Source organism: Nipponia nippon, unplaced genomic scaffold, assembly GCF_047370975.1.
Source record: "Nipponia nippon isolate SJK-2023a ecotype South Korea unplaced genomic scaffold, ASM4737097v1 scaffold_8, whole genome shotgun sequence".
Classification (NCBI taxonomy): Eukaryota; Metazoa; Chordata; class Aves; order Pelecaniformes; family Threskiornithidae; genus Nipponia; species Nipponia nippon.
Genome location: NW_028262402.1, coordinates 52,303,957 through 52,448,135, shown reverse-complemented (window position 1 = coordinate 52,448,135; position 144,179 = coordinate 52,303,957). Strand labels below are relative to the sequence as shown.

General features: G+C 41.1%; 1 protein-coding gene across 4 annotated transcripts; it reads left to right on the top strand.

Moving 5' to 3' along the window:
* The first annotated feature begins 31,736 nt into the window (after positions 1-31,736).
* On the top strand, positions 31,737-93,048 carry PIK3R1 (phosphoinositide-3-kinase regulatory subunit 1). 4 transcript variants are annotated; one of them, XM_087741479.1, is made up of 16 exons: positions 31,737-31,885; positions 36,642-37,402; positions 65,318-65,410; positions 67,138-67,212; positions 70,117-70,248; positions 71,130-71,331; positions 71,532-71,611; positions 81,923-82,025; positions 82,708-82,806; positions 82,922-83,102; positions 83,604-83,729; positions 84,783-84,925; positions 85,201-85,377; positions 85,471-85,539; positions 87,846-88,016; positions 88,475-93,048. In XM_087741479.1, the coding sequence occupies exons 2-16, from the start codon at positions 37,069-37,071 to the stop codon at positions 88,662-88,664; spliced, it is 2,175 nt and encodes a 724-aa protein (XP_087597605.1). In that variant the 5' UTR covers positions 31,737-31,885; positions 36,642-37,068; the 3' UTR covers positions 88,665-93,048. The 4 variants fall into 4 exon arrangements, with proteins under 4 accessions (XP_087597605.1, XP_087597607.1, XP_087597606.1 ...); XM_087741481.1 differs by lacking the exons at positions 31,737-31,885; positions 36,642-37,402; positions 65,318-65,410; ... (2 more) ...; positions 71,130-71,331; positions 71,532-71,611 and adding an exon at positions 78,019-78,338; XM_087741480.1 differs by lacking the exons at positions 31,737-31,885; positions 36,642-37,402; positions 65,318-65,410; ... (2 more) ...; positions 71,130-71,331; positions 71,532-71,611 and adding an exon at positions 80,393-80,540.
* The last annotated feature ends 51,131 nt before the right edge of the window (positions 93,049-144,179 follow it).

Genomic DNA, 144,179 nt, shown 5'->3' with positions numbered 1-144,179 from the left:
GTAATGAGGGGTTTCTACAGATTTTTTTGTTTCATGCTGTTCCTAGATGCAAAATATGTTTAAACAGTATTCTTACCTTGCTGTGGCTTTCTAAGAACTCAGTGGCAAAGAACACAGAGAACTGTTTTTCCATATGGACAGGAAAACATATGGAATGTTGCAGGTTTTGGATCATTACTCCACAATGTTACTTTTTCCAAACTGGATGGAAGAGAACGCAAAGATATTTATAGTTGTAATTAAACAGATAGGGGAGGTAGCATGTAGCAATCATATCTTCAAGACTAGTTCATTACAGAGGAGATTCTGTGGCTCTGCAAAGAAGCAGACTGTTTATTTTCCCCATAGACTGAAGGTACCAGTGGACTGTAACTAGATTTGGCATGTAGGCTGAGTTCTGGGGGTGATTTCTTAAGAGGATAATGGATGAAGACATTTCCTAAGAAGAGCAGATGAAGGAACCTGCATTCTGCCTGAGCCACAGGTAAGGCAAAGATCACAGATTGTAACTCCCTGAAATAATTTGATTAATAGCAGCAACTTACTTTTAGCTCGTGTGTAGCACAGGTCTGTAGCAAGTCGCATCATGCTATCATTGCAGGCAGGAGCCTGATAAACTCCTTAGCATGATGGTTGTATTACATCCAGTGTCTCGGCAGCCTACTTCAGCTAGCTTTGTACCCAGCTGGAGGAAAGGCATGTCATGCTTGTCATTCAACCACATCATGCCACCAAGTAAATTACAAGGGAACATGTACTTTGATAAATGCCAGAGGCTGGCATCTACCAGGAGCACAGCATAACTCCTGCCTGAGGTATGTTGTAAGAACTGGAAGAGGGAAGGAAAGGAGCTGTTCCCATCAAAGTCTGTGTCTTGCCTTGATATGGGATTAAAACAGGGCTGAGAGGCATGAACTGGAAATTGTTCCCAGCTGTGTCAGATAGATGCAGTTGCCGAAAAGATCTGCAACTGTTCCTGTAAAATGTATTATAATATTGTTGAGACTGTGACTTTATTGCAGTTCTGCCTGGAATAATTACAGCAGAACTAGTGTGCAACCTCCTTATGAAAGACAAACCGTCTTACATATACAGCCTGCACTCACCTCCACAAATATATGTCCTTCTTACTCACCCCTTTTGGAACCTAGGCTGTTTTTCTGGCTTTAAATTTACTCTTGCTAAACAAAGACTTCAGCACAAGCTTCAGTGGCCACCTCAAGTCCTCAGCAAGTGCTTCTGCAGACACATGAAACAAGATTAGAGCCTATCTACACAGCAAGCTGGGGGATGTAGATGAAAGATGAAAAGTAAGAACCAAAAGTTTCTGTTATCTTGCTGGGAGACCAGGAAGGACTGTGAATTGCCCGGGGCCCTGCCACCAGCCCTCAGCCTACGGCAGGCACAATATAGGTGTCTGTCTGCATACTGTGATCCTGGACAGAAGGGTAGTGCAGAAAGACTCATACAATTTATGTGAAACCAAAAATGAAAGACAAATTTTAGTCAGGTGAGAATAACTGATATCTGTGTCTGACTTCAAAGACATTAAGGGCTTCTTATTTAAAGATCAGATTGTTTGGGGAACTAATTAGTCCCCCTTATAGGACAGACTGAGAGAAATATTTTCAATCCTACAGGACGCTTCCAAGGAACAATGACAGCTAAGGAAAAGGATCAAGGAATAACTCTTACTGGTGCAGACCAAGAGCAAAGGTAAGCAGGAGAAGAAGGATGATCCAGAGGGCAGGTGGATGCCTGGGGAAGCAGCAGGAAACGCAGAAAGCAGGATGGAGCCGTACGCAGGGTTTCACAGTGTTTGGGGAAAAAAATCACCTTGCCCTATGGCACAGCTACCAAAGGAGGAAAAAAGCAGCAGCATCTGCAGGGTCTGTCAGCCATTAACTGCCATATTTGTGATTGTAATACCTGATCAACGACCCATTTGATTGCAGCTGGATTGGGAAACCAGCTACCGTTGCTGCCACCTAAGATAAGCAGCAATATTCGCATGGAGACTTGTGGCTGAGTACTGGTGAGGTGTGTTCTGAGGCCAGTGGGCAACTGCTGGCTGTTGATAGGAAACCCACAAAATGAGAAGTGTTGCTGCTCAGATACATCACAGCTGGCACACAGGGAGTTCCCTTCTGTGCTGAGCGGCAGTGCAGTGTGAACCACAATCGCAGCAGAACATCAAAACATCTCTGGGAGGAGGGTATTGCTTCAGGCTCTGTGCAGTATGCTGTCAAATAGCAAACTGAAGTTTAGGAGGAATGATTAAATTGCCACTTGATTTAGCTTTGGAGGATACACCTGAGGCCAGTTCCAGTTGGAGTTCCAGCTCTCTGTAGAGGATTTCATCCTACGTGTCCAAGTACCTGATGAAGGAACTTAGTGTAATTCATATACTTGAATTACATGGAGGCTGATTCCTAGGCTTTTTAGTCCCATCTCAGGTTGTCTGCTTAACTACACTGCATGTAATAGCATTATCAGCTCAATAGCAGTAAGGAAAATTCCAGGTAAAGTGAGGTGCTGAACTAAACAAAATCACTGACCTGAGCACAGAAGACAGTTGCTAGTTCAGGGCAAAAGCACTGCTTGTGCAAAATCAAATGGTTTTTATACTCTGCTTTGCAAGTACTGCTGGGTACACTGCCAGCTTGGAAAGCCTTACCCCACAGTAGGCTCAACCACATGGATGTGTCACTTGGGTCGCTGAAGTAACTGATAGCCAAACCCAGTTAGCATTTGTCCACATACAGGATGACAGGGGATAATGATGCACACTCTACCAGTGTTTATCACAAGTGCCTGCTGATGATAGAGAAATAGCAATATACCTTTTCCCTTCAGATTTTTTTTTTGGGGGGGAGAGGAGAAGGAGAAGGGAGAAGGAAAGGGTAGTTTATCATTTAGTTCAAAGTTCAGGATTAGGGTATGGTTTTTACTTCCCCAATTGTGTACTGAGTCGGGTAGTAGAACTAACAGTATGCAATATAGAATAGATGGGAGAACTTGGGTCATTCTTCAAAGCAAGGAACTTTATTATACTTGCAATTAACTGCTGGCACAATCCCTCCCTTTTGACAGCTAAGTCCCTTACTGTGGACTGCATAAAAGGAAAGCATTAGAAAAAAGATGGGTCTTCTTGCATTAACAGGAGATGACTGAGGGAGAGAGAAATTTTTAGGAATGTTAATAATTTATGTGTGACATGAGGTGAGGAAGAACATTTTGTATTCCATCGGTTTCTGCCTGAACAGTTCTCACATTGTCATCCTCCTCCCTGCTAAAACAAATGCTAAGCATTTCTAATGGCCAACAAACTTCATTGCATTGTTCAGAACATTTTTGAGATCCACTTTTTACTTGCATCAAGAAGTGATGTTGTATTTCCTTCCCAATGGTTTTCACCAAGAGAACACCCCAAATCCTGTTTAACTACTATTACTACAAAGAAAACAAAGCTAAGGAATGTATGTTGCTGATGAATTGTATTAATAAGTCACCAAGAAATTATAACACTATGACTGGCTGATGTGACACATCATTCATGCTGTTTCTGCAATTCTGCATTAATAACTACATGGAGCAGATAAGGAATGGTGAGAAGCTGACAGTACTGGGTTACTAAAGGTTTATGAACTTCTTCAACATAAATAAAAATGAGTTAAATACTTGGAAGTAGGACTAGAAAGAGCTATGTTGGCTTAGAAGTATGATAAGCAAATTGTATTTTGTTGCTGACCTTATTTTACGATTGCAGATCAATGTAAAATGCCATAGCATGAAAAACAAAGCATTTGAAAGTTGCAAGTATACTTTCTATTAGATAGCTTTTGAAAGTTTCTTGAAGAGAAGTTAGGTAAATGACATTTGCCAAAATATCTTTTTAATAAGAGATAGTGAGAAAAGCAGGTGAAAGCAATATGAATAGAAAACTTTAAACTAGATATTCTTTTGGTGAATATATCTTTGGGCTTTGAAAACTTAAGACCCTGTTCTTTTTTAAGCAATGAGCAACTTCGGTTGATGGTTCTAGTGGAAGATCTAAAAATGTTTCAAAGTACTTTGGCTTTGACTATTAAAAAAAAAAACAAACTCATTTCAGTTCAAGCCACTTACAGTTTTGATGCTAGTTAGCATCACCTCTGTCCAGGGACAAAGAAGTTGATGTGGATTTGCCCTGTGTCAACAAAGTAATTTGTAAGTCATGCTGCTAGATGGATTCAGTTATCTCCATTCAGATTACAAAGGGTGTCTCTCTTGATTTTGATCAGGGGAAAGAAGATGTGCAAATACTAAAGTCAGCTGTACTAAGGATGAAAGCTTAAATAACCTACTTGGCATAGGCTTTGTGCCTTAGTTACATATGCAGATTTTGCTGCAACTCCCAGTTTAGATGACTTAGGCCCGGATACCCAGAGCTGTAAGTACTTCACACTGATAGAGGTGACAGGAATTTATGTAAGTAGCTGCAATCCGGGATTTATGTCAATATGTATAGCCAGATTCATCCACTTAGCCATGTAGGTCCTGTAGATTCAATCCCCAAGGCATTGTTCACGGCAACTGAATTTGGTGTACTGTTTAAATTAATTATCTATGGAGAGGCAGGAAGAGCAAGCTAATTTTGGACATTACCTCAGAACTGACTAAGCCAGGGACTCAAGCCATTCATTGTTACTCATTCAGTTGGGAAAGTTAAATGCGATACAAAGTGTGCTAGATGGTGTCTAGTTGTACTCTCTTCAACAGCAATGGGATACTTGCCAATGACTTCAGTGGGTGGGGACTGGACCCTGAATCTCCATTCTCCAGCTCCAATTTCTCCAGTTGCATTTATGAGCTCTACCTACAAATGAATAAGTCAGGTTCTCACTGACTACTCATTTTTCCAAATACTGGAGATTACATACTTTCTATCCACCATTCCAATTAATTTGCAAAGGGTAGATAAATATATCATGCCTTGCAGATAATGGGAGTTGTCTTGTCTTTACAAATAGGGTTTCGGGCATTGGAAACATCCAGAACTACAAGGAGATATTTGTTGTAGAACAGCTTAACCATTCTGGAAGTAATTGCTTCTGATAGCTGGTGCTACACAGGGCAACTACGCTGCTATAAAAATCATTGCAGCTGTGAGGCCCAGTGCTTGGTATTGTTGAGAGAACTTCTCGCCTTCTGCATCAATTTGCTGTCGTGTTAGCGATATCAGTAATAGCTCAGTGATGGAAGACCTTTTAAAAGCCTAGGCAGATGGACTTTCAAAAGTTACTACAGCTAAGGTAGAAATCAATTTATAAAACAAAGTGAAAGAAGTTCTGTTTTTGGAGCTTGCCATTCACTGATGCAAACACTTCCAAGTAGCCTGATCCAGGAGAAGAAAGGCGACATATTAAACAGGAGGCCACTGTTGTGCTTTCTGGCTTTTAGGGTACATAAGACAAAAATGATTATTATTACAGTGGCTATTACAGAAGACGTGAAACTTCCTCACTGATTTATAATATGTCAAAACATGCCAATTAAAAGAAAGCATTCATTTGGAGTTCATTTTGCTTCTGCAGTTTTCTACTGTAACAACTGGATTTCGTGTTAAGCATCCTATTTTTTATTTAGGAAAACAATCCAAATTATAATGAAGCATTGTGATAATACTGAAATTAACACAGCGATAAAAGCAACCCTTTGGGGTTTAAGAATTCACTCCACAAGAAATTTTACGTGTTTTGTCTCATTTCATTCTACAGTCTGATTCCTACCCCTCTTGGTGAGATGTGCTTCTGGCCTCCGGCCATCATTTTTTTACTGGGGATGTTTCCAAACTCAATTACAGAGTCAGCACGTAAAAAAGCCATCTTCTAGTTGGTTGGTTAGTACATCTTGTCTTGTCATATGTTTCTTCAGTGGATAAAACTCCATAAACTTACAGTTGTCCTGTTGCAGAAAGGAACAGGCAGAAGTCCACTTTGCTTTGAAATTCTAATTCTACATTAATTTTATTTTTTAGTGCCCGTAAAGCATAGACATTTTTCAAACAAAGTTTTTAAATAGGAGCAGCCTTCTTTTATGAGTAGTACTTATAGCAATGTATTGGGTTTGCGTGGCAAGGTTTTAGTAGTGGGGGGGCTACAGGGGTGCCTTCTGTGAGAAGCTGCTAGAAGCTTTTCCTATGTCTGACAGAGCCAATGCCAGCTGGCTTCAAGATGGACCCGCCACTGGCCAAGGCCGAGCCCATCAGCGACGGTGGTAGTGCCTCTGGGCTAACATATTTAAGAAGGGGGAAAAAAAATCAACCTGCACAACAACTGCAGCAGCAGGGAGAGAGGAGTGAGACTATGTGAGAGGAACAGCCTTGCAGACACCAATGTCAGTGAAGGAGGGGAGGAGGTGCTCCAAGCACCAGAGCAGAGATTCCCCTGCAGCCCACGGTGAAGATCATGGTGAGGCAGGCTGTGCCCCTGCAGCCCATGGAGGTTAACGGTGGAGCAGATATCCACCTGCAGCCCCTGGAGGACCCCACACCGGAGCACGTAGATGCCTGAAAGAGGCTGTGACCCTGTGGAGACCCCACGCTGGAGCAGGCCTGTGGACCCGTGAAGAGAGGAGCCATGCTGGAGCAGGTTTGCTGGCAGGACTTGTGACCCCATGGGGGACCCACACTGGAGCAGTCTGTTCCTGAAGGACTGCACCCTGTGGAAGGGACCCACATTGGAGCAGTTCATGAAGAACTGCAGCCCGTGGGAAGAACTCACAATGGAGAAGTTTGTGGAGGACTGTCTCCCATTGGAAGGACCCTATGCTGGAGTACGGGAAGAGTGTGAGGAGTCCTCCCCCTGAGGAGGAAGGAGCAGCAGAGACAATGTGTGATGAACTGACCGCAACCCCCACTCCCCGTCCCCCTGCGCTGCTCAGGGGGGAGGAGGTAGAGAATTCAGCAGTGAAGTTGAGCCCAGGAAGTAGGGAGGGATGGGGTGAAGGTGTTTTAAGATTTAGTTTTTATTTCTTATTATCTTAGTCTGATTTGATTGGTAATAAATTAAACTCCCCAAGTTGAGTCTGTTTTGCCTGTGACAATAATTGCTGAGTGATCTCTCCCTGCCCTTGTCTCGACCCACGAGCCTTTAGTTGTATTTTCCCTTCTCTGTCCAGCTCAGGAGGGGAGTGATAGAGCGGCTTTAGTGGGCACTGGCATGCAGCCAGGGTCAACCCACCACAAGCATCTATTTAAACCTATTGAAACCCCATTCTTCCACCTGACAAGCTCGATAGATTCACACATGCTACGTGTCCTGAAAGCTGAACATATTTTGTGGCAGCCTTCTGCTACAGACTGAAAATGGAAACTCCTGGAGATGGGATCAAAGCCAGAGGAAAAAAATCTAAACAGACAAGTATCTACTTAAGAAACAGTAGCAAATCTGAGGCAGAAATAAGGTCAGCAGTAGACTGAGCTGTACAGTGCCCTGCAGTGGGAGCTGAGATTCGGTGTCCTTCCATTGCTGTGGAAACGTAAGGAAGGCCCTACATTCTTTGAAGGTGCAATAAGGTGCATTGAACGATTCAGATTAGAGCAAACATCTGCTTCTAGTAAAAATCCATCCCTCTGTGCACAAAGCCTGCGTGAACAGGCATGGGATTTACATCTTTCTGTACACCCTGAAACCTGCCTGGCACGCAACCTACGCAGTGGGGCACATCTACAGCTCACCACCCTCCCAAATCCAGAGGCTTCATTCTGCGTTACCTATGCCCTGCCACAGGATCACAAAGACCTGATATAGTAGAATTTGTAACTGTGTTTAGAGAAGTAAACCAAATTGAGTAGACTGGTCATTTGACATTTCTGACTTAAAACAGCTGACTTAAATTAAAACAAACAGACAAGAAAAAAAAAAAAACACACACACACACACAAAAACAAACAAAACAAAAAAACCAAACAAAAAACCACAGCCTTGCCACAGATTTAGGACAAAAAATGTTGTCCTCTATCAGAAAAAGAGAGGCTTTCTCTTTGTTCAACCTACAGTGCATTAAAAAAAAATCTGCTTATCACTCGGTGATTATTATATCTGCAGTTTGGCTTCTTTTTTCAATTTCCAAAACCCTAAATGGGCTTATAAGGCTGAAGTAGTTGTGGGACAGCAATTAGCAAATGAAGAATATTGCAGTTCCTAAACGACAGTTCCTGTTCCACTGTTGGAAGATCTGCACAGGTTTAAGTGAAGATGCTTGATTGGTATTGGATACGTGAATTTCTTTCAGTTCTCTTTTACTAGAATACTTTTAAAAGTGGACATAGGGCAGTGAAAGTAATGACTCTTTTCCCACCAGAAAGCTTGTAAAACTCTTTGGGAAAAGTTGAAGTCTACTGCACACGTTTCTTCACCTACGTGGCTCCAGGAGCATCTGCCAATGGGATTCCAAATGGCGTTTGATAAAATGCAGGGCAATGCATGCTGTGAACAGAGAAAATTTTACACTAGTGACTTATTCATGTACTCTAGTGGGTGGATCAACTGTTTAAAGAAGTCAAAAAGAGATGGTAAGGGGTATATATCTGTGCATGCCTACAGTTAGTGTTGGCAAATACCCTTCTAAGCATTTCAAATGAGAGTATTTTAATTTATTTATAAACCTCACATACTCTGGAATTTTATTAGTCTGCATTCCACTCCCAGGAACAAGTTCCAAAGAGCTCCAAGAGTACAGAAAAACATTAAGGAGACTGCTGTTTTGGGACTGACTATAGCGGCTATAAAGTCATGCCACTGAATGAGGGGTGATACCCTCTGAAAGAGGAAACAATGTCAGGTACAGGAGAGAGCTGTTCACTTTGCACTTAGAGGCATAATGCAGCAAAATGTATATAAGAAAAAGGTGAACGCCTATGCAATCGTTAAAACTAGGGTCTGAATATGAGAGATACAAGTTGCAGAAGTCAGGTAGTAAAAATGAATGCTAAAAATTTAGGAAATGGCATTTGCGGTCACTCTTAGTATGGAGTGAGACTGATCCCAGTAAGAACCTAAACCTTCTGGCTGTTGCCTCTCTCACCTCCATGCTGAAATCCACCTAACAATTCAAGGACAAAACATGAAGTTTTTCTTGTACCATCAAGACATATTGGAAATACAGAAGAAAAAAAGAATTATCTACAGTCTCTCCTCTGCCACATTTCCAGCCCGAGTTTCTCTCTGAGCTAATTGTAAAATTTCCATACCTGCATTTACTTCTCAGTATGGAGTGCAAGGAGTAGAACAGTAGAATTCCTTACCTAATGAGGAAAAAATAACTGCTGCTCATTTTGCTCAGCTCAAACTTTCAGGCTACAGCATTATTTTCCTTTTCATGTTTGAAGAGTGGTGACAAGGATGTTGTAAATGCTGTTTGAAAGAACAATCTATAGACCCATACCTACCTTTCTTCAGGAGCTATGTCACATTTATTTCAGAATGTCATTCTTCCATACCTTACTACAAATGTTTTACTCTGAAACTGTCCTGAAGCCTTTAATAGTCACCTGTGAATCAAAGAACTTGAATTCAAGAAATCTGGATGGTAACTATTGAACTAGGATACCTGCCATTTCAAGGGCTGTCTCTAAGAAACCTGGCACTCATCAGTACGTGGAAAGGCCATGCACACTGAAATGCCACTGTGACTTCAGTGTTCCCATAGCCACTATATGGAGCAACAGCACTGGAAAGAGGAGGACTAGCCTTTGCACTCTAAGAGTATGTTTGCCTGCAGAATGTTGCCTGGTTTGTGTCTACCACATGTATTAAGCATCCAGTAAATCCAGTAAATTTCACAGGATTTACAATAACTTGTCTTGGCATTTGGTAACTTCAAGATGAATTCATATTAGCTTGGTGTCCCTTCTGAATAAGGACCAGTTCTTGGATACAGTTCCATCTTTTGTAGATACTTTGCAAGAGGATATCTATATTCCATAAGTGAAAGATAGACTAAACAAACTGAAATGAGCCTCTTAGTTTGGAAATTATATGCCCAGCACAGAATTCAGATCTGTTGCACATTTCCATGTTATGGTATGATCTGGTCTTGAATTTACTTAGCTGAAAATATGTCAAGTATCAATTCATCAATCATCTATCACTGGCAAGGGAGACAAAAAGAGACCTGAACTAGGGTTTGCACTGGAGAAAGAAGAAACTGCACCTCCTCATAAAGGAATGAATTTGTTGACAATAGAGTGATACGGATCCAAGCAGAGACAGGGACCATTTTCTTTCCAACTGCATTTTACTGTCTGACTAGTGAATTTCTCAACGAAAATTAGATAGGACTTTAATTTTAATTAATTGTAATTTTGCTTTTCCATCATTCAAAGAGAACTGTATGATCACTGTGAAATTGCCTGTAACAATATAATCAATGAAAATGAGACAGGAAAGGGACCTCAAGAGATTATCTAGTCCAATACTTTGCTTCGAAGTAGGAGAAACATGCTTTTGTTGTTCATGTCAGATGTTTGTCTTCCATGTTCAGTAAAATGCATGGTGGAACAACACTTTAGGGAGAATGGCAGAAAGAAATGCTCTTCTCAGATGCTGTCTAAGAACTGAATTACAGGATGCACTCCACTACAAATTCCACTCTTTGGATATGACTGTGTAGTGAAACATGAAGCTCATGTCTTAACGCTAATTGTGCTGCAGTGCTTCTTTGGTCCATTTCTTTCCCACTCAAAATTATTCATTACTAAAGATGAGGCCTAGTTTCTCCACTTCGCAGTTTTCTGAGCAAAGATTATGTGTTATTCACTGTACAGATGGCTACAGAAATTGAAAGACAGAAAAAATGGGCCTTGAAGATTTAAGTTCAAAGGGGGAGAAGAAAGTGCTAAGGCCCTTTTTTCTGAATCTATTTGTGTGGAGAAACACAGGAAGGAAATGTTCATTTTATTAACTTCATCCCTTTCATTCAGAAGACAAACAGCTGTGTTAGCTATTGCTACATCCAGCTTGATAGCAGCATGCTTCGTTAGTTGGCGTTACTATCTCTAGGAAAACTTTACTCACTGTCTGCTATTTTGGGTCTTCTGATTCTTCTCCCTGGGCTCAGAAGAAGTACATTTCCTTCAGTGTCTTCCACACCCTACATTGTTTAAGCCCTACAATTTCATTAATATATATATAAAAAAATAATGCACAAAGTCTTCTGAAACTCATCTCTCTGGCATTGTGTTTTTTAAGTTAGCCGCACACATGCAAAGATCTAAAACCAGTAAAAACAATTGTGTTGCCTTTAATCAGAAAGCTAATACTCATCTGAGTTGTGCTCCCACAGAATCCAAACAAAAGTTGCACTCAATCCTTCTTCTTCATGGGTGATTATATATGTTCTTAATTGTTTATACATCTGAATGCCAACAAACATGTTTATGGCTCACTAGCCAAAATGCAGTACTGTAACAGCTGGATAGCTCAGCTCTTAGTATAAGGTTTACCTCTAATTAGAAAATCAAGTGTGTCATGATAAGTCCCCCTTTGTCATATGACTGGACTGGCAGAGAGCTTGCTAAGCTGTCTGTTTTTTGGAAATACAATATTTTCCATGAACTTTATTTCACCTGTGTTAACATTATTGGTGTCAAATAGCTAGCAAATGAACTAATAAGGCACAATGAACTGAGTACCTTAAAAAACACCAAGAATATTGAAGTGAAGCTAACAATAAATATCTATAAAAACTAAAAATTATATGTTCTGCCTCCCTTTTCTCATCAAATTCAGAAAGAAGGCATGGAAAGAATTATGCTTAGACAGAGAAAAAGGTCTGTGACATTTTCCATTTTCATATAAATACTACGTAAAATCAGTCAGGCAAAAGGGAATTTATTGCGTGTTACGCATTTAAAGTGATACTATTTGAAGAACTGCTGCTACTCCCAGTAAGAGTGAAACCTCACTACTTCTCTACTATTCAGTGAAGCAGTGATAAAACTTTCAATGTGGTATCTGACGCATGTCCAGCTAACACGTTTGTAGTTGCACATCTATATATAGCAGCCTGTTAGCAGTTTAACACTATTCCAAATTACTATGAGTCTCAATGAAGCTGTTTATTTTCAGTCTATGACTGAATAATTGGTATAGAAGTCAACGGAACCAGTTTAGACTTGCTGAGAGCCTGGCCCAAAATTTCTTAGTCTTAGCTATTCTGGTAAGAAATCTATAATAAGCAACAGGTAGACTGAAAAAAAAAAAACCCTTACCTCATATAGTGACTATATTTAATCAGAAGCACAAATAAGGTAACTTCCCAGCCAAAGATGCATCATTAATGACAGATACAAAGACAAGGATATCACAATTTTTTTTTAAATAATGCAGTCTCCTAATATGCACCCATCATATTTTCTTCCTGCCAATTTTTGTGCAGAGGTAAGTGGGTAATTATTGACAGCCCATGCCAATATTAATTTAAAAAATTGTCTTGGTTCCTGCAATGCAAAGCCTCACCAAATAGTACCAGATCTTTAGAAAATAGGGTAATAAGAGTATACCAAGAGGATGAAAAAATTCTCTTCACAAAAATGTGCAGGAGTAACTCTTTACGTCAGCAGCTCTATGTTGCTGCAAGTAGACAAACCAAGAGACCACCTATTTAAAGGGATTTGTAGCTTGCCTTTCTTTGAATAAATGTAATTCACACCTTATCTGTCCATCTGTAGGAAAATGCCCAAAGCTGATCCGTGCTTGATGTGCAAATGCTAGGTCTATCATTTGCATGCACAAGTGATATGCAGGGACCCATTTGCACTTACATATGTAGAAGATGACATTTGAAAAACTAGCTCCTAGAATCATTCCTTCTGTGAATGTTATGCAGCCATCTGTACAAAAGTAGCAACCAAATACTTTGCCATCAGCAGAGTGTTAGCCTTTCAGATATGACTGGTTGAGAGGGTTTTTTTGTCCAAACTTCATTTCAACAGAAAACTGGTTTTTTGACTAATACATTTTTTCAACATAATGTTAAATACGCTGTTGGTTTTCAGCTGAATCCTTCCTTTTCTCACCATTGACAAATTTGATTGATCCAATAGATGTTCATGCCCTGGGAGTTCAGTTTTCTGTGTGATACTATGATCAGGGATTCTTGTAACACAACCTAATAGCTCAGTGAGAGAACTGTGATCTCTTGAGGGACTTCAGTTTATGAAAAGAAATGTCACCCCAGATAACACCACAGCATTTTACAAGGAAAAAAAAAAAAACAAAAAACCAAGGTTCTTTTTCTTACCCTACTTCCAAAAGCATTAAAAAAAATCCAACAAGGAAAGAATTTTCTCTCCAGTCCATCCCAGTGAATCTGAAGATCCAAGTTTGCTTCATAATGGTGTATCATTCTTCCAGGTGGGAACTGTTCCAAGACAAAGGTGTTTTTCAGAGAAAATTATTGTGACAAATTGTCAAAAAGATTTCTTTGCATTAAGATAAAAGTAAAGTCAGCTGCTCAAACCAGGTACAAACTGGTCAGTGCTCTGTTTTTAATGAAGTATGTTGCCAATTGATCAATGGAGCGGACGGACAAAGGACGCAATGAGAGAGGCAGGAAGGGCAGGACCTCTGCCAATGAGAACCCCATATGGAATCCATAGGTCATGCACTGTGAAAAATGCTCCGTGTGCTAAATCTGTCAGGGGCTACACTGTTGAGACTCTGCAGTATGCCCAGTTACAGATAGCACATATGCATGCTGCCTGTTAGATTACATCTGACTCAAATAACCTAAACACATGTGATGGCCAATGGGAGAACCCATCAAAGAGTCATGAAAACAAGAGTGGAAATTTTCCAAAATCTGCTGAAATAGCACACATGCCAGGACAGGTGTTCTCTGCCTCCACACACTGTGCCAGAGAAGTTAATTAGAAAAGTGGAAGAGTGACTTCTATTTGTCATATTAATCTGTGAAAATGTTCATTCCATGTTATCCTTCCTCAGTATTTTATATGAGACCGAGAACATGTGTGCACACATATACACAGATCAGAGACATGGATGGGATTTTTTCAGTGAAATGTAATCAGTTTTATATTCTTTCAGTCTTCTGCTGGAAAAAAAAAAAAGCCTTTTATACTTTATCTATATATTTAGGACAAATTTTGGTCTCAGTTACATAAATACTGGTATCTGTTCAACCAAACAGAATTTTATCTATGAATTGGAAAAAAAAAAATTACTCTTCCCAAGGAAATGTTGCTGCAAGCCAACACGTTTTAGAAAGAAATGTTGCATTAGCCTTTACTTGCAAAACTTCTCTGGAGAGCCAAGGTGCTCGACAATGTCTGTGCTCCCTTTAGGAGGAGGTATTTAAAATTTGCCATTCTTTTCTCCCCCCTTTCCTTCACATATTGCCTTGTTCTTTACGAGAACATTGAATGCAGGAACAAAGCAACCTTATCCCACTTTGGTAATGCTTTATTCTCCCATCCTCCTCTCATAGTGTTTTATACACACTTTCTGATATGGTGAATTATTGCACAGGATGCAAGACAATGGCAAATCAGGATCTAGAAGCCAGCGGACTTGGGATTTTCTTTTGTATATGTTTGCAAAATGCATTTAGGTGCTCAGTCCTCAACTAGCAGCTGAAACCGGTAAGCAGTGCTTTGTTTTTGCTACCAGAAACCTTTCTAAGTCAGGTTTTAGTGAAAAAGGACATCAGGTAGGTGACAGCTTTTATGAAGTATATGTTTATAATCATTCCCCCCTCTCCAGGCTGACATCCATTTCCATAGAAACAGAGGTGGAAATTGACCATTAGCATCTATGAGTCAATTTAAGCTACTAGCAGTCAATTTCTATCACCAAAAAAAAAGAGCTAGAATTAGTGAAAATGGGAGCTTTAAAATGACCCTTAAAAATCTTTTAATGTATTTTTCTGCACCTGGCAGGCTGGGTCTCTGTGGAACACAGTCACAAAGGCACTTGGAGACAGCAGGGAAGCAGAGGAGGAGGATGAGAACACCAGATAACATGCAATAGCTGGAAGTAGAAAGCAAAACAAAAGGCAGATGAAACTTTGGAGTTCTAAAGATCCAAAATTAAAATGCTAATTTAAAATTGCATAAACAGTGATTTTTAAATATCTTTGTTTGAAAACCAAATTCTCAAGTCCCTTTAACAACTGCAACTATACCCTTCAGGAATTCACTTTCCTTGAAAAGGTACAATTACAGGAGAGAAGCAGCTATCTAGGTCATGGGGATATTTAGTTACTAATCATATATACTGTGATATGTTGTTTTACCAGTGCAGTCTACCCCCTAAGACATGAAAGAAGGAATTCCAAAGTATCTTTTGCTATGTAATTGCAGAATGCTGAGCTGTAAGAATGCTAGACTTGAGGTCTCTTGAGATTATGGTTTAGCAGCATGGTACAGATACTGAACCTCACATTTCTTTTATTGTGGTGAAGCTCCATTGCCATTAATGACATTACTCCTGCTTTCTAAGCATGAGAAGCTTCCTTTGTGGGAAATCAGGGCAATCAAAACCAGTTTTGCAGTGGCTGCTTTCAAGCCTAAGTGTGTATGTGTTGTGCTCTATTTGCACATTACATCAACCACAATATGTGACTGCCATATTTGCTCTTGCATCTTTGTATGCAGTTAAAAGTCTACATGTTCTTTCTGGAGTTCGTACCCACTGCACGAGGCTTTAAAAGCATCAACTAGGAGCCTGTCCTGCAAAATCATACTTCTACTTGAAGACAGGGCAGCAACATTTCTGCACAGCAGTTTGGATGCCTAGGGCTCAGTAGCTTCTCCTCTCTTTGGATGAGTTTCACTCCCCCTGCAGATGGTTAAAGGATGAAAATTACATGCTTAGTGTTTGGTGTTTTTTTCAGGAATTCTGCCTGATTTCTGCAGTGCATTGATATAAAGGTCAAATTCCATCAGCTTCTGCCAGAGAATTCTCTGAATTTTGTTCTTTTTTCCAGGACACACAATGAAGCAGTACATTTGCCTTAAAAATGGTTCAACTTTTGGGGGATTCATTAATTTCTTTTCTTCCAAAACAAGTAACACCTTCATAAAGTATTTGTTGATTTCTGTATTTAGCTCCATTATTTCAGCATTTAGTCTTCAGCATTGGGTTGAGTCCTTTTTTTCAGTCTCCAAAGCTCTCAGAAGCGAAAAAGAACATCATGTTCCTGCGGACTGCCCAGGACACATGCTTCACAGCCGTGCCAAGTTTGCAGCTGACCAATTGGCCTACGTTGCAAGAAGACTCATTTTCAAAATTTACAATCGTTTTTTTAAATGTATGCCAGATAGGCCGATTCACTGTGAAACTTCTTTGATTTTATTGACATTTAGAGCTTCATCCAGTTCCCAGTGAAGTCAATGGGTGTCTTTCCAGTCCTTATAGCAGGACTTGGATGAACCTCTAAGTGGGCAGAACTGTTCCCCGTCACCTATTTTGCCCACTGAAACATTCAAAAGATCACCGACCCCCATTCTGTAATGTTGTATAACGGCATTTATCCTGGAATTTAAAGGAATTGCATGATCTTCAAAGGTAGCTACTAAATTAAAGGTGGCAACTGACTTAAACTAGCAAATTCCACAGCGTTAAGCCTCTCATGGAAATGGTAATACTAATGCCATTATTTTGTTTGATTTGTCCCAGAAATGATGTATGCCTTTTAGAGTCCTAAGTCCTGCTCCCTGAACATGGTGGCTTGTCTGGGTGAAGGAAGTGCATGAATAAGCAAGTGTTAGGTATCTAATCTAAAATACTACGATGTGATTTCACTAGCAGAATTTTTATAACAGTGGAAGCAGGCATAATTCAAGCAGAAAATATTTTGATTAGAGTTTAGTGTCTGAAACTATTTCAGACTGAACATTTCAGTTTACAGTGCATATAAACAGACTTCTGGAAATCAGCATTTGCAAAGATGAAATCATAAGCTGGAAGACTCCAAACCCAGATGACATTTGAGTCTGTAGCCAACAATAGCATCCACTTTGCAGCATAAAACCAACAGGGCAGCAGCAATGTTCATATACGTACTTGTATGTGTATGTTAGTATACAAGCTTTTTGTGCTTTTATATGCTGTACATGCTGTGATGCCATTTTTCCGGTGTGTGCAAAAAGAAAGAAAAAAACAAACAAAAAAACAACTGGACAGTTTAGAGTTTTTTGTTCCAATCACTCACCAATCTATTGGGGGGAAATGAAAGAAAATGAAGCTGAATAATTCCTCTCCCCAGTTGCTCGGGAAATTCTTTTCAGCAACCTGAAGCAGCATGATATCAGTATGGTAGATGTAGGGAGGAATGAAGGAGGCAAGATAGCCTATTTGCTGAATGAACTGGACTTTTTGGTACGATACTTTTCTCCCCCATCTCAGTGTCATCCTCCATCTCTGGAGTCATTCATAAGGCAGCACACAGAAGAGACAGAAATTGAAAAGATAAATTGTTGCAAGAAAATAAAAGAATATTTGTCCCATAGAAGAGCTGGCGTACACCACTTCTCTTCCTATACTTCTGGTGAAAGATCACAAACATCTAATAATTCCAGCACAGTTGAAGTTGTCACTCTCACGACTTTCTGGTATCTGAGTTCAGGATTGCTTAGGACCCTAGATTCCTTGAATTGGTAGATCTTCATGCATGTTATTTGGCACTGGGCTGTTAACTCCAGAAAGTTATCAGAGTAAGACTCCTGAAAAGAGAGACAGAGAAAGTTGCCTATTGTAGGCACAAAGGCACGTGACTTGTCTGAAATAGAGCTAAATTAGGGTGACATATCAAGAAAAGTTTTTACAATGCTATTGCTCAAGGCACTTAAGAATAGGCTATATGGAACAATTTTGGTATGAAGACCATGAACTAGAAGTATAATGGGTCCTTTCCATCTCTGCTTTCTCCACAATCTACCATAATTGAAAGTGCACTGTTAGAAAAACTGGTAAAAGGTACAGAATGTTTTTCTACATTTCTGTTAAAAGAAGGGAAATGCTATGAAATCAGTTAAGAGAAGCACTAAACCTAAAACCAAGCAATTATGGAAGAATTTATGTTAGACTGCAAGAAGAAAGGAAGAACATATTTTCCTCCAAAAAGCAAGCAAGGAAAGAATAAAAATCTGTATCACGGCAAACGTTAACACTTGATAGTTTTCTCTTTAAAATAGTTTTAATTTCCAGTTGTATTGTTTCCCAAAGAGAAAACAAAGAAGTAAGTCACAGAAAGCTGATGAGATCATGTTACCTCAAATGAAATGAGAAGACCAAAACTAGGAAAAGCAATAGCCCAAGACCCCTAGACAAGTTTCTTCCAAGGCAGCTTAGAGTCATAGAATGATGTTAAATCTATTTTCCATTTCCTTTACTTTGCCTTCGCTTTCCTTGCTCCCAACCCACTCATCTCCATTCCCGCCCTTACCCGACCCGGACAAAAGAAGATGACTACAATAAGAAGGACCAAGAAATGACTTTTGATGAACCACTACATCTGGGGATCTGCAAAGTCTGGATTTTGTCACTATACCAGGAGTGCAAAATATGAAAAGAACGGAAATCTGCCTCAGCTACTGGGGTTAGTCCAGTGGCTAGCTAAGGTAGCAGTCATTGCTTATTTATACTACAATATCATTCAGAAGGTTTGTGTGGACCCAAGTTTTGTAATCTTAGGTGCTATGTAAGCACAAAGAAAGGCGTCCTCTCCTTCGGGCAGGAACTGTAAGGTAAAATGAGTGTCTTGACAATTTGGTAAGCAGTGAGGTGAAAGAGAAGAACAGGGAGGCAGCAGCTAGAGCACATGCCACAGAAAGCAGCTGAGAAACAGGTCTCAAGTCGCTATTTCTGCCTAAGACAATAATGACCACTTAGCTTAGGCAGCTGATACTGTCCACAGGCTTAGCAGCACATTTGGTCATTTTACCTCCTTGTCTGGACAAGAGAGTGGCTCATACAGGGGAGAATCTGATCATGAAAACTGCAGAGTGTGAAAGAGATGCAGGTAGTGTGAGTGTGCATGTATGCGTGTAAGGGGGAGGTCACGTCATCTTTCTCATTTTTTTCCAGGAAGGTTTCTTTGCTGTTCCCTGCATTTCTTTACTGACCACTGTATCATTGACAGTAGTAACAAAACTCTACAAGGGGCAGTACTTTAAATTAATTAGCCTCTGTATGCCGTGTTTCACCTTGTGAGTTAGGTAGTAGAGCCGGTATCAATAGGCTTTACTTATTTCTTGGAATTGCACATGTGGGAGAGTGGTTCTGGGCTGCACACCTGGCAAACAGATTGCTGAGACTGCTGGAGCTGACCAGGGCTTCATTCTTCTTTTCTGCCTACCGACCACACCCATGAAAAGCAAGGCTGCATAAGAATATCCTTAGGGCATTGCACCAGGGAGTGCTAGTGGTGCGCACAGAGCACTGATTTGCCCCTACAGTCGCCAGGTCTGCATGTACAGTCACGGTGTTGATCTTTAAATGGAAGCATGAACCTAACTGCAGGACAAACGGAAGTGGTCCCAGAATGCCACAAGACAACCAGCACCTCTGAAATCCTAACAGAACTAGCAGTGATGCTTATATTGATCATGATATTCTCTTTTTAGGAATGTTTATTAAAAATGAGCCACATTTCTCTCTTAGCTTATTTGTAACAACAGACTTCTGAATCCTATAACAGAAGCAGATAAATGCTCAATTAATAAATGAATGGTTATGTTTCTGAAATAATACTCGGTTCCATATGGACTAACAATTTGCTTGGAAAGCAGCTGATAAAAATCTTAGACACAGAAGAGGAAATTGTTACTAGTTCCTTGCTCAATTATTTTACTTTCAACGCTGCCTCAGATAATACTCATGCATTGCCCACTGAAGAATTCCAGCTCTCTTTCTCAGAGATAAGCATACCCACAGCCAAGATGTTCTCATAAAAGATTAAAATTCCTTCTCATATCAACAACGAATTAGTCATTCATTTTCACACTGTTGCACTCTGGAATCAGAAAAATATAAATTATTAACTATTCTTATACTCCATTTACAAAAGCAACTATTTTAGTTAATTGCTAATTTGGGCATGGCTTAAAAACAAATGAGAAAATGTACTGCAAATGTTAGCACTCAAGTATATAAAGTGGATTCTACCAGGAACAATATTAGCACTTAGCAGGGAGATTTGGGGAATAATTCTTCATAGGAATAATGCTTAATACAAAAAAGATTTGCTGAAGACTTCATTTTCCTACATGGTAGTATAAAAATGGATCAAGGTATTTAAGATACTATTTCTGTGTTATGTATCGCTTGTAACTAAGACTGTATTTTGTTTCCTCCTATAATGGAGTGTACTTTTATTGGTAGATAAAGGAATATGGTTACATGCAGTTGTGACTATTTAAGAAATCTGTGTGGTAAACTAATGATAAAATCCAGTGAAATCTTATCTATTGACAAGATGAATAATTATGACAAGAATATTTAACACTTTAACTTCATAACATTCCAGAAAGGGAATCCTTTAAACAGATCTGTCTGCATCACACCCTTTTACTAGCAATGAATCCAGATACATAAATAACCCAGTGGCATAAATAAATATATGCTGGTTCACCTCAGGTGAGGATTGACAAGCAGGCTTCAATGGGGCTCAACACAAGAACATGGGACTGTGTGGTTTTGTTCATTTGTGGGAGTAGATATAACAATGGTTTTCTAAGGAGTAAAATATCCTTTCACACAGGTAGGGTAGGTCCTGAAATTATAAGGAACGTCCAGTGGAATGTATTCCACCCCAAGTTATCCTGCAAGGTAGTGAACTAATGTAAATAAAATATCAGTCAGCAATTTTCTGGCATGACAGAGGGCTATACCTGCCTCTTAAAGTTGCAGTTCTATGAATTAAAAATTATATTCAAACATTAAAGCCATCCCAGAGAATGTTCTTTTTTCTTTCTTATTGATGAATCAAGCTCCCATTGGACTGAGTTGGCGATTCATCACAGCGCCCCACCAGGATCTTGTCCAGCTCTTCTGCAGATGAGAAGGCTCCAGCACACAGGCTGTGACCAGGTGAGCTGGACAGAACACACTGCAAGCACAGAACTTTATACTTTCTGCTCAGACTATACTGTAAACAAACGCTGGTGAGAAGCCAGGACTGTTGATTGGCAAAGATGTAGACCCACCACCCCAGGCCTATGTTCCTATGGGCACATATGGGAAGAAGGAAGTTGTATACTTACTCTGCTGCTACAGACCAGATGCAAGATAATGTTAGCATGCAAAGTGTGAGCTGACCTGCCACAAACCAGGCTATGCAGACTCCTAGCAGGTCTCTCAGCTCTGCACTGCTCTCCTCCAGTGGATCTGTGTGCTGCTTGATGCATTATGGAACAGAAGTTACTGCTACTAGCCGCAGTCTAACTGCAGGGAAGGCTCTTTGTTCTGCAAGTCCTCAGCTTGATCCTAAGCTTGATTGTCCGCTCCTAGCAACAACCCTGAGGGCTACCACGCTTCCCTGCTCTACCACGCTGCACCACTGAATCAAGGTCACGTGCACAAGTCAACCCAAACAGCAGTTTTCAGGGAAAACGAAGCCTCCAAGAGCAACAGCACTGCAATAGTTTCCAGGATTGGGCATGGGCAGGGGCATTTTCTGTACTGAGCACAGAGGGAGGCACTGGTTGACCTAATCCCTTTACCTACCTCTCACCACACAGCTCTCCAGAGTGGGCCTCTTTTTGCACTGCCTGCTCCAAAGATAAGCACAGCTAGGGCTGGAATTCCACTGATGCATCTATCCACGGGGCATAAGCCAACAAAAAATGAGAGCTATGGATTACATCTGCTGCTGTGAAGACACCCCTGTTGCAAAATTACTGAAAGAATCTGTCTTTTTACTTGGAAATGGTAACAGAAGAGAAGTTTTCTCCTTTTTCTATAATCACACTGGCCTCACCACCCAGCATAACCTATCTCAAGGAGGTCTCCTTTGAGACAGCCAAGGCAACACACTGAATATCCTGCAGTCTTCATGGAGGGAGGGGGGACTCTTCAAGAAATACTGAGGCTTCAGAATGAATACTGGCATGGGAAGTGAAATCCATTTCAGAGTACCTCCAAAAATTGTCTCACTTCAGCTTTTTCTTGCCAAGGCTCACTGAGATTCCATGCAGTGCTCATATGATATGAAATATAGCACTGTGTAGGAAACAAGCTCACCAGGCTTACTGGAATTACTTAACTCCCATTATAGCTGTTAGGTTACTGTATGGGACCCAGACACATAGGTCAGGCATCCGTCCAGCCTGTCCCTGTTCCCACTACAAGTGGTGGAAGAAAATCAAGTTTGTATTATATGATCACAGTCCTTACAGAGAACTGTAAAAACCAGAATAAATTATATTCTCCAACTCAAAATAAGGTAGGACTCTCAGCCCACAGTGAAGAATATCTGTAGACTATAAGCTCCTTGACTTTTCTTTTGAATAAGGATTTTTTTCAGTTCACTACTCCATCGCTGAAATGCTATTCTAAGCATTCTCTGCATTATTTTGTAGACCATTAGCAAAAACCACAAAAAAAAAAAAAAAGACATAGGGGGAAACTTTCAGTGATTTAGAAGTGAGATACTGGGCTGTGAATTCAACATGCTCTGTCTTCCCCCAGCTCTCCTGAGTGTAGCACCATGGGGCAGCATGTGCAACACAACACACACTGTTCACCCAGACCTCCCTCTGCCTCTCTCTACTGAAAGCAGAAATGCTCTCCAAGGAAAACTGCTTACAACTTTTTTCACAGGTGAATCTACCACACGTGCCCCTATAACTCAATTTCCATGGCGCTTACATTAGCCATGTTTTTGCTCTCCAACTTATTCCATCCAGCTGTTACTACAAGCAACTGAGAGCCAGTTATGGCTAGACTAAGGCACATAACTTGGGCAAGGCACATCATAGGCTCACCCAACTTGAAGTTTCTTTGGGTGACACTTTAGTAGTGAATATCTAAATTATATTTATTATCTAAATATCTAAAGGCCTCTGTGCTGAGTGCTGTACAAGCACTGAGAGAAACCAACCTTGCATGGATACTGGCCCTCCCTGGACTACCATTTTCTGTCTCCTGGCCTTCCCAGAAAAAAACAGATCGTAGTCCTCAGGTGCTGCGGGGCAATCTGAGATGAGGGATTTCCTTCCCACAGTCCAGCCCCTTGGCAGTTTTGAGTTCAGTCACATACAAGAACAGCCACAGTTTCAGAACACATCACACTGCTTTAATAGCACTTCCTCTCATCGGCTTCCAAGAAAATGTTTGCTGTACCAGCAATTCTTCTGTCCTGCATTTAACCATGAAGTTTCTTACAGTGAACGTCACCATGTCACTCTGTTCCCACAGCCTATACATTTTGCGTTTTTTTGCCTATGCTCAAGCCATCAGCATCTTCTGCTTCTTTTAAGACTTGTCTCTAGAAGGACTTGTGAAAGTCAAACCATTTTTTTTTTCTGTGTCACATTCAAGACTTTTTATGTTGGCTACTGTCTCCATCCACTTCGGTACTGAGTTCAGCTACTTCTTATATCTTCAAGGCTGTCACAAGATCCCTCTGAGATCTGACTTATGATATGACACAGTTAATGAACTACAAGTTCCCCAAATTCCTTTACTTTAAAAAGTGATGCTTCAGGAAACAGGCCAGAGGGCAGTCCTGTCTCTTAAGAAGCTGGTGACCCTACCATAAACCACAGTTGCATCGCATCAAGGGATCTCTTTTCAGGAGCAACTTGCATGAATACTTGCATTTCAACTTGCAACTTACATTTCATAACATAGTTTCTGCTTCAGGCAGCTGGCACACTCAAACAAGGGCAGTGAGAGACCAAACCCTGCTCCAGACGACATAGCTCACTTTTATCATGATCTGAGGGGATCATGCTAACTTTGCACCAGCTACTGATTTTTCTTTGCCATCCAAACCTATGCCCATACAGAAAAAAAACCCGACCCCCTACACCAGTAACAAATACTGCTGGAGACTACGTGGCTCTGTTCTAGGTCCATTTCCCTCTCTTGTGAAGGTTATTGGGAGGCACTCCTTTTCCAAAATGCATTTCGTTTCCAAAGTCGTACAGAAGTGAAATACTTGTTCTTATATGAAACATGCAACAACAATGTACAAAATTGGTGGGTAACAGGCAGACACTACCATCCTTATCTTTGAATTTCCATTCTTTTCTGTAGACCCCAAAACCTTACTTTAAAACTGTGGTTTGCTCCTCCCCCCCCCCCCCCCCCCCCCCGCTTTTCTTTGTGGTTTAACAGATAAAGTCAGAATGGGAGGAGGTTTCACCGCTTTTGCTGCATGTAAAAACATTAAATTATTCTGTTATTCTGAGGCTCACTGATAGTATGAAGACGACAACTGAAGATCAAGGATAGCATTTTCTTGTTCTGCTAGTAACAGAGGGCTTCTTTGGTTGAGTTTTTCAGTTTAGCAAATTCCTGATGCAATTGTCTCAATATGAGCTCTTCAAGTTTTTACCTTCAGTTTTTCCCCAAAATAACATTCTTCTTTTCCCTATTCTTTATTTTTGCAAAGAAAGTTATTTCTAAACAACTATTCAGTTTATACTGAAATATACTAGCTCACATGCATTTTCAAATCCGATTTTTCATCTAATTAAAAAGGTGTCCTAGTAGCCCATACCAAATAAATATTCTTATAGAAATGTCACATGTAATATATTGACTCTACTACATTCCAAAGGAAAATAAAAGCAATTCAAATTTCATAGAATCACAGATTCACAGAGTAATTCAGGTTGGAAAGGACCTCTGAGGGACATCTAGGCCAGCCTCTCCAGTTTGCTCCAAGCATGGCTAACTTCAAAGTTAGATCATGTAAACAAAAAAGCGTTTCAAACACTAACTGCTCATGTAATTGCTTGTTTTACACTGACATTCATGTAATAGTTTTGTAACATTTCTATGATAAGACATAATATCTTGTAGTACAGCAATTACATTGTTGCCATAAAACGACACAAACACCCTACTCAGATGACAGGCACAGTTAACGATCAATTGGTATAGGTGTGCACTGAGGAGACCCATGATAAATCATCCTGTCCTACAGCTGCAAGGTGGAACTGGCACTGTTAGTTCCACTTGCTGTTCCTACCAAGGAAGAGGAGTAGGTAGGAATAATAAAGACAAGTTGCTGCCATGCATTTCCCCTTGAACACTTGTTGAGAGGCAAATGTTCTCAGCCTTCTCAGCTAACTGAGATTTAAGGAAGCCTGACTTTCTAAGGTGCAGCTCACAGCACCTATATTATCATTTCCAGCTTGCCAGAATGACAGCTGTCATGTTATGTGATAATATTTGCAACAAACAAGTGGAAGCCTTGTTGTTGCACTGTTAGTTAGCAACAGAATACCGTGACACAGCTAATTAATCATGTTGCAAATTTGTCTCAAAGTTTAAAAAAATTATAGCTCTGGCCCATCAGATTCAACAGCAAAGATTCATTCATTTATTGCTGCAATAAAAAAGAACCATTTCCTAGGCCAGGCAGCAAAAGGAAATTGAATATACTTTTCTTCTGGCCCTGAACTCCTACTAGCTTCACAGGATGAGCCCTAATTTTGTATTTGCTTCCTAGTGCTGTAATTGCTGGAGATGTCACTCAAGATGTATTTTATGTAGGAGCAACAGCACATGTTCTTGCCTGGCAGAATTTGGATTATTCATGCCCATATTGCAGTGAATTTCGCAGGCTCTACAAACACACGTTTAAATTGGCAAGCTTTCCAAGGCTTGGTCTTGCATTTTATGCACTTTGCAAGAGAAGGGAAGGTGCCATCTATCAAGTACCCATATTGAGACTTATTGTGATGAGTGACTCATATGAATAATTGATTTAAGGGTCCAGGATATCTCAGACAATTCGTAGTAAGACGTGCCCTCTTCCACGTCGATGTTATTGGAAGAAACTAGACAACTCTTACTCTATACAAACTGATACAAAACAACTAATCGGTCTCACCTAAATTGAACTGCATGTACTTCTCAGACCGAGCTCACTACTGCAGGATGCAAATTTCCTTGTGATCAGATGTCAATACCAAAACTTACAAATGGCATCTTTAGGGAAACAGTCTCAGTAGAAAACACATCTACAGATGGCCGTGGAAATTTAGGTACATTATTACTCATGGGGGTCTTATTACTCCTAGTGGTCTTATTCAGGTGGTGCTGACAGACATCAGGTGCACAAACGACGCAGTGCACGTGAAAAGTTCCAAGATTTCCGTTCATGCCACACCACTTGTCTACACAGAAGACATGAGTCTTGCACGGCTGTGAAGCCTAGACTTTTCCATCACTTAGCATACAAGCACTGAAAGAGCAGAGGAGGAATTACTCATAGATTTCATAAAAAGCAGAATCTATGTTTATGTAATTTTATATGGTTGAAAGATAAACACAGATGTTGCATTTGCAGATATGATATTTATAACACTATTTTATCAATTATGCTGTGCTTCAGACATGGAAAAGCGTTGTCTTATTTATTTGTCTTAATAGACTGTAGATCCAAAAATAATTCTTATAGATTTTAAAAGGTTTCTTGACAAAATGTAATTTTTCATACATTTAGTTAGTCAAAATCATGAGACTAGAGAAAAGATTACATAAAAAGTCAACTTTCAGATGACTAAAAATAGTTTGGGTTTTTTAAGCAAAATATTTTTAAGGCTTTTCATGAACACAAAGTATTTTCTGGCTGTGATTTGCACACGGACATCTTGTTTTCCACTACTTTTGTGGTTTAGAAATGTGCTCCAGAGCAAACTGGAGAAACTCCTTGCTAACAGATCATATTGCAGAGGTAAGGCCCTCTGCTTTTACAACTGCAGTCATCTGGTTTTCAGATATCAGGTGGGAGCAGGGGAGCAATTTTTGGGCCACTTTGCTTCTGGTGGGAAAATTTAATTAAGAGAAAGTATGATTTCTCAGGGTTTGTGTCTTCTTCTGATAATTCATACATACGTGCACCTACAGAACCATAAAAGACCGCCAGTGGTCATCTACTCCACCTCTCTGGCTGAGGCAGGACAACCAGTACCTCTGCCAGGCAGCTGTTTGACTAGCCTTCCTAAAAACCTCCAGTGATGGAGATTCCACCACCTCCTCAGTCGCCCTGTATCTTGAAGAATTGAAAAAGGCCTTAGATGTCCACCATAGAATGAAATGAATCCTACACTGGAAATGTCTATAAAGGGAGATTTGTCTGATTAGCTGAGATACTGACATTTATTGCTGATGTCAGGTTTTTGGCTGGATAGAAGCCATTCTATCCTTCCCACAGAACTGAAATAAATTCAAATCAAATCACGCTGTGATGCCCAGCATGACTGGCACACTGCTAATCAGCTTCCTTCCCGTTTTAACATGAAGGTTGTCAGACTTACTTCTCTGATTCTTAACACGATACCAAGCTTTGCTTCTTTCTTTCCTGGATTCCTCTATCTTATTTTTAGCTCATTCTTTTCATTTATATGCTAAAATCCTTTTAAGCAGTGAAGGAACGTGCTTTTCATGCTACTGTTCTGTGTTCTGAAACACACTGAAAACCACATTTTTGGGCAGCAATATTTTCTTTGTCCTAGCTGTGACAGGAAAACATCGTCATTCATAGTCTTTGATGCTTATCCTTCGTGTGATCTATTTTATTTATTTTGTATTTAATTCATGTCTACAATAACCATGGACAGTTTTTCCTGTTGTTTTCCTGACTCCCCACTGCAGTCACCCCTTTGGGAATTTTACATGAGTCATTTAGCAATGTGTGCTAGTAAGAACAGCATAGTTACACTGTATGAATTAATTTTCATCTTTGGGAGTAAGAAAGAACGTAAGCGTTGATTCTCTTTCAACTTCAAGCTTCAAATCAGATGGCTGAAACCTCACTGCTGCAGGATGGTATGATATTATGTCACGAATCACAGGACTCTGTTATGAACTTAGTGAATGACATATGCCATTAGCATTCATCGCACCTAAGGTATATTCCAATAAAACTCCCCTGCACGGTCTCCCCAGTCTTTGCCCACATTATCCCAGAAGATCAGATTCAGCACTGATAAAATCCACTAATATAGGCTTCTTACTTTACAAATGGGTTTGCCTTGATATCTTAGAAGAAACAGACGGAAATCTCCCTGCTTAAAATGTGCCAGTAAAGAAGAAAAATGAAGTTTGCCAGTTGTAGTGGAAGAGATCTGATGCTCTGGGAACTCTGTTTTCCCCACAGATCCTCTGATGAGTGCGTTTTTTCCTCTCAGTTTCCATACTTTAAAATTTCCTTCGTAAGATCAAGCTGAACTTTTTTTGCCAGAGGAAAGGGAACTTCCAGGGTAGATTCTCTCCAGAGCTGCATGACATTTACCACAGAAAGCTTACCCAGAAGTAAGATGCAAAAGGCTCAAATCACCTTACTGCTACTAGTACTGAATAAAAAACCTGCTCACTTTTTTATTGCATTCCCCCAAGCAGCCTCTGGCAGAAATGCTCAAGAGATCTCCTGACAGATGGAGACTACAGTTGTCTTCCTTAGCAAGAACAAGGGTGTATGGCTTGCACCTTGATAATCCTACCCTCTACCCACATTTCACTCTTCTGTCTTTTCTTCTTTCTGCTGACTGTTGCCTTGACAATCCCTCCTGTTTACATGTGGCCTCAATGACTTAACCTTTCAGTTGGTCAAGAATATCCTTCTCAACAAATCTAGACCTAATCAAACACGTCTACATGCATTACGCCCACTTTATATGCAAAAGCTTTATGCAGGCCTTAAGACCTCCTGAAAAGTAGCTGATTGAAGAAGGAACCCAGGTTTTCAACTTGTGCATCCTCCTCCTTATGAAGCTTTACAGCAGAGTACTGCTTCACAGTGTTCCTAGAGCAAACCTTATAGCATAGCCTTCACCTACCAAGATTAGACATAGGAGATGATTCCTGGAGACACTGAGATAATGCTTGGGTCTGCGGGGAAAGGAATGTGAGGGAGCTGGACTGACCTTGAGACGGAAGTCACAACAGGCTTGACAGTAAAGCTAGCAAGGGGTGCCACAAAGCAACCTGCTGCTATTGCCTACTTTTCGTCTTTTGGGTCCCTTTCTCTCCTTGATCGACAGAGAAAGCAGCAAGTGAGGTGCTCGAGGTGAACTCAAAAGTCAAGTTCAGGGAGGAAAACTGGTAAAGAAAGCAGAGACCGAGATGCTCAGCTACGACACAGGGGAGGCAGAAAGGAGGTCCCGGACCCTGCCCTAGGGACATGCCCCTCCAGTGAGGGGCACCATGCCAGCAGGGAGGGAGCACAGCCATGGACTCTAGCCCTGCATTTCACCTGTGGGACAAGTCTAGCCTCACCAGTTGGGAACCATTACTCGAGAGGTTTTTAGTTCCCTTAAATACCCATTGTCAGGCCAGTGCCCAGGACTGGCATTCCAACCAGCCAGTCTGTCTAATCCCCTTCAAAATCCATGCTGTTTTTGCCCTCGGCAACAGCAAATGCCAGAGACAGCAGTCTGGACAGAAGAAATGGAACATTCTTTCTTAACTCTGCTTCTGCCTGTGTTTTCAATCCCACAAAAAATGTATAAGACAAGAGCTGGCATTTCCCTCAATAATTTTACTATTTAGTATTTAAATTACAGCAACGCTTTTGCTCACGTACAAACATCAGCTTCTGTTCCAAAAGGAGTGTTTAGTTTAAAAGTCATTCTGTGTGTTTAGATTGCCAGATAGGCTAATGAGGGCATTTTTACCATCTTCTGGGGACTGGATCCAGCGACTCTAAGGCTGCAGCCTCGCAGTGCTCTGTCATACCCCTGTGGGGTCAGATCCACGCTGTCATCCCAAGAGGCCTTAGGAGCTGTCATCTTCTCTCATCTGCAGTCCTGAAGTGAACAGAGTCCTAACGAAACAATACAGAACTGATTAATAGGTGTCAGGAAACATCCTTCTAGTGTCTCTTGGAAGCTTGCAAAGTTAGGAACTCAATGGGGAAAAAAAGTAAAATCCTCTCCAGAGCAGAGGAGGCCATGGAAGAATATCTTTTAAAGATATTATAGCTGAGAAGAGATTTCCGCTTTCCCCCCATGCTTGGTACAACCAAATTTCTTGGTTTAGAACGTTTTTCAGGAAAAATACCTCCAAAAGCCTTAAGGATTGCAAAACCATGCTCTGACCTATTGCACTTGGCAAAAACTAATTACACTTTGTTGTAGTAAAACTGTTCCATTTTTTCCCTCAGTTGTCCATGATCAGGCCTTAAGCTAATTTGCTGTTTCAGACTGCCCAACTGCCAAATTAAAGGAAGGTGGACTCTTCCCTCCCCCGCAGCCAACATGTGCTCTCCTTTTGATCATAAGGCTTCAGGCTGCCTTATTTTACCAGTCCTACAGTTTCTCACAGGGTATTTCAAGGCCTGATCCTTGCACTCTGTCCCGACAAATGCCTTGTTCTTGCTTTTGATGTTCTACATCTCTCCCATTCGGCTGCTTTTCATCAGGTCAACCCCTGGCGCTTGTATTCACAGCATGGGTCTCAATGAACCTTTAGCTTGCTTCTTGCACGGCTGCCTTTGCATTCATTCCCTGCCAGACTGGATGTGTTATACCTTTGCTTAAACCACTTTCTCCTTTTTCACAGCGACACCTACAAGGACTGACTCACGGTAACATATGTACGCATATTTAGTATCTAACGATAAAGAGAGACCTATTCGAACACAGCACACATACCTCAGCAGCACGACTCTCTTGCTGCAACCTCGTGGTGTTGTGTCACACCCTCGTGTTGTCAGATCCACTGGAGATCGTGCACTCCTTGGGGCAGGGAATATGTCGTTCTGCTCCGCGCTGCACGGAGCCTAGCAAACTTAGGCATGGTGCAATGGCAATTAATGGTATCAACTGAAGATCGGTGCTGCTGCAGACAGCTACCACCTCCGCCTGCTGCAAGGCAGCTCCGAGGCGCATTAGGCCGGGTGCAGGGCTCCCGACGGCGCAGGGCTGGGCAGGCCCGAGGGCAGGACAGTGGCCCGTTGCGCGTCGCCCCAGGCAAGCCGCCGCCAGCCTGCCCCAGCCCTGGCGCTGGTGGCCCAGGCAGCCTGGCGAGGGACGGGGCTGTCATCGCCCCGCCACACGGCACGACCCTGCTGCGGGCCCAGCTGGACAGCCACGGCCCAGGTACCGGTTGTTCTGGGCACACTCCACCAACGTAACATATTACGTCAACTTGGGGGGGAAGGAAGGAAAAAAAGAGAGGAGAAAAATCCCCAAAGAGGAACTAGGCAGAAGCACATGTTCCTCTCGCTGCCGCTCCCCGGCCCAGCCTGGCCTGGCCTTCCGCGGCCGGGGAGGGCGCCGCGCCTGGGGGCGGCGACCCCGGACCCCGCCGCCGCGGGCAGGAGCGGCGGGCAACCCAGCCCCGCCGGGGGCCGCCAGCGCCGCGGGCCGGACCGCAGCGAGCCCCGGCCCCGGCGGGGGGCGGGCGGCGGCGGGCACCGCCCCTCGGGCGCCGTCAGCCAACGGGCGGGGCGGGGCGGGGCGGGGCGGGGCGGGACGGGGGCGGCGCGGGTTGGCGGAGGCGCCGGGGGCGGGGCGGAGGCAGCGCCGGCGGCGGGTACGGCGCCGCCGAGGCACTGGGGCGGCGAGCGCGGCCGGGGGAAGCGGGGCCCGGGCGCGCGGCGGGACGGACACGCGGCGGCGAGCGGGGCGACGCGGCGGCGGCTGCCCGGCGGCGGGAGGGAGACTGGCGGCGGTGGCGCCGCCGCCGCTCCTGAGGTAAAGCGAGTGCTGCCGCGGCCGCCTCGCCTGGCGCTGCCCCGCGGGCGGCCGCCGGGGCAGGGCGGCAGGGCAGGGCGGTGCGGGGCCGTGCGGCTGTCCGGGACCCGGGCACCGGCCGCCCCTGCGGGGTGACAGGGCGAGCGGGAGCGCCGCCGCCCTGTGCAACTTTTTCCCCCGTCCGGGGCCGGCTGTGGCGCCCCCGAGCCCTGCGGCGCTGCAGGCCCGGGCGGGCAGCCCGCTGCGGCCGGCGCCGAGCCCCGGGGGCGGCGGAGCTTCTCCCCCCGCGGCCGGGGGCGGCCCGGCCCGGCGCTTCCTGGTCGGGCAGGGAGAGCGGCGCGCCGTGCCGGGGGCGAGGCCCGGCGGCCGCGGGGTTGCCCGGGAGCCCCGGCCCCGCCGTGCGGCGTGGGGAGCCGGGCTGGAGCCCCCGCCCGGCTGGCGTCCCGCGGCGGCGGAAGGGGCGTCCGTAGGAAGCGCCGAGGCGGCCGGCGCCGGGGGGAGCGGGCGGCGCGGCGTCGAGCCTGCCTGTCCCCGGGTCGCCGCCGAGGGCGGTCCCGGCGGCTCCGCCACCGACCCCCGGCCGGGGACCGCCGTGTCCGCGCAGCCCTGCCCCGGCGGTGGAGGGGCTGTGCCCCCCGAGCGGGGCCGGGGCGCGGGGACCGAGCTCCGGCCCCCCGAGAGCGGCGGCTCTGCGGCGGGCACTGCCGCCCGGGTGCGTGTCCGTGCAGGACTCCCGGAGGGCTCAACTTACCGGCCTCTTAACAAGGTGGAAGCTCAGTTTGTACTGTCTTCCTAGGTTTTCTAATTGTTATTATCATTTTGATGATTTTTCTGAAGTGGTCTTGATGCTCCCCTGCTGCCTTCTGTAGCTTTGCAGCCCGTATAAAGTCTTTGAGATGTTTCAGAACGGGACGTGCTTTACAGTGTCCACAGTGAAGTCAATGTACTTCTTCCGTGTGTACGTATTTGAACGTGTTTGGTGGACGAATCTCCATAGGCTCAAAATCACTCTTTCAAAGACTGGAAGTGGTGTAAAGGTACTATAAGTATGCATCTCCTTCTTCATGATGTATCGTGGACCTCACTTTCTTGCAGAAAATAGTGTTCGGAAGTGGTGCTTGCCTTGGTCCATCTCCCTTTGGAGAGCGGCAGCATCGTACTTCAGAGAGAACTGCAGTTTGAGTTACAGGTGTGTAGACACCTAGTGGGGAGAAGAGTCAGTCTCCAAGCAAATTCCCCGCTTACACTTCAATTCTCGTTATTTCAGTGCCTCCCTGAGTACGTTAGTCTGCTCTTCTATTGACAAAGCTCGTAATTGTAGTGGAAGGGAAGTTCGTGTTAGGCACTGTTTCCCTAGGGGTTTTTGGAATAAGTGTGAGAGAGATGGCAGTGCGAGGAGATACGGTTATTAAATGTGTTAATATGAAGGCAAAGAAAATCTTTGCTGACTTGTATAGGGGTGCCATATCAGTAACACGCACGCACCCCTCTGGCTGGGCTGGTAGTAACATGGATTCACAGAGCAGAATTTCTTATTCTCAGTCGCCAAAGGAATGCTAGCTAGTGTGGGAGGAAATGCTTGGGTACCAGTGGAGTGGGAGCCAGACATCATTTTTAATAGGGGTAGAAGGGGCAAGTGGAGGGGAAGCTTTCATGTCCCCTTCCTTTTCCATTTAAATTTACAAGAATCTCTTGCATCTTTCTGTTGAACTTTAAATTTTGTAACTGATGAAATGCCCAACATAAACCATTCTGCGGAGAGACCAGAATTCTGCTTGAACTCAGGAATCTTGCATTGGGACCAAGCTCTTAGACAGTAAATAAAAAACAAATGAGCATTTGATTTTCTTACAGTACTTCTTCCTCCTTTTCCATTCCACCAGCCAAATGGAAATCCAGCAGTACATCATCTCAAATATAACAATGTTTCTTGCCTAAAGTGTTTGGTTTGTTTTTTTCCCGTCTACTTAAGATGGTCTCCAAGCTATTTATTTTAAGACTCATCAGCTTAAGTCAGTTTGAGTCAAAATGTCTGAGTGTAGAGACCATGTATCTTCACTTGTGGTAAAGGGAATTTGTTTGTATGGGATCTTAACAGAGCAGTAAGTAAAGAACTGTCAAAGAGGGCTCTTTGGAGATGCTGCAGTGTTACCAGGCTGGTGTGGAGAACCAGTGTCTGTCCCAGCATTGGGGCTGCTGCAGGGTTCTTGGAGTCTGAGTCTTCCTCCCTCCCCAAACCCGACAGATAGTGAGAATAGAAGAAGGCATAAATCCAAGAAATTCAGCGTGGCTCACCCACAGGAGTGTCTCCAGGTGCACGAGCCATGGATCAGTCAGGAGATAGAATGCTGGGGGCCCTGTGCCCAGGGCAGTGCTGAGGAGTGAGTATGAATCGGTGCTGCAGCTCTGAGCCCCAGGGAAACTGGATTTAGGGAAACTTTGCTACCATAACTGCACTGAGTTGTTCTAACATGCAAGTAAATCGGACCTTTTGTCCTATCTGATTCAGGTCTTGAGTTTTTAAAATATGCTTAAAAACTGTCATAAGCATTTTTTTATGTTATTACAACGTTTTCAGTTCTGTATTGGCAGACCAAGCGTAAAAGACACAAGTACTCATTTTAAATGTCTGGCCATAAAGTTGCAATGATACATTTGATAATAAAAGATCAGAGTAGGTCAAGTCAGTTAAATTATGCAGTGTTTAGAAAACTTAACTTTCTTGACTGCCAGAATGCCCATAGGCAATAGGAGTGAAATGAGTAGTTGTAGCAAAGCACTTGTTGAACCTTTCTCAAAAAGAAAATAAATATTTCGGAATATTTAATGTAGTCGAAGTGGTAACGTTCTAGCAGGTTTTGCTGTGCATAGTTGGTTTTGATTTGGAAACATTTAGGTTAGATCCAACACTTAGATCTAAGGTGTGTAAGTGCATTTTGTTCCCTTGCTATGTGAAATGGGAGGAACCCATGCTTTTGAAAAGGCTTCTGTACTATTTAATTGATACTTGTGCTTTAGATTTTTGTTTCTTTTTTTTTTTTCTCTAGTTTTTCTCTATATGCTTTCCTCTGGTAGAATCAGTGAAATTCTCTTCACATTAATTGCAAAGTCTGTGATGTTTGGTAGTGTGAGCTAAGCAGCATAGTTTGGTTTTTCAGAAGTGGCTGCAGAAATTTCTCATTAAAATTTTGGTGGGAGCTGGATGCCTAATCCGCGTGGATAGATTTGCAAGTTATTAGAATAAATACTTGTGCGTAGGCTTTTTGAAATGGGAAGTCTAATTCAGGCTCAGATGATTCTTTCCTACAGCAAAAACTGGTTGCAAGGGATGGTAAGGAAGTTCTTCAAGAACTTACAAGAGATGTTGCACAATAAGCTGCAGGGAATTATATTTAGACCTGATGAACTGAAGAGAAGCCTTGTACAAATTAGGGATCAGGGTCATTCACTGGCAAAGGAAGCCCATATACATTGTTATAAACACTTTTTAGCTTGTCAGTTAGTCATATTCCAGGGACTTGGTGACTGAGACATTAGAGAAAATGGTGTGGAAAAGAGCTGTCAGAGGTTCCTTGTTCCAGCCCTGTCTACTGGTGTCCCTTTACAATGTAAAAAGGGAGTGTTTCTCAAAAAAATCCGTTTTCTGTACACTAGGTACATAGTACACAGTCAATATTTTACCTATTGGTATTACATAGCCCCCTCGGGTCTTTTATTCAGCAGTAGTTCAGGAGTAGTTGGTTACCTTTGAGTAGTTAGCACTTTCCGGTTCCCAGTGCAGCATTTCGTATTGTGATTGGGCTTGTCTTTTTAAGTAGATGAAAATGAGTAACAGTTGAAATAATGTTTAGAAAACTTTCACTGTTCTGTATGTCTTTAAGCTACTGTTTTCTAAATCGATTTTTTTTAGTCATCTTATTCCTTTTTACTTTATGGTTGGGCAGCCTTGAGTCAAGCGTTCAGGCCTGTGTTCTCTTGCCTTTAGTGTAATTTAAGCATACACCCTGATACTTTCCTCTTGCTAGTGCTGCTTAGGTGGTCTGGGTGTGCCTGTTTCAGTTGCTGATCGTTTTTCTAGTGTTATACCATAAACACATTAAAAACATCTGGAAGATGGGGGAGTGGGGAAGCCCCTCTTTAAGAAAACAGAAATATTGTACTCAAGTAAAAGCATTTTGGACTTTTTGGTTCTCCTGCAGGTTATGAAAAGAGCCCTCCCTCCAACAGGTTTTTGGAATATAGGCTTTGGGCTAGGGATTGTTGCCCATCCTCACCCTCTGCATAAACAGCAGCAGACTGAATACCCCAGTGGTGAGTGTCAGTGCTGATTACAGTGAGCTCCTCCTCTGTCCTGGCAGACCTTTTGTGGGAAAGCGTTGTGGCCGTGTGTCTTCAGGGAGATAGCATGTAAAATCTTCCTGCCAGGTTAGATATTGCACTACAGGGATAGCTCCAGGGCTTAGCCCTCTCACTCTGAGACTTCAGTAGCCATAAGCCACAGAGACGGAAGCATGTGTCATACTGCAGGGGTGCAAATTTGGTTCAAGCAATTAGACATATATCCTTTATAAAAACGCAAGCATTAGCTGGCAGACTTTTTTTGTGAGGTCGCTTTATTTTATTGTTATTTAGGGCTCTTTTGTGGGACACAACCTCTGCCAGGGTTGCAGAAAGCCTAACTCATAATTGGAATCCCAACTTCACAATCATTAAGAGAATTGGAAAGGATTTCACCAGTTTTCTCTTCTCTTTCCAGGAAGAGCATGTGTGCAGAGTTCGGTGGCAGAATATTTAAGGTATGTGGGCAATCTGTGGCAAGTACATCTGAAGAAGGTGTGACCGGCTACAAGAATCAGCTGAACTTGAGTATGGAGATCCAGAAGTGCTGGCAAGCCCAGAAAGGGAACTAACTGGAAGAATATTGCTAGACATAGAAGTGGAACACATACTTCTGCAACAATCATTGACTCAGAATAAATACATCAGTAAAAACATCAGCAGTGAAATGACAGATCCTGGTGCTTTTTGATTCTCTGGTGGATTTTATTACTTAGACATTGCTATTGACACTTTTATTATCCCATTTAATACATCTTGAATCTCTCTGTACATAAAAATATAACTGGACAATTGCATTTTGATACTGTTTAATAACACTTTTGAATGTTAAATCGTTCGCCAAGATGAGTGCCGAAGGATATCAATACAGAGCTTTATATGACTACAAAAAAGAGCGAGAAGAAGACATTGACTTGCACGTAGGAGATATATTAACTGTGAATAAAGGTACCTTACTAGCACATGGATTCAGTGAAGGGGAAGAAGCAAAGCCTGAGGAAATTGGTTGGTTAAATGGCTTTAATGAAACCACAGGGGAGAGGGGGGATTTCCCAGGAACTTACGTAGAGTACATTGGAAGAAAAAAAATATCTCCCCCAACTCCGAAGCCTCGTCCTCCTCGACCCCTTCCTGTAGCACCAAGTCCTGCAAAAGTTGAAGCAGAGAGTGAGCAACAAGGTCAGTACTGTTCTCAGAAGGGGTGTGTGTGTGTGTCCCATGTTTTTCAGATATTTTTGTTTCATAGGCTTGTCTGACTGTACGTTTATGCCTGTAACACCTGCTGGTCAGCTTTTTTAGCATATGGCTCATTTCAGTCAATTAAGAATTGTTTCTACTTCATAATATTTGGCTCACACTTTGTAATTTTGTGTGCTTTGTCTCAGGCACCACAGAGACCAATAACTTACTGTAAGGTACATCTCACAGGCTGGAAAGTATGCTTATAATTCACAACTGTGAAGACTTAAATGGAGAATGAGCAGGGTGGCATCTATTTTAGGTTTCTAAGAAGCTGGTGGAAGCGTTTCCCTCTGTGGTTCATCAGAGTCACTATTGAGAAACTTCTTGGTGAATCCAACAGTATGAATTCCAAATAAACTGTATGTTCCTATCATAAATCTCTTGCTAACAGCAAAAAGTATGTACTTCGTCATGGAGATTTACCTGTGGCATTAAAGGTAAGAGCAGGTATTTAAAAATGAACAATGGAATGATGGTAAAGAGAAATTCAGATTTAATGTTTTTTGGGGGTAGGGCATGCAGTAGAAAAAATAGGACATATAAACAAAGGAAGATATTTCCTTTGTTTAAACATAAGTTGCTTTCTGACCTATATTTGAAACAGTAATTTGGGCAGAACTCTGAATTTGATCAGAACTCTTCTATTAATAGAAGAAAGTCTTCTCTTTTTTAATTGGAAAAACTTTAGGGTAAAAAAAAAAAAAAACAAAACCAAAACAAAACAAAAAAAACCCCAAACACCCTTCCTCCAAGTGATTTGTCTCCTTTACCTACTGACATTCAGATATTTGGGTTTTACATATCAATAAGCCAAGTTCATCTTAGGATAGATTTTACATTGGTCTTTCACTTCTCAAAAGTCTAGAATGGCTTATATTGCTTCAACATCTAATACTTCTTAAATTCGCAATGTTTCTAGCTGTAGGAAATACAAGTTGTAGTATGTGATCCTGACTCTCACAGTGACAGCATAGTCCTGAATAGTCATCACCCTCTGCCTCCATAGAAATGTTTGCAGCATCACTTGCAAAGTTGTGGTATCAGTTCGTCAGCTTCCATCCCACTGTGCCTATTATGAGTTTATATTTAGCTGTGCTGATAATCAATGAAGATAAAAACAGAAATACAGAAAATTGTATGTCGCAACCAAGTGGAAACCTGGCAGAAACATTTCTATGTTGGTGGAGGCTTAGTAAAGAGTAAACCTGGACTGGTTTATACAGCGTTGTCCTTAAGCACTCAAGAATTGCTTGCAAGTGTATAATGCCTAGGTGTACATCATTGTTAGAATGAAGGTGCGGGCAGATGGGGGTGTAGTGGCATTTTAGGTTACACTGTCCCTATTTCTTAAGCCCTCGAACTCTCAGCCTCTAGTCATTAGAGTCTCATGATTTCTCATTAGATTAATTCTGAAGATGGGATATTTGCTTTTGAAAGAAAACACTATTACTTCTTTGATCATTCCTTATATTGGATATTAATACGTGCTGATCAGGTAACATTGACTTTTTTCTCAACCCAGCTGTGGAGATGGTTGTCTCCATCATATGTAACTGCAAAATAAACATGTTAATAAACCCTTTTTGGATAGACACCTCAATGCTGACAGGTCATTTGGAGAGGCAGAGGGTGGAAAGAAAATCTCATTCTTTACATGTGCATGCTGTGGTGAAGTATCCAGCATCCCAGGCTTTGATGCACTTACTGCTTGAAACATAAAGTAGTGCTTTGTAACTTGCTGGGTCTCTGTACTCATGCTTGCTTGATGCCCCTGTTCATAGTTCCACGCTGTGAGCTGGCCACAGCGCTGTGCTCACAAGTCCTGGTGTTAACCTTGCAGTTTCCGAGCCTGCCCCAGGACTGCATTTGTAACAGACATTTATGGGAGTTTTGGCTGCTGAGAGTTACTCTGGGAAATTCTGCTGCAGATTTGGGGGGGCTCTGCTTAAATGTAGGCTTTTCTGCTTTCTTGGGATGAGACGGTGTCCCAAGCCTTAATAACTATATCTGTCCGAAACTGAATTTTGCTGCCTCTAGACAGAGTACTATTTACATACGTGTAATAATAGTTGGTACTGTGGGGATTTGAAACAAGAAAATGTGCTAATTTAACTGGGAATCTTAATCTCAAAGTCTGCACACATGATCCTGCCATGCTCCAAAATGTTCAAGAATCAGCTTGCAATCCAGGCTTGTACTTTTCTGATTTAAAAAAAAAATAAGCTAAGTTCCCATAGCTCCTTTTGAATTAAAGATTTTAAGCTTCATGTAAATGGCTAGGCACCTTCAGTAATGCCCTAGGATCAGGCATTAGACCACCTCAACAGAATTAGGAGAAACACTGGAATTTGAACTCCAAATAGCTCAAGAGTTAGGTTTAATTACTTTTAAAATAATGTATGTTTACTTAAAAGAAATCGGGAAAAGTAATAAGAAGTGGTCTCTTTACAGATTTTTTTACTGTGAAGAACTAAGGCAGAGAGTGCTTTAAATCTTAGAAACGAATTTGGGAAATGTTGCATTGAAAGTACTACAAAAAATAAAATGCAGGTGAAATTTTTAAGTAAGCAGAATGATACAAAAATGATACCTATGGTGAAACTAGAAGTGCAAGTGGAAATGCAGTTCGGATAAGGAATAATGTAGCAATGTACGGCTAACTTTCAGGTGGCTTCACTGTTTTTGTATATATGATTTGGTGCAGGGAATAGCATAGTTAATGTTGTCCAGCAGCCAACGTAATGGGCAGTGGGCCAGAAGATTCTTCCCTGGATGATACTTCTCTCTACACCCCTAGAGTGTATTTCAAATAAATTAATGTGTAGTATGAATCTTGCTTGACCAAATACAGTCAAGTTTACATTTTCAGTACTTGATGATTTGCAACTGGTGTGGATCAAAATGACAAATTAACGGGGAACTGGAAGCAGACTTCTTAAATGTACCTCAGTTATTTGTCATCCATATACTTTTTTCATTCTGTGAAGAGTCAATTCTGTATATACCCCTGTTGTGTATATGTTGAGTAAGAATATCAGGAACTTAATTGGAGGTTTTAAAGAATATATATAAAATCATATAAGTTCTTTTAATTTTACCACATACATAGATTTTTTTTTTTTAAGAAAATACTTTCTAATAATTTCAGTACTCTTTAATGCTTAATTTTTATTCTGAATGTGTTTTTTCCCCTGGCCTTGATAAGCTTGATCACTTCCTCATCAGTGTCCAGATTGTTTTATATTAGATCAAATTTGCAATAGTTAAACAAAATGCTGCCAGTATTCACAGTGCTGTGGTACTCATACAGAAGTAATCATAGACATCTGAACAGACTTTGCAGTCAATGAGGCTAGTAACACGGGCAGAGTTACTCATCAGGCCAGTGTTTTATGCAATCACATTCTTACTTATAAATAGGGAGCTCTTTAAATATTAAAAGCTAATCTGAAAACAAATAAAACTGCTGGTGGTCTCAAATTCTATTAAAACATTCACTTATTTATTACAACACTTAGGTCAAATCTTTCCCCAGATTTTTATTTTATCCATGAGCCATTTAAATTTCTAGAACCATTGGTCAAGACCAGAACTGGGGCTCCTTGACTGAAATTTTAGGACTGTTGCATTTTGCCTGTCTTCCCCTTACCTTTGTCAGTAAAGAAGTAGATTTAGTCTGAGTTTGTGGGGCTTTTTCTTTATTGCATCTGAAAAGATTTGCAAATGAAGGGGCTACAAGAGCCCAGGGAGGTCTCTAGCACCTTTCAGTTTCAGGCCTAGTGCAGGTCAGAGCTCTGGCAAGGCAGATTTAATTCCAGTTGCTGGTGGGAGGCTCTCACTGGCCCATCCTGCCTTTTCCCCAGGTTTCTTCTCCCACCAGGCAAGGTGACTGGCTGTTGCTGGAGGGATCAAGGCACTTCCAACAGTGGAGACCCAGCATAGCATCATCTTTGTGCCCTCCACTAGACACCTGAAGTTCATGTGAAGCAGTAGAGATTTGATACAATTTTTTTTTCTTGAAATACTTTCTTTTTTAAATTGGAGCTACATAGGGCTGGTTCCTCTCACTTAGCCCCATATCGCCTAACTCTTTGACAATGAGAAGTGCATACGCTGTACTGAGTCCACCTGAGTTTTGTGAACTGTGATTGAGCTCATCTGATACAGCTGCACACGTTTAGCATTGGTTCATGCAGTACTGTTTCCCTGCCTGGTTTGTGAAGGCTGATCTTAAGCAGACTGTGGAGCATAAACCTTTGACTGATGGACAGATATACTTCTGGATTTAACTTGGAATGCTAAATGCCCATTTTGAATAGAAGGTCAGATTGCAGAAGGGCAGACCAGAACTTTATACAAATAGTTTGTCTGTTTTGATGTTTTGGAGCTTCCTGTGACTTCCTGTGTAACTGAGAGTTGTGTATTTTGACACCTCATACCATTTCAGCTGCTTTAGAACCTAAAAATAATCCGAAGCTCATCCTTCTTGTGGTGAAACTATAACACAGATTCCCCCCCCCCCCCCCCCCCCGAAAAAAAGCACCTCTCTTTATGCTCTTCTCCTAGAACAGATACAGACCAGCAAATTAGACAAAGATAATGACACGGAACATTTGAAAACTCTTTCCTTTCAGACACCAGGTTATGCAATGTCTGACAAAGATCCAAACTGATGGAGAGCATAAAACCGTTTGTGCATGCTTGAACTGAATATGCTGTAGGATTAGTGTCTTTAATTTTGCTATAAAGCCAGTAGAACAATTGCAATTCTGAAAATTATTTACATTTGTAAATTAGGGGACATAAGAGTGAATGGAATGCAGTGAGCCTGGAGCCTCTGTTGGGAAGTAAACAGTCATCATCTCTCCTGATTTAGGCAAACGGAAAAAGGAAACGATGGGGTGAAGTGATGAGTCATTATCTCATTTGGTAAATGTATTTGCAGTTCAACCCAGAGCCCTTGGATTCATTCTGAAAAGCCCAGTTTGAGCATAAGCCTTTGTCCTGCTGCAGTCATCAGAACTGCCCTGCAGTCATGAACTTCACAAGTCAGTTGCTTTTGACTTGCACTGAGGAATAGGGCAGGTTTGTGCCGGAGAGCCTCGCTAGCTACTTGTGGTCACGTTTCTTGGTGTATAAGGCAAATTTCTAGCTGCTGTATGAGCGCATGCATCTGAAAACATTTTACTACCTGTTTTATCACTAATGAAAACAAAGATTTTGCAAGCTGCATTAAAGTGAGACGGAATGTTTTTTTCACAGTGATAAAATCAGGATGATGGTAACTAAAAAAGTCTTTGTAAGCACCACAGAGAGCACAGGGATAGCTTGCAAGTACTTGTCCAAATTGCACGTTAACAGTGGACCTGGGCAAGTTCATGGTTGATGCGTGGCCCCACCTGCTGGTAGAGGAGGGAGGAAGGAGCTTCAAACACAGCGTCTTCCATGTTGTGTTTTAATTGTCACAGGATAAGAGTAAAAGTGGGAAAGAGCGTTTGAGAAGAATGTTTTAATTGGCCAGTTGATATTTCTGGAAAAATATATTACTTGGGGCACACAGAACCCCCTTCTGATCCTCAGAGATGACCTCAGACCTGAAAAAGCTTGTCTGGCTGAAATGCATCTTTTTTCCCCAGCTGTATCAATTAGTCTAAAAAAAATACTGCCTTTTATTACACATTTTGCTTTAAGAAACTGAAAGAATAAGACACTCCTATTTTGATGCTATAAGAAATATTTGTCTGTTTTGTATCGCACCAATTTCAATATACCTTTGTATAGTTACAACAGTGGCATTATGTTGAGTGACTTTGCTTACCTTTCTTTAGCCTTCTGTAATACTGATTCAGTCTGTTAATACCTCCTGCTGACATGTATGCTCCTGGGGCAAATTTAAAACAAGACAAAGGTGAAGTAGCCTGCTCCTCTCCCTTGGAATCATCTTCATCTCTTCCTATAGCTGTGATCCAGGAACATCTGAAAAAATCACTGGTTAGCAAGTAGTTCTTACCTAGGTTTGCATATGATAACATCAGTTTGTGAGTTTCAGGAACACATGGTGCTAAGTATTTGCCAAGAATGGATCATTTTGCACCCCGAGCAAATAACCATGCCCACTTAAATAGTTGTGTGGTGCCATATACACATCCAGATTTTCTTGTGTGAAAGAACACAGGTGTTGTAACTGCAGCTGCCTGTGCACTTTTTCACATCTGCGTCTTGCTTCGAAGCTGCTTTCCATGATGAACATCCATGAAATCAATCTGAAGGCTAGAATACAAAGGACTGCTTTATTTTCATAGTTAAGAATGACACGGGGAATTACAGGATTTTAAAGAAATATTTATTTTAACTGGAGAAGGATTTTAAGTCCTGAGAATACTTTGGTGAGAATCTAGGTACTTAGGAGAATTTAAAGAGAATTTTTGGCTTTAAAAAATATAAATTAATATAAAAAAATAAAGTAATAACTGTGGTTAATATTTGCTAACTTCCATTCAGGCTTTCAACAAAATACATGTCCAAAATACAATCCTATTTTGTGATTTCATTAACAGAAGAGTTTGGGGGTTTGGGGTTTTTTTTATGTATTACATTTTTTTGTGCTTTGTTATAGAAACGCCTGCATCATTGGACATTGCCTGAAGTCTTTTGGTGAAGTGTTAGCAGGTGTAACTCGTTGTACTAACTTGGCTGCTTTTTGTTCAGTCTTTTATGAATGCTGTATGCAGCAGTCCACAAGAATAGCACCCAAACACTGCTCTTTATTTTCACATATCGATCCACAGTTTGTGTGTAAGACAGCATTTAAAAATAATATTCAAGCTGACAGCTTTTCAGGTAGTAAGGATCTATAATCAAAATCCTCAGGACAGAGTTTGTCTTGTTTACAGATATAACAGTGGAATTTATATGTTGGAATTACGGGAAAACTTTAGTGCTGTCACCAATTTCTTCCTAGATCTTCTCATCCCACTTGGACAAGATTGGTAGGCAGCAGATAAGCATGGAGCATTATTCTTCACGAAGAAAGTTTGAAACTGCATCAGACACTGCAGACCCATGTTTCAAAGCATGTTATGGCATCTCCAGCAGTCTCTCAGAGGGAAAGCTTTTAGTTTGTGAGGTTACCTTTTAATTTCCAAGCCCTCTTCCTAAGCTGTTTTTGGCTGGAGGTAGACCAAAGTGCTTAAATTAGGGAATTAATGAAAGAAACCACTAATTATGTGCAGTGGTAGATAAGGCTGCACAGCTGTGTCTGGATTCATTATCCTTCTATCCAGGAACTTTCCAGAAAGAAGCAGTTAAGGGCAAAGATTTGCAGTCCTTTTCCTACTTGCACATGGTGTTCAACCCTGTGACTACACATTCCAGTCCTCTATTGCTAATTCACATTTTTGCATGTGTTACACTTGGATGGAGATGTGAAAATGTCTGTTGTGTTTATGAACTTAGTCTTGAATTGTGTCCTTGCTGAGACACGGCAGCTTGGCACAGGTGAGGAGCAACAGAAGCCGTGGCAAAGCCCTTCATCATTTCCCGCTTTCCTCCTAGTTGATGGGCGCACACTTGAGGGGCATCTGCCCGGCCATGGTCTGCAAAGGGCTGTGAGGCTCCAGGGCACTGTGGGGTGCAGCGAGGTGTGATCTGCTCCCATGGTCTTCCCACCTCCGCTGATGCATGGGTCTTCTGTGAGGGGTCAACACTCTGAGAGCTTCTCTAGGATGCTCATGGCTGACCAGGCTTTCTGCCTCTTACTGTAATACAGTCTTTCATTCTTCATTTGATATTTATTGCACTGTTTGCAATATATCCATTCCCTTGAGAGAAACGTTAGAAAATGTCATCCCTTGACATTTTGAAGCAAGTTATTTTGGGTACTTTGGAGTTGAATCTGTACAGATGTTTGAGTATAATTTAGAATATATTCTTGCCAGTCCAAATCTACTCCATTGTTCTGAAGCCAGAATAGCGTAGCTAGTCGTTAGCCTACATAAGCAATTTTCTTCTGGAGAGAAAGATCTAGGGAGGCCTTTTGTTCCAGTGCAATCCAGTTCTGAGAATAAAGGGGTTTTTCAGTGGGCCTAGCAATCTGGCCTGGTCAATAGAAAAAGCGTTAAGGAACGCATATTCAAAACAGCAAGTAGTGAAAACTTAATCACAAATATCTGGAAGTAAAGGACCTCTGTTCACTCAGTGAGGGGTCCTCAAGGGCACAGAGGGATGAATGTTTGAATTCTCTTTGCTCTGCAGTATTTATAATTTATTACTGTTGGTTGAAAGATTAGTGTGCGTTCCCCACCGCTTTCATGTTTTTCTAACTTCCTCTTGGGTCAAACTTAGTGCTGACAACTCCAAAACCCTTCCTGTAGTCTGTGTAAGCTGCAGCCCCCTATGCAAAATGAGAGATTTTCACAGTCCCATTATTATCAGGACACTTTGGGGGGTTATATTAAATTACTGGTTTAACAATGTTTACTACAGAGCAACTAGCATGAAGTCTCGCTTCTTTTGAGCTGCCTTCTGGCTTTTGGGAGAGCTCTGACTGTCTGCTAGAGGAACATTTGGCACTCATCTGTTGGGTGTAATACTAATCACTGCTTTGGACTACTCTCGTAGTGATAGTTAAAAGCCTCTTCGATATTAAAGCTTGCACTGAAAATCATAGTGGGCTGTGAGTGCCTTCCCCAGTGATTTAAGATGCAGGACTTCGAGTTGCATGTACAGTTTAGCAAAAAAGGGGAAGACAGTTACCAACTGTTATGCTTTTTCTCCAGATGTTTCCTCTAAGACAAATATCTAGGGTTTTATTATGACACAGTAAGAACACGCCAGTAAGATGAGAATGGTTGGGCTTTTTTTTTGCTTTTCATTATCTGTTTGATCTAAATAGCCAGTCAATCAAATACTGTGGTAAATTATCTGGTAGTTTAGATGGAACATGCCCACGCTTGTTAATGTGAGCTGCTCTCTTCTAAACAGAGTATTAAAATGCTTTATTCAAAATCCCTTTGGATACAAACTAAAAATAAGATTATTTTAAAGCACTGATGTTCTTAAAAATGTACATCGTTGGGGTTTTTTTGTTTACTTAAAAGACTTGTTCATACAAGAAGCATCAGGCTCCTGTTCTGCTTTCCCTTAAATTGGTGGCAAAACCCATTTTGACTTCAGAAGGAACAGGAACAGACCTATAGACGAGGTTTAGCAGCATTGGGACAAATCCCACAGTTCATACTCTCACTTCTCACAGGCAAAATTCCCATTGCCTTTAGCGTTTCGATCACAAATACTACCTCTGTTCTGAAGAGATTCCAGTGTACCACATTGCATATAATATGAAGGTGCATGAAATACTACACGGTAACCACTGATGTGAAGAACATTGCCTGACTGGCCTTTCATGGATTTCCGAGACACGGAAGGGAAACACTGTTACGATCATCTCTTCTGAGGTCCTGGACTAATGCAGGGCATGGAATTTCACTTGGTAATTCCTCTATCAAGCTCATAACTTCTAGATAGGTTTAAAGCACGTTCCTAATTAGTCCAAATTCGTCCCTTTAGTACATACTTAATGTAGATGACTTAACTTTTTAGCCATTTGTATGTCCATTATGTAGTAAGAATTGCAAATTTAGTAGTAGAACTGTCTTCGTTTGGGGGACACAAACACATTTAATTGTATTTGGCCATGACAGGATAGAGATTATTTTCACCAAGTTATTTTCTTCCATTGGATTCAGTCCTCTTCACTAATGCATATGAAAAATGTACTCCATGCTGCTAGATGCTTTGACAAGGCTGTTTTTTTTCTTAGGGCTGCCTGTTTGGGTAACTAGTGTGATGGTAATGAGGGTTTCTTATAATTGAGGAAATGATATGATGACAGTTTTAATTGTATATTCTGTTACTGTAGCGAATTATTACATTTACGATAAATAGTTTTATTATGTTGATGCATGTGCATATATACAGTGAATTACACGCTATAGTCGGAGAACATTGTTAAGATTGCAAAACTATGCATCTAAAACTTGTGTTTGCACATGTAATTATATCTTCTTGTAGTGTATGCCATCTGATATAGTTTTTAATTACATAGTTGCCTGGCCCCTTTTCCCGCTTATCCTTGCTTTGCTCATTATCGAGGTCTTCACTGAATGAGAATGGCTTCATTCTGGTTGTTTAGTTTGTGGTCTTAAGCCACCTTTTCTTGACAGCCTTCAGGCTTCTCTCTAGAAACAGGTTTCTTCATTGCCTCTTCTGCTCTTTCCAGTGATGTGGCTGATAGTAGCTTCATAGAGCTTCATATTCACAAATATTAAGTCGTCTTCAGGACACTGTTGTGGGCAAAGGTGGTATCATGATTCCTGTGAGGAATGAGGTAGACCAAAAAGACAATTAAAAAAATAACTACTGTTTTAAGATAGTTTAAGGTTAATCTCTTTGGAGTAGGGAGGTCATGTGGAAAAACACTTCAAAAAGCTGAATCTGGGGACAGAACTCTTAAATTAAAGAACTCTTAACTCAAAGAACTCTTAAATCTAACACTTAAATGTTCATTGACATAACTAAAACCAGGAACCAGAACTGCATTAGGTTTGACAATGTAAGGCTTTATTTGTCACAAGGAGTGAGTACCATCTGCTCACTCCATGGCTGGCTTCAGTTACCAAGTACTGGGTGTCCCAGACAATTCCTTGCAGAACAAATCTTCCTGGCATACCTCTGCCTGCATCATCCAGCTTCACCAGCTGGAATCCAAATATAAGCATCAAAAGCAAAAGAATTAATAGAATGTGAGTGCACAGATTCAACAGATGTGGTGACATAATTTAGTGTTGTCTCACTTCTTTCCTGATTCTGAGAATTCAGTGTCAAGTTCTCAGTACTTTGTTGTACATGTAAAGCATGCCTTGCAATAGAAATATGCATTTCAGGGACATGCATGTTTTAAGTACCTTTTGCTTTATGTTTTTATGGTGCATCTCTAGTAGTTTTGCTTTTTTTCACTGTATCGTAGTTGTGATTCACAATGCAGGAATTTTTGCAAATGATGACGTTATACGGTAAACTACAGTCCTTGAAACCTGATTTTAGTTTTCTAATACCAGTCAGTAACTTGCTTACTTGAAAGATGCTTTTGCTACCATCTTTATTCTGCCATTGCTGTAAACTGCAACCTTCTTTAATCAAGAGGTGTGGCAGTGCAACTTCATCCTAGTGTGACAAAGTTTTTTCCTGGATTACTCTGTTGCTAGCATCATACATTACATTTCTCTTTTGGGAAATACTAGTTTAGAAAGTGGAAATCAAGGCGACTTCAGTGTGGATGATAGATGAGTAATGGGGGAGCTATGAAAAATACTCTTGACACCTGGAATGGTTATTCATTAGCTTTCCAGACACACTAGAAACATGGGAAGAGTGTTCTGCCATGGAGGAATCTGTGCTGTCTCGCACCAGACCTCTATGCCAAGTTGGAGAAATTGAAGGGTATGCTTACTCCATATGAAGTTGTCTGCACAACCTTTGTGTTTTTAGGTTTTTTATATTTCATGTCTTCTAGATACTGATACGAAAATTCGAGGGTCATTGGGTTTGTATGTACAAACAAGGCACAGGACTCTGAAAAACCATGGCATGTAATTTTCGGAAACCAAGAGTGTATGAATGCATGCTCCTATGAAAACCCCGAATTGCAAAAATCATTTGTACTGGGCTAGAGAGGCATTTGACAGATTACGTGCAAGTACATACATGTGTGTTTCATTATTTGATTGCCTTAGGAGACTGGTGTTTAAGTTGGCAGCTCTACTTATTAGAAGCAAAGCTCTTTGGCTGGCAGGACTACAGAATGCCAGAAGGAGAAAGAGACCAAATGCTGAGAGAGAAAGAGAGAGAACGTGTAATGTGCAGAAAGCATGGGGAAGCTATAAAGCCAGCAGGAAAAAGTAGACTTAAATGTGGTTTCAATTTGTTCTGTTGGGCTCAAGTTGATAGCCATGCAGAAGTAAAAGCGTAAAGTTCTCTCATTTCAATATGAATTTAATGTTTTGGAAAATGTAGAGTTTTCTGTCATGTTAAGTATGATTTGGTCACCTGTTTGCAGCCTGCCAGAAATCTTTAATCCATGCTTATTTTCCTGACTCAAAAGAAAAAAAACACAGTTTACTTTGAAGCTCTACAAAGCACTGTCAGACCGTGGCATAAGTGGGTGCTCTAATAGGCTCTGAAACTTCATTCTTAGTCTTGATGCAAGTTACAGTATTGACTCCCAGTATGTTACATTTCTGCATGTAATTTGGAGATATGTAATTTGTAGCTATTTTGGGGGAAATCAAAACAAAACAAAAACCAGCCCAGTCTTTCTGTGTAATAGTTTAGAACCATACTATCCTGCAAGGTTTTGGAAGCAGCAGCCAAAACAAGTTGAGTAGATGTGTCTAGAGAAGTCTAAACCTGTGGCCTTGCACTTTCTCGCTCGAGTTGGGTCCCTTTGCAACCTCAGGCAGAACAGATTAGAATATTCACTTGGTCCTTTGCATTATTTATTCCTAGCTGAATGCCATTAGACTAACTAGCCACCTTGCTCTGTCTCCTAAGACTTCTTAGTTTGAGAGCAAGGTTTGAAATGTGGGAAGCTGACTGGTGGAAAGCTGACTGATGTAGTGAAACACAAGAAAAAGAGAAGCAGAAGGACTGGCTCCCCTGAGAGATCAAGAAATATGCTATTTAAAAAACCAAACAACCAACCAAAAAGCGCTTCCCTTAAAACAAGACCTAGATTTAGATGATTGCTCATACTGATGTCTCTAAAAGAGGCTATTAGTGGCACATTTACCATGAAATATTAGAACCCTTTGGGAGGTGGCAGGCTCCTGTTTAGCAGTTCTGAGTCCTGCAAGAATTCGGTACCTGGTGATAGTGTAGCAGAGCTTAGGTGAGTTACACCAGCTGTCTGCTGCATCTACCATTTTTGAGGAGCTTTATCTTGTAAAAGCCTCAGTAAAGTTCTCTGAAGATGCCACAGCTGAGCTAATTAGGATACAAGTTTTTCAAGCTTCATGCACAAGTTTGGAAGGGTGAAATTAGAAGGAGAGATAGGTTTAAAGATGCTTGTTCTGATGTAGCAGGAAGTTCATGTGAACTGTGCTTAAGAACAGGGAGTTATAAGCCTGTTAGAAAAATCAGGTCAGTTTAAAATTAATGCATTCCTCTTCCTTCTGTTCTCAACAGGGAACTGTTTTTTTGGAAGGATTCTCCATCTGGGAGTCAAGTGAGACATCCTTTCCCTTCTTGGCATGGCCCACATTTAAATAAATAAATAAATTCCTTTGAAAAGGTAAAATGAAATGAGAAGGAGCTGTTCCCTTCTGGTAGGGTCAAATAGAGGTAACTCTGGTTCTTTCTTTTGGCAAGATGACCAAGGGATTCCTCTGGAGCACAATAACAAAACCAGACAAGTAAGACTTCCTTTTTTTTCTTTTTTTTCTCTTCCCCCACTGCCCCCTCCAAGTAGGATAGTAGGAAAACAACCAGGATATACCTGGCCTTTTGACAGAATAGCAGCCAATTCCCAGTCCTTGCTGGCCAGTGTGGAAGAAGGCTTACTCCTTCCAGCCAGCAGCCTTTCAGCTTCACAAACCTCCACCCATTTCTTAGTGAGTCATAGCTGGAAGACCTTTTCACATGTTTGATCACATCTTGTGCAAGTCAGGGATGTATTTTTACTCCTTTATTGCATCCTGTAATCAACATTCTGAAACAACTGAGTGATTGTAGCTTTAAGCTCTGTTTGTACATATGTGGAAATAGAGACAGATGTATAGATAGACAGTGCCATTATCTTTTCAGATATGGATGGGTTAGTTAGAAGACTAGCTTGACTTTCCTGGCAGGAGCAGGATGGTGGAAAAACTTTTGGGTGTTTTGTGTGTGTGACCTGTAGAAGCTCAGTGTTTCTTGGCATGCTTATTTGTACACTCAGTACTCCCCTAAGTCAGAGGCAGTCAACCTGAGCATTGATTCTGCTCCCCATGAATTTTCTGTAGCGAAGTCCGAGAACATCCACAGCACATTCCCCTGTGCTGGAGTAGGCCAGTGTAGGGCAGCTGCCCAGTGGCAGAGGCAAGGAAGGGAAGCAGCTGGTCAGAGTGCTTCTTGGTCACCTCTTGAGTCTCCCATAGAGTACATAAAAAGAGCTTCTGCCTTGCTGGCTTCTTCCCTGGAAGAGCAGCTTTCATTTGATCCACCTGAGTTAAATATCACAGGGAACATGTTGTCAGTTCTTAACCAGATGCATATGTTCTTTTACTTTGCACAGCCTCTCTGCAGTTTAAGCTTTCCAAGATCGCCTACAAAATATTTTTTGCAGTTATTTCAACCTCTTCTGCTCAGTCTCACTCCTTCACAACACTGCTTATTTTCAAGAGGGACACATTTTTGTTTGTTTTAGACCCCAAGAAACTCTTTAACAGTGTAGGGTTGCATTGGGGTTGCAAAAGGATTTCTCCGAGTTGAAGTGCTTAGAATTATGCTTGGGTTTTCTTAAAGGAGGCTTTGCCTCTTACTTTTAGAATCACAGAATCGTTAAGGTTGGAAAAGACCCTTAAGATCATCGAGTCCAATCGCTAACCTATCACTGCCAAGTCCATCACTAAACCATGTCCCTAAGCACCACGTCTACCCATCTTTTAAATACCTCCAGGGATGGAGACTCAACCACTTCCCTGGGGAGCCTGGTCCAATGCCTGACTACCCTTTCAGTGAAGAAGTTTTTCCTAATATCCAACCTAAACTTCCCTTGGCGCAGCTTGAGGCTGTTTCCTCTCGTCCTATCGCTTGTTACTAGGAGAAGAGACCGACCCCCACCTTGCTACAACCTCCTTTCAGGTAGCTGTAGAGAGCAATAAGGTCTCCCCTCAGTCTTCTCTTCTCCAGGCTAAACAACCCCAGATCCCTGGCTTTAGTCTCTTTGCAAATGAATACTCCCAATGTACACTGAAATCCTGTTCCATACCTCCTTACTCTGACTTCGGTTAATCTTTGGCTTGCAGACGGTGATGTAAAAACATAACCAGTTTTTCATGCTAGCTTTTCATTAGCACTATCTTTGTTGCAATTTTCAATTCTTTTTTTACACTTCCTATAAACAGATTTTGCACTATATGAATTTCTGCAACGCAGTGTGCTAGACAGTACACAAATGAAGGTCTTTGTCTGCTTGCAGTTAGCCAGCCAGTTGAGATCCTGACTGCTTTGTAAAGGTCCATGAAATTCATTCACCACGTTAACTGCTAAGGTCTAAAAGTTACTTCAGCAGTGGAGTGTGAACGAACAGTGGTTTATGGAAGAGACATCTTTAAGTTCATGCATTAAGTACATGTACTCATATTCCATTGCGTCCTTTTTGTATAGCATCTTGACAGTGTGAAATATATTGGAATGAGAAATCAATGCTGACATTGCTATGCAGAGAAACCTTGACAGGTGTATGATATGGGTCAAAAAATCTTACTACATACAGACTGAGAGTTTTCATCTTCATCGGAAATTAAAGACTATGGTGGGATTAACTCTCTGTAGATCCAGTTCAGGAATTTCCTAATAATGTTGTTGTTTCTGTATCTATGTCAGATCAGCCCATGGTTTAATGGCTGTAAGGATTAACCCAGTTTTACTTTCTTATAAGATTGCCTTTCATCATTGCTGTATTTCTGTTGCTACAGCTAGAGCCCTAAGCTTTTTCTTCTTTTTTTTTTTTTTTTAAGAGGAGGAAAAAGGCTTGATTTGAAATACATTAGTTTCCAGAATAAAAAAAGTCCTTCTGATGCTGGATTCTTGTTACCATTGTTTACATTTTTTTTTTCTGGGTGACTGCTATACACTCATTATTTTTAACTTTCTGTGTACTTATAAATGTTTCCCGTAATTCCCAAAAGATGAAGGAGCTCTTTTGGCTTTTATCTGTTAGCAGCTTCTGCCAGTACATTTATGTAAATCTTCCAGATCTAAACAACTTAACTTCTCAAGCACAGTGATACACACTATCTTTTTCTTGCAGTATTGAAGAGCTTATACTTTTCTTCTAGATTGCTTGCCTGTGGATAGTTTGAGGGGCATTTGTTGACATTATTCCCCCCATTAGTTTCTCCACAGCAAAAAGGTAGCAAAACAAAGTATTCTTTCAGAGCAAAACAACATACTGTCCTGAATTTTTATGCATTATGATTATTGAATAAAAAGAGAATGTTTTAAAATATGCTTCTCAAGCAGAGTTATTACAACAAACCAGTGATGGCCTTGCATAAGAAATAACTTCATGGTACCAAAAAAACCGAAACAGCAGTAAGGAACAGGGATCCTTTACAGGTGGGGCAGGTCATTCTGGAGAGAGTTCCAGCATCCTCAGTATCTCACAGTGAATGTCCATCCAGCAGTCCTGTCTCATTTACAAAGATCAGATGCTGCTGGAGCACCGTTACTAACCATCGTCATATCATGGTCACATGGAAAGGGAATTGAGGTTAGTAATCTTGGTAGGTTAGTGCCAAACTATTCAGAAGAAAATACATGTCACTGCTTTTTAGGTAGAAATGGTTCCAGCACGGGAACTCACTCTATCTGTGAAGTTTTACCTGATGGAGGTCATTAAAATCATCTCTACTATGACTCTCCACTGGCCGGCCAGAAACAAAATTTTCAAGTGCCTCTTTAGATGAATCTCAGCACCCCTTCCCTTAAAAGACAGGCTGTCTCTCTCTTATGTGACAAAGGTTTCCAGGAACAAGTGAGTACGTAGTTCCTTCCCCACTTGCTAGGAAGAACTCAAGAACAGGTTGTGGAGTGAAGTACTCTTACATGGAAAGCCAAGTTGAGAGGACATAATAGAAAATTCAGGTTTGAAGAGGAAGGTAAACAGGAGAATATGAGCCTACTGGATGACCGTGTGTCCGTGTACACAGGATAATCAGGATAGTGTAATCAGGATAATGCTCCAGGTGATAAATACCTTAACTCTTCAACTGGGTTCTATCCCTTGAGAGCACTAGGCTTTGTGTGCTGAAATGGGCAGAGTAATTTCATGGGAAAAATGCTGTGTCATTATGTGGAAAGACACGAAAGGAAGAACTGAAATTGCTCGTGCAGCCTTAGTTCTTTGTTGCCTTAAGTTTTGAGTGCTTGACCTTGTGGTCTTGATGCTCTTTTAATGTAGTTTTGGTTATGTGTCTGTCTAGTATAGCAGGCATCAGACAGGGGGAGCTTTGCTGCTGATTCCTTGTAGAGTGACTGTAGTAAAATACCATGTAAATGTATTAACTTGCATGTAGCCTCTTTAAAATAAATTAAGGTTTTACTAGAGTTTCACTGTTTCTTTTTTTAAAAAAAAGTCTAGAGTGCAGAATTTAATAGAATATCATGGCTTTAATATGCTTGGGAAAGATGAGGTGGAGTTTGTGGGAAAGCAGCTGGCATCAATTCTAAGAGATCGCTTAGTTAATCATAAGACCCGTAAGGGAGGTTTGTTTGTAGAGAACTATCACAAGTTTGTTCCGATTCTGATAACGGCTCCTAGGTACGACTACTGCAATCTGGGTGTTTAATGACAACAATAACCCCGAAGGTTGCGCGGGGGGCCCGATAAGTAGGTCACAAGATGCAGCTGCCAGTGGAACATGCTGTTTGTCCTCACACCTGCACTATCCACACTACACTTGAATATTCAGTGTCGTATATTGTCCTCCTTGATATCACGTATGGTTTCATGTCAAACCACTGCCAGAAGCTGGAATGGTAAGTTTTTCATTGCCAGTTAGTATCTCTGAGGAGAACTGGGCTACTCAAATTCTTGCAGAGCTCAGCCCTGTTCTAGCCCTGGAGCAGCAACCCTAAAGGAGGAGGAGGGAATGTAACAAGACTCACTTGACAAAAAAGGCAATGTTTTGAACCTCACTAGTTGACCCTGTCCTGTCCCTCCCTTACTGTCACCTGTGTCATCATCTCCTTGCTTGTAGGGATGCAGTAACTTGGTACCCACACCACATTGTACCTCTCATTTTCTAAAACCTCTCTGACTGAAAACGGCTGGCAGGGAACCTGCAGACATCAACAAGACACAAAAAAATAGGTGTTGGCTTATTAAAATGTTTTCTTGCTCTGTCCTCAGAATCATGCTCTGAGGACCGTGCTGGCTCATTCTGTTTAGAGACATGAACCTGCTCTTCCATTTAAAGTGATGCTCTTAGCGACTGTGAGAACACTGCTACCCGCTGTGCTCCTGCACATCATACCCCTCATTCTCAGGGATCACCCTGAGCCCTGTAACAGGGAATTGCGCATCAGTCTGCAGCCCCTGGGAAAAGCATGGGAAGCCTCTACCCGTGCCCCGTGCTCCAGACCGTGGGAAGGAGGTGAGACACACCTCTCCCGGAGACCGGCAGTAACGAAGCCCAGTGCCAGCCTGCTTGGGGTTCAGCTCCAGCAGTGTCTGTCCTGGGCCCCCGCTGTGCTCCTCAGCTTATTTAGTGCCCTTCTCTACTTAGAAGCAGAAAGGCATCTTTTACTGCATTATTGCTTTTTTCTTATTTTACTCTTTCTGCTTATCTCACAGCTCTTTGAAAGAACAGTTGAATAAACAGGTGGTTTTCCCATCTCTTCCTTGGGTTTTTGTGGGGGGTTCTTTTGCAAAACAGTTTATGCATTATGGATGACATTACAGTGCAGTGTACTGCATGCCACAATATTGCACTTAGTTAATATTTGTTTTATAAGCCTTGCAATTTTTTATCAGAACAGGGCTGCTCATTTCTCTAATTATATTAATATTAATTGTAAGTAGTTGCAGCCATTTCATATCCTAAATTCAGTTTTAGTTTGAAAAGGAGTATTGCAAAAGCTCACCCATAGAGGGAAGCAGAATACTGCCTTTACAACAGTCTTAACTACAGGCTGCTTTTTAAAAATTATCTGTGCTTCAGCTGAAGCCAACAAAGAACATCTGTTGTCTTATTTATAGCTCCTATTTCTAAGAAGTGTATTCTGTAGCAGATGAGAAAAGTGCCTGACAGCTCATAATTCATAAAGTTACTGAGGTTTAATCTGATAGAATATTATGTACAGAATGCCTTCCCAGTACAGACAGTATCACTTCCCTTTCAACAGATGATAGAAATAGGGCTTTATGAAACATTAAATTAATAGGTGTGAAACATGATTAGCAGCCACTATTAAAAGTATTAGACTATTATAAAGGAATATAGTACTCCACACTGTGTTGCTTGGTGGTTTTATTTTGCTGCTTATTTGTGCACCTAAACTTTCCTCAAGCCATACCCTGTCGTCTTTTTTTTCTTTCTCTCTGCACTTTCATTTTGTTTTGTCTTAGAGGAATTCTTTGTTGATTAATGCAGCAGCTCTGTGACAAGCATTCATTTTTGTGTCAGAGAAGGGTAAAGAGACCCCAGATTTCTTTTGGGAGAATTGGTACATTATACTTTATGACTTTCTATATCAAATCAAAGCTTTGTTCTGTCTAGTTCTGCCATCTATTGCTTATAGATTATTTTCTTGCACTAATCTGTATTTGCCCGGGCTTGTTTCCCCTCTGTTCCCATAGTTGCCCCTTATTCTCCTTAGCCCTGAGTGCGCAGCTGGTGCAACTTTATAAATGGGGATGAAGAGAGGAATTAGGTTCTCCCAGCCCCCGAAACTTCCTGCATAATCACTGTGCACATGATATTTTATCAATCAGGTCATTGGTTGCATATATGTGCTGGTAACCCTGGAAAGTATCTAGGCAAAGTATTTGACTTGTCTCAGTTACAGCATTGATTTATACAGGTGACTATGTCTGTTTCCACGTATTATGTGTAGCCAGGATAAAATGAAGTAACATTCAGTTTTTATTCCGACCCTCCTAGATTCTGTGGGTTGGACTATAAATGGCCCATTCATAATATACATATATTTGTCCTCCTGGAAAAATGGCTGCCTCGCCTTACTCTGGCACATATATTACAAGAAGTTGTGTACATTTTTCTACAAAAGTCAGTTTGAAATGCCATTTTTCAAGCTTATAGGCGATGTTGTCACTACCTACCTCACGCAAGGATTCTGGAGATGCTGACTTTGCATTTTGGGCGGTGCGCTGGGACTGATTGGAGTTCAGAAGGTCAAGCTGGTGAGAACTCCTGCAGTCATCATCCTTTGGAATAAGCCCCTTGGGAAAGTTCTTGTCACTGTGTCCTGCTGATGTAGGATCACGACAGAAATATGGATGCTTTAAAAAGCTATTTGAAGTCCAGAAGCATATCAACAGAGTACTGTTTATCCGTGAGGGTTAAATGTTGTCAGTGCCCTAGGAAGGGTGTTCTGCTTTATTCAGGTGTTTCTTCATTGAAGACGAAGGAAAAAGAGGAGTGACAGCTGATGTGATAAACCATTTTTTTCAGTACAGATCTGTATTTCCTTCTGTGTCTGAAATCTTCAGTGTACCATTAACAGAGAACATCTGAATGAAGTTGTCACTTCATCCTCTAGTTCATACCCAACACCTACTGACTGATGGAAGGAAAAGACTGTGCTGGCCGCATAGTATTGAAGGATTTTAGAATTGGCGGTATTTCCATCCAGCTTCCTGGTTGTACTCCAGTCATGTAAGGTCACCAGCAGGCATCATTTCCCTATTCCTTTTCATAGCTCTGGGGTCATTCATATCGCAATAGATCGTGACTTGCAGGCATTTTTCTGCCTGCATAAAAATGGGCTTCTGGTGAGCCTGAAGGTTGATAGTGTTGGTGGGCCAGACCATTCCTTTTTCTAGTGCTGGGATAGTCTTCACCTCTCTTCATTTCTCTTGGATCTAGTCTCCTTTGGCTGCCAAGGCTTCTGTGGTATTCTGAGTCCACAGTCTGCCTGATTGACGACATCTGATAAAAATAAAAGACAAGTAATAGTAGACAGACTGATTAAGCCACTTGTAATGATGTGTCAAATTCACTGAAGCTTACATCTCTTCCATATTTTTCCATTAATAGAGTTGTCTTTTAAAATCTTTCTAATGAAATCAGTACTGGAGAAGGTGGTTGAGCCCTGAACAGCTCTTCCTCCTGCCATTTTCAGTGATGCTTTCAGCCTCCAGGAGAATTTAACTATAGCCAAACTAAATCGTCTCAGGTCAGTAGCATGTAAGGAGAGGTGTTTTTCTCTTCCAACAGTTGCAGGTGAACTTACTGTCTATTGCAGTCCTCGATTTATCTGAGACACACAGTGACATCAACTTCTTTGTCTTCACTCTCACCTTCATGTCTTTCATCCTTTCCCGGTGAAAACCTTTTGCTAATAGCAGTTGGGCAGTTCTGAACACTCTCTTTGCCTGTTCTTTTGGTAAATGGCTCTGAAATTACAAATGCCAAGGCAAGGTTACAATCCTCAAATCTCAGAGTGAATTTCTCTCTGGTATTTATTTTTAATACCAGGCTCATCTTTTTTGGTCTTGGTCTGGCATTGAACCTGAAGTTTCTCTGTGGAAACTTTCTCTGTAGGGTTTAGGGTTTGGGGGTTTTTTAATCTTTCATACTGTTCTAGTGAAAATTTCTGCAGGAAATTTCTGCTTCTTGAGACTATAAAGAAACATATAATGGACCATGAAATACCCACTCACTAAAAGTTAGGAGTTTTTTGTCAGTAAGAGTAGTTTCACTCCCTGATGAGTTGTGAGGCTCGTGTGGCCTTTCTTCCCCAGCTGATGAAAGCAGGTGCTGAGGGGGCCGTGACGGCTGAGGCTCTGCATCAGGACCAGCTGCCGCCGCAGGGCCATGAGGAGCATCGGGCTGTGCCGTCACCCCTCCAGAGGCACCTCCTGGCGCTTTCCATTGTTACAGGATCTGAACTCGTGTTTCTGCAGGCATGGCTTTTGGTGTGTTCTCAGTGCAGCCTCCTGAAGGAGACTGATGTCTCTGGTCTGGGGTTCTGATGTCTCTGGTCTGGGGGTCGCTAGCAGTCAGCACACAGGAGTACACGGGACTGCCTCAGTTTATACCACTGCCTTAAAGGCTGTGCAGGAATGCCAAACTGCCCTTGTTTTCAATGCGTCTTCACTTGAATTTGACATCGTGTACTGACAAGTGATTAAATTCAGCCATTATGGATCCTTATTGAAATGCAGATTCTATTTCAGAGAAGATGGGTGTGATAATAGCAGAACATTTTTTTGAATTCCATTTCCCATACCTAGCAATGTACATAACTGCTGAAATATCAGCATTTCAATCAAGAGAGCAAGCTGCCACATTTCCCAGCATTTTCAATAGCAAGCATCGGTGTTGAACTTTGTGGAAAACCCTCCATTGTCCACAACTTGTCATGCATTATGCCACTGATGATGCCACTGGCAAAAAAGTATTTTAGGTGCTTGATCAGCCATTGTTTCTTTATAGTTTGCTGGCTAATCTTGTTGGAGGCATTACCACAACTTGCTTGACAATGACCCTTCTGTGTTAATTAATATGCTTATGTTTATTATAGTTAATTTCAGTGCTGGTCAAACCATTCACATTTGGACATATTGTATGACTTTCAAACAAGGATATGTGTAAATCTATGAATGCACAGTTCACTATGTTCGTGGATACAGTTGCATCCATAGAGTATATCTACATGTGCATAGGCCAGTTATGATCATCTTAAGACCTGAGCTCTCAAATATTAGACTTTTATGTAGAGCTGCGTTGTCATCGAATGCAAAATGTATGCACAAACTTAAATGCCATTTCTGAAAAAAGAACATGATACATGGAGTAATCTTGACTCAAAGCTAAGTTCAAGTAATATTAGTATATAGTTTCTGTAAAATATTTAGAAATTAAACTCCTTTCTGTGGTGTGTATTGTTACATTTTAAGTTATATTCTTTTTTTTTATATATATTAATTTTCATTATTCTAGCAGTAATGAAAGATTTGGCTCAGAAGTGTCTGAAGTCAAATTCCAGCTTTAAATTTCCACTTGTCGTTGCCAGGTACTAACTCTAAAATATCTCTTTTTACTGAGAACCCTTCCAAAAGGTGCAGCTGTGTGCTGGTTTCATCTTGCACTTTGTAGCTGCGTTGGCAACCCTCAAACGTAAGGTATGCTCTCATCTCCCACACGTTGCCATTGCCTTAGAGCTGTTCAGGCCTGCCTGTATCAGGGAGAGGGAAGAGTTTGCAGATTGGAGTGAACCCTAGCTTGTGGTTCATCTCATTGGTTCTCACTGTGGCAAGGTAAAAATAGAGCTAGTGGAAAATCCAGCTTTTATCATGTGTCATCAGAAGCTTTCTTACTATTTGGAGACCCACTACCAGACTTGTGACTAGAAAGAAGACACGAAAACTGTGTGACAGCTTTCCAGAACGTTAATATTTTGGAGACCGTGGAATTAAAAAAAAAATTACAGGAATTTGGGGGAAAAAATGATTGCTTTAAGTGAAAAACTGATATTGGATTGTAGCAAAGGGATCTACAAAGTTGCTCAGATTCTTAAGAGTGGATTTGGTTCTTCAAACCTCTGTGCTGTGCTACAGCATGCTTCAAAGCAAAAGATACTTTTGAAATCAGGTACTAAATGCAGGTTGCTTGTGGGATTTTGTTCTCTTCTCTTTACTAAAACTGACCTATCTGAAAAGTTTTCCTTTCCCTCTTAATATGCATGCTGAGTTTTCTTCTGGAACACCTAATCTAAAATCAGGACTTCTTCACGGATATCTTGTATTCTGCCTCTGGTAGTCAAAACTGTTTTTTTTTCCAAAATTAGGTGTAGTTTTCTTCAGTTTAGCCTCTGCCATTTCCTCTCAGCATTTTGAAATTGAAGGGCACTGTTTCCAAATTTGGCTGTCTTCTGTGTAAATGTTATAAACTGGCTTCAGTTCTATAAGTACTGTTACGTCTTTTTTTTTTCTGACAGATGTGTGTTTCATGAGGCCTTTTGCCTTTAAATGAACATAGTTTTCTATTTTGTGCAAAAGTTGGGGAGTTTAAAGTACAAGTCAGTATGAGTTAATTATATTGGAGATGGCACAATGAGTAGGAAATCCTAGAACTGGTGGGAGGTTAAATTATTTTAATTTGTTAATGCCATCTCCTACATGCTGATGAAGTGAATGTTTTTTTCAACGTTGCTGAGCATTGTAACTGTGTGACTTAGATGTATTCTTCTGTCATTGCTGCATTGAAGGTAACTGCAGGTTTTGTACCTGCCGTTGTGTGTGTGTTTGTGTCTTTTTACTGTAGAGCTTACACTCACCAGTATGTGCATAATATTAAAAGAGAGGTGAATATCCTGAGTTTTCAGTCAAATGCAGAAGTATTTTGCAGTTTATGTATTTATGGAATAGAGGTCATTATTTTAAAGGCTTTCTTCATGTCTAAAAGTTCAGTAATGTCTCTGGTAGATAGAAATTTCCAGTCTTGAAGAAAAGCAATGGGGTATATGGAGGAAGAAACAGCAGAAATCTGCTGAACTCCTAAAATTTTAATATTTTTCCAATTGAATACTTTAGGGTAGCAGAGGAGCATTGAAAATCTTTCCTTTTAACCAATGCTATGTTTGCTTTATATACATATGTTCTGTAGACATATTACAGATTTTGCATAAATATAAACGCGTGGCTTCCAAAAGCCTTTCACTTTCACTAAGAATATTATTGACCCAAGAATACTGTACAACAAAGAGATTCAGTAACAGATTATGATGCAAACCTAGTTTATAAGCTAAGATCCTGCTTAAAGTATAGATGAAAAGCATGGAGCATCAGGTAGATTGCAGGAAGAGGCACTCTCTGTTTAAGTAATCTGGGTAAGGTCTACATCCACCCCATTCTTTATGTCCCATGGAGACAAACTGTCTTCTGCAGTGTCTTTCTTCACCTTGCAAGGGCTTCTTCCCATGAACTAAAGTCTTCCTCTGACATTACGTTCTCCTTTTTGCTTTGCTTAGACTTCATCCCTCATGTAGAAAATCTAAATCTAGTGGGAAAAGGAATTCTTTTTCTAAATACACCGTGTTTATAGGTATTTGGAGTGTATCTCTTGCCATCATTTCAAGGCGCAGTTTGGTTAATGCAAGAAAGCATCGTTCTCTCTGCTGCTGAGTAGCCTGGATGGACCATCCCTGAACTGCCAAGCTGTCACCTGAAATATTTCAAATGACTGTCAGGTTTGACTTTGGTCTTCTGTCTTCTTCTTCTTTGTCTTCCTTTCTTTCCTCAGTTTCAGTTTAGACTGTTGACTGTTGCTGCACACTGCCTCTAGCTGGAATTATGAGATGAGCATCTTTGTTCAGAGATGATGCAATTTCATTGCTGTTACACAAGAGGGAGAAAGGTACTTAATGTAACTAGCTACCTAAGGGAGTAGAAAGTTACTCTTATAAGTAAAAATATGTAAACTCTGTTCTTAAAAGCTGTTCTTCCTCTGCTACAATGTAAGGGATGCATTTTATGCCCTTAGCATTCTGTGAGTCTATTAGTATCTCATAATTTGAGTATTTTCATAGCATACTCTTTGATATGACTCTGATCTGAGATTTCATTTATTCTTTCAAAGGATTTGCCTTCATCATGAGATAGATTCATAGTTTGGGGTTGAAAGGAACTATTTTATCTGAATACTACAAATGAAATGGTCTGTATTTCTGCATGCCTGGGCAGAGGCTGCTTGGAGTGCAGCATCTTCCATTTGAGCCCAGCTTGTGTTTGATAAAGCAGATACGATGTTAAGCTAAAAGAGGTGTTCTGACAGAACCTGAAAGTGGTTTGAAGATGTGAAGAGATGAAAAGTCCATTCCTTCCCTGAGTAGCTTGTTCTGCTTTAATAACTATACTTGGAGATCTGCTGGTCAGCTGTACCTATATAACATGTGCTTTCTTTGAATTTAGCTTTTAATTACAGTGTTATACTAAGTCAACTATCTGCCAGAACTTTAGAGTTTATTATGCCTACTCAGTTGCATTTTTCAGCTAACTATGATGCCACCAAGGAAGGAAGTAGTGTGGTTCTTAACGGACCCTATCCTCTAAAAAGCTATGCAGACAATCCTTAGTTACAGTGGTGTCTTTTATTGCTTTATCATAGGAGTCTAGTATCAAGTTTTCCTTTATTTTGCCCAGGACTGATAGCATAACTAGCATGTAGTCATCTTACTTGTCCTTTCAGAGTGCAGATCGGGCATTAGAACTCTTTTGATCCCCAAGAATTGCTCTCATTTTCAACGAGTCATTAAAAAGTAACATCAGCAGGCCAGAGATGTGCTTAGGCAACTCTTTTGGGACTCCTGAATGCTCGTTTTCTGAGCATTTTCCTACGTTAAACCGTTATGACTAACAGATGTTTTTCTAATGTCCTTCTCAGTTATGAATGGACTGGAAAGTATTCCGTCATTATCATACCATTATTCTGCTTCTTTTTGCAAGCGACATGTCTCAGTGTCCCAGTATTCTCCACTTCCATTACTAGTTTGTAAATAATTATTATTTATTGTCTTTCATTTCTCTCCTCAGTTTTCTGCACTTCCAAACTTCTGTACCTTCCTTGCTGTCTTACCACTTTTAAATTGTTTGCATTTTTAGAAAGTTCTGTAATTGTTGCTTCCAAAATAGGGTGAATTCTCAGCCAAAATTGTCTGCTTTCTCTTTCTTAGTTGTGGTATATTTAAGTTTTTGGCTATCTCAAAGTTTTTTATTAAAAACTCTCTATTCGTATTTTGCTGTTGTGGTTTTTTTTTTCTTTTTCTCCTTCTACTTATTTGGCCTCATAATTTTGTTCAGTTTCAGTCTTGTAGAAATATGGTGTGTGCATGTGTGTGCATGTATGTATACATATGCATGCGGGCACATATGTGCATGTGCATTTAAGAATTGCTCTCTATTTGTCCATGGTGAGTTTAATCGGGCAGAGATCACCATTGCTTAAGCAACTGGCAAGTTTTACTTCAGTGATTAAGCTTTGTTTATCAATCATAATCCATCAAACTATGCCAGATGTTTCTGGCAGTAGTTTAATAATATCTTTATGTAAACGTTCTTGCTTTCCAAGAGTTAAACAAGACCACTCTAAAACTTTTCAATTACTCTTTTGGCAAAAATAGTGTGTTTAGAGATAGATCAGCCCTCACATCGCAGAGCCAGAACATTCCTTTATACAGTGTGTTCTCTCCATAAAGAAATTGGACTGCGTGAAAACTGACTTTGTATAAAATCTGTTTGCACGTTTGTTTGAATCTGCAAAATGTCGCTTTCCGATTATACCGCTATTTATTCTTAACCAGTCATTGTAGAAAAGAAAATTCTTGCTTCAGAAAACTATACTGTTAATAGTATTATGCTTGAAAATTGAAAGCAAACAGAAGTTATTGAACTTTTGTATGAGTATGCAATACTTGTTTCCTCTGCTATTTCAGGCCTTTGTAAGTCTGTTTTACCCAGCTCCCAGATGGGGATGTGTTTGGCTCCCTCATCTGGTGCACACTGGATGTAAATGTTTCAGACCAAAAGATTTTTTTCCTTTCCTCCTTGCATTGTTTTTCTGCCCATCCATAGAATGCAAACTTTTATTGTGTTTTCTTTTCCTAGGCAATATGGAGAGTGATTCTAGAGCTGACTAAGGGCCCTAAAACAAAATGCTATAAAAATGCAATTGTCATCATTTTCATTCAGCTTTCTGAGCTTTGTGGAGTGTTCTCGTTTAGGCCTGACAATTGGGATGTTTGTTCCATACTTAAAAATTGACTGGTTGCATTATGTGTCATGACTTTCATAAACAGAAATTGCATTCAACTGTAGCTTAGCTTATTTTTCTTCTTTTTCTTTTACAGCTTTTTCACTTCCAGATCTTACGGAGCAGTTTGCACCTCCTGATGTTGCTCCACCGATTCTTATCAAGATAGTGGAGACAATTGAAAAGAAAGGTGGGCTGAAGAATGATCTACCAAGATTTTTTGTTACTTATGTGAGCCAAGACTGCAGAATCAGAGCCAGACCTGGCATCTCCTCTTTATAGAGCTGCTAATGCGTAACATTACTCAACAGATATGAAATAATCTCATTTAAGTTTGTTGCAGTAGTTTCTGCTCAGTAGAGGCTGCTTGGACTGTAAGAGCAAAAACAAAGCTTACCTCAAATTACATTTAATAATGCAACTAATATAAGTATTATTGAAAGGTAAGGGAGAACAGTTTGGTACTGCTTTGTTTATTCTAACCGATAAGCACCTTAAATTGGTCATGGAAATGTCAACATAACCTTAAATTGGATACACAGCCAAACAAGTAATGTTTTGTCCAAAGAGGGGGAAAAAAAAGAATTAAATACGAAAAAGTTACAAGAACTGTTTTTATGCTTCAGGAGCCAGTTTTTTATTGCTGCTGTATGCTGAGCCAGCCAGTGTTATTTTTATGCTTTTTCGCTCTCCTGCTTTCCTGTGTTGATGTCTTTCCATCGTTTTGAGGCTTTCCCCTTCCTTCTACTATGTCCTGCCTCTTTTGCCCTATTTCTCTCCTCCTGGGTCTTCCTCTGACGTCACTTTCATAGTCCTGGTGAGGTAAGAAGCTCAGTGGGTCCTGCTCATTCAGTGGCCTTACAGCTGGGGAGCGAGAGGAAAAGTGGTGTTCTGATCGCGCACAGGCTGCTGTCCTTGTGGACATAGGTTCTCACATACTGCCCTGACACTTTAAGATAGCATAAGCCTTTCCTGAATGAGTAGGAGCTTGCTAATATCAATATGAAGGGCCAGTATTTAGCAACAGTTTGCATAAGCAACCACTGCTTCCAGGAAACGCCACTGATACTTTTACATTGTTGGTGCCCTGCATCCCTGGGTATGGTCTCTGCCCTTGTGTCTTCTCTATTTTCTCTGAAGTAGGGAAGTTGTAAACAGTATCTTTCACATGAGAACACTGTATTGGTGTCTTTTATTCAGGTGGATTATTAGACACATTATGTGACATATACAGACATTTTCTCTCGCACCAGTGATGTGACACTCACCCTACATACACTGTGACGTTATGGGCTCTGTGGATAGTCAAAGGTGACCTAAGGGTTACCTGTCCCATAGAAGGGCCTCTCTGTCTCTGTTGACTGCATAGGGTGCCGAAGGTTATGCACGCTTGTACCTTAGAAGTCGCAGTTAAATCTGTAAAGCTAATTAGGATGTGTCAGAACTTTTGTCATGTCCCTGTCCCATTCCTGTGGGGTGGCCTGACTCAGATTGTTCACTTCTTATCCATCTGAAAGACCTGGTGTTTCCAGCTGGCCTGTAGAGCGTAAAAGAAGATCGTGCTCCCATGTTGCTCCTGCAAGCTGTTTTCTTCCCTAGGGTATGTGAGTCCGTTTCCTAGTCCTGGCCTTCTACAGCCAGCCCGTGGAGAGTTGTACAGAATATGTGGGACTGCTGGCATCTCTGATCTTCCTTGGCCAGCTCTTTCTGCAGACGCAGCAGTTTGCGTGTATAAAGAGGTGTCTTACAGCCTTAAAAACCAATCACATTCCGTAGTGTCGTAGGTGGTAGGTAGATGGTGGTGGGAGAATGTTGCTAATTTATACTGTAAGTACTTAATTGCAGAAAACAGAAGTATGTTGTGTCGTGGCAACAGTCTCTGGAATATTAATGTGTCCTATCAATTTTGTTTTGAAGGTCTGGAGTGCTCAACTTTGTATGGGACACAAGGCTCAAGCAGCTCAGCAGAATTAAGACAAATTCTTGAATGTGGTAAGTACAGTTCTCCTCCTTAAAGCACTAGACAGATTTTGTGGTCAGACTGCTCCTCTTTTCTTTGTTCCCCTATTTAGCTTAAATGTATGTGGTGGTTCTGAATAGTGTAATATTAAAAAGACAAATACAAGTAAAAAAGATTTCTAACTTTTGCACTTAATATGAAAGGTATTTTTCACTTTCACAGGTTGTCTTTTTTTCATGGCTCCACTGTGGTTTTTTTTCCAAGAATAATTATTTTAATTGTTTCTTGGTTACTTGCTTGTTCAAGGACTGACAATCTACCTGTACAGAGAAAAACAAGGTGTTTTGCTCAGAAGCAAGATAAAGATACAGTATTCCTGTAAGGCTGCAGGTTAATATTTTGTAAACATGGCCATTTGTTTACATACAGTTCTGTGTGTGCATTTTTTTGGACCAGTAGGTGGAGAGGCAATAGCTGCACATTCCCTGCCTCCTACAGAGATGATGCTGGAAGGGAAAGAGAGAATTGAATTAATGTTGCTGCAGTAGGCTGGGTTCTCAGGTTTTGGACAGTAAAATGCAGCTACACCACTAACGTCACATAGCCGTTCAAGTTTCCTGAAATATATTTCCTTCTCTTTTTGGTGCTCTTTATTTCTACTTGAGGCCAGAATATACTGGCATGGCAACACTCGGTTGCACTATGAGACATCAGGAGATATTGTAGGAGTGCTTGACCACGCCTTTGCAAGCTGGGGTGCGATGTGGGGTGTGAGCTTCCACTTGCATAAAAAAGCACAAAAGTACAAGGGCTAGAAAATGAAACTGGTTGCATGCCATATTGCCGAAGGGACAAAGGAAGCAAACTCAAACTGAATTAGCTTTCTTCATTTTTAGTAATTGCAAATATTAACAAAATGAACGAGAGGTGATACTATGAGTTGTCCGTTCCTTCAAATCAAAAGAGCATCCTGTTCTCTGCTGACTGTGGTGGGAGTGAAGAAGTATATGACTGCGGCAAGCACGGAGAGAAGATATGCACGTTGGTGCTAGCAGCCTAAGCCATATTTTTAGTATTGCAATTATAGTTTTCCGTCCAGATAAATCCAGATTTTCTATGGCACCAATATGAATGTATCTCTTAATTTATCTGAATACCTTTTTAAGTCTCTAAACTGAAGTGCACTTTTATGAAAGGTTTGTCTAGAACTTGTGGTTTACATGTATTCTTATTTAAAATGTAATTAGGTTTGAGAAAAGAAAACAGGACTTTACCCTGTAGTAACACTGTATCTTTCTGAGTTCTCTTTAAGATAGGATCAGAATCTTCCAGGACAGAGCCAGTGCAGTGGGTGTCCAGATAAATGGATACAGGCAGGTCTCATCTCCTCCACCTACTCTCTTTGAATTAGCAGAGTGCTAATTCAGAGAGCAAAGTTGGCTTTGGTCTCAAAGTTGTGAACTGCCTTAGTGTGCTGTTCTGCTTGTGGTTAAAATGCTCTCCATATTAACTGGATAACTGCCTGTTAGCTTCAACACACTGCTATCTAGCTCCAAAATCAAAGCTGACTTGCATCTGGCCAGCTCAGCAGATGGAAGAGTTCAGGTCTGTTTATGACATTACACCCAAAGAGTTGCAGAGCACCACAACTTTATTCTTACTTATGTATTCATTATAATGATTTGGGATATACTTCAGAGAATGGGTCAACACTGAAAGAACCAGGGTTTAACTTGGCTTATGAAATAAAAAACATCCTGTGAGCAACAAAACTAATGCAAGCTATTTCTTATGAATTTGTTGGATTCTCTGGCACGTAATTGTGCTTGTAGAATTCATACGCATACTGCAAGTTTTTTATCATCTGAGCCATTCATAGTGTCTTTTTTCTCATGTAGATTCTTTGGTGTCTGATAAGAATTGAGCTCATACTGTACACTTTCCTTTGGGGAAAACAGAAAGGAGATGGAGGAGCACTAAGTTTCTCACTACGCCCTATTGACTGCCTTTTTTCATAGTATGTGCAGACACACCACATATCTGATGCCTCTACCTCCTTGTTGAGTGTGGTTTAAACTGGCCGAATAGATTCAGGAGTTATTTTACAGGGGACTTGGCTAGCCTAGAAAGTCGGTCAGCATTAATACCTCTAAATTCTTGTACCAAATGTGGATCTCTGTAAACATTTAGGACTTTACTGCGCCAGAGTTTCATGTTTTATGATGAACCCTAATCTTGCTTGCACTAAGTAAGCATTTCTGTATTTTCCTGTTTTTATTTTTTCTGCTGATATTCCTTGCTCCAGTGCTAACAAGTAGTCCTTTATGTGGCACTCCCAAACCTTAGCCCAAGTCATAACTATCCTGCAAGGATATCAGGTTTTACAAGATAAATCCTAACAGCTGCATAAAACACCAAGCACCCAGTTATACACGTGTATATTTGTTTCAACTTACTCACATAAATATTTACAGACTTGGAGCCCCAAGTTGTTAATCAAACTTCCAGTCATAACAGAAGCAGCTACCAGTAGAGAAGCTGCATTTGCCCAAACCCTCGATTAATACTTACTTCTTAGACAAAATATTTACAGGTAAAACAGGAACCTGTTAAAAATATTCTGATGTTCCATAACATTGCCAACATGCAGCAAGTCACTACCGTTTTTCTGAGTTCAGCCCTGCACTGCATATGGCAGAAGGCCACACACAGCTGTGGAAGCCATTTCGTTCATCACATGCCAAAGGCTTGGGCATGGTATTGAGCACTGTATGTTCTTCATCTCAGAGATGTTTCTTGGTGTCTTACGTTCTTTCTTACGAGTTGTTTCAGATATAAGTTAGTAGTTTTGGCTTGGTATAAAGCCCTAGTATCATGAGCCTGTATATTTCTTCCAGTTTCTAATGTCTAAAAAGTATGTTGCTCTTTCCCTTTAGATGCCTCTTCATTGGATTTAGAGACATTTGATGTGCACACTTTATCAGATGCTCTCAAGAGGTATCTCCTGGACCTGCCAAATCCCATCATTCCAGCAGCTGTTTACAGTGACATGATTTCTGTAGCTCAAGGTATGATTATCACGTTATTTCAAATGTCAAACAAAAAAGCTTTTATTAGGATTATGAATATCCAGTGGTCCAGCTGTCACCCACAGAACAGAGAAGATTCTGCACAAGCTGGCAGCATCTCAGAAAACATGTATACCTTCACCCACTTTTGATGAAAGCTGTTTCAGTTCAGATCTGCGTTATTTACTTACCTGTTTAGGTAAACATAATGGAAAGTATAAGGGATAACACAGTTCTCTTCATTTTAGTAAGTCAAATGACTGTAGAAAAACTGGGGGGAAAAATCAAGGACTTAGCTGTATGCAGAAAGCTAATTTTTAACTTTTTATCAGTCCTGACAAAGTAAATGTGTTAGAGGTCATGGTGTTCTGTGGTACATTGGGAGTTGCAGATTATGAAGTGAGAAATACATGCATGTAAGATTCATCATCTACAGTGGTCATTTCAAACAAGTACAGCTTACAGGCTTTCAGCACCTGGGCCAAGTATTCTGTTATGTATCTCAGGACAGGATATTGTTACTGGTAACCTTCAAAGTTAGAACAGCACCTGTGAGACTTATCTAGTGCATCTCAGAATTACCCAATCATGTGTGACGCTAAACACAAGACAGACTTCTACCAGTACACTCTGAACACATTGTGGTTTTTACCAAAATGCATATTTGTTTCCATTTGACTTTTAGATACTTGTTCTTTACTCTTCCTTGAGCATTTCACTGTTTTCAAAAGAAGAAAGAGGTCTTATGGCATTAATGAAGGACAGAATTACTATTTTTTTTCTGTGAAATTGATGCTTCCAAAGGAGTCATATATAGTTTCATTTTACTTTTTGAATGTTCCTGCGCTGATATCAAGAGCCTTTTATCTATTTGCTTGCAGAAGTGCAGAGCTCAGAGGAATATGCTCAGTTGCTGAAGAAACTCATCAGATCTCCAAATATACCTCCCCAGTATTGGCTCACACTCCAGTATTTGCTCAAACATTTCCTCAGAGTTTGTCAGGCCTCCAGCAAAAATCTCTTGAATGCAAGGTCTCTGGCTGAAATTTTCAGCCCTCTGGTTTTCAAATTCCAGATAGCAAGGTACGTGGGTCATCTTTATTATATTTTGTACTGTAAATATGAGTTAGTTATATACCAAAGTAGGTTTCATGAATTAATTTTCTGACCTTACTTCTAATGTGGAGGGCATTGTTGTAAATTTTTCCAGTGTTTTTTGAACAATTCTAATGTAAACTTTTGCATTTTTTCCTAGTTCTTACTGTCTGATCCATCTCTTGCAGCTCTGATAATACTGAACACCACATAAAAATCCTAGAGGTTTTAATCGCAAGTGAATGGAATGAGAGACAACCTGTACCAGGTAAAAACTATTTTTAATTTTAAAAGTTATATACCATTGTTTTCTTAAATATTAAAATTCAACTTAAGGACAATAAATGCTCATTGTTTTTCTTTTTAATCAAACTTAATGCAAAAGTGCATAATTACAGAACTAAGTAGAAGTTGTTCATATGTTATGGTGTGCAACATTTGTTTTATAAGAAATTGTCTTTTTCATTAAAATCATTTCAGTATCCATAGTTTGTACAGCCTTAGGACTTCCATTTCTTTTTCAGTAAACAGTGAATAGGAATTTGTGAATTTTTAAGACCTGTAAACCAATAGAATGCATATCATACAGTGGTGGTGGTGGTGGGGTAAATTCTGGAGATTTTATTTAACTCTCACTCTACTCCCAGGCAAATTTAGCTATATAGACAGATAAAATCGGAAGAAAGTAAGATTTCCCCCTTTATTTATATATATGTATTTTTTAATCCAGAGATTCAGAAGATTTATTTATCAATATCAATAAACAACACAGAAAATATTAAAACCCCATTCAGGAAAGTTAGGTTAGACTTGTATTTATGCTGTGAATTAGCATCTAATTTAGTCAACAAACAGTAAAAGCCACCTCTAATTTATCCAAAAATCCCCATTTTTAAAGCACATATTTGGTAGGAGTAAGGCAGAGTTGCTAACTGTGTACGAAGGAAATTATTAACGCAGGGGGACTTTAGATGTTAGCTTAAAGAAATTCCTTTTACAGCTTATTAACAGAGAATATCTGAACAAAGGATAGGGCGATGGTGAACAGAACACTGGGCAGGCTGTAGCTCTCCTGCCTCTCTATTCAAAGTACAAGGTAAAGTTCATGGCAGTAGGATTTGTAAGGCTGATGAAGATTTGAAGAGCTAGAACACAGCAGCAGAAAAACAGCAGCAGAAAAATGCCTTTTTTCTCGTATTTTAGGTAGGCACATTGTATAATCCCCTTCCTCAACTAATGAAGATTAATTTAAAATGGCTAAGATTTTTGTTCCTACTGCTTTGATTGGAAAGCTTTTCCAACCTTGCCAGCTCTATTAGCTAGGAACCTTTCCCTAACATTTAGTGTACGTCTGTTTTCAGCTAGTTTGTACCCATTTAGTTTTGTTCAATTTTGTCAAAATAGTTAAGCAGGCATTTCCAGAACCACTGTGTATTTTTCTTCCTAATGCTTCGTAACAACCAGGAGAGTCCAAACTTCTAATGACTATTTGTCCTATTTTACGAAGAATCAGCAATTCTGATATAATAATAATAGTTAAAGAATTATTTTCTTTGCCACCTGTTATAAGCCTTAAAAAGCAAAATACATTATTGAATCCTCTAATATTCTAAAGAGTTCGCTAATAGCATTTTTTAAAATTATATGTTTGCAAATGCCTTAGAGTACATAAATTTATATGGCTAGAGGCACTGATTGGGAGGTTACAAAGGTACGGTCAACAGTGAGAGTTTCTTAAGTGTCAAAGTGAGAGTTTCTTAAGTTGCACTTGAGAGATCACTTGGTCGCATATCATCCTGAGTTGCTTCGTATGAGGAAAGTGTAAAAGTGAAATGTGTTGATGTTAGAACTACTAATGAGGACAAGAAGTCTAGTCATCTTGAGAGTATCGTTAGGGCACTTGAAGAAATGTGGCTGTATCCATCAGATTTATAGGGTTTGACACTACATTAATAATTATAATGTAACATATGCTTGTTTTTAATATTGCTTCTGCATTAATTAATATTTTGCAATGCAATAGTTTATTTTGAGGGTCCTCCTGGCATTTTTTGTATGATCTGTTAAAAAATAGAACTCCTTCCCTGCGCATTTCGAAGTCTGTCTTGGGCAATGGCATGTTTTTTAGTAGAACATTTGCACACCTATTAATATGGTGAAAAAAACCTCAGCTACAAATTTTCAAGCTTTGTAGTCTGTGGTTAGCTAGCCTCTGCTCTTAGGCCTGTAAAGCGCTTGAATAATTTTCAAAAGTTGAGTCTTAATAGAGTGCTATGTAAGTTTACAGGATTAGGACACAAGTCTGTTTTCTGCACCAAAATCATTCAGTGACCTGATCATCTGACGTGCTCTGTTTTTATAGTTCTCATAGAAGACTCCAAGATGTATTTTTCAGAATTATCATCTTCAAGTTATTGCTTGTAGTGGCTTGCGTTTCCATAAAAATTGTTTAGAGACATTGTAATAAAAGGAAGATTCATAGAAAAGGTAACTTTTTTGCCATGTAAGGGTTCTGAGAATGACAATCTGTAACAGAATTTTAAAAATAGAGAAGTTAAGAGGTTTTAAGCAGAAAGAATCTTACTTGTTGAAAATAATACAATGACAACTAAGCCATAAGAGGCAAGCCAGTGCTGCCAGGTTTCTTCTCTTTTTCACAGGCTGGAGTGACAGCTTCCTCCTTTCTTTTTTCTTTCTGTTATTCTCAAGCCTGGATGTAAACATTCTGTCTAAAATGAGCTATGCAGGAAGTTTTAGGGATATCTTACACAGTATGTAGATATATTAAATGTAGTGTTGGAGATAACTGATCTGAATAGGGAGGAGATCTTTGCACAACTGTGGTTTTTTTTCTTATTGCATCACTTACTAATTATCGTTCTTGCCTCAAAGCAATAGAAAGTACACAATTGGACCTTATATCTGAACGTATCTTAAATTGGGCATCTTTAATTGGATGTCTTATAGCTACCGTGATGCTTTGCACACTGTAACACAAAACCAGGAGTTACTTCTAGGCCATTACATGATTGTTTTATCACAGAACAACTCTGGACGGATTTTTTTTTTTTTTGCTCTGTCACAGTGTTCAACAGCAAACTATACATTTTGGTTTGTGAATTAGAATAGTGCTTAGCCCTCCACGAAAGTTAAAGTACTAAAGTTAAAATACCTGTTATGCCTATGCATGTAGTAGGTGAAGACAAAGTAACGTTGCAGGTGAATTGAGATTGGAGAAATGGTTGGTGTTTTGAGTAGTTGGTAACCAGATCCATTTTCTGATTCCTGTCTCATTCTTCAAGGTTATCAGTAGGAGAGCCAAAAGGTGGTGTTAGTGGGCAAGCTAGGTGATTTAGCATCCTGTTTTAACATCCCAACTTGATGAACAGCCACACAGGCTTTAATTTAAAGAGTAATGCTGATTTTACAGTCAGAAACAAAGTGCATGTCTCTAACTATGCTATTCAAAACAGGAGTATTAGAAGAAAATATCTTACTTGTAACATAGCTAACAGTGCTGCTCATGTCTCACAGAATCTCACACGTCATACAGAGGTGTGAAGGCATGTATGCTTTTAGAGGTAAATAATGAAAAAAAGGCTATATTTGTAGGTATAGAAGATTGGATGTTTTTTTCAGATCATTTTCAAGGATTATAAAGGCTGCTGGCTTTCCTGTCTGGAGGAAGCCTGCCCTGGATGCAGGTCCCAGAGCTGTCCATGGGGCCCAGCGGGTGCCCGGGGCAGCGTGGTCGGTTTGGAGCTGGTAGCTGGAAGGGCAGGTCGTACAGAGGAAGGTGGGGCGATGGGAGAGTTGGGAGGGGATTTTCGGCAGGGGGGGGTACGCAGGGAGAGGGGGGTCCTCTCGGTCGGGGGGTGTTAAGGACCATTGGAGTGGCTTTGGGTGTGTGAGATGAAGGTGTGTCTTATCTCAGGAAGACAAAGAGGAAGGGGACGTGGCGGGAGAGCGAGGGGACGTGAGGTGCTGGCGGCTTTGCGGGTAGACAGGCTGGTGAGGAGCAGAGGAAGAGCTGCTGCAGTGGCGGGAAGGAGCTGCTGCCCTGTATGGATGAATTGAAGCCTCTAATGGCCTGTGCACTAACTCAAGCTGAGCTGCTTCATCTAGACTGTCTATCCTAGTTTATTCCTGTTTCCCCACTTGTAAAGAACATTGTAAATGATGTCTCAAGCTGTGAAATATTGCAGTTTTAAGCACGAAGAAGTACGTTTTACTACTTACACGATCATAGCTAAGAGTGAGTGAGGTAATGAGACTGCCTTACACATAACGGCTCACTTGCTGGTGATGGGGTGAGAGTCCTGGCCGTATCACCAAGATGCAGACGCTTTGCTTTTACCTGAACAAAATGTTAGCAAGCGTGGTAGCATTCCTATTGGAATCAGACACAAAGCTCCCCTGGGCTGTTGCGGTGGTCAGGTTCATCCCACAGTCCTGTCGGTAGTGTCCTGGGGACACAAACAAATATGTAGGAACGCTGTCCCTTGTCAGGACTTTTCTGCACCGTGTCACGGGCTTGGCTGGACTGTTGGCAGTGCCAAGCGTGGTTTGGAGCGTGCAGAAGGCAGTCTGTCCCGGGGAGAGCTGATGCTGGACGGCAGGGATATTGCGCGTCCGTGCCTCACCCGGCAGAGGGCTCCCCTTCTAAGCTAATAAAAATAAGGCTTTATACCTGGTGTAATGGAGAGCAAAATGCTTTGTTAATCACCATACCTAGGAACGCTGTATTCTTGGTTTAGGTTTTGACGGTAGTCTACGCTTTATATTTCTCAATACCTAATTGAAAGTACTTGGTAAAACTGAAACAACATGTACAATGTTATTAGACTTTTTTACAGATTGATATATGTGTGCGTATTAAGTATGTGTAACACACACACGCAAGCGTGTCAAACCTGATCAGTTGTCTTCCTGCTGCATACATCATTTTTTAGGAAAAAAATGCTTTATAGATAGGACACTGTGAGTATGACTCTAAAAAATAGTAGGTGATGACTTTTTGCAAACACAAATCTTCAGATTCAATGGGCACCACTCAAGGTTTTGAAATGTAAATTTAAGCAAAAGTTAAGATCGGGCAATTGTGTGAAAATGCAGATGTGTGCATGCCAGTATCTTTTTTTGACAAGACACTTGATTCCCTTCTGCAGGATGATGAGGAATTCGTTTTTGCACAAGGCACTAGAATCCAAAAGAAAAAGTTGGACTTAGGAACAAAGCCTTATCTTTTATCTCTGTGTGGGTACCTGTGCTTTTTAAAATGATAAACAATTCAGTGAACCAGATTTGGGTTGCCTTTTCTCCTTTGAGAATATGCTTCTGTATTGTGGCCCTATAAACCAAGAAGTGATATCAACCCCTTCTGTAATTGTAACAGTAAATAGGAGGCATATCGGTTACTGTCCGAAGTTGTATTAGTTCAGAAACACAGCTTACCATCTCCATTTGAAGTAGGCCGTACCTTTATGACTGTGCGGCTTTAAATTATATATAGAACTGACAATTGTTCAAGTAGGAAAAGACTAAAACTAGAGAAGCAAGGGATTGTCATAGGTGAAGCTAATGAATCAACTGTAAAACATCAAAAATGTACTGCATATATTTGGAATTTCATTATGAGATACCAAGTGGGTTTGGTATTTTGTAGCATAGGAGGATTTTGGTAGGTGGTGTTCGGGACGTGAAAACTTTTCAGTGCCACTCAACTGCCGTGAGGAGCACAAGCTGATCTCAAGGAACAGAGCTACTAGAATTTCTCACCGTTTCCAACAAGTGGGAGGAAAATATTAATCCCCTTCTCTTCTTCCTCTGAATTAAATCTTGTGGTCTGCGTCTCCTTTCACTTTGAATTTATTTCCTTGTAAAAGTATAGCTGGCAAAGAAGTTAACCTCTGTAGGCAAAGGGGAGCAGTCTCTTCAGCTGCTGCTCTGTTCCTTTAGTAAGTCTGATCTTCCCCAAACACTGAGGCAAGGAAAATATATTTGACCTAAACTGCTCCCTCTCTGTACAGTCCCTTTTCCTGCCTGCCTGCCCAAGAAATGAACAATACTGACGTACTGGAAAACACCATGGATACAGACAGGTGTTTGTTCTACTATTTTCAGTTCATAGGAAATGGATAAAATGCCTCACAGCGTTATGCTAAGGGTCTTCAGGCAGCACCTCTACTTGTGATCCAGCGTGAGTGTGTAGGAGGTGATGCTGTCCTTGCAAGCAGGCTATTTTGCTTGCACAGGACTGCTCTGAGAGGTGCAGCCCTTTTCAAGGAAGATTTTGATTCTGTTCTTTTTCTGCAGTAAGTTAGTTAGCCACTTCCTGTATTTGGCTTGTTCATGATGTTTTCTCAACTTTAATACTGCACTCAGCAGCCAGCAACAGAGACTATTTTAAGGCCTCTTACAATGGTCTTCTCATTTACTTAGCTAAAATGAGAAAGTTAGCCCTGCATTGGCCACTTGTTAGCCGATGACAACTTTTACTTTGAATCTGGCTCCCCCTCCCCCACCTGAAATCCCTGGCTCAGCAAATATTTGAACCTGCCCAAGTTAATCATGAAACTGAGATCTTTATCTGAGAGACGTGCAAGCTACTGAGGGTGGTGGTTTCTTTTTTTTTTTTTTTTTTACAGTACTAAAGTCAGGTTCACTTTTTAATGATGAACCAGAGTAAGTGGATACCTTCTGCACAGCACAGAGCTTTAAGCAGTTAAGAAGAGAGAGGAGGCTTGGATTTTCGCACTGCATGTTACAGCTTTTTTAGGGATTTTTATGGAACATTGGTTGGAAAGCAGAGCAATCTTTTTTTCAGAATTTTTTTTTTCTTCATTGCTTCAGAGAAGCTTCTTAGTAAAAGGAGTTTTGGGATATTTTTTTAAGCAAGATTTTTATAAGAGGAAACCAATTCATTTTTCAGGTTATTGGATTGTATTTTCAGGCTGTATTACAAGGGCAAGCATTTGCGATGCATAATTTACAAAGTAAGTGATTTTGACTCTCTGTGTGTGTTTTCTTCATCACCTTGTGGAAGTATTTTACTATAACTGATTACCAAGTAGAGCTTTCATGGTCTTAAGATATGTGAATGAAAGTCAAGTGCCTCAGTACCTCTCCAGGTTATACAGGAAAGGGGGAATTGCCTATCTGCCTCATGTCTTTTCTTGCCTGCAAGCTAGGCTAGTCTGAGCTGAGCACTAACCTGATTACACAAGTGTGGGCAGTCCAGAATTTGGCCACCAGTGAAACCCTGGAGAAGTAATTTTTCCTGAAAAATTTTATTCAACAGAATAAAAAATCTTACTGATCACACATGAGACCTAAATGCAGCAATGTAGTCTTTGTAGGAAATCTTTATAACCTAATTTAAATAATTACTTTGGCAACTCAACTATTTGGGTAGCAGGTGGGCTAAACCTCTGAGTTCAGTGTTTGGACTTGTGTCTGGGATAATTTTAAGTATCCTATTTCATTTTGAAAATGGAAGGAATCTTTGGAGCACGTCTACCTAAACAGGGAGGGAAGAGTCTACTTCAGAATGAATTTAAGCTTGTTAACGTATAAAGCAAACTAGCACGCATTTTTTTTTTTTTGTTGCTGTTGGTACTCCAGACATGTTCTTGTATGTTAATGCTTGTCTGAAAGGGGTAAGCTGCTGAGGGGCACAGAGAGGGGGTAGATATGTGTGAAATATTTGGGAAGGATATAAATTGTGTTAACTTTTTTAATGAGTATTTGTGAGATAGAGCACATTTCAGCCGCACCAAGATTTCTTATGATGTAGGCACAGATAGTTGCTACAGCTACTCTTTGTTGTGGTTATTTTTGGTATCTGGTTTTCTGCCCCCATAGATTATAGTGAGTATAAAGCATTCACATTGCTTTACATAGCATTCTGCTCTGGAATTAATAGTCTGTTCTGTGCGTGTTTCTTCCAAGAGGTCTGAGAGACTTACATTCAGCGATGGGGGGGGAGTTAAGAAGGAATACTGCTAAATGGTAGGAGGATACTGATGACAGAAAGTCAAGTGAGGAAGGAGACACTGACAAGGGACTCTTGCTTTTAAAAACAATTAACTTGATAAATATCTCAGTGAGAACAGGATAGAGAAACAGTGTGAAAAGGCAGACTAAATCTTGTTGTATCCTGGCAGACTGGCTTTTTATGTTCAGCAAAATCACGTTTCAAGATCTTGCTCAGTTTTGACTTTCTTCCACGGTTTAGGCAAGTCTGCTGAATGCAAGATTACAATATTTGGGTTTTGGATTTCGAAACGAGTTAATCTAGATCAATTGGAATTGTATTTTATTACAAAATGATAAGGGAGGGGGAAGACATCTCTGCAGTAAGCACATTTTATATAATAATATCAAGTATATCAGACCTGTGTGTCCATTAAAATAATAGAAATCTGCACAGTTTAAAAACATAATCCATATTTCATTATGTGGAGATATATATGCCTCTGTGCGTTTGTGTATGTGTAAAATGGGTGTGTAATGGATACACACACATACAGAGTCATGCTCTTTTCCCTTCTGCATCTTTAATATCTACAGTAGGTCCAGAAGCCTTTTAAAGCTTTTTGAATGGTAAACTTCAGGCATCCAAGCAGGAGAATGCAACTGAGATGTGACCGACCTACTTCTAAAGGGAGCTGCCCTGTGTGTGTGCGTGTGTTGTGTGCGCGTGTGTGTAAGAGCTACGTGCTGCAGCATATCAGCCTTTTGTCATCCTGCCAGGATTGGACTGTACCATGCTGCAAAGTCAGGAAAACGAGCTGGGAAGGCAGGCGAGGAGAGCCCACTCGCTCCTTTTGTTTGTAATACCAGGTTTATATTGCAGTTCTGCTACATGTAGATTCTTTCCGAAACTGAAATTGTTTTAAGATTAATGTAGAACAAAATGATGAAACAGGAGTGGTCTGGTGACATTATTTTGACATGATTGGCTGAGGATTATGATGTAATAGGTTACAGTGCAGCCCCTTATAGGTTTTAAAATGAATTCCAAGACACCATTACAAAGAGAGCTTGACTCTTTTCTTGTATCTGAGCTTACTCAGTGAAACTCATACAAATGTACAATACTGTTTGGAATATGGAAGAACTGGATATAGAATACCCTAAGACAGATATAAATTGTGGCACAGACTTGATGTTTTACATAGAAATGGATCCACCAGGTAAAACTGCAGTCTTATTACAGAAGACTTAATTCATTTTGGTCTTTACAATAGCTGCTGAAAAATTCTTAGTGGATATGTAGGATTTCTTTACTTTATCATTGATACAAATAGTTTTTCTTTTTCCTTTTATGCATAAATTAGAATTAAATTGTGGTTTAGTGCATGGTTATAGTAATTAGAATCATAACCTGTAGAAATACCTGTCTGCTTACTTAATTGAATTTTTACTGAATTGACCTGTTTCTGTTTTGATTTTATTCTGTCAAATGTAGTTCTAGTTCTGCTGTTATATCATTAAAATTCTGTATTTTTTTATTATTATTTTTGCTATCTCTGTTCCACACTGTGACTAAAAGGAGATAAAAGGAGAGTAATAACACTTTTATTTCCTGAAACAGTGATTACAAATCATTGTTTTGGATTGTTTGAGGAAAAACAGATTTTTAAATCTAGCAATATTAATTGAATACCTGATATTGCATCATTTTTTCATATCATATAAAAATATTATACTATCTTGATATCCATTGCAACGTTAAAAACATCATCTTTTGTAGCTGGTCATAATATGTAGGGCAGGGACGTTCGTAAGGAATGATGTACTTACTGGAGAACTAAAAGAGCTGGGTTGATTTTTAATCCTGATTCCAGTGTAGTCTCCCTTACTACTCAGTCAGAAGTGCTGCAGTATCTTCTCTGGCACCCACTGGTAGCAGCTTTGACATTGAGAAAAGGGGGATGTGGTTTTTTAATCTGTCCTGGCATTTGGAACACAATTTATTCTGTAGAATACTAAGATTAACACAAGGGATATTTGGGTCACAGATGGGTTTCTTAAAGTGTTTTTTTGGCAAATCATCGCACAGAATGCTGAGGATCACAAAGACCCAATTCTTCTTCTTTTTAAAATACACAGTATTGCTGTGAGTTTGCATCTTTTATTACTCAGCTTCTAGGTAAGGAAGAAGCAACATTCCTCTAAGATCTTTACATGGGAGGGAAAAAAAAAGAAATTTTACATGTTTTATTATTTATATTCACCTGAAGATAGTGGAAGAAGGTAAAAGCAAACTTCAGATTTTTTTTTTTCTCTAATGCTTTCTCCACAGGGTGAGGAGGTGAGTATGGTGTTATATTTTGCTTAAAATATATTATTGCAAGAGTAACATACTTTTTTGAAACAGTACATCTTTCTTGTTGAATTATATTGTTTTCAGTAAAATATCTTGATTCCTGTAATGTCTTTCAAAGACTGTTAGTGATGGAAAACTCTGGTTTGTAGCTGTTCTCATTCGTGTAATAATGTGTAATTTCAAGGAATATATGGTCAGGTTCTCAGTGAGTTATAATCAACTTTTTCTTTTCCCTGTCCTCTGCAGCACTGCCTCCTAAGCCACCGAAACCCAATACTGTAACTAACAACGGCATGAATAACAACATGTCATTACAAGATGCTGAATGGTACTGGGGAGATATCTCAAGGTAAATCAGCTCAAGACATATATTTCTTATGTTTGGCTTTATGTTCTTGGTTTGTTATACTGTGTGTATGTATTATGCTTAGGTATAGAAAAATACAGGTCTAAGAGCCATTTTTACGATATTTTCAAACACAAACATATTATGGTTGGTTTTATTCCAAACATGACTAAAAAGTTACTGGCAGTCAGTTAGAATATAGTATGTGAAATGATTGTTCTGTTACTTTAAGATAGCTACATGAAATGCTGGCATGACAGGACAACACCAAGAAATAAGTATTTTCTTCTTGTCTTTCATCCAGAACCTCAACTGTTGGCACAATAGTTAACAAGCCAGACTAACAAGTGCCATATATTAGCAACATTTTTAACTGTACTATATATAGGCACATTAGACCAGCACTGGCTGCTCCAATTGTGCAGGCTTGTATGAACAAGCAGAAAGACCTTTGCGTTAATATAATTTTGTCCAGCAGTGAGAGGATATAGTATATACCATTTTTATATCGCAGTTGTTCTCCAGCAATGTTAAATAAGCTATTAAATAACTGTATTTATTAATATGGAGATCAAGAAGGTTTATAAGAACCACTTGTTTTAAAACACAAGAATTTAGAGCACAGTGAGAGGATAAAGGAGTGAGAAGCAGCTGAAATGATTGGTTACTTTTGCTTTCGTTTTAGAGAAGAAGTAAATGAGAAGCTTCGAGACACTGCTGATGGTACCTTTTTGGTACGAGATGCTTCAACAAAAATGCATGGGGACTACACACTTACGCTAAGGTAAGATTAGTTACACTAGGTCTGTAATGCCTGACAGTAAAATGCTTAAAATACGGTGTTCTTTAGGAAATAGTACTTGAAGTATGCCTAACTTTTCAACAAACTTTATTTGCAGGAAAGGAGGAAATAACAAACTAATCAAAATATTTCACCGAGATGGAAAATACGGCTTTTCTGACCCATTAACTTTCAACTCTGTGGTTGAGCTAATAAACCACTACCGGAATGAATCTCTAGCCCAGTATAATCCTAAACTGGATGTAAAATTACTGTATCCCGTGTCTAAGTACCAGCAGGTAATTTGGTCTATTTTCTTTGTGTTTCACTTAAATATAGAGAAGTTACTGCAGAGTGGGGAGTCATGAAGAACTTCAGCTCTATTAATACTTGAACAAATAAAGTGGGTATAAAACCAGCTATTTTTGCTTAAAACCAACTCCACAGTTTGCATATAAAAAAATCAAAACTTCAAATACTGGAGATATAGTATTAAGAAATAAACTTAAGTTAATAGATATCCCACTCATTAATGATGAGGTAGATCCTTTTCAGTATAAAGCTGAACACTTGCAATGCAAAATTGCTTTTTGTCATTAATTTCTCATTTGCTTATTATACATATAGATATTATATATATACATATAGATATTATACATATAGATATTCTCCATATTGATGAAAGAAGAGTCACATTTATCATGTAACTATCTAGTCATTTTTAAGCAGTTTTATCCTGAAAATCTGTGCAATATAATTGTTTCTTCATGGAGTATCTTTCCTTCTGCTCATCATTCCAGGATCAAGTTGTAAAAGAGGATAGCATTGAAGCAGTGGGAAAGAAATTACATGAATATAATACCCAGTTCCAAGAAAAAAGCCGAGAATATGACAGACTCTATGAAGACTACACAAGAACATCTCAGGTGAGCTAGATTTGAAACCAAGGGGAGGGTGGAAGACTTCTGTAGATTTAGAAGAATTTCATTGTAAATTCATACTGCCTTTGTCCTCCATCCTCCTCCCTGTCCCTTCTGCCACGACCACCATTGCCCAGAAGAGGAAACATACCTGATGTGCTTGCTCAGTATAGTAGAATCGCTTACTCATGTTTGAACAGTCACTACCTGTAACCTAACCCACCCTGTGCCCAAGTCTGACACCTGCAGCCAAAGCAAGAACAGAACTATCTTGATTTACCAACACTTTTGCATACTGATCTCATCAAGCTGAGTTACAGTTTTCAGGACACATTTTCAGGGAAGCATTGTGTTTTATTACTAGTTTTTGAAGGGTCTGGTTTCATCTGTGCAGGGTAGAGAGATGACATGTGTAGATACAGTGCAGGAATGAAAAGCTGACTCTATCCTTCTTTCAACTTAATCAATTATTATCCAAGTCTTGAAGTGCCAGTGAATTAGTGCTGTTTCACAGACCTAGAATCAAGACTGCTTCTTAAAATGTGCAGAAAACATGCCTAAAAATAATTGAAGAAAGGTGGAGAGGTGCAGGCAACTTCAACTAGTAACTTAAAAGACTTAGCTATTGACTAGCTATGTAGGGGCAGGAGGATGGACTAGGTGACCTCTTGAGACCTGTCCAGGCCAATATCTTACAGTTTTATTTCAGAAGGCCAGATGTGTCTCTAAGCTCATTAGTTGGTATGAAGGTCAAAGTGCATTGCCATAAGGCTCTAATTATCTCAAATAAATGTTATTTATACAAAACAAAGATTGTAGCTAGCTCTTTGTCTAGCAGTTTTTCTTTCTTGGAAGACTTCACCATGGAAGGCCTCATCATGGTAGCCTTTTGCACAGGCCTGTTCTTTCTGTGTTGTAAGGCTCTGCAGACAGAATACATTCTGGTAAAGGGATATTGAAGTCTTCTGTTACAATATACTGAAGTGTTTCTGTGCTACAAGCCAAAAAATCATCCCCTCTGTCTGATAACAACTGTAATAACAATTATTTTATTTTCAGGAAATTCAAATGAAAAGAACAGCTATTGAAGCATTTAATGAAACAATAAAAATATTTGAAGAGCAGTGCCAGACGCAAGAAAGATACAGTAAGGAATACATTGAAAAATTTAAACGGGAAGGAAATGAAAAAGAAATACAAAGGTCAGTATTTGTATTTTGCATTTGAAATTGTATGATTTTGAAGAAAGAAACAATGCCAAGTATATATCTGCCTAACACTAAAGCAAGATGCCAAGTTTAAAATTGTTCAGTTGTAAGCAAAGCAAGCCCCAAATGGGGTAGATGTGAACTTGCAAAATGTATAGCTACATCTAGAGAAATAATATGTTCTCTTAAGTGTCTACACCACTAAACAGCAGATTATAAAGTTATCAATAAGACATCATCGGTGTAACCTACCACATTATTCCATTTAGAATTATGCACAACTATGAAAAGCTGAAGTCTCGAATAAGTGAAATTGTGGACAGCAGGCGTAGATTAGAAGAGGATTTAAAGAAGCAAGCAGCTGAATATAGAGAGATAGACAAGCGTATGAACAGCATTAAGCCAGACCTCATACAGCTGAGGAAGACAAGAGATCAGTACTTGATGTGAGTATCATTATGAATTAACAGAGTTTTTTTTTTTAACTGGTATCCAACTTCTGTGACTAACAGTTAATTTTATTTGCAATTATTGTCCAGGTGGCTGACTCAAAAAGGTGTTCGGCAAAAGAAGCTAAATGAATGGCTTGGAAATGAAAATACAGAAGAGTGAGTATTAAAAGATTTAAATATTTCTGGTATTTCAAATTATCTTACACAAAAGGTGAGATAAAGCATATTTAATTCCTGGATCACACAGAGGAAATCTCAAGCCTAGGTCTCCAGTAACAATGCACACTGTTAACACACGGCAGCCTACGTCATGCACGTATTAGAAAGGACTCTGTCTCACCCCCTACACTCCATTATTCAGGGAAGTGCATATAATCAAGTTACTATAGCAAAGCACTGGAATGTAACCTGTGTCTTTATTCTTACAAGCAAAATAAAGATCTTAAGGTGTTAGTATCTTATAGAGATGCCATATGGACAGATAAATTGTTCAGAAGATCTCTTAGGCATGGGCAGGCTTTTTCCAGATTTCAAGTGTTGGTATTATGGTGCTATCTAGTATAGTGGTACCCACATCAGTATATCACATTGCTATTGGAGGTGATAAAATTGTATATGCTGAAGAGTGGTCCTCTGGTTTTGTGGTCTGGTTAATTTTTCTGGGAAACGGCAGGATAGTGTTCTGCCATTTCAGCAATTCAGTTTACTATAGGTTCTGACAGGGGCTTGGCTAATGAATACATTTCACTTCATTCCTGGGAAAAAAGCAAAAAGCACCTGGGTGGTGTGACTGTAGACCCAATTTAAACAAAAGCAAGCCACAAAATAATATTGAAAGTGTAGTAACAGTGAAGAATGAACGAATAGAAAACAAAGTTGTCTGAATAATATTCATATTGACATTTTCTGCCTAGGTAGTGTCTTGTGCATGCCTTTTACACTGGCTGGTTGAACATATGGCAAAAGCAGCAGACTGACAATGACTGTTTTGTGGATTTACATTCTAGCCTTGTCCACATCTATTTTAATTTAGCTTGGTTTATTGAGTCTCCTACTGTTCTCCTGGAAATTGTACTTCTCTGCTGTGGCTGCACTGGTAGAAGCAGCGGATAGAAATGGCATACACGTTTTAAAGTCATGTTGTTCACTCAGTCTTGGCAGAGGTGGTATGATGGAGAATATGTAGGCACCTGTTTCCCATAGTACTCCCGTCATTTAAATGGTAGACAAAGAACAATGCCAGGCCATAGCTTTAACGTAGCATCAAAATAGTAAGTGAAGCTGTTTAAAGAAAATCTTCCTTTTCTCTCACTCTGTGACTCTTCTTGCCAGTGAATCTGGTAAGTGCTCAGGTTTCTGCTGAAAAATTGAACTTTCACAATATGACTTTAGAAATAAAGTTGTAATGGAGAAAAAATCAATATAACGAGCAGCAGGAAAAACAGGTGCTTTCTCTAGGTGCTGGTTGAAAATAGAGCCACTGCTGAATGCATTTGAATATCATGCAGGGTGAAGGAGTACAATGGGATAGGGGCCCTAGACACAGTGTCATCTGAAACAAAAGAACCCTTCTTCTTTCTGAAAAGTCGAATTCTGTGTGAGATTGCTGATTTCTGTAGACTACTTTGAGAATCTCCAGAAAGACAGAACTGTAGATGAGTGAGAAGTCATGTTTTCTTAGACCAAGGAAAACTGATTAAAAACCTATTACAGAGAGAATAAATACATTAGCCAAACACAGATTGATTGCAAGCTGAGCAGGAGAGGCAGGGCCCACCAGTGGAGGCTGCTGGTGGAGTGGGGAGCTCTGGAACTGCAGAATATCTAAGTGATGTCCATACAGCTGAACCAGAGACATCTTATTTCATGGTGGGCTTTAGCTCAGAGGGTTCTCTATAACTCTGAATCAGCTTTATAGTTGGTGGCTGTTTTGGTGGAGAAGGCCCTATATTATATGCACTTCTCATAATCTTGTTATAAGGAGAGAGAGAGAGCACTCTACTATTCCACCCTTTCCACAAAGCCATCTCCCCTATAAATAATTAATCTGTCTACCTGTACAGCTGCTCATAGCTTTCCCAGGCAGCAGCTGTAGTTGCTATATTGCATGATTTTTCACTGCTGACCAAGTGTTCTGATCTTTGGAAATGAAGCTGACTCAGAGGGTATTGATTTCATTGGGCTTGCTATTTACCAAAACAGTGAGCAACAGTAGAAGTACTGAATTGCTCACAGAAGATTCTGAAAGATAACACAGCATCCTTTTATATCCTTCTTCAGATTTACATGAGTGTTTTTAAAAGAAACAAGAATTAGAACTTCTATTTTATTTTTATTCAGTGGTTTAAACAGTGCAGTATTACATGGCTTACATCCCTGGTTTTACCAGGAAATGGGCACTACATAATTCATGGATTTTGTTCTGCTATGTTTCACAAACACATTTTGTCCTATTTCAACAGCCAATACTCTATGGTAGAAGATGATGAGGACTTGCCCCATCATGATGAGAGAACATGGAATGTGGGAAATATCAATAGAAGCCAAGCTGAAAATTTGCTGCGGGGAAAGCGAGATGGAACATTCCTTGTTCGAGAGAGCAGCAAACAAGGCTGCTATGCCTGCTCTGTTGTGTACGTACCCTAGTTTGGGAATGATGTAACCAACATTTGAGGCACCTACCTTGAGCCAGGGGCAGATAGGCACTTTCATATGCATGGATCCCATTGGACCTTTGGGCTTAGAAGCAGACCAGCAAGTTCTGAGGCCATCCTTATTGCTGCTCCATTTCCTACACAGCTCAAACCTGTGCCACTCCCACAGATGAGCCTCATGCAGAAGAAGGGAAACCAAAGCATGGATGCACTCCTTTATGTGCAGCTGCTAAGTCCTGCCTATCTCCTGCCTCCCTAAGCTAACAGAACATCTGGGAATTTGGGTTAAACCTAGGCTTTTACCATTATGCCACCACAGAAGACAGAAATTCTATGTAGTGACTAGCATCTTCAGATTTATTGTCAATACTTTATTTTCTAGCTTAACTTTACTGTACTGACAAACTAAAAACTGGTTGTTTTTTTTTCCTCTTCAGGGTGGATGGAGAAGTAAAGCACTGTGTCATAAACAAAACACCTACTGGGTATGGATTTGCAGAGCCATATAACTTGTACAACTCACTCAAAGAACTGGTGCTACATTATCAACACACATCACTTGTGCAGCACAATGACTCCCTCAATGTCACACTAGCCTACCCAGTATATACACAGCAGAGGCGATGAAGATCTTAATACTCTGGGTTGTTTGGTTTTTTTCTAAAGAAAAGATCTGTCAACATTGAGGCCTCTGGAGAGAGAAGGCTCCTTTCAGCCTTACTCAAGAATTTGAGCTGCAGTATCAAAGCTGTCTGTCTTCAGATGGGACTAGAGCTTTCCTTCACAACTGCAGTGGGAGACATCACAGTATTAAGCTGTGGCCATATGTTTCTAATCTGAAGTGCTTTTTTTTATTAATTAAGAAAAGAAAAACACAAGAGAGAGAAATCCTAACCTGATCTCCCTGCAGGGACATAGAGGCCTTTAACCATGGTGCTTGTTTACGACCACTTCTGAAGCTTTACCAGCTAGAACATTGGATTCTCCAGCCACAAGGTGTAAGAGGTCTTTGTCATTCGGTTATTGGAATTTCATGGTCACGACCTGGCTTGGATTTGGTGTTGCTGCACTCAGTGGATCCAGACACACAGCATTGTGGATTTTTTGGTTTCTAGTGAATGATATGTAGCAGAATGGCACTTTCATTTCTAAGGGACACTTTAAAAGGACTTCAGTTACAGTATGTTGTTCAGAGTAATTGTAATAGCAAAGTGCCAGGAAGTGTTTTGTTTAGATGTTTAAAAATCCTGTTTTAAGAATATATTTAAGACTGAAGAAAACAGGACTTGCAATGGCATACAGTATATAATAATGTACATAGTATTGGATGACTAACTATTGTTGATGGAAAGTATCAATACCAAACTGCTTCTCTTTTTCCTTTTCTGTTTGCTGAAAGCTAAGTTCTTAGACTGTGCTATGCAATACTGAATTTTCTTTAGGCTGTAGTCTTCTCTCAAGCACACCTACAGGTTAAGCTTGTTTTTCTTTTTTGTTTCCTTGTCTTTTTTTTTCTTTCTTTCTTTTGCCTGAGAATATTTTTCCTGATGATTATTTTTTGTTATTCATTTTGTTGTTTTGTTTGTTTTTTTTTTTTTTAAACATGTACAGGAAGCCAGCAAGAGTTGGCTTCAGAATTAAAACTATGAAATATTTTACAATTTTCTTTGTGTAGAATATTGAGCTACTAGCTCAAAGTTTAAAAAGTTCGTAATTTTTTTTTTTTGACTAAATATTTTTTTGGGCAGTGCCTGATAAGCTTCAAAGCTGCTTTATTCAATAAAAAATATATGAACATTACAAAATATCACTGAGTCCAACAATACTGTTTCAGAGATATCTTTAGAATACGGTACCACGCTATGTTTGCTTCTTGAAGCATTTTGAACTTCTATCATGGTTGTCTTTGTATTTCGAAGACAAAATATTGTGTATCATTCTCTAGTAGTGATTGCAGAAAAAACAGGGGATATTTGGCTACTGCGGTAGATAGTTTGGATTTCAGAATGAATCCACGCTTCATAGTAAATAAATGACTTCTTGACCTACTGTGGCAGAGCTTTTGTCAGCATGTAAAGGCATTTTCATTTCATATGAAGGAAGTTTCTCTAATCTGTTACCTAGGTTTGTTTTTTGTATTAGTATTGTGAAAAAAAAGCTCCCACCTTTACCGAGAACGTCTGGATACAACATAGAGCTAATTAAGACTGGAAAATGTCTGTTTTGAAAATGATTAGGCTATCGTATTTAACATTTTGGATTTTTTTTTGTAAGGTTTTAGGCTGAGGCAGTATCAAAGTGAACACTTCCGTAATTTCAGGCACTAGAGACTTACAGAATTATGGTTTAGTTGAAGGAAACAAATACATGAATCCCACTAGAGCAAACTTACTAGGAATTCTGGGACAATGCACTGTGGGTGGTTTGCAATCGTTATTTATTGTCCTGACCACTGAGGAAATTCACACATTGCAAATTGATAAAATAATGATGTTTAGAGAAATCTTGGAAAAGTTTTGACTAAGGGAACATATGAATTTATTCTTCCCCCCAAGATGCAAAGACAAGACCCATTACTATTAAAGGGAGTTGCACACACAGTCAAAAGAGTAAGACCTATGGAGTTCTCTCATAACAGCTCTGTTTTAGAGATACATGTGTTTTAATTCAAAGTATGCAGTGCTTATTAAGCTATTGGAAATAATAAGAAATCTGCCAGTCTCCAGTAGTTTTTATATTATCTTTTGATTTTTACATTATTCCTTCATTTCTGAGGCTGCAAGGCTTTTGATTTTATTTTGATTTTGTGCTCTTTTTTTTCAGTGGGTTGTTTTTGCTTTCCTATAGATGTATTTTCTTACCAGAATTTATATCAGGAAACAAGATTCAACCAACATTAATGTTTCGCGATAGTCACCACTTAAAAAATTATTCTGAATATTTTTTCTGAATAGACGTTTAGTCTTCATCCCTTCCCTTCCTCATTCCACACTCTTTTCAGGCCTGTAGCACCATGTAAATTTGGTTTACTAGTAACTGGGTTTTACTATGAAAAGCACCAACAATTACTCTAGCATGCCAGTTATACTACTGGGCTTGAAGTTACAAATTAGTTCAATATACAACAACTTACCGCTTGTAGCAATCCAAGATATTCTTTGAACATATATTAATTTTTGAATGTTAAATATTTTACGAGTAAAATTGTATTTTTTTCTCTATAAGCAAAATATATGTAATCTGAATTGATGTTTCACATAGCATTTGTCAAGAAATTTTATTGTAGTTAAGGCATTTGGATCTAATTTTCCTCATGTTAAGAAAACCTCTGCTATGTCAGTGAGCCATATCTTTAGCATGCTCAGCCCAGTATGGGATATCATTTGTTCTTGTCGTGCTGTAGAACTTCACTTCTTCTGTGGTTGTAGCAGAGAAAAAAAAATAGTGTGCGTGCAAATTTGGCACTTGCTCTTCTTGCACAAGCAACAATGAGAAATAAGCACTATGTTATGGGGATGAGCGCTTAGGGCTTCCTAAGGGGAAGTTCTGCCTACACAGGGTCTGTGCAATTTGCAAGCATCACTTACACCCTCAAATTGGCATGAGTGGGTTTCCTTTGGTACTTACGTATTGTGTGGCCTGTGCATTTCCCTCCCTCCTTAATGCACAAAGCTACATCCTGCCAAAGGCCCTATTCACTGCAGAGTTGTTTGTCCTTAATGTACCATATTGTTCACTCCAGTTTTGATTTGATCTCAAACAGACTAATATATACAGAAAAAAGGCGTGTGGATATAACTGAAGAAACACGGTGCTTTTCTGTATTTCTATTGACTTGTAGTTTTTCCATCTAACATGATTCAAGGGTGGGATTTGTTTTGTTATGTTTTTTTTTTTGTTTGGGGACTTTTTTGTTTTATTTTAAATCCTTGAGTTATGCTGCACTGCAGCAGCACTTTCACAAAGCCTTTGAAAGGTATGGGACATAACACAAGGGAACCAAAACCCACAAGCAAAATTAGGAGTTTCTGATTTCCTTAAGTTGAAACTTGAATTTGCAGGTTTGGGGATGTGTATCTGTGCATATGTGTGCACATTTGCTGTGTTTATGTATGATTAGATTCCAGTATAGGTGCATTTTCACCAAACATGATCATTTTGCTGAATTCAGTAAGTGATATCATTAACTTTGTTTAAAGACACACACACACATGCACACTAGACCTTTGTGGGTGCAGCATGTTTCCAAATACAGTTAGAAAACTGAGTTTCTGTGTTGTTGGATATTTTCTTTAAAAAAAAAAAATCTTGTCTGTATGGTTCAGTTACCTAAGAAATCTTGTCAAGCAATCTGTAAAACCAAATCTTCAAATTTTCTGTTTGGTGTCAACTGTTCTGTAGCGAAGAAATGGCTTTGTCTTGTAATTGGCAATGAAATAATCATGCTTGGGAAAACATTCAGATGCTTCTAATGGGGAAAACTTCTGCCGATTTTCACACAGTGCTTTTGCTATGCATGGTATTAAGTTGGGAAAGTGAATCCTGATAGTATTTTTTTTTCAGGGTCACTTTAGAAATGGGCAGCTCAAAGCACAATGCCTCCCATGGGACAAGGTTCCAAAATGCAACATTTTATGTAGAATCATGTTGTATTTACTGCAGTTGAAGGCTAAACTGGACTGTGGGAGTTAGTAACATTACATTGCACTTGTCCTAATGAGACTGCATTAGCTGCCCAAGATGCTGCTATTTTTTTTATTCTTGTTTTTAAAAATAAAGCTCTGTTCTGTTAAATGTCTTTAAAACATTAAGATTACTTTGTTTTAAAATGGTCTTTGAGGAGGTGGAGGGTGAAGTGGGTTGTAAATTGCCTTTACAAGGCAACAATGAAAACAAGCCTCCTTGAAGTTTTGTTTAAGCTATAGAGTTGATGGAGCTGTGTCTTGTTTTTAAGTTGCTTTAAAAATTGTAATAAGTCTTCAAGTAGAATAAAGGTTGTTTTGAAACTGCATTTCAGTTGTTGAGGCTTCAGTAAGGACTGAGACGTCTATTTACCAGCATCCTTGGCTGATTCTTTGCTGTCTATATGTGGCCTACTTTGAAAATGAGACCCAAATGCTCATATTAGAGGGAAATAGGGAGCAAATAATTTCAGCTGACTCACAGGCATCCTATGTATTGAGCTGAATGGAGTAGTTGAGTAGCTCCAAAAGAGTCTTGTGTCAGTGCCAAAATGACAGTTCTGCTCATCTCATACTTTTGCAAAAGCAGTACAATATTCATGACCTGTGGTCTGCCTTTTATACTGCAGATGAAGTTCTGGTTCTTCTGAAATCAGTGTAAGTTTTTTCACTGATTTGCATGAAGCCAGCCTGTCAGCCTTTGCAGCTAGAAGTAATTTACCAGCTTCATGGCTGCATCTAATTGTGAAAACCAATGTGAGGGAAGAGGGAAGAAGTGAGGGGGATTGGGCAAGACCAATTCTGAACATTGTTTTCTTCCCCTCATTACTGGTATGTGGTATCTGACTTCTTTGAGCCCATCCATATCTTGCCCCAGGAGAGGTCCTCCGGGGAAGTCAGCCAGCCACTTCAGAAACAGAAAAAGATTCCCGTTCCCATTCTGTCCAAGGTTTCTATTCCAAAATGCCCGTATTTTGCTCACAGTAGTCACATAACACCCCCTGACTGAGGTACTCAGGTAGCACAGGCTTGAAATAATCATTGTCCCTGGCCCTTTGAGGTTCTTATAAGGAAGGCAGATTAAAGGCGATTATCATATTTTTAGCCCACTTAATAGAAAGTGGGGCTAGATCTCCAACAAATGTATCTGTTGCAGTTTTTCTCAGTAAGCTGATCCTTTTAAACAGATACTGAGTTTATCTCATTCCTGCTCCCTGAACCAATGTTTAACAACACAAACTCTTCTGCAGCCATAGAGCTCAACATCTGAAAATAAGGTTAGCTAGGTCATTGTCCATCATCAGCTGTTGCGAGAAATTATGACTGGCTGATCATAAACTGCAGAAATCTACAGACCAGCAGATTTCTTGCCTGTATCATACGTTGTATAGAAATCACTCTTGGCAGACTGGAAAAATAGTTTGCAAAAATGTCATTCTATTTTTGCTGTCTGCAGACAAACTCACCCCCACTTTCTCTCTCTGCTTTCTTGCTGAGGCTTGATGGTCATTTTTCATAGGGAGTATGAAAAACTGTTTAAATCTATCTTTGTGCAGCTACAAATAGGTGTGATATTTTTAAAAGCTTGGGAATGCTTGCCATGGGGTTTTTTTTCTCCCCAAGCTACTTGACTCGTGCAAAGTCACGTGCGAGTAACTTCACACAAATCCCTTTGTCTGAGCTGCGAAGCCAAAAAGGGAAGAGGAGATTTTTAAACTTCTCACTGTTGCCTCCTCTGGGCTTCAGTGAAGGGACAGGTGGTGCCTCCTCCCCTCAGACCTCAGCCTCCAGCATCTCACCCCACCCCACACCCAGCACCCGGGCTTCCCGGCCGCCCAGGGGAGCTTCCTTCAGCCAACCCACTAGGCCCACTGCAAATCACATGCCAGCACTGGTCAGCTGGCCCGTGAGCGAGGGTGGCTTTGGCAGGCAGGTCCCTGGAAAGCAAACAGGGCGAGCAGGATGACAGGCAGGCCCAAGTGGGTGCCTGTGGACGGCTCGGCATGGACAAATGCAGGTACTCCCATGGCTGCAGGCAGGGGCAGCCAGGCACAAAATGGCGGGGGTGAGGAGAGCCCTGTGGCACAGAGGCTCTGGGCCACCCCTCGCTGCCTGTAACGGCCTCCCATGGAGGCAGCCCTCCCTTACCACATGGGGAAGAGTCCCTCTTGTTTGCAGAGGGACTCTTTTGAGATGCTTACGTTTAGGATACACCTAATGTTTACCCCAGGGGCCCGACACACCACAGAGGCCCTTATTTACAGGGTGGAAACTGAGGAAATGGCCAACAGCGAGGTCCTGCCAGCATCCCTGGCTGGAAAGAAGGCTAAAAACAAGCAGTTCTGCTTTCCCTGCGGGACAGCACGTAGGGGAGCAGGGTCAGACACGCTTCCCCTCAGACGTGGGCTCTACAAAAGGCACTAGGCTGTTCCTATCACCTCTGAACCAACAAAAGCATGAACTGTGGGAGCACCGCTGAGGCCATGGTTCTGGTGTCTTTTTTTTTTAATCCCTTTGAGGACCTATGTCCTCAAATACACAGAGTACCAAAAATAGAAACTCTGTAGGGACCTTCTGGGTAAACAGACAACAATTGATCAGCCACTATTCAAACTTTGGATAATCTTTGCTGGGGCCAGCACTTTAACCTCTGAACAGCAATCAGATAACCAGAAACGTCCTGACAATTCTTTGAAAAAGCAGGTTTTTATCCATGGCTGCGCCAGGCTGTGTTTCCTGCCAGAACGCCATTGCAAGGACACTTCTTGTTGCGCCCTTCTTTCCTTTACGAAGAAATTACCTTTGCATACTAAAAAAGGAGTTTAGGCCACTGATTTAAACATGTACAAATATTGACAGAAGAAAAATTTAACAGGTAGCGTACAAAAGGATCTAAAACCTGACATCCTCAGGTCTTTGAACAAACAATATTGACAAAACTGGACATGAATACAGTTAATTTAGATGATGATTTCACTGTCGTGTGTCTGGTATTCCTAACTCATTAGAAGACTGTAGCCTGAGAAGAAAGATAATTAATTCATATTCAAAAGCATTTCTTCCTCTAGAACAGTTTCCTACATAGTTTACCTTATTTTTCCACAAATCTTGTGCTTGGTGTAAAACAAACATTCTGTGAAGGTTGCTGGATTAATCCTTTTCATATTTTTTTTTATGTTGCAACCACCCGAAGTGCTTCAGCAGATTTGTCCACAGGGTGTTAGGTGAAACAGACACACCAAGAGTCAACATTTGGTGACCTTCCTGCAGGGAACCGCGTGGCTGGTTTGTGTGGCAGGGTGGTCCATCACACCTGCCTGTCCAGTACCCATGGCAGTGCTTCATACTGATGCTGGCTTTCATGTGCCCTCAGGTCTGTCACTGCACTCAGGGGAATGAGATGTAAGCTTTACCTGTCTAAAAGGGGGGTATAGCAACTCTTAGCAGCTTGTATGTTGTGAGGCTGAATGGGAGTAGAGACCTGAAAGAGCATGAAGTGGAAATATGAGAGGAATGCTAATCCAGCAGCTGCCAGAGCTGGAGCCAGCCACACCAGACCAGGGCACAGTGGTGAAGGGAACAGCCTCTCGCCTCTCACTGCACCCTCTGGGCAAGGACACAGACTGCACTGCGCTGGGGCTGGGGCCCCAGGCGCCTTCCACCTTCCCTGTGAAATCTATACAGGATTATTATTCTGTTGGGTAAAGGCTGCCGCTTAAAAACAGCGGCTGTTTGCAGGCTCATGCAATTTGCAGATCTTCCCTGTCTCAGGAAGACAGTAAGGTTGAACATTTTGAGGTGGGATTCATCTCATCTAATTTTAAGCACCTAAAAGAAAGGCTTGTCATCAAAGCTATCTGGCAGAGCTCTCTTCACAGACAGCCAGGCAATTCCCCAGGGTGATTCACCCCACCTACCTCAGGCACTATTCTTAGGATGTGGTGAATCATGCTCTGGAGTCACTCCATTGACTGGAGGGGGAGCCCAGGCAAACTGACTACGCTAGATGTGCCACTTTAAGGTGGCTAAGGTTAGATGAACTCAGTCTCTTCCCTGCTGATAGGCAGTTCGGTTTTAATCTTTCCAGTACCAGCTGCGATATCTTCTGCTCTTAGGCATAATGGTAAGGGACAAATAATTTGGGGCAGGAAGTTCAGTTGGTTTATAGGTTTTGGGTCTTTCATAATAATTGTGAAGGTGGCGGACAGGTTCAAAAAGATTCTGGGCCGAATCCTCCTTGGAGCTGTAATGCTGGACTCCTCCACACAGAGGAATGCAGATAAGCAGTAATGCCAGGATACCACCAGCTTCTCTGCCTGCTCCAGGGCAAAGCCTAGTGCTGCCTCAGGCCTGGCATATCAGTGCCTTCCAATGGCCTGTCTATGCAAAAGCTGTAGGCCTGTCTTTTGGGGACTAATTTAGTCTCTTGCCAGCCATGTGGTCAGCTGATAAGACATGGATGAAGAAGATGCTGTGGGTTTTTCCAAGTGAGATCAGTTTGTTAGTCACCACATGTGTATTTCCTTTCTTATCCAGGGGAAACTTACGGAACTTGACTTTCGTTCTTTCCATTTGATCCATAGCCAAGAACACAGGGTGGTATGTTGTGACAATAAACCTAAGATACGAAGGACTTCAGTCAAATTACCTCCCAGTCACACTGACCTCTACCTCAGAGCAGGAGAGCTGTGTGAAATTCCCCATGCATCTACTACATGGAAAACTCAAGAAGGTGACAGGCCCTACGATATTTTTTGGGTACAGGAGTATATGCATACCTACCCCAGTTAAACCAAACCTTTCAGTGGAGAATGCTCTGCTGAGAAGGGACTGCAGATTGCATGGGGAGTTTCCCTTTCCAGTGAAATGGAAGATCTGGCCTTGCATAGCCTCAGTGGCTAGAGCAGATGCAGTGACAGGTCTAAGGCAGGAACAACATTTTGGGTAGAAGCTTCAGGAGACTTGAGATGAAAGAAGAGAAGCTGTTAGGCAAACAGCTGTTGCTCTACTGATAACAGGCAATGTAAACAAGAAAGCCATGGACTGTCAAACAACCCATGAGCTCCAGAAGTCCTCAGGATATGTGAATAAGATCCTGAGAATGGGTTCACGGCATCACACCTCTTTATGGTAGGCACTGTAAGTTTCCAGACAGAAGAACAGTGCTCCTAGGTGAAGACAGCTGACCTAGCAGGTGAATAACCACTCTCTTGCAAGGCTGTATTTCAGAGGGGACAAGAGGACAAACTGATAAAAAATGAAAAAGAGCCATCTGGTGTACAAATACACACAATTAAATGATGTTGATGTTTCAAAAATGTCTTGATCTTCATTACCAATAACAGTGTTACTAAAACTGAAATCTTGTCATGGTCTGTTCATTTCCCACTATAATCTTGGCAGGCACAGATGAGCAAGGTCTTGTCCACGGTTCTCCAGTGGAGAAAATATCTCTTATCTGGCTGGGCCACACGGGCTTCCAGGAGGGTGCGGCCAGAGGCTGGACCCAAGTTGTCTTCTGTTAGCACAAGTCACTTGGATGCATGTGCACTCTTCTGGCCAGCTCTGTGTGACATCTCCTGGGTAATGCTGGCTCAAAACAGCCATTTTCAGAGGAAGGGAGCAGAGGCAAAGGGAAGGAGATTGCTATTAAAGTCTTGGTAAGAATTTTTTTCACAAGAATCTTCCTTTTGGTGTCACATACAGAAAAGCACATCCTCTATTAAGATGGTTCAAGAAAGCTCCTTTTACTGGGGAAGGTGGTTAGCTGTGGCAATTAAATGAACAGGTTTCCCCCCCTTATTTTCAGAACATCTATAGCAATGTGAATGCACATGCTTCCTCAGCATGTCTGTGCTGCAGACACTGTGACTACAATACCTGTGGGCACACCTGGGCTCACCTGAAATTTCTTAGCTGAATACAACCAGTAACGTGGCCTCAGGTCTGAAGACAAGCTGACTAATTGAGAATGTATTCAGCTTCTTAGCCAGGCTGTGCCAATTAGTAGTCCTCATTTCAAAATGCCACGTTCCCCATTTTTAAAATTCTTTTATCCCTTGAAAATGGAATAAAATTCATGAAAAGTGTCTTGAGAAGCCTGAGAAATCCATGTCAATGCCTCAGTGAGTAACCACGCTGCACAAGTGAAACAGACTGCTGTAGGATTTTTCCGGAAAAGATGCTCTGGAGCTTGGAAAGCGAGTATACCACAGGTCCATCACTGCATCCCATCCTTATTGTATGTATCTATGATTACTAGATCAGATTTGCTGGATTCATCTCCAGTCAAAAAACAAAGACTGGGGTCTTTTTGACTGTCCTCAAGTCTTAATATTCCAGCCACTGACAGGGGAACCAGCTGAAGCAAGCCAAAGCTACTCCCACCCACGCACCTGGGTTGTTTTCTGTGGCAATGGGGCTGCAAGGGAAGGTGGTGGCCAGCTTATGCCCTGGTATGAAATCAGGACGCACCTGAGGAACATTAATGCATAAGTAGGCCTTGACTGATGCATGTCCATGTCCATGCCCAACTCAGCCTGTATGTTTTCTTCTTTGAGCTGTCATCTTCAAAGATTTTTAGCTCAAAAAAGCATCAGCACAAGTTAGGCAGCTGGTTTCTTCTGAATTTTTTTTTTAATGTCAGCTCTACTCTGTACAGTCTTGAAGCTGAAATAGCTGCCTGTAGGCTCCCCACGAAAAAAATAATGGGTACCTGTGGGTATCAGTGCCAGGAGATACTTCATATCTGAAGCCTCTCTACACTTTCACCTCTGTAGCTTCTGAAGCAAATGTGGCTCTGGAGCTTCGAGAACTGGCTCCCACAGACAGAGAGGGACCATGAGGCTGGGAAAAAAGCTTTTATTCCAGTATTTTCCTGAGCTACCCATTTTCAGTGGATCAGTTTCCTGGGAGATCTACTTGAATGCAAGGGGAAGGGTCAAGGCAGAGAAATATGACAATATTTTTAATGACTAGCTTTTCTATTCATGTAGTCTTCTAAAACCTTGGATTTACTTATCTTTTTAATTTTGCTCTGCAGATAATTTTCCAGCCAGCATCTTTATCAATTTAAAGTTATTCATGTATTTGCTAGTGCTGATGCTGGCCCATTCAGCAACAAGATGTCGTCATTCTCCATCCTTTCCTACAAATTAATCTAGTCACAGACCTTGAAAGAGACTAGAAATGTAAGGCTCAGCATGCACATACTAGAGTTAATCAAGAATAGTTCTTCAAGGACAATTCTCATTGAAAAAACCTCACTTGTTTGATATGAAACCCTCACAAGGGTTATGGATTCCGCAGAACTTTTTAAATGTTCAAAATTAAAAGCAGGACTCCATTTTCCATCTAATACAGCCCGTCAGCCAACAGTGATCATATTAGTAGTCACTTAGCATATGTGAGGTCTAAGAAAGTCTCCAGTGAGCAGTGGCTGAAGTCAGAGATAAGGCATCCTAGGTGAATGCTTTTCCCACCAGACCAAAGAGTTAGCTTCAATCCACTGGTGGTTTTACTCCATACAAATAAAAATATTCATTGGGATAAAGAAAAATTGTTACAGTGCCCAGTCATTATGGCATTCACCACAGACAAGAGAAGACTAAATTCACATCCCTGCTTCAGTGGTTACTCCATGGGTACAGCATGAAGCCTCAAGCCTCTTGAAAATTAAGCAGGCTTAGGCTGAGATAGGTAATTGTATAGCTGTAAAGATGGTGGTGTTTTTCTCTAAGCAGTTTGATTTCTTGGTTCTTTACTGAGCGTTACAGCTCAAGAAGCAACATCTAGATCAGAACTACTTTTAGGTCAATACTCACATTTCAAGGCCTAATTGGTCTGCAATGTGAGTCTGGCTTTGGATTCTAAAAGACCAAAGTCTGGGAGGTTTTTATGCCATGAGAAACCATCTCATGCAATTGTAGAAATCACAAACCTTCTGCTTTAAACAGATTTAACTTAAAAACAGAACAGGAAACCAAACACAGGCAGATCTTAATGTGACACAGAAACCAGACTTGGACTGGTATTTTCATAACTGTACTTTATCCACCCAGAAATCAAAGGTATTTTAGATCTTCAGTCTTGGTTTGGCTCATTTTTACTGAAAAGCTCAAGTCCAGTCTTTTGGATCAGAATTATGAACATTTGAACACAGCAGTGACAAAAAGGCCAATGAATGTATTAGAAGCTTTTATGGCTCTGAAAGTGTACCACAGAGTAACTAACTGTTAACTGATTGGAAGCTCCAAATCAGAAAAGATCCTTGGGTCTTCTGTTTCAAACCCCTTCCCTCCAGACTACTCTAATCCCAGCACAAATTCATGTGAACTAGAAATGGACAAATATACATGATGGGGCCGCGTGTGCCAAAAATCTCTTTAGGTTCACTGACTCCATCTAATCCCAGCACAAGAATCTCCCCAGAATTATCTTCATTCCGTATACATAGATCTGGCTGCCATTCAGGTTACTATTTTTACTGTTAAATTAAAGTGATTAGCCCTGCCTACTTGCTAAGCTAAAATATTTTTAAATGGTTTCTACTTTCTTTACCAACAGTTTTAAATGTGACTGAACAGAAAACACTGGTCAGACCTCCTAGCCATGAAGACATGCATGGTCTGGTAAAGGAGAAAGTTTTCTCCTATCATTTGCATGGGAGCAGTATCAAAGTGCAAAAATCCTGACTGGGTGATAGAATTACACCAAGGGTATTCATTAAGGAAAGTTCAGTAGAAGAAGAGTCACATTAAAACTTCACTCAAATAATCCCTTCTGGAGAGTACGGGCAGAACACCTATTCAAATGCTGTTCAACCAGCAAAATGGTGGTCATATCCACTAGGCAATTTATTTGACAACTTTTTCAATAATTTATCTAGCACTGATATTGCATTTGTAAGTGAGAAAGTGTAAATTATCAGCCTTGTTTAATTTTGCTGCTACAAGCTCCTGTGGAGTGCTTCTGTACTAGTGTCATGGAAACCTGTTCTCCTTGTGCGCCTGACTGCATGCAACTGGTGTACCTGAATGATATTTGCAATGGAAAATAGAACTTGTATTTCCCAGTTAGAGAGCCTGACTATTCTTACAGATGCCCGAGTTTCTTCAGCTCCTTGTCTATTGAATCTGAACTATAAACTTTGTTTAAATATTGTTCCTGCAGGGGGTATTTCTTTTTTTGATATTCTTCTGTATGTTCACCTCCCTGCCTAAACAGTAAGCTGGGGGGAGGGAGAGAGGGCAAATCCAGTCTGATCAGATGCTTGGCTTACCTGGTCATCAACAGTCACTTTCAGGATGGGACAAATAGTTGATATGAGAGCAAATTCACAGGGGCTGATGAAAAGATATTCTTGTGGCAGTCACCTGAATCAGGAAGGTTCAGTTTTTTCTGTCTCTGTTTTATTGTGGAGATAGCTGGGAGGCGGGGCGGGGGGAAGTGGTTTTTTCGTTGGTGGTAAGAGCCAAGGGAGGTGTACATTTCCTCTTCTAAAAGTGCAATATATAAAGCTGCTCGGCGGTTTTTGTGTGTGTGTAGACAGGCATATAGGACAAGTCAGTAAGTAATTGTCACTGCTGCAGCACCAGCTTGCACCATAAGCACAATCAGTCAGAAGTTCATACCTACCTTTTTTTCTCAACCTGGCAGTGGAAACTCACACCTCAGTCTGTTGCCTTATCAAACCTGAATCTGTGAGAAAGCCCTTACATAGTACCCAACCCAAAGAAGATCACTTCATAAATCAGTAAGCAACTCAGCTGTTTCAAAGGTAGTGGAAATCTCAGACTATATACGGTTGTGGTCTCCTTCATCGAGAAAAGCAGATAGAAAAACTAGCAAAAGTACTAGGTAGGACAACAAAGATGGTTGAAGGTGTGAAGTAGCTTCACTGAGAGGGGTAATAGCTAGACTAGGGTGCTTTAGTTTGGAAAAGAGGCTGATGAGGAGGTGTGATAGGTACAACCACTTCTGAAAGACAGAGAGGAGGCAAATACAGAGAATTTAGTTACTGCTCCTCAGAACAAAAGGTCCAAGGTCATCAAACGAACTTAACAGGTGGCTGGTTTAAAACAAATGAATACAAATAATACGCAGGTAAACTGTGAAATTCTTTGACTTGGGAAATGGTAAAGAGTGATTAGACAAATTCATGGCAGTCAAATCCATCAGGACTACCAAACAAAAAACTGCTGCTACAACTGCCAGGCAGTAAAATCCTTAGACTGCAGGTAGAACTGAAGCAATGAAAAACCAAGGAAGCTATTACATGGGGACTAATCAAGTATATGAAAAAAAGTTATTGACATAATTCAGACCTGGATTCCAAATTTGTTAAGGCTTTGGGGGTTAGGCTTGTCATAACTTCAGCTGCAATGTTCAGCACCACGTAGTTATTTAAACTTCTACCCTCAAAAATGTGAGGTGGTGTTCTGCTTTGGCTTTTTTTCAGAATTTTGATTCAAACTTGTGTCTCGTAACAATTACTTTTTTTTTTTTTTAAGTCTCCAAGAGCTCATGACAGAGCTAAGAAAAGTTTTGGAAAAACCTGTCAGAATTCCATCTCCACAAGAGGATATGAGACTCATTTTCAAACTCTGGAGTGTACAGTACCATACCTACACATACTAAAATTACAACAAGTATTTGTCAATATAAACAAATAAGGGGATATTCTTACTGTGTTCTTATGACCTTTTGCTTCAAAGGTAAATGCAAGCTTAATTTCTAGTATTTCTCAGCTTTTGCAGAGGCATTCTAAGAGGCTCAGTTTTAAACAAGATTGAACATGTTCACAGCTGAAATCTAAATGAGTTCTGCATCCCCGTTGAAATGTTCTGCTTAAATGTTTGATCCTTAATGCAATCTACACTCTGCCCACAGCAAATGTTCCTCCCAGCTGCTGTTCTTCCCATTAACAGAAAGGGGAAGAAGAATTAAGGTACTGCTCGATCCAAACATGTTGAAGCCAAGAGTTCAGTCGCTGCCATCCAATATGCAGTGGCCTATAATAGATTGGGTAATTGCCTGCCCATATATTCAGAACTCATATTGTGTGAAAATAACATTTGCTTTGTTAGAAGTATATAGGAGAACAAGGTTCAAGATCCTACTCTGGCATCCATTTAATTATTTATGTACCCTAATAGACACTATTTATCTACTTTAATAGCACTAACAAGAGATCTCACTTGAAAAAGTCTTGTTCCAAGTACCTGTTAGCATCATGATGAGAGTACGCCACTACATCGTGAAAAAGATGCTTTTTTATTCTTAAACTGACTCAGAGACAAAAGCATATTAGCAATTAGCCATTCTAGTGATCAGAAGACTGATCTCCCTTCCCTTAGGTTTCCTCCCACCAAACAACAGTAACATTATTTATATTTCATTTACTTTCATGAAAGAAGAAAACTATTGCCTGCCACTGGTGTGGCAAAAAAACTGCATCCCAGCTGGCACGTTGCCATGGCTCAGTTGATACCTTTTCAGTGATTTCTGGGGTATAGAAGGAAGCCAAGGACTGTTGCAAACAGACTTTGAAGTCACCTGAAACAGGCTTTGCTTGTGGAGCTGTTCAGCAGCGTAGCACCACCTTGTCTTGTCTACGTCCAGGCAAAACAACCCCAAAAGGAAACACTGAAGACTGCAAAATCTCAGGGTCAGGGTGGAGAGACCAAGAGCTCTGGCCCCAGAACTGAGCTTGTGGAGAAGACTTTGTTACAAATCAGCTTAGTGGAGAAACAATTTTGTGAGGATTACTGAGAGAACAGCTAACAGCAGGATAATTTGATTAGAGACATGGAATTAGATGAAGGAGTGGCTTAAAATAAACTCCTTAGGTATTTTAAAGCTACGAGTAATAGGAAAGACTGGGAGAGTGCTCTGGATATTTTTTCGTTAGATTTTCAAAGAAAGCATTCAAGAAGATTTGCCAGGGATGGAGGCTGTGTGGAGGAGGAAGTCATGCGAGCACAAGCATGAGGAGCAGGGCAGAGGTAACAGACCCCAAAGGGCTGGTGCAGAAGGCTCTCTCTCTCTCACGGGAGAGGGTGGTTGGCGGGGCGTGGTTTAACAACTGCCCTGTGCACACGGGATGTTATTCCAGTGTGGACTAGGAAATATTTTTCTTAGTTTTAATGATGTATTATGGTTGCTGTTTACCTCAAACAGAAACTGAACCACTGCAACAGCAAACGTTATCTGCCAGAAGGCTTTTGGGAGGCAGAAAGTCCATACCACTCTGTATGCTTGGATGGGCTTGCAGCAGTAACAATACAACAATTCACCTGTGTGCTTAGATACCCTGAGTCTGAATCAGTAATGATCCACAATGCCCTCATCTCTTTCCTGAACTGAATCTAAATCCTTGGAAAAGCTGAGTCTTGTTTCTCTGTACTGGGTTTGAAATCAGCAGCCAGGAAGCAAACCCCTGCACAAATTTACCCCTATCAAGCTGCCATGTGCTTTAGGAACAATGGGAGAATGTATTTCCTGTACAAACTCATTCAAGTAAAACAGAACTATTATGCTGATTTAGCTTGACTATTCAGTCAGATAAGTCTCATTCACCACAAGTCAGGGATACAGAAAAGGTATCTTTGATCATGTGTCTTTGATCCTTCTTTAGGAGTAGAAAAGGTGCAGCTAAGTCAACTCAAGATGACTGAAAAGCCTGGTACAGTACATAGCTGCAACTTGCAAAAATTTTAGTGTCTCTTTAATATCCAGTAGCTTTTGCATGGGCTTTCATTTCACTATTGCAAATGCCACTGGAAACCTGCTAGAGAAGTTAGATAGTGAAGCTATATGTATATCTATCTGCATGCATATCAGTGATGGATATGTCTCTTTGGAATCCAATTATACCTATATGGTTTCCTGGTTTTATTTATATTAAGAGCAAAGCAAAGTTTGAAGGTGCATTACTCAATGCATTGCCAAATACAGGCAGCTAACAAGCTTTTAAGCGTATTAGCCTGCAGCCTAACATAGTTTTTGATCTGCATGAATTGCATTGCTTGAGCTAACATGAGTGAAAAATAATGCTTTTTTAGCCTACTGAGACAGCATCCCTGAGGAAGCAGGAACAGAGTTCAAAATGAAAGGATAAGCTTATGCTGAGGATTGTTTTTTCTGCCCAAAAGAATGAGGCAAAATCCTGAATGGTCGAGTGTTCTTATAGCTGTGGTATAGGTGTGGTGCAAAAACTACTTGCCCTTTGCTCTCCCCAGTGGGGTTTCTAATCCTGAACTCAACCATATCCTTACACAGCCAGTGAAACACAACACACTTTGTAATGCTGCAGTACAGGAAAGCATGGAAAACTGCTGGTTTGTAGCTGACATGCATAGGACCACCATGGATGGATGGGACTTCAATCAGGCACTCCTTGTCCAGCCGAGTCCAGCTCTCTTTCACACAAAGAGAAACTACTGCATTATCCCAGGACTGCATCTGATCCTGTCTGGGCAGATGTTGATCAGGCGATTATAGACTTCTCAACTTCTGCCCACCAGCAGATACGCACTTCCCTGCCTGCACTGCTCTGGGACGTGATTTGCAATGAGCCTGTTGGCTCAGTTCTCACAGGGGAGAGGTGCTGGGCACCTACTGATCCTTTTGATTTCTTGGGATTCAAAAACATTCATCACCACTGGGAGTTACACAACATTTGTCAAGCTCTAAAAGAAGAAACACTGAATGGGACATATTTCTCTGTTACAACTCTGCTAATAGCTGCACATAATGTCAGGCCAAGCACAGGTTTGCTGTACAATTAGTGACTCAAAACAACAGCTAGTTTTCAGAAACCCTCCACTGTATAGTTGTCAGCTCTCTGCTCCCTCACTGCACTCAGAATTCATCATCCACAATACAGACAACACTTCCTCTTGACATTTCGTCTCAAAGAAGGAAAAACTTCACATTTCAAATTCTGTGACTAAGAATTTTTATTAGACACTTCAGAGCTGTAACTCCTTGAGGTTGCTTCCCATTATATCTAGAATAATGTGGATAAAAAAAGAGATGACGTAAGTTGCTTCTCTGTTATGGCCAATCTGTTCTGTAGGCCTCATTAGGCCTTGGGTATACTGATCCTCATCACAACGTCAAGTGCAAATACTTAAAATATTTTCTGACTATGGACTATTACTCTACAAATGTGCAGGTAATACTGTTTTGTACTCTCAGCTTTCTCTTCTCCCATCCAGATTCTACCTCAGTCCCATGAGAATGGCAGCACACAGAAATGAAAGACTGAGAGATACTTTTAACAATTTTTAATGCAAGATCTTATTTATTTTTTCCAGAAAGGAACTGTAATCCTACTGTTCATTACTGTACTTATTTTCCCCCACCCTTGGGTCTGTGGAGCATCAGACACCAGATAGCCTGCCTAATCTCCTGAAGATCGAGGGAGAACCAACACTTCCTCATGGGCAGCTTGGAGAGTGTTAAATGCCCCTCTCAGATGTTCAGCAGAATGATAATTAAAATAATAATCCTTCCCTCCATCTTTAGCTTCAGAAACAACCTCATAAGCAACAAGCAGTAAGCATTAAGTCTTTAAGTTATCCTCTCAGTAAAACCAATAGTGTAAGTACTGCTCTCTGCCAAGTCACCAGCCTGCCTTCGCCTACCGCTTTTTCCTCTCTGGTCGTCATCCAGTGAGGAAATACTCAGACGGATTGAGCCAGATATTGGGAGAACCAGCTCACTGAAGAAGAGATTTACATTTTCAGATTTGGAACAGAAAAGCCTCCAGAAGTTTTGAACAATTTTTGTATGTACATTTTGGTATGACATGCTTATCTTTTTGCCCACTTTCCAATTTTTTCCTTCAACACACCCTACCAACTTGTGGGCTGGATTGCTTCATCTTGCAGCTGTAGCAGATCTGAAGGTCCTAGTGCCTGTAGGCAGGAATAATGGTTGGGTACCCCAGTGCCATTTCTGAACTGTACTCTTTATTTCAAGTCCCTCAAGACCTCACATCTTTAAAAGCTTCTGCAGAGGGTACTTGTTGTTCCCGAGGAGCTTCTTAACCTTCACTAGACATAGGGCTGTGCTGTGCACTTGGAGGGTAGGGGTGCCTTATGGCATAACTTCTAAATGGTGCTGGGACCAGCAGAACTAGGACCCCCCAGAGCTGCTTGGACCAGCAGAAAGATTTTGAATCTTCTGGGTATGGAACTTGGAAATTAGGAAACTGAAATCTGCTAAGATTAAACTAATCCAAACTCAGAAAGATCATATTTGATTTATTTAGCAAGACATATATATTTTCAAGCCGTGTCTTTCTATGCTAATTTGGATTCACTAGTCTCCAGGAAGGTCACACTATTGCGAGCTTTTCACTGATTTCTTCTTTATGGTATAAATCCAAGAGAATGTAGAACAGGACGAAATGCATTCAATAATTAAGGTTCAGCTCTTAGAGACATTTTATGCATATAGTTAACTAAATGCCATGAACTCTCTATTGAATACATGTAAGTATTTGTAAAAATCAGATGTAGATTTGTAAGATTATGATCTAATTTATATACTGTAGTATACGCACTGTCACTGATACAACAAATCTCCTTTATGTACTTTCACCAGAGTGAAATGTGACAGAATCTGGGCTGATCCTGAAAAGAACCAGGAGAGAGTTAGAAATCTCTACGATGGAGTCAGTGGCCAGAAGGACTGTCTAAGCCATATAACATACTGTGCATGCAGGTGATCCTGCTGGTGTTTTCTCCCTTGCTGTGCTGATATCAATGTCTCGATTTGCAGTTTAGGTGAAAGATGAGAGTTCACAGATCAAAACCCTCAGATTTCCAGAACCAGACAGTCAGAACTGGAAGGTCAAAAGTTAAGCAAAAGACTAAATGTTCCTAAATACAAGGAGTCCACACACACCACACGTCCCAGTTCTGAGATTCTCTCTTCCTGTTTAGATTGCATAGAAATACAACTTAGTGCAAATTAGCACTTCTCTCAGATAAGATAACACTCCTTTGAGAGCAGAGATACTGTGTCAAGAGTTAGCTGTTCACAGTCCAAATCTTCTTCCCAATAACTTCCAGGGATTTAAGTCTTTCCAAACCTGTTTGGAGAATATAGGTATTTCATTAACCTTTGCTTGTTCTGCTGAAGATAAAATGCAACTCAGAAAGAAGCTGTTTTTATCCTCGATTGAGGATTAGGTCATTATCTGGCACATCCCTGAGCTCTGTTACTGTCCCCGTCCATGGGTTTCATGATTGTCTGGGGATCTGTTATGGCTCATTCCTACACCATAACACCACTTTACACTGATCTCACGACCACTTGTAAGAGCTATAGAGCAGAGCCTGAAGCAATCCCATGCAGCCTGCTAGGTGTGACACACAGAGATGCAAAAGAGGAAGAACCCGGAGAAATCTGCATTTGTCCCTGCCTACCATGTGGGTAGCAGCCATGAGATGGAGCCTAGACCAGCCTCAGAATCATGACACGGGGGAATTTCATGAACCCCAAGAAATTACATGGCTCCTTCTCACATGCTTTTCCTCTTTAGCCAAGTGCATTGTTCAGTACATCTGGGAAGCTAGCCTTAGAAATAACCTAATAAAAACATTGTTGCTTGTTCTTCTACTCATTAAAGTAGTAGTTATCCACCTCCAAACTTGGCCTTCGGGCTTTTTTGGTCCTCACCCTCAGTCTTTAACTGCAATTCCTGTAGCAAAGTTTCAGACATAGAATGGGCTACATTATTCAGTTGATAGGCTTCTTCACCCATTTTCCCAAACAGCTTTTACAGTAACTGGTTTTACTTGCATAGTAAAAGCTAAAATAAAAGGTTGCATTTATAGCTCATTGCATCACCAACCACAGCAGCAGGCCCCATTAACAGCTACCTAGCTCAGGGAGAGCTGCAGTCCCGAATGCAAATCAGTTAAATGAGAAGGACTGGCATCTAATGGTAGATAAAATTATTTGACATTGTCAAGGTCACAACTGCCTGTCTGTTTTTGAAAGATACTGCTATCAAGTTTAAAAGATGTAGAAGGTCAAGTGTAGCATTTTAGGAAATACAAGGTTAAGGGAAGAACAAGAGAAGGTGATTTAGCTGCATGCTCCTTAGGTTATGACTTTCATAGATTATTTTTCCATTAACTCACAGAACAGATGAGAAAGAACACTACATGTTGTTTTTCCCTTACACCTGTCTCTGTCTACTGCATAGGTTCTGCAGGTTATAATCCAGCTTCAAGTGAAGGAACTTGGCATGCTTCTGGTGGGACCAGAATTTTGTAGAACTCTGTGGTGATGGGGAGAAAGTTTAGAGATTTCTCACCAGGAATGAGTCAGCTGTGGTAATCTTTTTCCCTAGACACCTGAAGCTTGGTTTGAACCATTAAGAGACAACAATGCCAATGTTGTATTTCAAGTGCAGAACAGTAGCTCATCTCTTACCAGGGAATTATAGCAGTTGCAAAAACAGGGAGCCACCAAGTGAGACTAGAGTGCTTCTTACAAGTAGGGAACCAGAAAATTATTCTCTTACATATTTGGATTTTCAGTGTGAAATGGGAGGCTGAAAACCTTTCTGTAGATGTATTTCCTTTGAATTACATAAAAATTTAAGCTGCTTTTCAGTGTCTCACACAACATGCTTTCTGAGACAGGGTTTTGGCTGTGCTCTTTTCTTTTCTTTTTTAGGTATTAAGACTCAAAATCATCCATGCAGTTCATATTTGCTCTATTTTGGGGAAAAATCAAGGCATGAACAACAGAACAGTATCTGTACCTGTGGATAAATTAGGCCACTGGAAAAAATAGGTTTTTTCCCTTTTCAGAGATGCCTTGTCTGATTAGCTGATTTACATTCCTATCATCTGTAGCAAAATGACTTAAACATTTTTCCTCTGACTTTGAGTTTGCTGGCATGTTTTATAGCTATCTGGCTGGATCTCTCCTGAGATACTGATAGCTGAAGATGGAGACTGTTGGACTACCTCAGCACTGTCCATTAAGTTTAGGCTGTTGGGGGATCAGCTAGCTTCTAGAAAATCTGTGAGGCCAGACTTAGTCTTCAATGGCATCTTGAATCCATTCCCACTAGTGGTGGAGCTCTGATCTTTTTGACATGATGGCTGTTCTCAGGACAAAGCTGATCACAGAGCCTGTGTTGATGTTTGAGATGTGTTGTGTGCTCACAGCTGGATGGGAACAAGCTGTCAGAGCACATTAGGCATGATAATCAGCAGGACATAGCTTAGATACTATTGAAAGACGCTTCTGTTTCACTAGCCTCCTTCAACCCAACCAGCTAAGTAAAAAATAAAATTAAAAAATCACATACAAATGCAATTAAAACAGGTAAAAGAAAACTAATTAAAAAAACCTACACACAAACCAGAAACTAAACAGAGTTTTATTCACAAAAGAAAAAAGTATCTGAGTTCTGCAACATTTCACTGTTGCCATTGATTTTACCTGATAGGCTTTCAGGTACTCTGTTAATGGATGGCTACAGAAAATCCCAAGACAAAGAGTTGTAGATGTATCTCTCAGTGAAGGAATTGCTTTGTCCTGAACTCTTGCATTGTTTCTCCACATCACAAAATTCCAGAGTGTGAAATTACCAAAACTGTAGATATCTGTAGTCCAATAAATTGGGCACAGCTTCTCTTAGGAACATTGCCTTGAACTAGAAATGTTTCCACATAAAGTGCACTAAGGACTTATGATGGCAGCTCTTTCCTTTTCCTTCAAAAAATCCAGAGACTCCTTTACATAACAAATACTTCAGTTTCACTCTAGTAAAACAAACTGCTGTGTATTGGCTTCTATTTTTCTGTTACAATAACCAACACAGCTGCATGAGGCAAAAGAAAGAATTGTTCTGGCTTTGTCTTGTGCAAAACAGATACAAAAAAATTGCTATGAAAATCATCCCTCAATGGCTGATAAAAATAGAACTGCAATTTATGCTCCCAAATACTACCTTTATCTTAAGGCTCTTAAAGAGCATTTTCAGTAATAATGGCTGATTTAGATGGATTCCCAGGGTGCTGGATCATTGCCGATGACATTAATGGTTTAAGGCTCCCTGAATTTTGATTGATTGCTGTAATCTGTAGAAACTATTTCAGGACATAGATTTATTATTATTAAGCCTATAAAATGGTGTCAGGGTCAAAGCAAGCTGGTGATTTGTGTTGTGATGCAAACATTACACAGGAGAAGATGAAATCTTTTAATAAACATGAAATTCAGGAGAGAACAGTGTTTCATCTTCTTTGAAGAATCTGTGGCCAACCAATGCAGATTACAGCAGCAGGGAGGGTGTATTTAGGCTAAGGCTGCACTGCAAAAAATAACCTTCAACAGCATGCTGAGTCCATTGAGTCTTATTCCACCCAGTGATTGAGATATTTCAAGGTGTTTCACTAAGTTAAACCACGCTTACCTCCCCTTCATCATTCTCAGTCAATATAATCTGATCTGACATTCTTGATTTCATGAAACATTGTGGACTTAAATCCATCTAATAGCACACAGAATTTCAAAAATGTTTTCCATGGTGATTTTTTTCCCCCATAGGACTCCTAGCTAAAGAAGAGGGAGATTGAACTATAGTCTGACTCCATCAGAACATAATGGGAGAGGCCATAACTGAATCTGGAGATCATGAGGGTTTTTCCTAACTTCATGTGTGCTCACAAGCAGAATCAGAGCAGCTGGTTTCTTGTACAAAGGAGAAACAGGATTATAGCAAAGTAATTCACAGCATTGCATGGAAGAGATGCAAAAATATCCTTGTTTGCTTTTCCCCTTGTGACTGGATGAAAAAAAAGTTGTCAGATCCAGGACTAGTAATACAGCCAAGAAGAATGGGAGAAAGACATACTCTCAAAAATGAAGTGTCACATGGATGTTTTGCCTTAGCCCAGCCTGCATGCTAATGGGTTAACAGGTTATTTATGCAACTGAATACCTTCAGGCAAAAGTTCATTTTCTGCACTTGACAGGACATCTGCTGAAGCACCAAGAGGTGCACAAAATCTGGTGATCATTTATTCTGGCAGTTCTGATCAATTAATGACTTGGATAAGAGACTACCAGTAAGCTTCAAAAACCATGATGCTTATTGCAGGCTGGCACAGTTTAACTTCCTTGTGTCCTACTACGTCCAAAACCATTGCCATCTCACTGACTTATTATGTTATTATTGCACAGTCCTCTGTGATCAACAAGATGCAAAACGAGAAGGAAAAAGCCATCTTGGTCCCTATAAGCTTACAAAAGTAATTTAAAAAGTAGAAAGAACTAAAGAAATATGATACAGGAAAAATACATAAAGTACTTGGGCTTTCCAGTGGCCATACTGTTCCACAGTAGATTGTGCTTTTATGTAAATATTTGTAACTGCTATGTTTTATGTCATTAGACAGTGTTCACTGGAGTTGAGGCAGGCTAGTGGAGGAGTAGGAGAGGAGAGAATCAGGCAGGGCAAGGAGCACAAAGGCTGCTACAACAGGATCTAAGTGTGACCTGCACAGCGTGTAAGCAACCTCCTAGAATATAAGCAGTGCCAGCACACAGGGTTTAGTAAATGGTCATGTCAGGAAGCTGCAAAGACTTCTCCTGTTCCTGGAAATGTGGCTGCTGGGCCAGAAGCCCTGGAAGATTAAACTATGTTTGATAATGGGGGTCACGGAAGTGGAGTGGATAGAGGAAAGGAAGGGAACTCATGTCTGGGTCAGACTTAAAAGAACCTTTTGCACTGGTTCCGGCGGTTCAGATGTCACAAGAAATGGGAACCTGTCAAAAATGGCCGTAAGTACTCTCAACCCCTGATCACCCAAAAACTGTTATATAAAACTGATGGATTCTGAGAAAAAAATACAGTTTGATGAGTATGTAAACTTGCGAGAGGCTATTTGAAAGGATAAAATTCTTCCAGAGCAAAATGTTTCACAGCTTTCTTGGCTAGTCTAATATCTGTTGCATCATCTCTAAGAGTCTATTTAGAGGGTGTCTTTCATGCCCTGAATGCACTCAAAATTAACTGCTCCACCCAAAGCCAATGAAGACTATTTGGGCCAAACTCTATATGCACAGCGCTGAATCCCTTCAATTTTCTGTAATATCACTGGAGTCAGACTGGAGGCCCTGGCAGGATAATGCTCAGGAGCACCTGAAGATCACAAGCAGTCTGTCTGTAGGAGTTCAGTCCTGCATCTTTGGCCACATTTGGGAGTCCTGCCCATAAAATCTTCTCTAGAGTGGAGCAGTAACACTACTGGAACTCTCTTTAGTGAGAATGTTCCCAGAAAATGCTGTCAGCCCTATGACCACTACTGAAAATATTTGGACAGGATTTGCTAGCAGTCCGGGGTGGGAGGGCTGAGGGAGCAGCTCTGATTCCTTTCGCAGAGTCTGAGCAAGGCTTTGGAGAAGTTTCCTTGGTGACAAGCAATATGTCCACATTCTTCTTCAGAACAAGCAAGCTTCATACCCCATGTAAATGATAATGCAAAATACTTATATAATTAGAGTTAATGAGAAGGAATAAACACTCTGGGTCAAAACTAAACAGTGGATAATACAGGCAGTTGGTAGTTTTGCCCTTTTCTCACTGTCTTCATGGTTTCCAAACCTCTCTTGGTGTTTCTCCATGTGCCCAAGCTCTCTAGTACTCTTTGGTGGGCTTTTGGGGCAATGCGAGGAAAGACACAAAGGCCTTTGTGCATGTTGACTGAAGGACAGCTGAGGAGTTGTTCATTTAAAGCTGCGTCCTGTGTCAGCCAATCTTTCCAAAACTGCGATGTCGATTTTGGGGCCATGCTATGGGCCAGTCAGTTGGATGCCACAGTGGCTCAGGGACTGAGGATGCACGCATGGACGCTACAATGGCTGAGGGACTCAGGACACGGGCATGCATCAACACAACAAGAAACACTTGAAGTCAGCTGGGAGCTGGACATAATCAGCTCACAGGATGGATACAGTCACCGGCCAGCCAGGTGGACAACCCTAACTTAAAAATTACTTGTAGACCAAGATAAAGCTGTGAAGTAGGGAGGAGCCGATCCAAGGTATCACTGGCCTGAGTCTGAGGCTATGCAAACTTTTGCCTGGCTCTTTTGTAAGTTGTTTTCAACAGGCAGAAGGAAACGGGTAGAAAATGGGAGGTAAGTCTGAAAAGCACAGTAAATAATCCAGTGAAATTAGAGTGTAAAAAGGTAAACAAATTGATAAAAGAGTTTTTCTGTAAGGACATTTGAAAATAATTATTTCCACTTATTCTAATGGTAGAGTGTGAGGACTATAGAAATCTTTCCAAATGCTAAGCTTGGGTTTTAGCCTGGTTATCTAAGGCAATGAAGAGTATGTTGTTGATCTGCTGTCTCTCCAATATCTTTTGAATAGATTGGTTGATTTCTGCCGCATTTAGAAGGGCAGAGAGATAGACTTGAGCTGATTTTGTGTTTGATTTTTTTAGGAGACAACCCACCTTGTTATAATGGGAGTGGTATTCACTTTCTTTAAACCAGAAAAAAATATATACATGTAAGTGTGTGTGATTTTCTAGTTATGTATGTGTAGAGTTATATATAAAACCTACAATTTTAAACTATCTATGCAACTGTAACCCTGTAACCTACATTTATAATTACAGCTATATAACTGTACAACTACATATATAAATACACACACACACACATGCTTGCTGTTTTTTGTATAAACTCAAACATTAGCCTGATAAATGCTCTGACCTCATAAATGCTGAAACATTTCCAGAGGCTCCAGGTAGCTGCAGGACTGGCTAGAACTTTCTAGAAGCTTGTTTCTTCCTTTTGTCTGCTCTCGGCTGCTGTGCTGAGGCTGTGCAGACCTTATCGGTGTTTTTCACTCACTGCCTTCCTTCTTAACACGTTGTGGGGCCATGATAATTTCTGCATCTGAACAAGCAAAACATTAGCTAATTAAATCCCCCACTTCACTGTTACTTCACCCCTTTGCATTACAGCCAGAAGAAGGGATCTGCTTATGGCTGCAGATGAACTCGGTAGCAGAGCATTGAACAGATGCCAGATCTTTTGAGTCACAACCCAACTAAATAGCTATTTTGGCAATTTAGCCCAATGCAAAAACTGTTCAGCATTGCTGATAAGATTCCTGAAGAATGTTTGGAAGCAAAAGGTAATATTTGCAAAATTGAAGTGCATTTCCAAGGTTATTTTCCCAACCTCATGAGCAGGAAAGGCAAAGCAAGAAGGCTGCGGTTCTATCTCTTTAAGGAGATGGATGACCCTACACCTATTCTTCCTATGTCTGATAGCTGTGATCTCTGAGTGGGGTATACCTGGGGCATCCCTGGGGCCACCTCCCAGCAGTACCGCCCCACACTGCACCACAGCATCCTGGAGGCAATGCAGTGTGGTGGAATTAGAACTGAGCTCCTCTGGGTGACAGAGAGACAGATCCAAAAGCAGCTTCTGAAATCCAAGGATGAGCAGGACTGTCTCTGTAAGTGGATGACTCCCTCCTCAAAAGACCCAAAGGATTTCCAGTAAACAAGCCACACAGCTTCCAAAAGAGAGTCAACCAAAAATATCTTCAGATTTACCATACCTCACTCCACCGTATGCTTTCTTTGCTGTTTTGGTGTATTAATTTCAGGTCATGGAAGAAAGCCAGAGCTTAGGTTTGAGAATCTTCTAAGAAAGGGATCTGTTCCTGGCTCCCAAAACCACGCGTAAGGCATGAATGCAGGCTGACCTAGTGAGCCAAGAGCAGCCTCACTCCGGGGCACAGGACCCTCTGCAGGAGACTCCTTCCCCGCAGGACTGGCTCTGAGCTGTGCACGGCAAAGAAGTCCACGTTCCCCTAAAACAGGGCAGAGGCATCACTGTCCAGATCTGAAGGTAAGCATTGCATCTATGCATTAAGCAAGACTAAGGGGGGAAGTAAGGTCCTAAGGGTGGACATCAGCCTTCCTCCTTGTGGTGCCTGGACCCCTGCACCTTCCTCCTAAGGCAGCTGGGAGACAAGTGACCTGGAAAGAACCACTGGTCTATGAACCAAAAAGTGTTTAACAGGAAGATGGGCATAGAGCAAGGAGTGGGGAGGTTGGAAGAAGAGGAGCTATCATCAGTCACCCACCCTCATCTCTCATATGTGAAGAATCTCTGGTACCAGACCCAAAATATTCTGATAAGCAAATTAAAAGTCCTGTCAGTGTTGGTGATGGGACCTACATAGTGAAGGAGCCATTCTATGTGGGCTACAGGAACAAAAGGAACATTATCCTGTGATAATGGAGGGAGGACTAACATGAGCTATGCAGGCTGCAAGGCCATGTGGGGAGCCTCAAGCACGATCTGGATCTTAAGAGGTGTTTCTGGGTGAGTCGTGCCCTCACAGAGGTACAGGCAGGTCTAGCAAGCCCAGGGCAGATGACCAAGGAGATCAGACCAAGAGCAGAGCTTTTTCCTCCCTCTCTCAGAAGCAGCAAACTGCTCTGGGTGCCCTGGCTTATAGGCAAAAAGTCTGTCAGACTTGCTGTAATCTCACTTTACTGAAAAGTTAGACGGGCCAGAAAGCAAAGCTTTCCCAAACCATTCAAAGAGGAGCTGAATTTTAACGATGCACCTTTTTTTCTGACCAAGCTTGCCCTGAATGTTTCCTAGCACCAGGAAGGTAGGGCTCTCCCAGGACAGCAGTTCTCTTTCCATACAATATCTGAAGATAAATAAATTAGCCAGTGAGTAAGGCAGTTCCTGCTTTACTTTGCTGGAGTGGAAGGACACCATCACTTAACAGCTCTATACAGTTCAGATCAATCTTGCCAAAACATCTTAGCTCTACGGATAAAGGTACATCTGCTTTACTTGGTCTAAACTCAGACTTTCCAAGTAAAGTTCAAGGAGAACTGAACTGGCTCTATTCATGCCAAAATGAGGTACAGACTTTTAATTGCACATGTAAACAATTAACAAGGTTTCTAATAAAGGTTCAGTGCAAGTCATGTGGTCATTTCAGAGTCACATCTGAATTATTTCTTTGTGTAATGTAATCTGTGTCAAGTGCCCTTGGGCAGGAAGCCATTGTAAGCAAGTTGCCTAGTTTACCTTGTTCCTTTATCAAAATGCCTTACCTAAGTAACCAGTTCTGCGAGATCTGTGAAGAAATACAAAATGGGCTACAAGAATAAACAGACTTGCTAATCATCCAGGTGTAATGAATAATTCACGGTTAATAACTTATCCAATTAAGTCAGCCTATTTGTCTGCTTCCAGAACATCCATAAGCAGACCACAATTCCCCCTCATTTACTCTTTATTTGCATTTTCCCAGTTGTTGCCAGAGTGATTATACTCTATGACCTGCTCCCCCTCCTCCTCCTCCTGCCAGCAGGACTCCTTTAAATGGCTCTTCTTTCTCTGAGAGTCTCTCCCCATCTCTTGTCCTCAGCGATTCCCCTTTGCACATTGAAATCCCTCTCTCTTTTTCTGAGCTCCTTCAGGTATTTTAACAAGAGCCTTCAGTAGCTGGCTGCTACTGGTCTCAGGGCATTTTTTTTCCCTATTTTCTGACTGAATGGTCTGTAGTGAGGGCAGAGGAGAGTCTGAAGTAGCTCCGAAGCAGCCGTAATGAAGAATTACAGCATCTTATAAAATTTTTGTTTAAGGCCACGCAGGCTTCTTGCTCAGAGTCTTTCCTGAGAATGAACTCTGTTTAACTGGGTAAAGTCCTAATAGTCAGTGTCCTGCTCTTCCTTCTCTATATGACCGGACATTTTCCTGGGGTGTATTGGAAGTTTCCTGCCTGATTTATCCCGCAAAACGATGTCCACAGGCAAATTTTTGATCCCAGACAGACCTCTGCAACAGTCAATCCATGCAGAAGTGTCCCCTCATGCCCATGCAGGACCACCTCCATGAAACAATGACAGCAAAAAGCTTGGGAAACCTTTTCCTTCCTTTTTTCCAAATGTCAGTTTGATCCATTTAAAGTATTCCAGCTGTATATTACAGATTACTCTGGAATTTTCTGTCATCGCTTCAGTCAGTGACACGAAATAAATATGTGTATGTGAACCCATTGTCGCCACTTTGTCTCATCTCTCTGCCAAAGAAAGTAGAAAGTTGGGAGCCTTCTGCTCCAGGAGCCTACATCCCAAGCCTGCTACCTCCCATGGACTTGTTGATGCACATACAAATTTTCGTTGAAGGCAAGTAAAACAAATACTTACAAGAAAAATGCTGTTGTGTTCCAATTAAGCTGTGTTACTGAATAATATCATTCATTACAATGCTTGTATCACCCCAGAAAGCAGAGAGAACTGTATGGCAGCTGGTGTATGAAATCAGTGCTATGTGCTTGGCCCAGTGGAAACACAGAAGTGCACAAGTAATGCAAAGATGGATGGATAGACAAATAGACAGACAGACTTATTTTCAATATGTCTGAGACTTGTTGTAAGACTGTGGTGTTCATATGTACCTGTTCTAATACATTTGTTCCATAAGACTACAAGGCAAAGTTTGGTGCAACCAACAACCGAGCTGAAGAGACTGATCAATCAATGCAATAAAATTCATTGTGATATGAACACTAAGAAAGAAGAGATCTGACTAGATGGTGAAGATTTGTACTGGGGAGAGATCCACCTTCAGACATCTATCAGATTTTAAATTTCCCTGCTTAAAATGCACCCAGCCTGAAATTGGAGTCTATTAGTGAGAACTATTACATACACTTGCGTAACTGTCCTCTGTCCCATTCTACTGCATTTTTTTTTTCTGCTCTGTTTCCATGGAAATGGGAGTGAGAAGGTCAGACATATGGTACAGGCAATTGTTTTAAAGGTGCTTGAAAGGCTTTGCTATTCTCTGATCTCATTTTTTCTGAGAATGGAATTGGGAATGAAAGCTGGACACTCAATTTTGTTATTTTGGTGATATTTAATTTGAATCTGTAACCCCAGGAAGCTAGGAAAGGCCATTTTACTTCCTTCTACACCTAGGAAGAAGATGGCTCTTGGGAGAAAGTGATGTGATAAGCAGCCCTGGGGTCTATTCCTCAACACGTTAGCATGGTCCTGTCATGTCACACGCTATGTGACACTGCTATGCAGTGCCTAAAAGACCCAGTCTGAAACAAGGACTCTGTACGTACCTGGGAAGGGAGCTTCAAGTCTAAAAAATCTATTTGCCCATTATGAAATGGGAGTACTATTTACCTCGGGGATGTTTTGAGGCTAACTACAGTTATGTATGGAAAGCACTTTGAGATCCACCACTGGAAATGGCTCTAGATAGAAAGCATTTGCCTTGTTGCTACTACTAAGCAGAAGTAAGATAAAGGTATTAGACTGCTCTCTTTTGATGATTTTCTCCTATTTTATTGTCATGCTGCTAGCTTCCATTTCCATGGAAACAGGGCTAGAGAGGCAGTTTGTAGCAACGTGCAAGCTATAGTTGGGAATAACACATGTAGATTTTAACTGCTGGATGTCAGCTGATAGCTATACAAATGAAAGCACAATGCAAGAGGAATGACAAGAGGAACAGAGATGGACAAAGGGAAGGAGGCCCAGAGATTTCAAAGCCAATGAGCACTCCTCCTTCCTAGTAAAGGTAATGGACATTTTGTGTTTTCCCTCTGCATTATTACCTTCATTTTCCAGGCCTGTACTTGGATCTGGCCTCCTTTCTATTATTTCTGTTATAATTAGGTAATATTTCGTTGCCATGGTGCCTGAAGGCCTCAGAAAACCTGAGGCCCTCCTGTGCTAGAACCATGCAAACCTGGAGCAAGAGACATTTCCATAGTGGGAAGGAGAAAAAAGCACAGGAAAGGTAAAATGATTTGGCTGTCGTCACACACACAGGCTGGTGACAGAGCCAAAAATGGTCTTTATCCAAAACTTGTTGCACAGCTCCTCTCTGCTTGCTCACTGCTTGCTGTGCCAGTGCTGAGGGAGACATGCCTCTGTCACCTCTTTCTCCAATGCTTTCTAAGCTCCTCCTGAACCTGGGATTTCCGTCCAGAACTGCCTTTCCTGCCTACCTATTCATTTTAAATTGGTCTTCTAAACCCCATTCCTAGAGCAGTCTACAGACCACTTCTTCATTAGCTCTTTTACCTGTATTCCTGTGTTCCCTCACCACAACACTGCTAAGACAGAGCACTGGCTCTGCTAAACCCGGTGTGAAAGAGCCATCTCTCCCTCTTCCCAGAGTATGCTAAACCCTCACCTGTCTGCCCAAGCCACCTCTAGTCCTTCAGAGAGAACTTTTGCCTGTGAATTTATTTTTTCTCAGAAGCTCCTGATCAAACCGTTCCTCCTCTTAAAACTAGTGAGGCATTATAATAACAGGGCAATGCTCTAATCTCCAACTCACAGTTATGGATATTTCACCTTTGAGTTGCTCAGCCTGATAACACTTGGGCGGCTTCACTTTTCCACTGAATTCTGTGATCGGTCACGCTCTTTGCTATCGAAGATGTTCTCCGGGTTTTCTTCTTTGCTATCATGCACCCTGGTTTGGAGCCACAAGTCTCCTAAGGACTGCACTATTTATGAACAGAAATTCATGATCAAATTATTACATTTTAATTACTTAATTTTAAATAAGGTCTTCTGTCTAAAATATATGATATTGAATTAATGAATCTTTTATGGTTCACAAGGCAACAGGTGCATCCCCTTATTGGCAGATATTGATTATTGAGGAAGGTATTTGGGACTGTTTATGCTGAGTCAGTGAGATACACGACCTTTAAAACTCACCTGCATTGCAGGAAGCAAAGTGCTGTTGCAGGGAGAGACGACACAGGATGAACAGCCCAAAGGCAAGACTTCTAAAGGAGAACTGAGCTAATCTTTCTGATTATGTGGGAAAGGACGACATTTGGGCCAAGTAGAAGGGAGGAATAGTGTTTTGGAGGCTTTAGTGCATATACTAAAGGTTTGATCAGGCCCAAGAGAGATGAGCTGTGAATTATTGCATTACCACAGCTGACTAGACCCTCTGCTACAAAACAGTAGCATGAGGGGCATTGCTGTGAAAGCCACTCTTTAGTGAAAGGTATATTAAAGCCTGTGTTTATGAGGAGAAACACAAACTCATTAACTGCAATCAGTGTCTTTGTTCAGCTTTTCTGTTTGGCTACTCTCAAACCTAAGTAAGATGCAAATCTCATTCCCCACCATCTATTTTTTCATTGAACTCTCAGGGTCTATGTATGACTCTTTTCAGTCTAAGAATGGGAAGACTGAAGCACCCTAAGTAACCAGCCAAACCCAAAAGCTTGTTGTTCTGTAACTACTTTAACAAGTAAGTAACCAACCTTCCTCTGGGTGCTCAGGAAGGATTGGTATTCATAATGTTGGGGCAGGCAGCATAAAATCTCCTACCAGCAGATAAGCTAAGAACCTCACACATCAATGGATCACACTAAAGAATTAATTTGGTTTATCACAAAACAATTCCAGTGTGTTAGATTTTTTCCTTTTTTATTTTCTGTCATTTATTGAGTGCACCAGGGCTCTTTTAATCATTTTCTGTTCTTCTTTATATACATTCCAATAAGAAGAGAAGCACAGAGACATTTAGGGCATTTTGTACTACAGGGAGAATGAATGAAGGGATGTAAATTCATTTTATGATGTAGTACTCTTCCCTTTGTACCTTAAAACTCAACAGAGTAAGACATCTTTTCTGTGTGTTAACCTTTTCTTCCATCTTCAGCCTACCACAAACCCCTTCGTTGCCTCACAGCTGACATGTACCCTGTGGGAATGTTGCCGCTTCCTTGGAGCACCTAAAAGCTGATAAGGAATTATAGCTAAATACCAACGAGGACTGCTATCACTGGCATGCAAGCTGTCCCAAAATAATTCCTGCAGAAAAAAATCAGGTTTAAACATGAAAAAAGAGAATAAAACAGAGGGCATGGAAAAGATTATCGGATTCAGACATCCTCCAAATCTTCCCCAAATCCTCCATCATGGATGTGTCAAAGGCAGGGGGATGTCCCAGTTCTGCCTTTACAGCAGCTAAATTCCTTCCTGTGCTCCAGACTGTCCCAAGCTCTACATCCACTTGTCAGCCCTCAGTGCTCCCCAGTCTTTCCAGAAATCAGCTTTGCACAATGTCAGGGAGTGGCAGACACATGCGTCAGGCATCCCTGGCACTGCAGAAGCCCTTTCCATGTGGGAGCAACCACATCGAGAGCACACAAGAGGATATGTTTCCCCTTCTTCCAGATTTCAGCACATTAACAGAGCCAGGCATCAGAGAAGTGCTGAAAGAAATTAGAGTCACCACATGTAAGTCAAACCCATTCTAGCCATAGCTGATGAAAAATACCTATAAGCACCATTACTGACAGAGTGTGTCAACACCACCATAAAGAAGGTGGCTCACTCGTTCTCTAACCCAGAGCTTGGCATCTCCTGGGAACATTTTTTGGACTTGACTGATGCTATAAACTACACTTGGCTCCAAAGCACTTCTGAGTAATGGATTATGAAGTAACCAGATAAATATTTTCTTTTAAACCTTTTGACCACCAGGCAAGCTCCTGAGACTAACTCATGGTATTGCAACATGTTTGGTAACACTTACAGGTTAGCATCTACCTATAGTCCAGAAAAACACATCTGTGCTTGCTCATGGGATTTGATACTCAGTTCAGAAATTGTTCAAGGCGTTGAAGAAGAAACTTTTGAAAGACATTAGTTCTGATTAGCACCAAAATAACAGGAAGGGGTGAATTCTGAGCAAAGGCCAAATGTAAGTAATAAAAAATACCTGAGTAACAAACACTGTAGAAGAGGAACCTCATGATGTGCCCCTACATCAAAGGAGTTTGCTCCTGCAGCATCAGAATAAATTACAACTCAGCACGGTGTCTGGTTCCTCCAGGCTGTTTTGCCTGAGGTGAAGACTGAGCATTAGATGAGCATTAGATTCAGCCGAAGAGCTGTGAGTGCCGAGTGCTTAGCTTCTAATGGCAACCCCGAAATGCATTTAAACCCCACATCTGGAAGGAGGCAAACAGAAACAATCCTACGGCAACGTACAAGAGACCTCTATTGCACTTGTGCTGACTGTTCTTCACTGTCTCACCATGCAGTGGATGTGCCACAGGGTGGCGAAGCAAAAGGTTCAGGGAAATGCAGATGACTTAATCGTTTTGCGTATGCCTAATGTAGATGACTTCATCCCCCAAAATAACTGAACCCAGCAGAAAATTTTAGCAAGCAAAGAAGGCTCCTGAATACCGTGATTACAAGACAAATGGCATTACATTTGACTGATAAGTTATTTCTTTTGTTCTTCCTTAAAAATCTTTTCTTTTATAGTCCTAAGACTTTCCATAGAAGAACCTACAGGAAGCTGTAAGAGGGAAGAAAACCCTTCCTCCAGGAAAGTTATACTTTCTTGGGATGATTTTCCACCAATTATTCCAATGGTACAAAGATACAGCATTGCACTTCTTTTACTAGCTTTGGACCTTGACCAAGTTTCTTTTTCTTACACACCAGGGCTCATGTGTGCATGTGTGAATAAAAGGCATTATTTGCAATTAAGCCATGTCCAAATGTTTTCCTTCTTAGCACACTCAATAAGAAATGAATGCAAAACATGAAGAGCAGAGTGTGTCCCAGAAATGGAAAGGCCATTGCAGTTACTTCACACTCCAGTGGATCCTCAGACTACGACCTCTCATAGCCAAACTAGCCTTGATGACTCTTGTTACGGCCTCCTCTGCAGGGTGAGTTTATCTTTTGGGCAGCTTATACACCCTGGAAATGAACATCCCCTCTTTGTGGTGGAAGGAGGGGAAACAGTGATCCTCTTGTCATCCTCTCATTCCTTGCCTACTTCTGATATGAATAGCTAAGTGTCTAGAGAGATTTCCACAGCATTCAGGGAGCAGTTAGGCATAGTTATATGCATAGAGCCAGAAAGAGCTCCTTGCAGCTCCCCAGACTGTAATGTGGTTCCATGATCTGCTCCCACTGAGTACAGGATAACTGTCCTAATTCTGTTCTCCTAGGAGTCCAGGGCAGCTGCTATGAGTATCAGAGACTGGAGTTTCTGAACTCAAAATGGCACTGCTCTCTCTCTCTCTCTCTCAGAAATAATAGAGAAGGGGAAGAAAAACAAGAATCAGAAAGAAAGAGAAACCCGTAAGACCAAATAAAAGGCAGGTGGTCAGCTTACAAGGCCCAAAGCCATCTTTCTTCGCTGTGAAAATTAGGTATCTGTCACCACCCAGATATGAAGAACTTCGCACAGTTCTGGCCAGCTCATCCAAGGAAAACACCAGTGTTCCTGCAGCATTCCCTGTCTACTCTCTGTCTGGGAGGTGATGCTTTCCTCCTGGAAGCACTCTGGTTCCCTGGTGCCGTTCCATATGCTGATACCTCCCTGAAGGCCTGACTGCCTCTGTTGCCTCTGTAGCCCCCTTGACCCAGCATGCTCACTCCTAATGCTTACAGTGCAGCTGGCAACCAAATTAGAAAAAAGTTGGATCCAGGAAATGATAGGAAGCATTGGCCCAGAAAATAACCAGGAGCCTACTATGAATCCCTCACCATCCTGGGTTTGAATCATTCCAGCTTTCCATCACACACACATCTCTGGTAATGTTTTTTTTTTAATGGAATGAACTATCTGAAATGTTTCCTACAGTAGATTTCCTAGTTTAAATATTTTAAAATCGATTAAACTTCTTTCTACTTGAAGAACTGGATCTCTGCATTATTAAAAACTTTCCTTGCTCTACTCATTTCCTTATTTAGGTCATGGGTTTGGGATTTTTTTCTTTATTTTAAATCTGACTCAAATTGAGCACTTAGGGAAAGAAAGATTATCAAAGAACTTGGTTAGTCAAATCTTGGTCTTTGTCAGGGGTTGGCACACTATTGTGCTAACTTATGGCAGGTTCTGGAAACACATATACAGGGAGTAAGATTTGACCACAGCATTTGTTCTCTAAGACCCCTCACAGAACCATTTATCTAAAATAGCAAATCTATCTACAGAGCCTGTGGGAGAAGTCCGTAGAGTAAGAAGAGGGAGAAAAATGGCATGGTTTCAGAAAGGCACAGAGGATCATAGTGCTAATGTCAGCACCAAGAAGAACAGACATTGGAACAATCATTTCATAATGATGGTTCAGATTTTATTAACGTCTTAAAATGGTGTCCTTAATGGCCTTACAATCTTCCGTGTGGTTGAGCCATTATGACCTACTACTGAAAAAGCTGGCTGTTTTCTTCATCCTAAGGAACTGCCATCTGATGGTTCGAGCCAGGAAGATGAATCAGATGTTCCTGTGGTCTGTTTCTGACTTTGCGTGACTGAGGGAAAATCATTCGACGTCTGTGATGCAATTTCCTCATCCATGGAAATAGGAGAATTCCTGTTCACGTGGAGAGACGCTGCAGATGCAAGTTTTGCAAAGTGCATTTTAAGCAGCAGAACGGGGAGCTGCATTGCATGAAAGTGAAGATTCATTCTGTACAACTGCTAGTACCTTACCTCAAGTCTATCACCCCAAACCTTTGGTGTCCATAAATGCTTTCCATAGGCTTACAAGCACGGGGCATGCTTCTGGAGCTATTAGAGTCAAACTCAATTTCAATTGCATGTCCCAGATCTATCTTTTTAGGTCACTTGCTGGCTTTTTTCACTAGGGTACTTTGTCTTAGAAAAAGGTAAGATGTTCGGTTCTTTTGGGTTGTGTATGCTGTAACCAAGAAGGACATGCTGACCTCCAAACCCCACCTTTTAGCAGCAGAACTGTAAATACGTGTGGCTCACACTTCAGAAATGGCTACAGAGTTAAAAGCTGGGGATGGGTGGTAGGAGTTTATGTTTGTCACAGGCAATTATATTTGCAGTTGTGCATGGTCATGAAGATAAATCAGAGTTTATGCTTTGTGGCAAAGGAGAAATCTTGTGGGACTTAGTTTCAAAGGACTGCTCAATGAAACAGTCACCTTCAGGGGCAATGCTGGCAGTTGCTCGCGGTACGTACCAAGCTGGGTAGGAACGGAGGATGTCTGTCTTTGACGTACAAAATGAAGGCAGTCCATTTGGGGTAAAATAAGCACAGAGGAGATTAGCATCATTTACTGTTTGTGTACTGAGGGCCTGCCTTAATACCTTCTTTTGGTTAAAGAGAATAGCTCCTCAAACAGATGAAGGCTTATCAAATCCTGCAAATGATCACTCTAAGGTCTTCTCCATGGGAAGACAGACATCCAGGGAGAGATGCACCAGACAGTCCTCCCTGCCCTTGTGTATGTATCTGGCTCACATAGCAGCAAGTAGGGGATCATTGGCATTGTTTATTCAGCTGTTTTCCCCCATCAGCATTGCAGCTTGCATCTAGCCCTAGTGTCCTGTGTCTTCTAACTGCTGACCAGCAATTGACAATTTTAACTATTATTGCTGGGGCCTCTTGAATCTGAAACAACAATCCTGAAGAGGAAAGCAGCCACAAAAGAGCAGATGAAAGTTTTCATGCAGAAAGGAAATGAGTAATTGCTCTTGCATAAAAACAAAACAAGCTATAAATCATACCTACAAGAGGGAAACTGCAAAACAAAAAATACTCCCTGAAACAAACAAACCAGAATCTTGTGATCACCTGGAAGTATAGCCAACTCAAAGAACACCCCACAGCGCAGCTCTTTACATCATCACCAACAGATGCCTTGCAAGAGGCACAAGTCAGAGGTAAGTAACGTGTCTGTAGAAACTCAGACAGTAGCAAAGAAAACAAGAGTTGCAGACCTACTTCAGTCTTGAGAAGTTGCATCCTTCCGCCATGTGCTGCAAGGGCAAGAAGAAATAATTACCTTTTATTGGCTTACCCAGCTGATTGGAAGCCCTAAATGGTCACTGCTGTTTTTCTACAGGTTATTCTGGCCACTGTAAAGCAAGTAACATGTATTATATACTCTCTAGTATGTCCCTTATAGCTGTATAGAACATGCATGCATATAGCAAACATATATAGCAACATATCACATAGCTTCAGATGGGTTCATCTGAGATGTGATATCTTTGTGAAAATCTGTTGAGAGAGGGGGGGGTCAGTGTACCAAGGCACCGAATATTGGGAAACATTTCTCATGCACTTCTGCAGAGGAAAACCCACCCAGTTCCATACAGCCCTGGCAGTACTATATCAGACTGCTCCGCTTCACTTGTTCTTCTTTCTCTCTTTCTTTTTCTGATGATTTTGTCTGACAGTGGTACTTTACTGACACTGGCTAACCCCTTACCTCCCTTGCATTTGCTATTTGCTTCCACCAAACCGCATTTAGTGCTGTTCTCTGCCCATAAGGACATCACAGTCTGACCTTTTGTGCTTATACTTCAGTTTGAGATTTTATTAATTTGAATAAAAGATATATTTTACTTTCCAGTTTATTGATCAGTTGTGTACACTTCTTAGCTTGGGATAAAAAGATGTTTAATGAAAACTGTGCTGCCTCCTCCCACACAGAGAGGGATGGAGTCTGTAATTGCACATGACACTGTATGCTTCTGCTATCCCTCAGTGACCACAGAGGTAAATCTAAACAAATACAGATATTTATAATGATGCAGCCTATCCATACTAAATGTTTTTCAGGCAAACTCGTCTCCATCCATGGGCTTCTCCTTCTCATGAGCCTTCCTGGAGAGGCAGTTTTGGGCAATATAGCCATGCTCTTCTGCTTCATGTGGAAGTGATAGGCAGCTAAAATGGGTCGTCTCTTTACCACTAGGTTCATGGGAATTTTTCTTCCACAGATGGATCATTATATAATGGTTTTACTGCAGAGTAATGTATGATTACTATTCTTGAGACACTAAAAAAAAAAAAACAACCAAACAGATAATACTGCTTAGTCCTAAGGAGTTATCAGGCTTTGCTTCAATATGTTGGAAATCCTTTGCACAGCAGAAGCCTAGGACACATGTAAATATAATTTAGATTCTATCTGACATCAAAAATGGTAAAAGAAATCTTCTCATGAGGGTAGTGAGTCACAGGGGATTTGCAAGTAAAGCTGTATACAATTTCTTAGGAGGAAATTATTTTCCCACTCTCTTAAATGAGCACAGAAATATCCCAGAGAGAAGCAGATCCACGTAGGTGAGACCATATCAGCTGTAGGAAGGCTTCCTAGAGGTCCAGAAGGGAAGGACACTCAGGAGAGAGCTAGTTTCAGTAGGGCCATGACAGGAGGGACACTGGAGGACCCCAGTACCTCTGGGAAAAGCCTCAGCAGAGGTGGCATGTTAGGGATGGGAAGGCAGCTGAGCAGGGCGGCAGGGCAGCAGTGGGCTCCACTCCCCGCTGCACCCCACGGGACTCAGCCTGTTCTGTCAGGACTCACACCTGGAACAGGAGCAGGGGCTGACACACTTATAAACAGCCCATTACCGATACTGCAGCAAACACTGTGCCTCAATGGCATGGGGCACACGTAAAGGATGTGGAGAGTGGGGAGGCTTCTGCATTACCACTCTTCTTTGCAAAAGTCTAAGATTTAGATCCTCAGGCAAGAATTGTGGTTGCTGAGAGCTGGTGGAGAGCTCGTTCTCGCCACAGATGTAACATAATCGGAAAATGGTATCTTTATCTGCACCCAAAGCTAATGTAATCGCCAGTGTTCGGTTTTTAATGTGGGGCTATATTTGACCCTGTACTCTGCTGCTGCTCCTTACTTGTTTGATGTCAGAGTGTGTTTGGAGCTGTACAACTGGAAAAATAAATATAATCCCTGTACTGATGGTCTTATGTTCACAGGACTGCTTTGCAGTACTGTAAGGACCTCTACAAAAAAGTTTACCGCTTTAGAATGCATGTAAGAAGAAATAATTTACCCAGGAGCTTTTGCATGAAGGCTGCAATAAGACCACAAGGCAGTCTCAGTTATCACCCTGAGTTCTCACCTTTTGTAAGTCTGAAAAACATTCACTTTTTGAGCTGAAAATGTTCATCTTTGCTTTCTGGCGAGAAATAAATTATTTTAGTGAGCTTTATCCCTTCAGTTGTTATTGAGTTATGGCAGAGTATAAAAAATATATCTTTTCTTGTGGTGTAAAATAAATTCTTGCAATGCTGTTGGTTTTTTCTAAACTAAACTACAGCAAAAAACAGCTGAGGTCTAAAAAATAAAATCTGGCAAGGCCCCAGTTCAGCTCAGGATTGATCCTTCTGCCAGTCCTTGCTCAGGAAAATAATTTAGCATGGACAGCAAGTTGAGTATGTGCTCACATCCCCTTCAGGTCAGTGCTAAAGTTACAGTTAAGTATGTGATGAAGTGTTGTGTGGGATAGGGATGGTTTACTGAATTGTGACCCAGCTAATTTTCTTGTCTGGAAAACAAAATGTCTGAGCAGGAGCTGAGGAAAAGTATTTTAAAACTAGGTTCTCAGGACACAGAAGAGACAGGCTAAGTCTGCAGTGTCACACTTAAAGATGGAGGGTCAGAGCCCCAATATCCAGGATACTGAGAGCAAGACTTCCCTGAAGTTCTCGCTGCAGCTCAGCAAGTCCCAGAGCTGCAGAATTTGGGAGGGAAAGAGGAGACATGGCTCTCTTGTGTGAGGATGCTGGCCCAGCACTGCCCACAGAACATTCCCTGAGTCCAGGGAGGCTGAGACAGAGAGGGAATATTATTAAATACTTTCCTCTCTTCAGGTCCTCCAGTCTTCCTCACCCCATGCTGCTGACTGGGCTTCATAACAGACCAGGGAGACACCAAGCTGCTCTGCAAGAACATTTTTACCCCAGGACCCTGCATCTGCCCCACAACCAGTTTAACTGCATCAGCTCCACACTACTGAGAAATCACAAACCAATCCTAAACTACCAAAACGAAAATTCAACCTTCGCTGTGCAAATCTAACACTTCTGTTGCTATTGTGCCCCTTATCTCTATTTCCTTTTTAATACTTAGTACCGATAGATTACAACATAGAGCTAATATCTCTCTCTTGTTTATATTTAAAAAATAGACCACATTGATATACGATCCAGAAACACCAAATGTCCATGATTTTTTTCATGGAAGAAGACTCTCGAGGGCTTGTAGGTGCTTTGCTGGCAGGGTCTGCTTTCCCAGGCAAGCAATCTGTTTTAGGCTTACTTCACTCCTGTACAGGTATATGGAAATATTTTTGTCCATCTGACATGAAATTCCAAATCATAGTGCTTTCTCTCAGTCTGTAGAATTCTGCTTTCAGGATGGTGCGCTTCATTCAGAAACCACAAGCCACGCTTAACAAGCTAAATGTTGGACCTGACGTGAACTCGTTGACTAACGTGACCTAAGCAGAGGCAGCATCATGTTCCCTCCTGAGCTGGCAGCAGAAGGTCACATTGTGAAGTCTGCAGAGCCCAAAAGCGACGTGAGCAAAGCTTTCCTGTAAAATGGAGACACATTAACTCGAGGTTCAGAGTACAGAGCAGCCGTATGAATGGAAAACTCTGATTAGGGATTGCAAAAAAGAGGTTAATGTTTAGCCAGCTTATCTGCTGACAAAACATTGCCAAAGATCTTCCTCAGGTTCTGATTTCTAAATGGTACATAGCATGAGTTGAGTATCATGCAGCAATTTTGGATGGGTTTTTTTGAGCTGAGCAAGAACATAACAGATACACTGCCAAATGTATTTTGTTTAGCTTTATCTTGTCTGTTTTTCAATTCTGTCCCCATCTTCTATGTTCAATAATGCATACCAGGTATCTGTTCTTTCAACATCAGAATGAAACAGGGGGGTGGAAATGGTTTAAAACACTTTAAATTGCTGAAATCTTGTGTGTGTGAGGTTTAAAAATGGTATATAAATAGTTCTGAACAAATAAATTAAAACTCTGTTGAAGACTGAGTTGGGAGATGAGAACGTGCACTGCTGCAGTTAGCCCAGCAGCCTCACATGCAAACAGCACAGCTTCCTTTTGTGTTTGAAGTGATAACAGTACATCGCTGCCAGGGGACACGCCGCACCCTAATGTTGAATTCTGGCGCTTCCCCATCCATCCTGAAGGCAGTGGAGGAACTGGAAGAGGCTTGAGCAATGCTGAAGGAGCACAATCTGTCTTCCCTCTGCCCCACGGCTCGAGTGACACAGTATGTTGTGTATCTGCACTACACACATTGTGTGTCCCTGCTGGGAGCCACCACGGCAGCCGGTCTGGCAAGGGGACTCCGTTGTCGTGTCCTTGACATCATTCCTCTTTACAGCTTCTTCCAGGGATTTCTTCACATCAAGGGCTGATCTGGGAGAGAGCCAGGGATGCAAGGCTAAGCACTTTCCCATGCTGTCTGCTAAGCCACAGCACTAAGCCAAGGCATCAGAAACACTGCACAAAGCCTTTTTGTGTCTATCAGGTTTTTACTGAGTCTCCAGTTACTGTCTTTTCTATTTTGCTGTCATCCCTTTTACCTATCTCATGTTGCAGTTTCAGTCTTCTAGGATTCTTGCAGAAATGGAGCTGGCTTAAAAACTTATCCATGTTGATTTTCAAAAATTGCCTCTTGCTTCTGGATCAGCTGATTGGGCCTGTCATGCAGGGCTAAACAAGAAAGTCGGTTCATTCTCCTGAATTGTGGGCAAGGCAAATAACTGCACACTCAGGAGGCCAGAAGACTTTTTAGGACTGTGGTTATTTTCTCTTGGATATTTTTCAAGCATGGTTCATTGGTGACAAAGTACCTGGGGCCGCAGGAAGCTCAGCACATCCCCGGGTATCAGACCTGCTCAGTTGGTCTCATCTCTGCATCTATAAGTATGGATTTAAGCAGACTTCTGTTTCTGTTCTACCTGCTGGTTGATTTTTGTGCACTCAAGTGATGGCTGGAAGAGTCACAAGGCAACTTGTCGAGGTACGGCTGTTTTTGCAGTTGTCCATGGGCAACCTGACAGTGTTGGACTGCCCATGTGCTGTTTTGAGTGTGAATACTCTGTCGTTTTAGCCAGTGCCCTCCTGCCACTTCTTTATGCTCTCCCATCTGCCCAAGGCCTTGTCTTTCTGCTATGCCGAAGGGGTAACTGCCTTTGCTCTGCAGTTGCTCCCTGTTTGGCACTGTGGCTCCCGGTGTGCAACAAAGACTGTCAGCTCCTGCAATAGTAATATTAACCAACTACTACTGCTGCCATTGCTGGGGCAAGAGAAGGTGCAACCTATGGGTCTTAACTGGACTGAAGGGCCCAGCTTGCTGTGTCCTGTCATTAAAAGAGACATAATGAGAGCAAAGAAATAAGGTATGGCACTGTGGAGTTAATATGCTTATCTGGCCCCAAAGCAAGAGTGTTGTGAGCTTTGACCAAGGTTTGTAGATGTCACAACAATACAGATGTACAGTAGCGGGAATGGTGCACAAAAGCACTTCAGGATGAAGACAACTTGTCCCCTGTCTCTGTGGAAAAAGGGGTCCCTTACAATCTGCTTCAGATGCAAATGACTTTAAGATCAATGAGAAGGGAGGCAACTCATTAAGGTAATGCCATTTGGTCACAGATAAATTGTACACACCTGTACCTGGATGGTATGAGATCCCTTATTGATGTTAGGTATTTGTATTCAGTACAGGTGTGTATACCCTATGGCATTAAAGGTATGAGCAAAGAGAGGATATGTCAGGAGCTGTTAAGCTTAACACATATTTTTTGAATAAAATTGCTCTGTCTCTTTGTATGGGACACACTACCTTGCTTTACTAGGTTAGGTATAAGCCCATCACAGACATCACTGTACTCACTACTTTGGTGGCAGAAGTAAAAAAAGACATAATAGTTTTGCCCCTTTCTCTTATGTAGAGACTGAGCATTAAGAAATTAAATGAAGTCAATTCAAATTTAAGCAAATCAACTTGCAAAATAATCAAAGAAAGTCAACAAAGGAGATAAATCCAGAAGAGAGACATACCAGACCCCAGAAAAATCTAGAAGGCACTCTGAAAAGTAGTTTACAGGAGTACAGATCCCTACATATCATAGCCATAATCTGAGGAAAATCAATAGTAGTCTAGCCATTTCCACTGCCATCTTGGTGAAGGCTGTACATGTAGGTGCCTGTAGGTGATGTGATTTACTGTGTCTTAGGGAAACACTGGGCACAAACATTTGTGTTTGAAGCTAGATCCAGGATCTACGCTTGAGTCCCTGAATAACAAGGTTTGACTTTCAAAAGTGCTGAGCCTCATTTGGACCTACTAGAGTAACCGGCACTGGAAAATGAGGCCAGTTCCCTCTAGAGTCAGTTGTGCTGTAGGGTGCAGAAGCTCAGGTCCTGCTTCTGTCTTATAAATATAGGTCCTAGCGCTTCACTGCATTTTACCTGGGAGTCAGCCAGCCATCAAAACAGAGTTTTGGCCAAACTTAATGTTTATGACAACAGATCCAGTGGAAGGACTTCGTGCCTTGAAATGTTTGGAAAAGCCTTTTTACATTTGAAACATAAGATTTAAATGATTTTTAAATTAAAAATATTAACTATTTGCTGTATCATGCCAGGTAGGTACTATGGTAGCCGTTGAAAGGAGAGTGCTGAGGACCTCTGCACCAGCTTGGCCCCGCTGTTCACAGGCAGGTGGTGAGAGGGCACAGCCAGAGGTGTGGGCATTTACTGCCAAGGGGATGGCTTCTGGAGGGCAGTGGGAAAGGGAGAGCAGATCAAAGATGACATCTGACTTCTTCCCAAAGACAAAAATAGAAGAAAGAGGAAAAATACATTTGAAATTGAAAGACACTTTGAACAACATGATCCAGAAGGAATGAGGGGAAGAGGATTTGGCTTGGTTTTCAGTATTTCCACTTTCTGCCTTGATATGAGACACAGAAAAATTGTGAAAGCTTAAAAATTCCCACAGGTTGCGAAAAAAAAATCTCCCCCTCTCTGGTTATTAACATCTCTGTGTCATGAACTCAGATCAATACCACTTGTCTGCAATGGCAGCTGGTTCTGGCTTTTTAACTCTTAATGTCAGGCCTATCTTCCTTCTGGTCCAAACCTTATCCCCAAGCCTTTCTTGAGAGTGGGGAAGAGTGTGCCCTGCCAGCCAGCTGTGTTCAGCCCAAACCCACTCTGGCTATCACTAAAGGAGGTATTAGAGCTTCCTATGGGCAGATTTAGGAAGGAGCTTCATATGCCTATTGATGATGAGCGGTGGTCAGTGCAAACAGGTGCTTCGACATCAGCTAGTGTTCAGGACTTCTCAGAAAAACGTAGTGTGAGGCTTATGTCCAGGAGCACTGAAGAAATTCATGAGGAAGCTATTAATGTAATGTAATTATACATCCTGTTGAATGTAACTTTCTGTTCAGTACATAAAGTTTTAAAACTATCTTTAGTGAGGATAGGGTCTAAATCGGAAGTGATGCTGCTGGTATAATGATCTGATAAAATGAAAAATCTAGAGTGTTTTATTTTTCTTGTCTTCAACAAGGACTTTTCTATAAATTAATGTAGCTACAGACCATGAGCCTTGTGCCACTTCAAGGATTTTCTTCATTGAAAAGGCTGTTTTATAACTCTCCACATAGAGGAACGAAGCAAAACCTCAGGGCAGCTGGCTGTGCTCAGTGTATGAGCATAAAACAAGAGCATGACAAAGCAGTAACTACTGAAGGTTAACAGGGGCTCAAGGGGACACTGGACAAGTACTGAGAAAAAAAAAATAGGCAGAGGCACATCTAAGTCAGGATATCCTCTGAGCTGAAGTAGTCACGGATGGGAGAGTGCTTGGGGGAATATCATATGTCCTGCCACTCCCCTATGGATACTGCTCCCATTGATTTACTGCAGCCTATCCCTAGCAAAAATAATTGTTTCCTCCCTTCATTTCCCCCCCAAAAAGAACAGAAACAGGGAGGATTAAGGGAAAGAAACTCAGCAGAAAAGCCAAGTGAGCTCAGCACAGAATATGTTTCTGGTTAAAGATGTTCTCCTGCAATATGGAAGACCCAGCTAAAAAGCATTCCTCACTGTTGGGTAAAGAACATGAACCCTGAATCCACCACAGTCAAGAATGGGAGTCCCATCTTTGGACTACAAATTCCCTCTTTTACATGTGTGTTTTTCTCCTGTGGTTCCCACAATGAACATCAAATGCCTTCAGTAAATTTTGCTGCAGAAGTGGCAAATTGTGGTAATCACAAAACTTTCTGCTGAACATGAAAAAATATTTCTAGCTCTCTTCCACTAGTGGTGATCAGATACAACTGACTCCCAGACACAGGTAACTTGCATGAAGCTTTGCCTAACATGGATTTCCCCTGTCAAACCACACCTTGAGATTGCAGGCTCGTCGCATCTTCCTTGTGTTGTCCAGGACAGTTGCTGTGATTACATTGTCCGTGTCTCTGGTCCATAGGAGTCTGAGCAGCAGTTTTTATTGGAAGCACACTAGATGACTGCAATGAAAAATTCCACCCTTGCAATGCCAGCAGGTCTGTTAGGAAAGTGGTTTATTTTAATTGCCCTTGAATTTTCCCACACATATCAGAAGCAACCACAGGGTCTTATGGTCAGCTGGCTATAGATGGCATCTCTGCTTTCCCAGCTTTTATTCCAGATTGGCTCAAATGTGTCCTGGAGAAAACTTTTGCTGCGCTATGACTGCTTTTACATATGATGTTGTCATGGTCTACTCATCCCAATCTCACCAGTCATCAGAGGAAGATCATGCCTCGCTCTGATTGTTCACCCTCCGAACAGAATGACTGGCATGAACACTTGCAATTTGTTGTTTTATATAGCTTGTTCTCAGACTCTTTCTAACCTCTGTCTTGAAATTGCCTCAGAACTACCTTGATTGATGTTTTCTGTGTCATTTGGTTGCCTGTATTTCTTTCAAGTTGATGATGTCATTTTTTTGGTGAACTGCTGTGCTTCATGTTACAATGTCCCTTTGGAAACGAAGCCAACTAGGTACAACTCAGTCTCCTGAAGTGAATATTTAAATGCTAGCTCTGTAATATCAGTAGCATATGATGAAAGCTTCCAGAAGCTGATAGTAATGGCTTTTTGGAAAGCTATCTAGTCATTCATGGTCAACTTCTCTTTGAAGGTTTCCCACGCTTGGACACACTGGATGTATTTCCCATGTACTTTTCATATGTACGCAGTCCTGCAAGTCCCTGTTTCAGTGTGGCCTTCAACACAGAAGGCACTTACTGCTACTTCTGCAGTCTCTGTCACATCTTTCTGTACACATCCCAATATTTTGGGATGGGTAGGCAGTCTCTGAGGTATAGGATAGCTATGCCATGTTGAGGTAACCGTATACCACGTTTTTGTAACAGTAATCATGAAAGTTTACTTACACGTAAAGGTTCTGGGGGAAGAAAGGTGCAGCTAGTTTACAAATGCTAGTAAACTGACTGAATCCCTTTAGTGTGGGTATGTGTTTTATTACTTCTGCCTTCCCAAGGCCAAGTCACAGACCCTGTGCGTGGTCAGTGGACTTCTGCATGTGACACCACTTCCAGCTGCAGTCCTGCTTCCCTGGATGGTCCCAGAAGACAGTGGGGATTTCTGCCATGATTCGCAGCAGCCTTCCCCAAGCTGTCATTGTATCTGTGCCACCAGAACACCATCCACTATGATGCAACTTCCTAAGAATCTTGTTTGCACATCTTTCTGGTAACACTGAAAGTCTTGCCCTTAGTTTTTACCCCAAATGTCATTCTTTGCCATTTCTATCAATGTGATGACATCCCAAATATGGTGAAGTAGCTCTGATGACATTTATTAATATCCATTGTTGGCAATTGTTGCCAACATGTTTTGCTGATGTCAAGTCAGTTTATATTTCTCCTTTTGCAGGCTTTTGATGTCGAGCTCTTTTTAGTGCTTTGTTTGAAGCACTAAGGGTATCTGGCAAATAGCTTGCCTGGTTTCTAAGCAAGTACCACGCTACTCATCCAACTCGTGGCTTCTGTTACAATCTGATCTCCTTTTCCATTCTCTTTGCGGCTCCCATTGTTAGTTGTTTTGCTCTTGTAATGGAACTGATTTTCTGGGAGTCAGCTCCTATAATAGCCAAACTGTTTTATCTATTATCACATGTAACAAGTCTGGAAGACATCCCAGTCCATCAAAAAAATAACATGATGGTAATTTACTAGCCTTCTGGCTGCCTTGATGGAACAGAAGATTTAGTTCCTCCTGCTACACCTTCAGTTTGCCATTCGTCTATGAGAGGAACATTTCTTTTGGCTTCGGGGTTGTTAGGGTCATATATTTTAATAAAAGCAGAGGCTTCTTTGTTCTCTTTGTTCTCTACCTGAAATCCCAGCCTTCCTCTTTCCCTGTACCCTGCTTTTAAGTTACACTGTGTTTCTGGTTTTGTGAGCATGCTGTCATACGATTTTAATTTGCTTTGTTTTGCTGCAAATTCACTTTCTTTCCTTGCAAAAGGCTCAGGGTGCCTTTGTGACAAAAAACATCAAGCCATGTCCCAGTGCCTGTTTGGCTCTTGGCTTCTAGTTTATTCGTGGCTTCAGCCCTTCTCTTGCATCTGGTACTCCACAGAGCTTTACAGACATCTTCTGTTAATTTGTGTGTTTTGTGGTTGGTGGTTTCCTTTGCTGTTTTGTGCTGCACTGAGCTCATGTATGTGCAAGTACTCACCCCTTGGATGCCTGCTTGTTTCTGTGACTTTATTCCTTTGTTTCCCTTGTTTGTACACTTTTTTCATCATGGCATTCAGAGTGTTTTCTCTGTAGTTTGTCTCCTCTGTATTTGGGCATGCTTTCCCTGTTATGCCACCAGATTTTCTGGCAGCAGCCCCTTTACCTATCCCATCTTTGCTCTGTCTTCGGATGGAAGGTTGCCCATTAGCCTTGCCCAAGGCCGTCAGTCTTGGTGGAGTTGCATGGCTGCTTGGGTCATTCTCCTTTGAATGCTGTTGCTTTTCATCCTGATTATGAATCTAGCCCAAACTGCTTCATCTTTTATGAGCTGCTCCTTGCTAAAGTCAGTCCTTTTGCATGCATTGTAATTTGATCAGTCTCTTGCTCTGTCTCTTTGTGAGTACTCCTACTGAAAAGATAGATTATTGTTTTACGTCTTTGAGGAGTTCAGTATCCTTTTTGAACATTTGTAGGATTTTGGATGGAGCCTCCTTGTCTACCACTGCTGGATGCTGCTCATGCAGGTGATTGGCCTTTCCCACCACGCTAATATTATAGCTAGTTCTTAATTTTGCTTTCTTTTTTAGCCAGCCTCCTGCAATCTTCTAGTTGTTCCAGCACAATCAAAAGAAAAGAGTTTTGTCAAAAGAACTGGTAAATTCATCCCTTTTCAAGAGCATCTTCTTGGGAACAGGAAATTGGTCACTACCACAAGAACCATTTTCTTTGTTTGAGGAGGGTTGCTTGCACTGTTGGGAGCACTTTGGAGGGGTTTTTTTTTTGTTTTTTTCTGTCCCTGATTTGTGTACTCTATTGGAAAGTCTTCTGTCATTGTCAGCTGTATTTGCTTGAAAAATGGCTATGCCTGAATAAAGACCACAGTCCCCTTCTCCCTCAACTGAGGGACTGAGTGCCAAATTGATATAGCTTTATAAAGAGAATGAATAATGACTGCACCATCTTCTCTTAGGACCAAATCTACAGGGAAAATTGCAGGTGTTATTCCAAACACTACAATATGCTCTAACCTGCTCACAACTGGGCAGTTCTATGCAGTCAATAATTTAACAGTGCCTCACAAGGAAACAGTTTTGCCTCTTTGCCTACACTATAGTCCATGTACCAGCTGTCCATACAGTCCATATTACAAATGCGGGAAACAATATTACACAAGTTTATCCACCATGTTCTGCTAGAAGTGCTATGCATTGTGCTTAAAAATATACTAAGTATAGTAAAAAAACAGTATAAATTGCACCTGTCTAATATGAGGGGGAGCAAAAGGTAGAGAGCTTTCCGTAAGAAGTGTTTCCCACTTTGTGGGAAATTTTTCCATTTCCAGGGAAAAAAATGTGTTTTACAGAAATTCTTTCCCAAATCTCTATGACAAATCACGTTGTGATTAGAGTAATGTAGTCACATTCACGTAACGCAGGGAATTCCTCCGACATTTAATCTGGGTAGCAAAACATTAAGGCTGCTGTGCTGCCATGCGTGTGTGGCGTGACATTCCTGAAGTGCAGGGTATGAATAGCTATTTAACAACGTATAATTCCTCGTGCTTAGGCCCTGAACTGTTGTAGGGTGCTGCTGCTCCACTGAAGGCAGCAGGCTCAGGGGCCTGAAGAAATCAGACGAATTCTATGGAATCAACAACTGAACAGAGCCTCTCAGAGAAACACTCCAGCTCTTTTGCCAGTGTGAAACCCCAACTACCAGCAATTTCCCATGTGCGCTCCACATAACTGTGTGATAGCATGCGTTTTCTTGTGGTGCTGAACTCTTCAGCTTCTAAGAGCAGCCCTAGCCTTTCAGCTAAACTTGACTGTAATCTGGTGTAATCTTGCTGGTTGCTAGTGAATCAGCCCCCTTGGGCAGGCTTCCTACACACCACCTAAGCCTGGTGAGCAGATAAGCACATTTGTGGGAGACTGCAGCATACAGCCACCTACTCCAACAGACAGGCTTTCTGGGTTGGTTAGTGTTTGGTTTAAGTTAATGTTATTTTGATTATTTATGTCATGGCACTGTTGGCACAGCTGCTCAGGAAGGAGAAGGTGGGACAACAGCTTCCCACCAACCTCCGTTGTCCTTGTCAGAGCAAGAAGTACCTGGTGTAACAAACCTTACCCGGCCTCCAGAGACTGTTCACCTCATGCTGGACACTCTTGACACTCCCGCTCTGCTTAAGAGCAGGAAAAAAATATTGTAATATTCAGGGCATGCACTTCTACACCTGTAAAATTTTCTGTATAGTCTATAGTCTGGATTACAAATGCCAGGCAAATTATAATAATATCTCTACTGCTTTTAGATATTGATCCCTCAATCTACCCTGTAAAGAAAATAACAATTACTGTAAAGAATATTGGAGATTACAGCTAAGCCTCAGGAGCCTTCCAGCTACAGCTGCAGACTGGGAGACAGGTTTATCTTCTGACTCATAACCCAAACAAGCTCCTGAATGTGCATTGTACATGGGAATAGATGAGAATGCTCTGGAGGAGCAGAGCCAGGAAGAACAGTACTGAAGGTAGATAAGGTCAGACCAATTCTGGTAATAAAGGCTAATTAGTAAATCAGCAATGGAGTGTTTCAATAATGTAGGCTGCATTGCATCAGAAAAGGAAAGACAGAGCGTACCACGTGTCTGAGGGGATGGAAAAACCCTGAAGGGATGAAGTCAGCATGACTGAAGAACTACCTTTACTTAACCATTGAAGGGCTGGGTATGAGACCCATCTCAGACACTTAAGGTTTTATTCGCTCAGCATTTTTTCACTGCTGGAGACCAAAAAGATTCCAGGTGGAGTTTACCTGGAAAAGGAGGAGCTGAATGATGTTCAGCATGAAAAGGACACAGTTGGTCTTAGGCATGGGTTTAGATTGAAAGTTAATGACCCAGTAAAATCTCTAGCCTCACTTAAAAAAAAATTTCAAGACAAAAATGAAAGATCATTTAAGTGTTTGAAAATGTACTATAACATGTTCTATTGCAATGAAGAGGAGAAATATTAATGTAATTGTCTGAAGAAAGATGTAGTATGAATTATACAAGTCATGCCATAGGTCTATACCAGATTTGGCATCAAACATTATTGAGAGTAAAAATGTAGTACTATAAGAGTATTTCCAACAAAAGTAAAAGTGAACAAAGGAATAATTAACAAGTGTATGTCATTTATGTTTGCCTTTGCATGTCAACCGGCCTGACTTTTCACAGTGAGAGGGAGTGGGAGTGAGAATAGCAATATTTCTTTTGCTTTAGATTGCAGTGGCATTTTTATGAAGTTCCCGCATGTGAGCCCTCCCTGTGAGGGCTGAGATGCAGCTGCTCAGACCTGTGGCTATAAAGTAAGAATGAAAGACAACATTTAGTCTTCTGTTAAGAGATGACTCTTCAGCACCCATGGAGTTACAGAGACCTCAATGAGGAGAGGCTGATAGCACTATGATACGGTCTGCTGGGAGCACTTGCAGCCCTACAGACATGACAGAGGTGCACAGCACCATGTAAAGACTCAGCACCTTGGGGTCCCAGCCCAGAGACAAGGGTGGCTCTTCTTGCCCTTCACATCATTGCCACTGGCATGGTAGCTACAGGTCCTGCTTCTAGATCAGGATTCCAGTGACTGAGCAAGGCTCTGCCCTGATGAATAGCAAAAGACTGTCCCTTCCCCTAGGAATTTCTATTTCTTTTTCATTAGAAATGCAGGATAGAAAACCCTGCAGACTAGGGAGACCAGGATGAGTGAAGAGCTAATGAAATGGTGAGATTATGTAGGGCAAAAAAAGCTCAGTATGAACAGGTGGGAGTGACAGGATTTCAAGATGGCTTTTTCAAAACTCTTTATCTGTTGTTTGCTTTCATTAACACCTATGCAACATCAATTATTAATTAACAAATGAAATAAGGAATCTTTTGTTAAAAAAATCCACAGTCTTCATTACTTTTCGCTCAAACCGCTAAACGCTCCTGAGACTTCCCCTTCTGCTCCAGCAAACTCAGAAGATCAGAATGCCACTTCCAGCATTTTTAGTGTGGTAAATCTGCAGACCCTTTTTTAGCTACCTCCTGCCTCTCCTCCCCCTCTGCCTGCCAGTAATGATGCTACAAAACATGGCCTTTCCCCACATTTTTTTACAAAACGGGCATTGGTCAGACCTATATTTAATAGAGAAACATGAATTTGGAGGCATTATTTTACGGTATTGATCTGATGTTGATCTATAGCAGAGTTGGCAGGGAGGGTTTTTTTGATTAAAGTTTTTTGGGGAAAATTGATGATTTAGTGACTCATGAACACTGTCCTGGTCTTAGCAATCTAAACTCTTCTTTCAAATAACTAGTGTGGAAAAAAAGGTGTAATTCCCACCTTGCAAGGGGACAAGCCAAGATCCTGATGGCAGAGCCTTTCTTTCAGAGCATCCAGGCATGAGGATATTTGTCTGGGCAGCAGCTGACCTAGCCAGCTGCAGGCTCCTGACTATGATGGGTGCTCCAGCCCAGACCCGGGGGCACTCCAGCTGTGAGCATACCCTGTTCTTGGGCCTTTCTGAGGAGGTGCTCAGCATCAGGTGAAAGCAGGTGATATGGTGACCAGTCCTTCTTCCCCCTTTCCACACATTCTTTGTGTTTAGTAGGCTCAGGGTACAAGTGTCACAATGAGCTGCAAAGTGGAATAAGTAGGAGGATATAAATTTTGTGAATTCCAGAAAGACTTAGTCATGAGTTTCTCCCTGGACAGCACTATCATTTGGATATCTACCCGCCAGCAAAAAAAAAATCACAGATTTAGAAGCTTTTATTGGAAAATCAGATTCAGAAGAACTTACCCTGTCAAATGACAAGTTGTGAGTAATAGTAGTGCCTGACAGTTGAGTTCTGATGCTTACAGAGACATTTAGGCTACATCTATGCAGCCTTTATGATCCATGAAGGAAGCCTGGGGCCTCCGATCAGCTGCTGAGGGATGACTCATGCTCACGCTCTTCATGATCAGCCCCCCTGGAGCAGACCAACTGCAGCAAAACTCAGAATAAACCTTGTCACGGTCGCAGTCCCAGAGCCCTTCATATTCATTCACCAGCGTGCCCCTGTAGCTTCACTCCTCATTGTCTGTGCTGCACTCTGCACAAGGCCACAACAGAGCACACCAAAAAAAAGGCACCACACCTTCCTCGTTACTCCCTGGCAAAGCTGACCCTCAGCCTGTTCCCGCCCCACTTGCACCCATGGCTTGTCAGCACATGATGGGAGAAGCCCTTCATTGGCATGGCCTCCCCCGGGAGAGCCCCGCTGAGATGAGGCAGGCTTGGTTGAGTGGTGCCACCGGATAGAGTGCAACTCTGGCTCCTAGATCTTCAGACCATGCTTGCTTTTAGCTTTCCCCAACACAGCCCCACTTGCTAAACCACCTCATTTTCAGCTGCAACCTATGGCAGTCCCTCCCTTGTACGGGGAAGGTTTGGGGTTATGGACACCACTGTCTGTCACTGTTGGGACTAACCATGTGAGATTGCCAACCTAGGATGCAAAATTTAGACAGATGGAAGGCCACCTCTAAGGTGCCTGGCTGGGAACTGGGATCCCCCTTGGAGCATCACCACACTTGAAAGCTACTCCCATAGAAAAGGTGTCAGAATTAACGGAGCCATTGATTTAAGGATGGAAAAAATCCACTGTGGTCACACAGGTGATAGATGTTTGCAATGCCACTTTGCAGAGTCTGTGCACCCACATGGTCCACATTGCACGGTCAGGGTTACCCATTTTTGGGGAGGAGCTG

What these genes read in the sequence shown, in the direction of transcription:
- PIK3R1 (XM_087741479.1), top strand. Translation starts at nt 37,069, where the DNA reads ATGAGTGCCGAAGGATATCAATACAGAGCTTTATATGACTACAAAAAA. An exon ending in CATGATTTCTGTAGCTCAAG is followed by an intron (nt 70,249 to 71,129) that starts GTATGATTATCA and finishes ATTTGCTTGCAG; the next exon opens with AAGTGCAGAGCTCAGAGGAA. An exon ending in TGCTATGCCTGCTCTGTTGT is followed by an intron (nt 88,017 to 88,474) that starts GTACGTACCCTA and finishes TTTCCTCTTCAG; the next exon opens with GGTGGATGGAGAAGTAAAGC.